Consider the following 120,218-nt stretch of genomic DNA (forward strand, 5'->3'; position numbering starts at 1 on the left):
ATATAGATATACAATTTTAAAGTTATTCGAAATAACAAATATTCAATTTTTTTGCATGAGTGTGGCAATTTGGACTCATTACTTAAATCCTGGCTGCCCTGCTGTCATGCCTTTATGAATACTTTTACATTTCTTATTGCAACTAATACTTATGTACTTTTACTTTGGTGAGATTATGGCTATGGTTCACATGGTGGTAAAACATCTAATAAAGTTCTACCACTACTGAGCCAACTCACATCTTGATTTACAAACTTAATGTGCTGTTTATCACATGAGACCTTGACATAAGCAGTGCACCTGTGGACACACTTCACCCACACCTTGCATGATGGCCTTATCAAAATGATCCACCAGGGTAGACCGGGTATATCAGGGTCAATGCCCTCACGTCGCCAAGACGAGCAGGCAGGTGAGTCTCAGGTAAAACGTGACGTCATGATGATACTTTTGAACTCCAGTTCCAGTAAATCTATAAAGGTGTGTGTAGTCTTGCTGCACAGGTAGCCGAACCTTAGACTGAAGTGAAAACAGAGCGCCAGCGCCTTCTGGGAATAAACAAGGAGGCCTGACATGCGCCAGGTAGTTTGATTCCCAGAGGTTTACCCGAGAGTCACCCCCATCTGTCGGACGAGGAGACACCGGTATGTACCCCAACTCACAGTCAGCCAGACACCCGGCTCAGACTCTGTCACTGAACAGCCAGTACTTTCAGCCACCGTATGACTTCACCAGTTATCATCATGTCCCGGGAGTCGGTGAGCCGTCGACAAGCGCCTGGAACTCCGTCTACGCTCCCCGGGAGGAGTATCCGTACAGCTGGTCCAGCCCCAACGCCGGGCAGGTCAGCTTCTCCTCCCCGGAGCTGAGCGTCACAACTAACGCAGCGGGAGGAGCGTACAACTTCATCTCCGGACAGGACGCCCTCAGCACCAGGAGGAGACCACATGAACCCATCAGACCGTCCTTCTCAGGTGGGACTTAAGATTTGATACTGGAGACAGCCATAGAGGTCACCATAGGCTTATTATAGGCTGCATGCTGCAATGGCCTATGATCATTTGTAAATGTTAAGATATGACTGTAGATTTAAAGAATATAATGTATTTATAAAAAGTCTTATCTGAAGTTATTTTAACACACATGTTCTGATCTATCTCAAGGCAGATCACATATAGGATATTTTACTTTGCTGACAAATGTCTCTATCGGACATCATCTTGATAACACTTACTGGGGAATACGGAAAGTAGCATATCTTTTATTAGATACAGTCCCCAGTGCAGTCACATGATGATGGCGTGATGGAGTTGAGTGGGTGTACAGATGACATATATGGTAAAACGTGTATATATAAAATACAGGAACGATTTCATCATGTACACAGAGTTCAAACAAAGATTGCACACACACACACACATCCATCAAGATTTTTGCCTCTCCCTTCCGTCAGCATGGTTTGAGGTGTCAATGCAAAGCTAACAGTGGGGGCCGTGAAGTCTGAAGAAATGTCGTTCCCCACCCTCTCTGTCCACTGGGTGGGTGCAAAAGGGTGACAGCTTGGCTAGATAACACGGGCTCAACAGGAAGTCAAACCAAATGTCCTCTTAAGGCGAAACCCTCGGCCCCTTACTTACGTCTCTGTGTGTGTGTTTTGGTCTGCCTCAATCGATGCTGTCACATGGTCAAGATTTCAGATCAATAACTCTGACTACCCGGTGTGTGTGTGTGTGTGTGTGTCAATGAATAGCTGCCTGTGTAAACACCTATGTAAACACCACTCACAGTGATAAGGAGAACCACTGATGCAATGCAGAGGGGAGTCTTTACATTAGTTATAGTTAGCGTGATTAATAGAGTTAATGGCACTTTAAGTGGCGCCTGAACTTGAACGTGGCACCAGACGTCTTCAAATTAGTCAACTGTTTGGACACGGCTCAGACTGCATGTGACTCACCGACATTATGATCATGTTTAACACACCTATTTACTAAGTCAGTCAATAATCCAAACTAATATTAGTTGTTTTACTAAATCAGTGTTATTTTGTGTGATTCAGGAACGAAGACACGCACTAAGGACAAGTACAGGGTGGTGTACACTGACCAGCAACGCCTAGAGCTGGAGAAGGAGTTTCAATACAACCGATATATCACCATGAAGAGGAAGACCGAGCTGTCAATGGAACTGAGCCTCTCTGAGAGACAGGTGAGACTGGAGCAAATTAAAGTCAGACCTAGAAAAGGTAAGGGGTAGAGAGAACAGGTTAGAAACAAAGGGGCATTACTGAAAAAGGCAGAGGTGAATGTAAAATAAAAAAAATAAAACCCAACTCTTTAACATTGTTAAGCAAATGCCTCCTGTGTAGACAAACTGTTAAGGTCATCCTACAAACTCCAACAGCTGAGCAATACCGAGAGACACAGCTTAAAGCTCCAGTAAAAGCTAAATTGAGTTGAGATTTCCTTTATTCAACTATGTAACTCTCGCTGAACAGCAGCCACTGTGGCTAGTAAGGCTGGAGCACCAAAACTTCAGAGGGTACAGAAATGTGTGTGTTTTATCGATTACGAAAACAACTCTTAATTTGTAAGTGACACAATGTGCTACTTCTCCTTTGGAAAGTTATGTTAAGTTAAGTAAAGTCACACATTGCGAGAACCCTGCTGCTGTGCAAGATAAAGAAAAAGTGGCTGCTGTTTTCATATGTTTTTGTGTCTTGAGGGGGTGACAGTGGTGAGGAGTGAGAGTTATAAAAAAGGAGCAGGCTGTATTTTCTTCATGTGATTTACATTGTTCATATTTAGTGATATGAGAAAATAAAAAAATGCAATTCCTCAAAACTCAGTGGTACAGTACCTTTGGCCCATGCACTTGCATTGTGGTGTATTTTCCTTACTGCCATTGATATATTAAATTCTTACAGAGCACCCATCAGCTGAAAGTTTTTCAACTATCCAATTTGGAGGCACCAGCTTTAGAAAAAACAGCAGAAACATCTGTAAACAATAATGTTATTTGGCCACCAGAACTTCTTGTACAAGTAGTTTTAATGGGTAACCCCTCACTCACGCTCTCATAATGCTATTAATGTTATTCTTGTTTTTCCCGGCCTACTCATTCTACTGGTCAAATCCACAGTTTGGTGCAACAAAGTCATTCTGGTAATGAAAAATATTACTTAACTTGAGCAGAAGTAGGTGTGGCCAGGCGATAGAAAATTGTAAACTGAAGATAACACACGTACTCAAGTGTCAAAGGAAAGGGGGCATAGAACAGATATTGCATCATTGCTGTTTCTGATCATATGTTATTACCATCATATTGGAGCACACACTTAATACATATGTTTGTGACTTTGATATCTCAGGTGAAGATCTGGTTTCAGAACAGACGTGCCAAAGAGAGGAAAATAAACCGCAAGAAGCTGCAGCATTCTCAGCAGGCCTCCACAACTACACCCACCCCACCAGCGCTGGGTGGACACGCTGACACCCACATCACCACCAGCCCCAGAGACAACATTTTGTCTGACACTATATCAGAGGAATACTAGGTGGATTTCATATTGAAGACTGATACAGCGTGAAATATGTACATAGCCTTATTTGTATTTTTATAACTTTACCACACAATGAACGAAGATGATTCACATCAACATGATGTTATGATTCTGCACCTCCTGCTTTCACAAAGACAAGCACACATGTCTGTAGCATTGATCATCTCTGGTGGGAATTTGCCAATCAAAGGACTTCAGTGTGTTTATATGGATCATTTTCAGCACCAAGATACTGATTTTAAGGACAAATATTCACTGGATAACGTTTGAATTGTCAAACTTGATTTTCTTCTTTACAATGTTGCTTGAAGCCAAGTTCTTCTTTCTTAAAGAGAATGTTGAAATGTTGGTGGATAATACATCTATAGTCAAGTGTCTGCTTCATGAGAAAATAGTTTCAACCCTATTTGAAAGTGCAAGAGAAAATACATCTTAAAATCATACTTGAACATAAAAATGAAAATGAATAATACAGATTCTGTCAACAAAAAAGGGAAGCGAATGATGCTTATACATTTCTTTATTAGCATTTGAAATAGAGAGGAAATAGAGAGAGAGCAGAGTGTTACAGTTCTTACTTCTAAGGAAAGAAGGAAAAAAACGTAACACGAAGTTCAAAACCTATTTAATGATCTTTCTGTTGGAATGTTGAGGCAGGATTTATCATTTAAAAGAAAAATCATTCAAAAGTATAGACCAATGGGTTTCAATTAGGGAGGATGGCAGCTGTGTTTAGTGTGATGGAAATGATGAATGAACAGAATTGTGTTTTGTTTTTTAAATAAATAAAAGTAGCATGAAAACACCAATGTTGTCATTTGGCATTTAACAGGTGTATAATAAGACATACAAATGATTGGGTTGAACACTTTCTGTTTTGACTGAAAGTGTCTGTTTTTTTTTTTTTTTTTTTGCAACAGAATTTGCAATAATATAACAAGGAACTGAGATCAAGAGTGTATAAAAAGGGCCGTGGAATATCACGCACAGACAGCTTAGCCACATCCTGAAAAACAGCTGCTACATGACTCATGGTTCACCAACACTGTACAGCAAAATGCAGACATTCAGCTTTGTCAGAGAACTTTTAAATGAAAAAAGTCACTGCGTATCCAGTCTTTTGGGACTTACAGAAAATATGTATGGAATGTTAAAGTATGTACTACATTGTACATGTTAAAACACTAACACATTGTTCTTGTTTGTATGGCACTTTAAAGAAGAGGAAGGAAAAGTTGCAAATGTAGACATTTAAATGAAGCGCCGGAGGATTGCAAAAAGCTTTTCAAAATAAACCACTGTACCACCAACTTTGTGCAAATCATCATGTATTTGTCAATCATTGTGTTAAGTGAAATTCCCCTGTCTTTTGTATGTATATACGGAAGTTCATGTTGGCTTTGCTGCACATTGCATAAAAGGCATGCTCATTTTATAGGTTTATCGATCTGGATTTGTATTTTCTGTTCATTAGCACTGAGCATTTGCTTTCAATCGTTGGAAACATTTCAACAGGAAAAACCTTCTTGATAAGTTAATGCAGCCAATGAGGAAGTGAACCAATTATGTGCATCCTTACCTGCCCACAAAATGACCTAATTAGAACGTAAAAATATGACATTTTGACCGGAGATGACTTCTGCTTTGGACCATCATTTTTTATTGAATCATACACATTACAGAAGGATCTTTTCACAGAAACCATTAAAGCCAACACTGAATTTCTTTAGATTCACACTGTACAACAGTAAATACCTGTACTGTACAAATACTGTGCAAATAATTAATTAATATTCAATCAAACTTCAACAATTTTGAATAAAAAAAATGATCTTAATACTAAATCATAAGTCACCTGTAGGATATCTTTAATCAAAAACTGACATGCTCAGGATTGAAGTTTGATAAATTTGGCATGGCTGGGCAACATCACATGAATGTGTCATGACTATAACTATATCACCTGGTTTTTATGAGGAAAAAAATAAATGTTTAATTGTGGTCCAACCAAACCTATTAAGAGCTAAGGTGTAACATTTGAATCTCTTTGGATTTCCTGTGTTATACACAAATTAAAAGGCTAACAGCTGCAACAATACTGGACGTTTTGGTACCCATACAATTATTGTTTTGAACAAAGTAGCAACATGATACTGGATTGTTGGAGCAGCTTTATTACACTACTCCTGTGTTGTCAATAATTTGCTCACTAGAGTATGTCGATCAGAAGTTCAACCCTGTTTCAATGAGAGGGTTCAACAACAGAAATATGATCTTAGGTGGTTGTTTATGGCCACCATGACTATCATGAACCATAAACACCAATTTTATGGCTCTGTGAATCATCTGAATAGGAAGTCCACGGTTGTCAACTTTTAACCTTAAGCTATCAAACCAATCATGTAACCTAACTTCTTTCTTTGATCAAATGCACATAAACAGCTGAAATACATATATATGTGTGTGTGTGTGTGTGTGTGTGTGTGTGTGTGTGTGTGTGTGTGTGTGTGTGTGTGTGTGTGTGTGTGTGTGTGTGTGTGTGTGTGTGTGTGTGTGTGTGTTTTGAATATTTCACTTAAAACCTACAAAGCTTACTAAAAAAGACTCATTTAGCATACACTTCCTGACCTCAACACAAGCTCATACCAAGAGGCTGTTAGTAGATGCAACAGCCTCTTTATTTTATTTTATTTTTATCGTTGACATCTGCATTTGACCCGGCCTAAACATTAGTAGCATTGGGCTGCTGTAAAGCGCCCCCGGGGAGAAATTTGGGGACATGCAGACAGGAGGAGCTGGGGATCGAACCGTAGACCTTGAGCTTATCCATTGAACCATCTGATCGGAGTTCTAAAAGTTGTTTCTCCAAAATGTTCACTATGAGTTGCCCTGAACATTATCCTGTGTCTATTAGATTCAAAATATCAACTAGGGTTTAAATAAGTTAATTTAACTAACTTAATGCATGGACTTCATTCTGGCTGATGCTTTCCAGAATCAATCTATATTAATTTCTGCCTTTACTGTTTAATGTTACGTCTTGTGCGTTCGGACACACCCTCTCATGGTTTGGAGCATGTAAACTGCACAATGGTTAACCAAAAAAATGGGGTAATTTAGAAGAGGCAGGAAAACAAAGAATCTGAGTGATATTTAGATTAGTTAATAGAATATCATATAGGATTTGATCTGTTGACTCACATTCTTATTAGTTCAGAATACACTGAGCATTTAAAGTGAATAGGGTTACACCTGTTGGCCTAAACCCATTCCTTCAGCCTCTGTCCTCTTTCTCTGTGGAAGCTTGTAGTGGTTTGTGTTCAGGTATGTAGTTGAGGAATTTACTTCACATTTGATCTAAACTTCATATTTAGCTCTGGTCTAACATGTTGCTTGGAAACATGGTTTTGGAACCTTTTTGTTGTCCTGGTAACAATGAGTGATTCCATGAGTTAATGCCTCATATCAGTAGTGGCGAAAAGATTTATTTATTTGCAGGTTATCCTGCTGCTGTTTTGCCACTGTTTTGTTTTGCTTGTTATTGTTTTCAGTTATGTTTTGAAACCAATTGGGTTTGGCTAGGCACCGGTGCTGAATTCTCCACAAAGAATGCGTTTAAAGCACTGGGATACGAGTGTAGAACGCATCATTTATTACCAGGATTTTCCCATGTCTCACGGTTAACTTAAAGTTTTCATTAAATCTGCTATAGTGGCCTGGGCACTCCTCAGTGTACTCTGCCTCCCTACCAGTGGCCTTATTTTGATTCCCCAGTTTTCCCTAATTTATGTTGGACAGAACATTTTAGAGGATTAAAGATTATGTTATGGCTTTATATAGGCCTTTTTATCTAAGATTGTAATAAAGAATAGTTTTTATTCCCATTATTGGTTCAAGTTATTTTCATTTGGCTATTAATATCATTTCCTCTACAGCTGCTCCCATCCTGCATATTTGAATATTTCAATACAACCTTTGGTTAGGTCAGATGTTAAACACATCTGTGTGTCAGAAACCAATCTGTGTGCCTCACCAATTTTCAAAAACAATAACTAAGGTTCTGCAGCCCCTATTTCCTGGGGGGCAATTCCTTAGGTGTGTTTTGTGATAAGAGCACTTTCAGTTTGCTTTTGTACTTTCTTTCACAATAAATACTTTTGAATCTGAAAAGTTCAGAGGAGTTACCCTGTTGAATTTGCGCTGCGTTTTACCATTAATCCCTTCTTTTTCACCTGCCAATAGCACAAAAATGGCTGTAAATTACAAATGATCTAGTCCTCATTTGCATGAGAATATATTTAATTCAAGGCAAATGGCTGTATTTGTTTTCGAATAATGAACAATCTTGAATGTTAACCAACTGGTTAATATTAGATCGTAAAAAAAAAGAAGCAACGTTCTAAACTGGAAGCCACAAAGACCTAGAACTAAATATAGAAACTTGATGGTGTTAAAAGATACGCATTGAACGCTAGGCATGAAAAGTTGCATAATTTCCTCACACTAGATTTGTCCCTCTCAGTAAGGGAGAAAAAGAACATCCTCTTTTTAAAAGGTGTTCCTCTTTTGCTGCTAACTCAGTTAAGAAACACAAAGTTAGTGCATGAACTGTGGTTGCTGGTAATTCTGAGGTATAATGTAACTCAACTGTATGCTATATGTCAGCAGCTACAAAAAAGGACCAATTCCATCAATAACTTTTATATTAGAGAAAGGAGCATGATTAAAACTACACAATTCACTCATATTAACCACTGCATTAAGGGGAAATTTTAACATTAACTGACACAAATGTAATGACATTGTTGAGAAACGTTAACGCCATGGAAACAAATATGTGGTAACTGCAAACTTCCTGAAACAAGACATTACTCTCCAAACTTAACTTAAGGCAAGAGAGTCAAACAAATATATCATGGTCATATTTGACATTAACTCCCGCACACTATACTAAACGTTAAATGAATCCACACAACATATGCAAGAGAATACTAGTTTATACTCCGACCCTCAAACATTCATCCAGATCTGTTTCAGGAATACAATTCGATCGCAGTAAATGCAAACTTTAAATCACTTTGACATCAAGTGAGTAACACAATACAATACATTGTAAAGACATTTTTAATTGTAAAATTGTATTTACATTATTGCAAGTTTGCAGTGTTTTTACGATGAAATCAGGGTAAATATACTCATAAATAAGAAACAAGTAAAAAGTTAGAACAACATAATCCAAAGAATTGTAATACAGGAAAATGTAATGTAATAGAACTGTAGAAGACAACAGTAAAAGTGATTTTTTTTTCCAACAGGAAATCCCATTAAATTCAGCTGAAAAGTCTTTTGGCCTCTTAACAGAGATCAGTGGTGCAGTCTTTAAACACTGTGTCTCACCTTCCTTTACGGACCTTGGCGTACACACACTCATCTTTTGCGGGTTCCTCAGTCTGTGGAGGGCGCTCAGAAAACACGAGTTGGCCGTACTCCACCTCTGTCTCTGCTCTTTGCTGCCTCTGCCTCCCCGGTCGCTGAAAGATCTTGACATCAGCATAGGTCAATTCCTGATCATCTTCTTCTGCAGAGTAAAAAGGAAAGAGTGACACAAATATTTATTTAATGCTGAAATATACTCATTACTCAAGTACTGTACTTTTTTAAATTTGAATGGCACTTTCTACTTCTTCTTTTAATCAACTACAACAAGCGTAGTGATGTTTGCAGAGGATTTTATTCAAGTTCAACCATCAGCCTTATATCGATGAACATAAATTTACATTTCCTATTTTACTTAACATAAAAAGGTAATTACAAAATAAAAGCTTGCAGGAAATGGTTATCTTGGGTAACAAGCAAAATAAAGGTTTGTAGGAAAGAGTCACCTTATTAACAGGACCTTTTTAAGAGTCATTTACACAATAAAATCATGAATTTACAGTTATGCATCATAATCTATTGGTATAGCAGTATAACATACATTTTTTTGCATTGATTACTTTAACCTTTAGCTCTTTAGATCTTTTTTACATACTTTTTAGTAACATTTTCAATACTTGTAAGGGAATATTATTTTTGGATCTGAATACTTCCTCCACCCCGGACTGAATAGCTTGACATTTTGGGACAAACTTTCTTACCAAGAGTTGGACTAAAAGATTGATATCACTGTTGAGTTTGTAGAGTGGTCACAAGGAAAAGGACGTTTTGTTTTTTACCTTTAGGTTTGTTGTTTTTCTTTTTCTTCTGAGCACAGATGACAGCCACCCCGACCACTAACAGAATCACAAGTGCAGCCAGTACACCAGCTATTATTTTCAAGTAGCCTTTCTCTGTAATAAAAGACACAACAGACACATAGACCTTTTAAGTTAGCAAACATTACAGGTGTTTGTGGGGAGGATGGCAACAACGATAAGCGAAGTGAATTAAATGAATTCAATGCAGCAGAGTTAGTTTTCACTTACTAATAAATTCCAAAAAGGCATCACTGGGGGTGGGAGTCAAAGTTTCATTGGAGGATGTGATATTAGTGTGGGGGTTATTTGACACTGTGTTGCCAGACTCCTTACCCACAGTGGAGGCCTCAGTTATTGTAATCGTGGTGGAAGCTGTTGTTGGCTCAATACACAGGGTATTATTGGCTTCATACACCCACTGTGATATGTGTGTCCCATTGAGTGAGGTGCAGTTAATGAATGTGAAGCCTTTGGGAAAAACAGAGATCAATGACTGATGTACAGCCAATCATTCGTATCCTTAACATCAGACTTTTGTCTACTCGTGCTCTCACTCACCACAGGTTGATATATTCACTTCTTTAAAGTCACCACTGACGTCGTTCCTGACAGAGCAGACCAGTTGTCCGTGTTGTTGCAGAGTGATGCTGTTAGTCTCAGTGTTTCCAGAGAGGAGCTCAGAGTCTGTCAGAGTTCGTCCATTCAGAGTCCAGCTGTACTGAGGACTGTCTGCTCCCTCAGAGGAGCAGGACACCTTCATCTCTCCCTGGGACAGACACTCAGAGACCAGCAGGACAGAGGACACAGGAGCTGAAGGAAACACACTCAGATGACTTTACATATTGACAAAATCCTGATCATTCTGTAGAGTTTCTAATATAGAGCAGTCCAGACAGAGATACAGATATAGAGCACGTAGAATATGAGATGCATGTAATAGATAGTTATTTGCCTTGAATGGTCAACTGTAGAGCCCGATCTGAATTAATATGACCCTCTGCATTAAAGGTTATAAGTTTATATTCACCACCATCAGTCCTGCTCAGTTTATTGATCCTAAATGTTCCATTACTGGGAGTAAAGATGGATCTGCTTGCTATCAGATTAGACACAATGTTATTCCTTCTCCCAACCAGTATTACAGATTTATTTTTCAACAATTGGTATCTTGGTATTTCTGAGGCGTTGTCCATCAGCTGGAGGACCACAGTTCCTCCCAAAGCTCCATAACACTGAGCTCCATTCTGTCTGCCATCACAGTAGGTTTCCATACCTGGAAATAATAAAAAGGAAAAGTTCAAAAAGCAATATATCACATGGCAAATAGTGATGAACCATAGATGTTGTCTAGAATATTTAGATTTTAAGTAATGGTGCAGTCATAAAACCATGATGACATAATGTTTTCCACACCTGAACATTTTGGGAAAAAAACATGAAAGTTTTTAAAGCACATGAATATAAAGCAACAATAGTCGGTGTTAGACATGACCGGTGACTTCAAAACAGTTTAGGTTCAGCAAACAGAGGTATTTTGCTGTAATATATTTTGTCATATTGTAGTCAACAACTTGCAGTTATTAACAACGCATGCTGTGTTTTTTTGCAACTACAGCACTTTATTTTAAACTAAAGTGGAGATCCAAACTTTTGAAGATATATCAAATCATATAAAAAAAACACAGTTTCCGTTCAGCATGATAAAATATGACATGGTTTATGTCACAAAGTGTTTTATCTTAATCTTTCAAGTGTCTTTCTGAGAAAAATCTGGATCACATTTAGGAATTAAGTAATTTAATAGATTAATATTTAGAAATTTACACAATGACGTGGGATTGATCTCTAGATTTGCTACTGTTCTTTGAAATAACTAGATATTTTAAAAGCTACTGAACCTCAGAAGAGCTGAAACACAAGTTTTAGCAGCAGATTCTTAATTCTTAGTGAATTAATAAAAGTGGTATTTCCTCACAACCGACAGCTGTCTCCTCCTGCTGTATTTGACCTGCTTCACTGAGGACAATGTCTAAATTCACCATTTGTTGTTAAAAGTTAAACAGCTCACCGTGAGAGGCTCCGAGCAGCATCACTAACAGTCCAACCACAGCCTCCATGTCTCCTCAGTGTTCAGCCTCTGTTGACTCAGTCAGCAGCATACAGACAAACTTTTCTACCTTTCTCCCAAAAAGCAAACACGCACGTCCTACTGAACAGCCTGAAATGTGTCCTGTTTGTGATCAGCCTCCGAGGAGAAGGTGGGACATTTTTTAACCGACCAGAGCGCAGTTGTGTTCATCTTTTAATAGGCAGAGAAGAGAGAAGGAAGTGATATGGGTTTCACTTCCCCTTTAGCCTCCAACCACATGATCTCTGTATGCGATGGACTGAGTGGAAGAGAGGGAAACATTCCTCCTTCCTGCTGAAAGAGGATTTGAGACTGCAGCTGGCATTTGTCATCCCTCCATCTCATCATTTCCAATAAAACTCGTATACGATACATCCTATCAATCATCTCTTAACAAATGATTACAAGTTACATTGAAGCAAACATTGTCTGAACCTCTCAAACTGTCTCTGCCACATAAACTATTTACATACACCAAACTATACTTTAAAATTCTGATTATTGAAGTCTTCCGATTTAAATTTAAAAATGATTCTAAACTACCAAGAAATGTGTATAAAGTTACACGAAAGTTATATTTTTGTGTATTGGATTTTATAGGCCTAATGTTCAGTTCAACTTTAACGGTACATTACGATAGAATCATATAAACACACTGAGGGTTAAATGGTTAAATAGTTGAAAATGCAGTGAAAATAAAGGGTTATGATCCACTAAAACACAGTTAATCAAATAGAATCAATGTAGTGGACATGAATTTGAGATTTTATCATGTGATCTTGAATACTTGGATGGTGCAGTAAGAATTAAATGATAGTTACAACAGTATTATATTTTTACATAATGTCCCCCTCAGTGGTAGAACGGAATTATACAGCTTTAAACTTTATTATTGGCCATTAATGCTGCTGATTCTTCAGTTTACTTGAGGTTTTTGCATTAAGGCCAACCAAAATGTCGCTGCTTTTTTATTCCTGTGACAAAACAGGTGTATAACACAATGTTAAAAAAAGGCAACAATAGGCCACCCCAAGGTGCTCTATTTGTTTACAATCACACTGCTGTTTGGTCACAGTTGTCTGAAGATCATGCTGTAATCTCTGTAATGTCTCTGGTTACTTTGAGCTCATCTAAACAACTTCCTATGTCACCCTCCTATCTCTCAATTCAATTCAATTCAATTCAATTCAATTCAATTCAATTCAATTCAATTCAATTCAATTCAATTCAATTCAATTCAATTCAATTCAATTCAATTCAATTCAATTCAAATGGGCTTTATTGGCATGAAAGTACCATGAGCAATGTTTCTGAAGCATAAAAAATACAAAATGTCTCTTTAGTCTCTTTTGCCCTCTAATGGCGACTGTTGATTAAAGACCAATGCGCTAAAACATGAAAAGACTTCTGACATTGCACTTGCAGAAATAAACAGTCATATTTAACACTTAATATTTAGTGAGGAACACTGTTTGAGTGGAGCCTCTTAAGGCGGTAACAGCTGTGTGAATATTTTTTATTTATGTTTAAATGTTATCAACAGAGAGTTTCACTGAGTACAGAATCATCAACAATCAACAGTAGCTCCTCTTTGAACCAGTAGAGTAAATCCTCACAACTGTTAACACGGATGATGAGTCTGAGGTTTTATTCAACTCTCATCAGTAATTAAAGGTTCAGTCTGTGATCAAAATGTCAACAAAAGGATTTGATTACTGATTGAAAGGTTTTGAATACATAACACATAACACTTAAACGCAAGAAAAATAAAAGTCTTACTATTTAATGCTCTGAAAGGTTTTACAATATTACTCTTTGTAAACATGGCAGAAAAACAGACCTCTATTTGTAAGTATTAGTCTATGAGAATAAACACAAAACTATCATTTACATGACTTAATCTTTGGGAGATAAACACTTTAGTCATATATATGTGAATATGCTGGTAAGTTATACGGTGTATAATTACAGTTTGGTCTTTAATTAACACTTTGAATGCAAAATCACCATTTTTAGAATATGCATAGCTTCTAAGTCAAGTACTTATAAAAAAGTTTCAATTAATTTTTCCAGATAATCCATCGTGTTTTAAATATCTTCTTTAAACAAAGAAGTGGGAGAAAGAAACGCTGATCCTTCAATTTATCTGAAAAATTAAAAGTCACCACATTTGGAGATACATTGTTTTCACCAAAAAGGGACGATGTGAAAATCTACTGTACAATAATTTACAAATGGCTTTAAAATGAGTTGCTCTGCCAATATGACTGTTAAACAGCGCTGTGGGCCTCTGGAGGCTTCATCACTCTCCAAAGGCACCGGTTCACTGAACATTTCACACAAGACAATCTCTCCACGTGAATTAATTCAAAGCAAAGCATCCCACTTTCACCAATCAACGACTGAAGTGAAAAGTGAAAAGAGTCAGACGACTCTGATTTCACAAAGTTAAAGCTCAGAGGCAGAACTTCTCATTTCCACCATCATAACAGAGCTCTCCTGATGATCAATCCGTCGACGGACAACGGAGCCTTCAGCCTTCTTGTTTTTCTTTTTCTTCCAAGCAAAAAAGACGGTGATCCCAATTAATGCAAGAATCACCACAGCTGCTCGAACTCCACATTTGAGATGGGAGAGATCTGCTCGGATTAAGAGAAACAAAAATCACATGTCAACTTAGGGCTGTGGCAGGAGAGTTGATGATACTTGATTAAGTATAACAGGGGTCACCTCTACTGGAGGAAGCAATACACTGCAGGGTATTATTGGCTGTAAACACCCACTGTGATAATGGTGCAGCCAAAAAAACCATGATGTCATAATGTTCCCTCTGAGGGTAAACATTGTAAACACAGCAATGAACTGTCAGAGCAATGTAATCAAATCTATATTTTTGTCTTTCAAGCAACTTCAGGATTATTTTATTTGGTAATGAGTCATCACTAGATTTATAAACAATATAAGCGAAATATAAAAGAGGTTTAATTTGTTTTATTAAAACAATTTAAAAGGAAGGTAGACAAAGACATAAATACATGTATTTGTTTCAAATCATACGTAAAATTAGGGCTGTGGCAGGATAATTTGTTTTCACTACATTAAGTGTAACAGGGGTCATCACTACTGGAGGAAGCAACAGTTTGAAGGATGTGTGTGTGTGTGTGTGTGTGTGTGTGTGTGTGTGTGTGTGTGTGTGTGTGTGTGTGTGTGTGTGTGTGTGTGTGTGTGTGTGTGTGTGTGTGTGTGTGTGTGTGTGTGTGTGTGTGTGTCACTCTCCTTACCCACAGTGGAGGCCTCAGTTATTGTAATCGGGGTGGAAGCTGTTGTTGGCTCAATACACAGGGTATTATTGGCTTCATACACCCACTGTGATATGTGTGTCCCATTGGGTGAGGTGCAGTTAATGAATATGAAGCCTTTGGGAAAAACAGAGATCAATGACTGATGTACAGCCAATCATTCGTATCCTTAACATCAGACTTTTGTCTTCTCGTGCTCTCACTCACCACAGGTTGATATCTTCACTTCTTTAAAGTCACTACTGACGTCGTTCCTGACAGAGCAGACCAGTTGTCCGTGTTGTTTCAGAGTGATGATGTTAGTCTCAGTGTTTCCAGAGAGGAGCTCAGAGTCTGTCAGAGTTCGTCCATCCAGAGTCCAGCTGTACTGAGGACTGTCTGCTCCCTCAGAGGAGCAGGACACCTTCATCTCTCCCTGGGACAGACACTCAGAGACCAGCAGGACAGAGGACACAGGAGCTGAAGGAAACACACTCAGATGACTTTACATATTGACAAAATCCTGATCGTTCTGTAGAGTTTCTAATATAGAGCAGTCCAGACAGAGATACAGATATAGAGCACGTAGAATATGAGATGCATGTAATAAATAGTTATTTACCTTGAATGGTCAACTGTAGAGCCCGATCTGAATTAATACGACCCTCTTCATTAAAGGTTATAAGTTTATATTCACCACCATCAGTCCTGCTCAGTTTATTGATCCTAAATGTTCCATTACTGGGAGTAAAGAAAGATCTGTTTGCTATCAGATGAGACACAATGTTATTCCTTCTCCCAACCAGTATTAGAGATTTATTTTTCAACAATTGGTATTTATGTATTTCTGAGGCGTTGTCCATGAGCTGGAGGACCACAGTTCCTCCCAAAGCTCCATAACACTGAGCTCCATTCTGTCTGCCATCACAGTAGGTTTCCATACCTGGAAATAATAAAAAAGGAAAAGTTCAAAAAGCAATATATCACATGGCAAATAGTGATGCACCATAGACGTGTTCTAGAATATTTCGATTTTAAGTAAAGATGCAGCCATAAGACAATGATGTCGTAATGTTTCCTGTGAAGGTAAACATTGTGTAGTTCCAATTAAATGTCAGTTCAATATAATAAAATATATATTTTTGTCCGTCAAGGAACTCTCAGAAAACATTTTATGTGGAAATAAGTCATCACTGGATTTAAAATGAACATGAGTGACGTTTTTATTAGGTTTAATTAGTTTAAATAAAATGTTTTTAAAACAAGGTAGAGGAAAATATAAATGAAATCCTCCTTTTTTTAATGAAAATGTATGGTTGAATTGTAACTGAATACTTCCCTTAATGCATACAGGAAAATGTTCTATATTGCAATAGATAGATGTGACCACAAAACATTTGACCAAGAGCTTATGCACAAACTTCCCTCTGCTTTACATTACTATTAATTATTGAATACATTGTATTTCATGTTAAACTCAATGTTGTAATTGTGACTGAGATTGTGAATCAGCATTAGCTGTATAACTCAATTTGCAATCCTCCTTTTTATGTACAGTAACTGAGTGAGAATTAAATAAATCTAGCATCTTGAAGCTTAAATTGATCATAAAAAATGACACTACGCTCTCGGTTTCTTTCAACATAATAAATCTATCGCAGTCAATTTAAGATCAAAGATGAAAAAAACATCTTTAATTATATTCAATTTTTTTTCTAACATGACGCTTGTATGAATTTGGTGCCAGCGTGGGTCAGTGGTTGAGCTGCAAAGCACAGCAATGAAGATGATGTCCAACTGTATATATTTGATCCAGCTGCATGAAATGTGTCAGTTTAAAAAAGTTAAAAGCTCACCGTGACATACTCCGAGTAACAACAGTCCGATCACAGCTTCCATGTCTCCTCAGTGTTCAGGGTGGACTTCAGAATCTTTCTGATGAACGGTATTCAACAGGAAACATGCACACACTACCTGACCAGCTGTCAAATCTTAGTGATCAGTTTCATATAAGAAAGAAAGCAGAAATGTTTGCCAACTGTCATCTCAGTTCCTCCTTTATGAACAAAACAGTATTACTATGTTATTTAAGCCTTAAAAGGATGCTGAAGACATGGTTTCTAAAGCTCCGTGTGTTAAGATTACTAGTTAAGTTTCACCATAAAATACCAGAAAAGACTGTCACTGCAACAGCATGTTCTCATACACTTTAAACAACACAGCTTCCCACACAAAGATCTTCCCTTTTATTATATCATAAGTCTTTAACCTTCTGCAAGTTCAATCATCCTTAAAATTATAACATATGGAGGTTAATATTAAAACACTTGCATAATGTGAATCTGCCCATCGTTTGACGTGTCAACATTACAATCATAGTCACGAGCTATTTGGATATTTCTTTATTTTTTACAGTTACTTTTTAAACTCATCCTCACTAATTCTACATATGCAGAAAATGTATTTAAAAATATGTTTCAAATTGTGTGTGTGTGTGTGTGTGTGTGTGTGTGTGTGTGTGTGTGTGTGTGTGTGTGTGTGTGTGTGTGTGTGTGTGTGTGTGTGTGTGTGTGTGTGTGTGTGTATGTGTGTGTGCGTGTGTGGTTTATGGTTCAGACTCACTCCCCCTGTGAGAATGTGCTTACTGCTAGTTGCATGTTTTTAATGAGCACCTCCACTCGGGGAAGCAGGGAGATGACTGGTGCACTGTCTTGGAGTTGTGGGACTTTTCCCCAGGTTAAATTCCTTCTTAGGGGGTCAGAAGAGGGGAGAAAGAGCGGAAGGCCGGGTGAGGAAAGACGGCGAGTGGCCTTTCTCATCGTAGAGGCCCAATCCCAACTCTGTGAGTGTTTAGGGCTGTCCCACGGTCAAAATGTTGAGTGTTTGAGGGTTCTCGAGGCATTTTGAGACCTTTATGGACCCTCTCCTTAAATCTGCATTTCTGCAGATTTTGCCTGAGGGAATTACCCACAATTCATAGCAATGTGACGTTAAACATTGGGTTACCAGTGGAAGCATGCAGCTTACATTCACTCAGAAACATTAATAAATACAGATGCAACATAAAAACACATGAAAGCAGAGGAATGGAAGCAAAGATTATATCACACAGATTTAATCATCAAACATTTAATTTTGTCATTGAAGCTGAAAAAGAACCCTAGGCTCTGACTATTTTAATTGTTTTATCTATTCTATATTCATAAATTGTGTCCCCCTCAGTGGTAGAACGGCATTATACAGCTTTAGACTTTATTATTGGCCATTAATGCTGCTGTTTCTTCAGTTTACTTAAGGTTCTTGCATTAAGACGAAAATGTCGCTGCTTTTTATTCCTGTGACAAAAGTGTTCTGTGTTTTGTCAGATGTATAAAACAAGGTTTAAAAAAAGGCAACAATAGGCCACCCCAAGGTGCTCTATTTGTGTACAATCACACTGCTGTTTGGCCACAGTTGTCTGAAGATCATGCTGTAATCTCTGTAATGTCTCTGGTTACTTAGAGCTCATCTAAACAACTTCCTATGTCACCCTCCTATCTCTCAATTCAATTCAATTCAATTCAATTCAATTCAATTCAATTCAATTCAATTCAATTCAATTCAATTCAATTCAATTCAATTCAATTCAATTCAATTCAATCCAATTCAATTCAATTCAATTCAATTCAATTCAATTCAATTCAAATGGGCTTTATTGGCATGAAAGTACCATGAGCAATGTTTCTGAAGCATAAAAAATACAAAATGTCTCTTTAGTCTCTTTTGCCCTCTAATGGCGACTGTTGATTAAAGACCAATGCGCTAAAACATGAAAAGACTTTTTACATTGCACTTGCAGAATCATCAACAATCAACAGTAGCTCCTCTTTGAACCAGTAGAGTAAATCCTCACAACTGCTAACACGGATGATGAGTCTGAGGTTTTATTCAACTCTCAGCAGTAATTAAAGGTTCAGTCTGTGATCAAAAAGTCATAAAAGGATCTGATGACTGATTGATTGACAGGTTTGAAATACATAAAAACACTAAAACGCAACAAAAATAAAAATCTTACTATTTAATGCTCTGAAAGGTTTTACAATATTACTCTTTGTAAACATGGCAGAAAAACAGACCTCTATTTGTAAGTATTAGTCGATGAGAAAAAACACAAAACTATTATTTACATGACTTAATCTTTAGGAGATAAACACTTTAGTCATATATATGTGAATATGCTGGTAAGTTATACGGTGTATAATTACAGTTTGGTCTTTAATTAACACTTTGAATGCAACATCACCATTGTTAGAATAGCTTCTAAGTCAAGTACCTATAAAACGTTTCAAGGCATTTTTAGGAGTATCCAGCGTGTTTTCAATATCTTATTTAAACAAAGATGTGGGAGAATGAAAGGCTTAATGCTTCAATTCATCTGAAAAATTAAAAGTCACCACATTTGGAGATACATTGTTTTCACCAGAGAGCAACGATGTGAAAATCTACTGTACAATAATTTACAAATGGCTTTAAAATGAGTTGCACTGCTAATATGACTGTTAAACAGCGCTGTGGGCCTCTGGAGGCTTCATCACTCTCCAAAGGCACCGGTTCACTGAACATTTCACACAAGACGATCTCTCCACGTGAATTAATTCAAAGCAAAGCATCCCACTTTCACCAATAAACGACTGAAGTGACCGAGTGAAAAGAGTCAGACGACACTGACCAGCAGGACAGAGGACACAGGAGCTGAAGGAAACACACTCAGATGACTTTACATATTGACAAAATCCTGATCATTCTGTAGAGTTTCTAATATAGAGCAGTCCAGACAGAGATACAGATATAGAGCACGTGGAATATGAGATGCATGTAATAAATAGTTATTTACCTTGAATGGTCAACAGTAGAGCCCGCTCTGAACCACGACCCTCTGCATTAAAGGTTTCAAGTTTATATTCACCACCATCAGTTCTGCTCAGTTTATTGATCCTAAATGTTCCATTACTGGGAGTAAAGATGGATCTGTTTGCTATCAGATTAGACAAAATGTTATTCCTTCTCCCAACCAGTATTACAGATTTCTTTAACAATTGGTATCTTGGTATTTCTGAGGCGTTGTCCATCAGCTGGAGGACCACAGTTCCTCCCAAAGCTCCATAACACTGAGCTCCATTCTGTCTGCCATCACAGTAGGTTTCCATACCTGGAAATAATGATAGGGAAAAGTTAAAAAAGAAATATATCAAATGGAAAATAGTGATGAACCATAGATGTTGTCTAGAATATTTAGATTTTAAGTAATGGTGCAGCCATAAATCCATGATGACATAATGTTTCCTGTGAAGGTAAACATTGTAAACACAGCAATGAAATGTCAGTTCAATGGAATCAATTCTTTATTTTTGTCTTTCAAGCAACTTTCAGGAACCTGTATTTTGGTAATGAGTCATCACTGGATTTATAAAGAATATGAGCGAAATATGAAATAGGTTTAATTAGTTTTATTAAACAATTTAAAAAGAAGGGAGACAAAAAAATAGAAATACATTAATTTGTTTTAAATCACAGGTAAATTAAGGGCTGTGGGAGGAGAGTTTGTTTTCACTACATTAAGTGTACAATATAGAACAAAAACTCCCGCACACTGGCTTCTTCACTTGCGTATAAATGTATTTTAGTCACAATTACACTACATTAAGTGTAAAATTGGTCATGTCTATTGGAGGAAGCAACAGTTTGGTGTGTGTGTGTGTGTGTGTGTGTGTGTGTGTGTGTGTGTGTGTGTGTGTGTGTGTGTGTGTGTGTGTGTGTGTGTGTGTGTGTGTGTGTGTGTGTGTGTGTGTGTGTGTGTGTGTGTGTGTGTGTGTGTGTGTGTGTGTCACTCTCCTTACCCACAGTGGAGGCCTCAGTTACTGTAATCGGGGTGGAAGCTGTTGTTGGCTCAATACACAGGGTATTATTGGCTTCATACACCCACTGTGATATGTGCGTCCCTTTGGGTGAGGTGCAGTTAATGAATATGAAGCCTTTGGGAAAAACAGAGATCAATGACTGATGTACAGCCAATCATTCGTATCCTTAACATCAGACTTTTGTCTGCTCGTGCTCTCACTCACCACAGGTTGATATCTTCACTTCTTTAAAGTCACTACTGACGTCGTTCCTGACAGAGCAGACCAGTTGTCCTGAGACGTGTTGTTTCAGAGTGATGATGTTAGTCTCAGTGTTTCCAGAGAGGAGCTCAGAGTCTGTCAGAGTTCGTCCATCCAGAGTCCAGCTGTACTGAGGACTGTCTGCTCCCTCAGAGGAGCAGGACACCTTCATCTCTCCCTGGGACAGACACTCAGAGACCAGCAGGACAGAGGACACAGGAGCTGAAGGAAACACACTCAGATGACTTTACATATTGACAAAATCCTGATCATTCTGTAGAGTTTCTAATATAGAGCAGTCCAGACAGAGATACAGATATAGAGCACGTGGAATATGAGATGCATGTAATAAATAGTTATTTACCTTGAATGGTCAACTGTAGAGACCGCTCTGAAATACGACCCTCTGCATTAAAGGTTATAAGTTTATATTCACCACCATCAGTCCTGCTCAGTTTATTGATCCTAAATATTCCATTACTGGGAGTAAAGATGGATCTGCTTGCTATCAGATTAGACACAATGTTATTCCTTCTCCCAACCAGTATTAGAGATTTATTTTTCAACAATTGGTATCTTGGTATTTCTGAGGCGTTGTCCATCAGCTGGAGGACCACAGTTCCTCCCAAAGCTCCATAACACTGAGCTCCATTCTGTCTGCCATCACAGTAGGTTTCCATACCTGGAAATAATAAAAAGGAAAAGTTAAAAAAGCAATATATCACATGGCAAATAGTGATGAACCATAGATGTTGTCTAGAATATTTAGATTTTAAGTAATGGTGCAGCCATAAATCCATGATGACATAATGTTTCCTGTGAAGGTAAACATTGTAAACACAGCAATGAAATGTCAGTTCAATGGAATCAATTCTTTATTTTTGTCTTTCAAGCAACTTTCAGGAACCTGTATTTTGGTAATGAGTCATCACTGGATTTATAAAGAATATGAGCGAAATATGAAATAGGTTTAATTAGTTTTATTAAACAATTTAAAAAGACGGGAGACAAAAAAATATAAATACATTAATTTGTTTTAAATCACAGGTAAATTAAGGGCTGTGGGAGGAGAGTTTGTTTTCACTACATTAAGTGGACAATATAGAACAAAAACTCCCGCACACTGGCTTCTTCACTTGCGTATAAATGTATTTTAGTCACAATTACACTACATTAAGTGTAAAATGGGTCATGTCTATTGGAGGAAGCAACAGTTTGATGGGTGTGTGTGTGTGTGTGTGTGTGTGTGTGTGTGTGTGTGTGTGTGTGTGTGTGTGTGTGTGTGTGTGTGTGTGTGTGTGTGTGTGTGTGTGTGTGTGTGTGTGTGTGTGTGTGTGTGTCACTCTCCTTACCCACAGTGGAGGCCTCAGTTACTGTAATCGGGGTTGAAGCTGTTGTTGGCTCAATACACAGGGTATTATTGGCTTCATACACCCACTGTGATATGTGCGTCCCTTTGGGTGAGGTGCAGTCAATGAATATGAAGCCTTTGGGAAAAACAGAGATCAATGACTGATGAACAGCCAATCATTCGTATCCTTAACATCAGACTTTTGTCTGCTCGTGCTCTCACTCACCACAGGTTGATATCTTCACTTCTTTAAAGTCACTACTGACGTCGTTCCTGACAGAGCAGACCAGTTGTCCTGAGACGTGTTGTTGCAGAGTGATGATGTTAGTCTCAGTGTTTCCAGAGAGGAGCTCAGAGTCTGTCAGAGTTCGTCCATCCAGAGTCCAGCTGTACTGAGGACTGTCTGCTCCCTCAGAGGAGCAGGACACCTTCATCTCTCCCTGGGACAGACACTCAGAGACCAGCAGGACAGAGGACACAGGAGCTGAAGGAAACACACTCAGATGACTTTACATATTGACAAAATCCTGATCATTCTGTAGAGTTTCTAATATAGAGCAGTCCAGACAGAGATACAGATATAGAGCACGTAGAATATGAGATGCATGTAATAGATAGTTATTTGCCTTGAATGGTCAACTGTAGAGCCCGATCTGAACCACGACCTTCTGCATTAAAGGTTTCAAGTTTATATTCACCACCATCAGTCCTGCTCAGTTTATTGATCCTAAATATTCCATTACTGGGAGTAAAGATGGATCTGCTTGCTATCAGATTAGACACAATGTTATTCCTTCTCACAACCAGTATTAGAGATTTATTTTTCAGCAATTGGTATTTATGTATTTCTGAGGCGTTGTCCATCAGCTGGAGGACCACAGTTCCTCCCAAAGCTCCATAACACTGAGCTCCATTCTGTCTGCCATCACAGTAGGTTTCCATACCTGGAAATAATGATAAGGAAAAGTTAAAAAAGCAATATATCACATGGCAAATAGTGATGAACCATAGATGTTGTCTAGAATATTTAGATTTTAAGTAATGGTGCAGCCATAAAACCATGATGACATAATTTTTCCTGTGAAGGTAAACATTGTAAACACAGCAATGAAATGTCAGTTCAATGGAATCAATTCTTTATTTTTGTCTTTCAAGCAACTTTCAGGAACCTGTATTTTGGTAATGAGTCATCACTGGATTTATAAAGAATATGAGCGAAATATGAAATAGGTTTAATTAGTTTTATTAAACAATTTAAAAAGAAGGGAGACAAAAAAATAGAAATACATTAATTTGTTTTAAATCACAGGTAAATTAAGGGCTGTGGGAGGAGAGTTTGTTTTCACTACATTAAGTGTACAATATAGAACAAAAACTCCCGCACACTGGCTTCTTCACTTGCGTATAAATGTATTTTAGTCACAATTACACTACATTAAGTGTAAAATGGGTCATGTCTATTGGAGGAAGCAACAGTTTGATGGGTGTGTGTGTGTGTGTGTGTGTGTGTGTGTGTGTGTGTGTGTGTGTGTGTGTGTGTGTGTGTGTGTGTGTGTGTGTGTGTGTGTGTCACTCTCCTTACCCACAGTGGAGGCCTCAGTTACTGTAATCGGGGTGGAAGCTGTTGTTGGCTCAATACACAGGGTATTATTGGCTTCATACACCCACTGTGATATGTGCGTCCCTTTGGGTGAGGTGCAGTTAATGAATATGAAGCCTTTGGGAAAAACAGAGATCAATGACTGATGTACAGCCAATCATTGGTATCCTTAACATCAGACTTTTAACTGCTCGTGCTCTCACTCACCACAGGTTGATATCTTCACTTCTTTAAAGTCACTACTGACGTCGTTCCTGACAGAGCAGACCAGTTGTCCTGAGACGTGTTGTTTCAGAGTGATGCTGTTAGTCTCAGTGTTTCCAGAGAGGAGCTCAGAGTCTGTCAGAGTTCGTCCATTCAGAGTCCAGCTGTACTGAGGACTGTCTGCTCCCTCAGAGGAGCAGGACACCTTCATCTCTCCCTGGGACAGACACTCAGAGACCAGCAGGACAGAGGACACAGGAGCTGAAGGAAACACACTCAGATGACTTTACATATTGACAAAATCCTGATCATTCTGTAGAGTTTCTAATATAGAGCAGTCCAGACAGAGATACAGATATAGAGCACGTGGAATATGAGATGCATGTAATAAATAGTTATTTACCTTGAATGGTCAACTGTAGAGACCGCTCTGAATTAATACGACCCTCTGCATTAAAGGTTTAAGTTTATATTCACCACCATCAGTTCTGCTCAGTTTATTGATCCTAAATGTTCCATTACTGGGAGTAAAGATGGATCTGCTTGCTATCAGATTAGACAAAATGTTATTCCTTCTCCCAACCAGTATTAGAGATTTCTTTCAACAATTGGTATCTTGGTATTTCTGAGGCGTTGTCCATCAGCTGGAGGACCACAGTTCCTCCCAAAGCTCCATAACACTGAGCTCCATTCTGTCTGCCATCACAGTAGGTTTCCATACCTGGAAATAATGATAGGGAAAAGTTAAAAAAGAAATATATCACATGGCAAATAGTGATGAACCATAGATGTTGTCTAGAATATTTAGATTTTAAGTAATGGTGCAGCCATAAATCCATGATGACATAATGTTTCCTGTGAAGGTAAACATTGTAAACACAGCAATGAAATGTCAGTTCAATGGAATCAATTCTTTATTTTTGTCTTTCAAGCAACTTTCAGGAACCTGTATTTTGGTAATGAGTCATCACTGGATTTATAAAGAATATGAGTGAAATATGAAATAGGTTTAATTAGTTTTATTAAACAATTTAAAAAGAAGGGAGACAAAAAAATAGAAATACATTAATTTGTTTTAAATCACAGGTAAATTAAGGGCTGTGGGAGGAGAGTTTGTTTTCACTACATTAAGTGTACAATATAGAACAAAAACTCCCGCACACTGGCTTCTTCACTTGCGTATAAATGTATTTTAGTCACAATTACACTACATTAAGTGTAAAATGGGTCATGTCTATTGGAGGAAGCAACAGTTTGATGTGGTGTGTGTGTGTGTGTGTGTGTGTGTGTGTGTGTGTGTGTGTGTGTGTGTGTGTGTGTGTGTGTGTGTGTGTGTGTGTGTGTGTGTGTGTGTGTGTGTGTGTGTGTGTGTCACTCTCCTTACCCACAGTGGAGGCCTCAGTTACTGTAATCGGGGTGGAAGCTGTTGTTGGCTCAATACACAGGGTATTATTGGCTTCATACACCCACTGTGATATGTGCGTCCCTTTGGGTGAGGTGCAGTTAATGAATATGAAGCCTTTGGGAAAAACAGAGATCAATGACTGATGTACAGCCAATCATTGGTATCCTTAACATCAGACTTTTGTCTGCTCATGCTCTCACTCACCACAGGTTGATATCTTCACTTCTTTAAAGTCACTACTGACGTCGTTCCTGACAGAGCAGACCAGTTGTCCTGAGACGTGTTGTTTCAGAGTGATGCTGTTAGTCTCAGTGTTTCCAGAGAGGAGCTCAGAGTCTGTCAGAGTTCGTCCATTCAGAGTCCAGCTGTACTGAGGACTGTCTGCTCCCTCAGAGGAGCAGGACACCTTCATCTCTCCCTGGGACAGACACTCAGAGACCAGCAGGACAGAGGACACAGGAGCTGAAGGAAACACACTCAGATGACTTTACATATTGACAAAATCCTGATCATTCTGTAGAGTTTCTAATATAGAGCAGTCCAGACAGAGATACAGATATAGAGCACGTGGAATATGAGATGCATGTAATAAATAGTTATTTACCTTGAATGGTCAACTGTAGAGCCCGATCTGAATTAATACGACCCTCTTCATTAAAGGTTGTAAGTTTATATTCACCACCATCAGTCCTGCTCAGTTTATTGATCCTAAATGTTCCATTACTGGGAGTAAAGAAAGATCTGCTTGCTATCAGATTAGACAGAATGTTATTCCTTCTCCCAACCAGTATTAGAGATTTATTTTTCAACAATTGGTATCTTGGTATTTCTGAGGCGTTGTCCATCAGCTTGAGGACCACAGTTCCTCCCAAAGCTCCATAACACTGAGCTCCATTCTGTCTGCCATCACAGTAGGTTTCCATACCTGGAAATAATAAAAAGGAAAAGTTAAAAAAGCAATATATCACATGGCAAATAGTGATGCACCATAGATGTTGTCTAGAATATTTAGATTTTAAGTAATGGTGCAGCCATAAATCCATGATGACTTAATGTTTCCTGTGAAGGTAAACATTGTAAACACAGCAATGAAATGTCAGTTCAATGGAATCAATTCTTTATTTTTGTCTTTCAAGCAACTTTCAGGAACCTGTATTTTGGTAATGAGTCATCACTGGATTTATAAAGAATATGAGTGAAATATGAAATAGGTTTAATTAGTTTTATTAAACAATTTAAAAAGAAGGGAGACAAAAAAATATAAATACATTTATTTGTTTTAAATCACAGGTAAATTAAGGGCTGTGGGAGGAGAGTTTGTTTTCACTACATTAAGTGGACAATATAGAACAAAAACTCCCGCACACTGGCTTCTTCACTTGCGTATAAATGTATTTTAGTCACAATTACACAATTACACTACATTAAGTGTAAAATGGGTCATGTCTATTGGAGGAAGCAACACATTAAGTGTAAAATGGTCATGTGGAGGAAGCAACAGTTTGATGGGTGTGTGTGTGTGTGTGTGTGTGTGTGTGTGTGTGTGTGTGTGTGTGTGTGTGTGTGTGTGTGTGTGTGTGTGTGTGTGTGTGTGTGTGTGTGTGTGTGTGTGTCACTCTCCTTACCCACAGTGGAGGCCTCAGTTACTGTAATCGGGGTGGAAGCTGTTGTTGGCTCAATACACAGGGTATTATTGGCTTCATACACCCACTGTGATATGTGCGTCCCATTGAGTGAGGTGCAGTTAATGAATATGAAGCCTTTGGGAAAAACAGAGATCAATGACTGATGTACAGCCAATCATTCGTATCCTTAACATCAGACTTTTGTCTACTCGTGCTCTCACTCACCACAGGTTGATATATTCACTTCTTTAAAGTCACTACTGACGTCGTTCCTGACAGAGCAGACCAGTTGTCCTGAGACGTGTTGTTTCAGAGTGATGATGTTAGTCTCAGTGTTTCCAGAGAGGAGCTCAGAGTCTGTCAGAGTTCGTCCATTCAGAGTCCAGCTGTACTGAGGACTGTCTGCTCCCTCAGAGGAGCAGGACACCTTCATCTCTCCCTGGGACAGACACTCAGAGACCAGCAGGACAGAGGACACAGGAGCTGAAGGAAACACACTCAGATGACTTTACATATTGACAAAATCCTGATCATTCTGTAGAGTTTATAATATAGAGCAGTCCAGACAGAGATACAGATATAGAGCACGTGGAATATGAGATGCATGTAATAAATAGTTATTTACCTTGAATGGTCAACTGTAGAGCCCGATCTGAATTAATACGACCCTCTGCATTAAAGGTTATAAGTTTATATTCACCACCATCAGTCCTGCTCAGTTTATTGATCCTAAATGTTCCATTACTGGGAGTAAAGAAAGATCTGCTTGCTATCAGATTAGACACAATGTTATTCCTTCTCCCAACCAGTATTACAGATTTATTTTTCAACAATTGGTATTTATGTATTTCTGAGGCGTTGTCCATCAGCTGGAGGACCACAGTTCCTCCCAAAGCTCCATAACACTGAGCTCCATTCTGTCTGCCATCACAGTAGGTTTCCATACCTGGAAATAATAAAAAGGAAAAGTTCAAAAAGCAATATATCACATGGCAAATAGTGATGCACCATAGATGTCGTCTAGAATATTAATATTTCAAGTAATGTTGCAGCCATAAAACCATGATGACATAATGTTTTCTGTGAACGTAAACATTGTGTAGTTGCAATGATTTATAGTTCAATGTAAAAAGTATCGATTTTTGTCTTTCAAGCAACTTTCAGGAAGATTTTAAGTGGAAATAAGTCATCACTGGATTGAAAAAGAACATGAGCGACATTTGTATTGGGTTTAATTTGTTTAAATAAAATGTTTTTAAAACAAGGTAGAGGAAAATATAAATTAAATTCTCTGAATCTGTAAAATATTTCACGATGAAAAATGTATGGTTGAATTGTAACTGTATACTTCCCTTAATGCATACAGGAAAATGTTCTATATTGCAATAGATAGATGTGACCACAAAACATTTGACCATGAGCTTATGCACAAACTTCCTTCTGCTTTACATTACTATTAATTATTGAATACATTGTATTTCATGTTAAACTCAATGTTGTAATTGTGACTGAGATTGTGAATCAGCATTAGCTGTATAACTCAATTTGCAATCCTCCTTTTTATGTACAGTAACTGAGTGAGAATTAAATAAATCTAGCGTCTTGAAGCAAAAATGTATCATCAAAAATGACACCACGCTCTCGGTTTGTTTCAACATAATAAATCTATCGCAGTCAAATTATGATCAAAGATGAAAAAAACATATTTATTTATATTCAATTATTTTTTGTGTCTTGACGCTTGTATGAATTTGGTGCCAGCGTGGGTCAGTGGTTGAGCTGAAAAGCAAATCAATGAAGATGATGTCCAACTGTATATATTTGATCCAGCTGCATGAAATGTGTCAGTTTAAAAAAGTTAAAAGCTCACCGTGACAGACTCCAAGTATCAACAGTCCGATCACAGCTTCCATGTCTCCTCAGTGTTCAGGGTTGACTTCAGAATCTTTCTGATGAACGGTATTCAACAGGAAACATGCACACACCACGCTGACCAGCCTGTCTAATTTTAGTGATCCGCTTCATATAAGAAAGAAAGCAGAAATGTTTGCCAACTGTCATCTCAGTTCCTCCTTTATGAACAAAACAGTTTGACTATGTTATTAAAGCCTTAAAAGGATGCTGAAGACATGGTTTCTAAAGCTCCGTGTGTTAAGATTACAAGTTAAGTTTCACCATAAAATACCAGAAAAGACTGTCACTGCAACAGCATGTTCTCATACACTTTAAACAACACAGCTTCCCACACAAAGATCTTCCCTTTTATTCTATCATAAGTCTTTAACCTTCTGCAAGTTCAATCATCCTCAAAATTATAACATCTGGAAGTTAATGTTAAAACATTTGCAGAATGTGAATCAGCCCATCGTTTGACATCTTTCCCACGAAGTGTAAAAAGTCTGTCCAAATTACAATCATAGTCACGAGCTATTTGGATATTTCTATTCTTTTTTTTTTTTTTTTACTGTTACAACAACTTTCAACTCATCTACACTAATTCTACATATGCAGAAAATGTATTTTGTGTGTGTGTGTGTGTGTGTGTGTGTGTGTGTGTGTGTGTGTGTGTGTGTGTGTGTGTGTGTGTGTGTGTGTGTGTGTGTGTGTGTGTGTGTGTGTGCGTGTGTGGTTTATGGTTCAGACTCACTCCCCCTGTGAGAATGTGCTTACTGCTAGTTGCATGTTATTAATGAGCACCTCCACTCGGGGAAGCAGGGAGATGACTGGTGCACTGTCTTGGAGTTGTGGGACTTTTCCCCAGGTTAAATTCCTTCTTGGGGGTCAGAAGAGGGGAGAAAGAGCGGAAGGCCCGGTGAGGAAAGACGGCGAATGGCCTTTCTCATCGTAGAGGCCCAATCCCAACTCTGTGAGTGTTTAGGGCTGTCCCACGGTCAAAATGTTGAGTGTTTGAGGGTTCTCAAGGCATTTTAAGCTCTTTATGGACCCTCTCCTTAAACTGGCATTTCTGTAGACTTTGCCTGAGGGAATTACCCACAATTCATAGCAATGTGACATTAAACATTAGGTTACCAGTGGAAGCATGGAGCTTACATTTACTCAGAAACATTAATAAATAAAGATGGAACATAAAAACACATGAAAGCAGAGGAATGGAAGCAAAGATTATATCACACAGATTTAATCATCAAACATTTAATTTTCTCATCGAAGCTGTTTTTACAAAAACAAGTTAATAGATTATTTGAAATGATGGATTTTAGGCCTTAGGGGGGACGTTGGGATTGGGGCATTGGCTTCTCTATCTATTACTCCTGGATCTCCCCCGGACTTCAGATCTGCCAACTTGAAGCACTGGTGGACCTAAAGAGACTCTAGGCCTGGACTATTTTAATTGTTTTATCTATTCTATATTCATAAATTGTGTTTTTAAGAGAATCAAGAACTCTGTGCTTTCCTGGAAAGAGTGTTCCCCAGCAGAAGAGAGAACAAATTAGGGGTTTCACCACGGCCACAAATACTTCTGGTACTACCATGAAGTCCCTGTAACTAACATGAAACACAAATGTCTTTTCATATGCAGGCCGAAAACAAAACAGAAAGTTACATTCAAAGATGAACATAAACAGTTGTTACCTAACCAGGAAATAATGTGAGTGAAAAAAAATACAACCAGTAGATGTCGTCACAGCACAAGAGGATTTATAAGCTGCAGCATCAACTAATACTAGAAACACAACACAACTACTTCAGTCGTCTAGTTCCTGCTAGTGTTTAAAGTCTTTGACTGATATGATTTTCAGTAAAAGCTTAACAGCTAAATATAAATGAGTGATTTCTTGTTTGTTGAAAGCAATGGAAATATTGTTGCCTTTTACAATGATGCAACTTAATTCCATGTATCCAGCATTTAATGCAGGGTTTAATGTACAGCAACATCCTCCCATTGGGTAAAAAGTCTATTAATAAATATTGTGCATAATGGTCCATCAGATTTATTTTTGGTCTCAAGTTTACACGCAAACATTCAATTACCAAGACTTTAAATGGGCAAATGATGACAATGCAGGGAGACCACTGCTATTTTGTCAAATGTAAAAAGTCCTGTACTTTATTTAAAATAGATTACAAAAATCCAATTATTTACATTATCTATTCTGATCAGGCTTCACAAAGCTGCAAACATGACGTGCCCGACATTTCACTGATACCACAACACTAATTCAAGATACAAAAAAATACTTTTCAAGCTCCCAAGTAATGCAAGTAGTCCTAGTCCTTTTTTTTTTCTTTGAGTCCTCAGTTCATTGGTGATCCTGTTCCTCAGGTGAGTTCACTTACAGCCGAATTCAAGGTGCTTTTTCTCAGTTGTTTACCTGAGGATGGACAACAGACAGAATAAAGCAAAATTATTTTGCAGTTAAAACAGAATTTAAAAAATGAGTCTTTGAACAACGGTTTTGACTGATCTTTTTGACTTTTATTTGATTACAAATATGCGTGTAAAGTCCTACCTGACTTCTTACGACGTCTCACTTTCCGGCACACACAGCAACACACCACAACGATCAGAAGAACGCCCACCGCAGAAACGACTGGGATCAAGATGTGCAAAATGTTTTCTACGGAGGAGAGACCACAATGATTATTATACGTAGAACTGCACAGCACTTTATTGTAAAGTTTGGGATTTGTTCACTAGGATGTTATGATAAGATAAAATAAGATAAGATAAGATCATCCTTTATTAGTCCCACAGCGGGGAAACATTACAGGGTTACAGCAGCATAGAGGATAGTGCAAACAAGAGACATAGTAAAAAACCAAGATCAAAAATAAGTATTATAAATAAGCAAATGAGCAATAAAAAAACCCAGTAAAAAACAGTAAAGAATCATATATTACATTTTGTTTGCCGCCTTAACTATCAAGTATGAAAATATGACGTTGATTGCAGAAACGTAGTCTTCCTTGTTATCCCTGTACCTATTGCAGCAGACTGCATTACATCCACCAACCTCTAGACAACAGGTGAAAACATTATTTTTTGATGCACTGGTTGATTTTGAGATTTGGGTTATTTTGCTTTCATAACATATTTTCTTTCTAGCAAGTTGAAGGAAAACATCCAAAATACACATTTAGGTGTTTATTGAACTACTTTGTCTATTTTTGTCTTTATTTCCTTTTTAAAACTTTTAATACAAAAAGAATTGTCTTAATGTTAAAAATCGAATCTTTAATGGTGATATCTATTCGTCTTTTTGTTTTTGACCCTGTTGACATGTAGTGTCTTGCAAATTTTATGGAATTTTACATACATATCTTTAAAGGCCGTTTCTCAAAAATATATGTTTTTTCATACAATGAGCCAGAAATCTCCACCTTAGTTTTGTGGAATATAGATCGGTTTTATAAAGTTCTATATTTGGATTTTTTTTTATAGAGGACTTTTTAATAAATTATACATAGCCAGATTTATACAATTATTATTGATTTTCTATTCCCCAAAAACACCTGAAAATGGATTTTGTATGGCTGTTGACAGTATTTTCTAATATATCGATTGATAAGAAATACCAACCATTCCTTTTCTTTTTTTTTTATCTAACTTAATTATGTCAACAAAATGAAAAAAATAATTCAGACCTGGCTCTAAGTACTAAATACAAATATAAGTAATTATCTAGGGAAGTTTCATGGCGATATTTATTAATTCTTTTTTTTAAACCTATTCTCCCCTTATGATCAGCTTGTTTTGTTAGTGTGAGTCTGTAACAAGGTACACACCCTGCAGTTTCTATCAACTACCATATAGGATGAAGAAAAACTGGAGTTATGTTTTTTTTTCACATTATGTCTTGAATATAAACTGTTGTTTATATTCATCTTTTTTCTTTTTTTTAATTTCTGATGGGTGATTTTACAAAAAAAATGAGTTAAGGCCCGAGTGGTGAATACTGAAAGTAGCTTTGAAACTACAGCCACAAGTTCCTGTCAATGTGCTGCACCTAGCATCTCTTTTTCATAGCACCTTTCAGTGCCACCCACAGAGTAGTCTATATTTAGTAAATAATTAGTGAATATGTGGTAAAGATTTATCTTAAAGAATATTGTCAGGACTATTTTTCTACAGTGTGTTGCAGGACTCAGTTTTATATTTGTGATTTTTAAGTATATTTTGAAAATACACAAGAAATAAAAGAACTCTTGAAAGTACTGGTGTTTGGACAAAACACTTCACAGCCTTTATATCAGCATTTGGAGAATTGGATAACAGTAACTGCTGTGTATAGCAGATTATTATACTTTGTCCTTTCATCAATATGTTTTGTATTTTCCCTCGCCAATAACTGATTACATTATTGATTACCTTTATAATAATATAAAGAAACATAAGCATAAATAAGATAGAAGATGAGAAATAGAGGACGTTTTTAAACACTTGCCTTGAACATCCAGTTTAAAATAAATGGTTTTCACGAAGAACCCATTTTCATGGACATCTACGGTGTATTGAGCCGAATCATTCCTCTCCACTTTTGTGATCTTGAGTGTCCCGTTGTTGATGAAAAACTCTGTCCTGTTTTCATAAGGCTCCTGTATAGTCACCTTTTCTTTCCTCAGAGAGAATATGTTTATGGCTCCGGTGGGAAGCTGTTTTTTACACCGCAGCTGATAGCCGATGGCATTGGTCATCAGCTGGATGTTCACAGATCCTCCGAGAGTAACAGCACACAGAGATGTGTTCTGTGTGGCATTACATTTAGTCTCACCAACTGGAAAGAAAGCTGGAAAAAGTAATACTCAAAGTGAATCATCTTAAATAATTTAGCTTTTTTGCACATGATGAAAATGTTTCTTTCATAAAGAGGATTTTACCATGCGATACTCCAGCTAACATCATAAGAAGAATAAGCACTGGCTCCATACTCCTCTGTCATCCACAGTAACTTTATCCTTTAAAAAGTACTTAACTGCACTGGAAAGATGATCTAATCACTGTTAAATCTACTGATGTAAAACAAGAATGAAGAACCTCAGGTTTGTACGTGTACTGACAGGAAGCAGTGTACGGTTGGCGGTTAGGAAGGCAGGACATTGTTTCACTTCTCATTTCAACACGAGTGTATGGGTACATCCCCAGTCTCATATTAGTCATTCCCTCGCACCTCGATCCTCTCTTGAACCGGAAGCTTATCTGCGCCACCAAATAAACATCCGTCCCAAAGCTCTTATTTCTGCTCTTAGGGATCTCTAGGAGCAGCCTTCCAGGAGGTGTTTTAACAGCCCACACGCCATCTCATTGTTCATCAGTTATTTGATTTGGCACTGCAGCCGATTAGACTAAGCTGGTATTTCTCACATCACTGCAGTTCATACCAGAGTGAAGACAGATCACAAAAATACTAAGTGTATCACTTCCATGTTTTATATCTGATCTTCATTTCATAGAAAGATTTGTTTTTGGTGCTTCACGTGACACGTGAGAAAGGAAATTCCAATTCTGTAAAAACGTATTTCCTCATTTCCTCTCTCTTCATATGGTTTCCTCTCCGTGCATCCCTGAATGGGTTAAGATTTTCAACATGTTTCAACCAGAATGCATTTGCCAAGGCAACTATGATTTATTGTTTTGTTTTTGAAGTACTTCTTGTTCTTCTGGGGAAAAAAGAAGTGAGAATTATAAATGCAGACACATGTGGGTGACCGCAAGAGAGTATACTGCAAGATATCTGCATTTTTTGCATTTCAAATGAGGCATTATCTAAGTTTTGGTGGATTTAGGATGAATCTAATGACGCAAATTGACAAAGTGTAGTAAAATAAACACGTGAATATTCAAGATGTTTTCTTTGCCAAAAATAAGGCTTGTAGATTAAATAAGATGTGACAGATCTGTCAAATAGCAGAGTTGTTTATGGTCACACAACTAATGAATCGACCTGTGGGTTAGGGTAACCTTAACTCAACATGCAAAAAGGCACCTTCATATGTTTCCCATCTGAGTTCCAAATCAGCAAACACACTTTTCTTCATGATAAAAGAGTCACTTTCTAATATTGCTTGATGAGCCAACACAGGAATACACATTCTTCTTTGTTATCTCCGCCAGGCATAAGCCTGGAGAGAGGTTATGTGTTCAGTCGTTAATGTGATTTGTGAGTCTGTGGATCCGTGACTGAGTGAGTGTGCACCTCTTTGTCTGTCCACAGCTAATCTCACACTCTGCTGCAGCAAACTGCATAATATTTTAGGGCCCAGTTATGGCTGCGTGTTCAGGGACCTCTTGTGGTTGCAGTGACTCACACTTTCTCAGAACAGCTTTTATATCTTGTCCTCTGCTGCCAATGACTGACTGCTGAATCCTCCCTCACCACTCTTAGCGACCCCCGGCTGATTGGGGCCACTAGTGAAAACACAGCTGAGGGCATGTATGACCCCCAAGCGCTACTCTGCTCCCAGAGACACAGTGAGGCAGAAACAAGTTGCACACTGTTATTGTTTTGGACGGCTTATTATTGTTTTGTTTGGCTAATAGCTACCAAAACTACCAGCGCACAGTGCTTCAATTTGCTGCCACTCAGCTGCTGCTGAGCAGCAAGACAGCTTGCAGAGTTTACCTTTGTGTTTTGGCACGATTGTATGTATAATACGACGACGTCGAGCCCATTGTATAACTTTACATCGCCACTCGTTTTTAAGTTTGAATGAAGTCTGGTTCATGATGCTTGTCAGCACTGGTTGTACTAATTCAATCACACAATACAACAGTTGTCTTTGCAGAAATACCAGGCTGAGATCTCCACCCTACTGAGAAAGCCTTTATAGTTTTCACCTGTGTTTGACACTTTTTGTTTTGTGAGTGCATGATCCAAACCAGACTGTCCCCAATAATAATTACTTTTTTTACAGATCATATTGCTGTTGTGAGCTACTGTACACATCCAACAAATATGAATCGACATTACCATTCATTGACCCTTAAGTTCATTTAAGTTCAAAAGGCCTTGCAGGGCAGTGAGATTTTACCAACACAAGTAATGGAAGTACTTCTTGTTCTTCTGGGAAAAAAAGAAGTGAGAATTATAACCGCAGACACATGTGGGTGACTGCAAGAGAGTATACTGCAAACTATCTGCAGTTTTGGTGGATTTTGGACGAATCTATAGACGCAAATTGACAAGTAATGGTAGAAGTAGAAGAAGACCTCATTTAATATAAGGGGAAGACGTTTAGAATGGGAGTTTCAATGAAAGAAATAAAACTTGAAGTAGAGGTAGTCGTCATTTATATCCATTATAGTTACAAACGTTTGCAGATGATTTTCTCCTTGTCACCTTGTCATCTTTGTCAAATACAGCAATACTGATAAAATAAAATATTCCTATCTTGCGTTGTCTCTCTCACACACACATTTAATTACACACATCTCCTGTAAGATGAAATCAACTCTCATTTTCATTACAGAATATTTAATATAAGGGAACACACATTTTTTATTCAAAATGGATACAAACCAGTTAAACAATTATTACTGTCATTGTTTTTTTTCATCACACAGTTCTTCTAGAGAGACTGAACATACACCTGCAGCTTAAACACCGTAACTGCAGCTGGATCTTGCAGGCGCTTGGATCCTTGTTAAACAAAAACACATATTTCTTCATAAGCGTCTCCTCTGAACCGTTGTCAGTCACGTGCTTTCTATATCCTGTTGGACATGATCCTAGTGTTGAGTCTTCTGAAAAACGACCTGCTATTGGACAGTTTCAGCTTCTTCTTCCAGTCCTTGTTCTTTTTCGGGTAGACGGTTTCCCAGTTGTCCTCCTCCTCATCCCCGACCCAGGGCACCCAGGCCCCTCCATTCAGGTGGGGGTCAGCCCGTAGGTCCTCTGATGGGTACCTTACTGGCACCGCAGTGCGATTGTAGGACACCAGTCTAGCCAGCAGCTCTTTGACAACATCTGGTCTCTGCTCAGAAAGGTCAAAGCGTTCGTAGGGATCTCCGGAGATGTTGAAAAGCCAGATAGATTTCTGGGGTTCAGTGTGTCGCTCCAGGTTCCACCAGCTGCCGGGGAAACCCGAAAGCATCTGTGGCGGTGTCCAGTCTCCGTAGCCAGGGTCTCCAGTGAGGAGTTTCCAGTCTCCAGCTCGAATGGAGGCCTGAACAGCTGTATTCCAAATCCCATATCCTTTCTGCAGGGAGCCACTGCGTGCATGGTTATACAGCGGGTCAATATTGTGGAGGATCTCCAACCTCGGTGACTCCTTCCCCTCACTGATGGCTTCCCAAACATCGTACCCATCCACCCCCTCCGTCAGGGACTCATTGCCACCTGCTAATCCAACCAGTGTGGGGTACCAGTCAGTGATGTGCACAAGAGCTTTACTCACTCTCCTCTTCTTCCTCAACAAAGGGCTGTGGACGAACCCCAGACCCCGGACGCCGCCTTCCCAGTAGGTGCCTTTACGTCCTCTGAGCGGCCAGTTACTGCCGCCGGACAAAGGCTGTCCACCGTTGTCAGTAGAAAAGATGATGACACTGTTCTGGTAGTAGTTATACTTGCGGAGAGCGTAGGTTATATTGCGTACTGCCTCATCTACAGCCGACACCATAGCGGCATATTTCCTGCGTGCCACGTTTTCCAGCCCGCGGTACGGGTAGATGTACTCACGCGGAGACTGCAGTGGTGTATGAACAGCTTGGAAAGAGAGAAATATGAACAGTGGCTGGGACTGAGGGTCGTGAGTTGCCAGGATCTTGCGGACTCTCTGTGTGTAGAGATGTGTGGAGTATTTGCCCCTCTGACCCCATGCGACCGACTCCCCCTCATGGAGGTCAAAACCACATCGCCTGGGGCCGTCACATGAGTCGTATGTGTAGTAGTTCACGCTGCCCGTTAAGGAGCCGAAGTAAGTGTCGAAGCCCCGGCGAGTGGGCAGGCACTCCTTCTTGTAGAAGCCGAGGTGCCACTTGCCAACCATGTGTGTGGAGTAGCTGAGCTCCTGCAATCTCTGGGGGAGGGTGACCTGGTCAAAGGGCAGGCAGTTGGGCTGACGGGGCCGGATGATGGAGTGCTGCAGGCCAGTGTGAATTTGGTATCTGTAGGGTTAATCATTAAGAAAACTGTCAGAAGGACAAACATGTTTTCAATAATCAGATCCAACAGATGGTTAGATAATTACACAGAGAAGGATGGGACAGGGTGTAGGAGAAGAGAGAAGAGGACAATTGTTTTAATTTCCTCCCTCAACTTAACAAACGTTTAGTTTTTTATCTGAAGCTTTTTTATAACACTTATTTTATCTTATCACGTGACATACAGATAAACAAACAAATAAACAAAGAAAAGACACTTGCTTAAATGTGACAGTAAAACATTATCAGGATTATCATATGACTCTCAGATCTGAACTTCAGGTTGATGCTAAACATTTGAAACATTCATTCAAAATTGAAGTTACTCTACTTTTTCAGACATCACTATTTCATTTTACAACTCAGTGGAATCCCAATTATAAAAATAATAATCATAATAACATGTGGACATATGAGTCTCTTTTATGGATTGCTGTTATGCAGGTTTCAAGACAAAATACAAAATCATTCTCCTTTGATTAAAGCAGAAAAATACTATGCATAAGAGGGTATTTCCAATGCTGTAAATGTTTTCTCAAAACAACAAATAACGAACAAACTCTTTTAAATAAATCTGGTCCAAACAGGTTCCCCAGGAGGAGCTGGAAAGTGTTGCTGGGGAGAAGGACGTCTGGAGGACCCTCCTTAGCTTGCTGCCCCCGTGACCCGGCCCCGGATAAGCGGAAGGAAATGGATGGATGGATGGTCCAAACAGACAAAAAAAGCAACCAGAACAGAACAGTTTTACCTGCCGGTGATGAGCTGACTGCGGGAGGGCGTGCAGATGGGCTGGATGTAATAACTCTCCAGCTTCACTCCGTCTGCAGCCAGTTTATCCAGCGTCGGTGTCCTGATGTCAGAGCCGTGATAGCCGATGTCGTTGAACCCCTGATCGTCCGTCATGATGAAAATGATGTGAGGAGGCCCCGGAACAGGGGACATGTCAACAAAAGTCTGGTCGGGCTCGTTTTCCACCTGGTTAGGACTCATCAGGTCCCAGGTCAGGTACCCGAGGCTGAGCAGGCTCATCATGGAGAACCCGGTCAGAGCTGTCGTTGCCATGATTCCTGTGACACTTCACGTCAGTCAAAGAAGCAAGTGTTCAGTATATTGTCAGCAAATCATTGTACAGTGAGGCTGAGAGTGAACTAATTTATATCTCATCAGATGTCTAAACAATTTTTCCTATGCGCCCTTAAATGCAGTCCAGCAATCCGAAGTGTCACTCAAAGAAAAGCTACACCTCCTCCATCCTTACTGCTCCTACTACTACTGTTTCAGCCTCCTTTGAAAACATTTCACTTTCCCTGCTGGTCCCATTAACCCCGCCCCTTTGCCTTGCTGCCTCATTAAAATAACATCACCCGCCTACCACCCAAAAACACACACAGAAATGCTTCTGCTACAACCAGGTGGTAAAAGTGTGTTTACATCTTATATGAGGTCTCTTCTGGTACGATTTAATAGATTTAGGCAGAAGGCATTGATATTTTTGCTAGATTTGGTTATTGTTCTGAAAAAATCCTTTAATTTGGTAGTTCTGTTGCACATGTTCACATTTTGCTCCCTTCACTGTAAAAGCAGCTTCAAACGTGAAAGCAGAAAAAATCTGTCACCCCCTTTTCATTCATGCCATTTCATGGAAATTTGATTTCAATGAACCACACGGACAACTTAACAAATTACTAGAAAGCAAGGGAAAAAATCATTCCCATCTGACCTCTTTTAGCAGGGGATGAAAGAGACTCCACAGAAAGACCCTCGCTCAGAAAAACACGGAGTGTGGGGGGGATATGAGTCTCTGGGCAGCTTCGAGGCCCAGCAGACACAGTCACAGACACTGTTCCCCCACTGCACTGCCCTACACTCACAAACATTCTCTTATTATCCCGGCTGTTTTATGAGTGCTGCAGTCCTGAGGAGAGAGACAGAGCAGGCTTCCCAGACTCTGATAACATCTCCACCCGGGTCTCAAAGAACCACTTTAGAAATCATCTAACGGGTCAACAGAAAGCAGCAGGACCGCACCGCCTCAGCACACACATGCTGAAGACTAACTTTGACCGGGAATCAAGGAACTTCTGTGGAGCGTAGAACAAATAATGCACAAAATACACTTAATGCCAGTTGTGCAGGAGGATAGATCAAAATAAGATCTGTCCAAGTCAGGAGTTGGTCAACACACTGCAAGGTAAAACATCACACCTTGCAAATGTTGATATTGGTTTCAGAGAGACTTGTGGGCAGGCGGAGGCTGCGGGCAAGTGAGCCTCCCGTAAAGGGCATCAAGCTGCGGCCGGGATGTTTGCCCAGCAGCTGTAGCAAAGGAATCTTTGGAGCGGAGCGTCTGAGTTTACGGCAGGTCAAGCTGGGAAAGAGAGAGAAGAAAAAAATGATTGAGGTGTATCTTAAGTTTTACATCCCGGTGTTTATTTATGTAGTTTTCCTAGAAGGAGCCGCTCGGACAGCTGAGCGTTATCGCAAAAATCCCAGCACAAACCAGAGAGTTGACTGGATATCATCGATCATTGTAAGGTCACAATATGGATGCGATCTGTGTGTGTGTGTGTGTGTGTGTGTGTGTGTGTGTGTGTGTGTGTGTGTGTGTGTGTGTGTGTGTGTGTGTGTGTGTGTGTGTGTGTGTGTGTGTCTTGTCAGTAAAAGTGTCCGTGTTTGGGCAGCCACACTTATGTGATGTGACTCATCTGTTTTCTGTTGGTCAGAGGTGTAACTGCAGCAGCTCACCGGGTCAACAACATTTCAACTCACAACCAACACCGCTGCACAAACAATACATGTATACCAACACAAACCGACTCAAACACACACAAATATTAACACGGGTATGTGCTCGCATACTTGTCACATTCTAGAGTATGAAAAGATGTTGATCGGTTGATACCACAGACGTATTGCAGCTTACATCGCATATTTGCTAATCCTTTTTTGAACTGTCATATGGCCAAAATAAAGAAATAAACCAAGACATTTTTTGATGACAGTATTTATGGAAATATGTTACCTTACAATTGTTGAACAAACACCATATTTGGTTTCTGTAAGTTATTTTCAGTTATTTATTTGTCATAACTTTTCTCGGGTTGCTCAATTTCAAAGTGGGCTAAGAATAAAAAATAAGTTAATTTATTAGCATTCTTTTAAACCGCAGCTGTCTTATTCCAGTAATAGCATGATTCAAACACGGTAAACAGTTGTGTAAAGAAGAAAATGAAGGTCACTCTCCTTTAATGAACCAGTCATACTGAGTTGCTGTTGACCTTTTTGTGACTCAGTGAAAATGTAACATTTTCTCAGACTTTTAATTTGTTTTTTTCATCTCTTCGTCACTCTCTCCTTTTTTTCCTGCATTACTTCATATCAAAAGGACGTTTTCAGAGAGAGGTTCTGAGTGGAATAGAGATTTAATGATGAAACAGCAACCTTGAAATCAGGCTACGTAAGAAAGACTTTGATTGTGCTGTGAAAATCTGTGGTGTGTTTGTTAGTTGTGCATTACACTCTTAATTTATCAATTTTTTTCCAGAGGAAGTGAATAGTGTCATCTAACATCGTGTGTGTGTGATCAAAGTGTGAGTTCATTCAGTCAGAGTTCATAACTTCAAACTAGGGACACATGAATGAAGTTTGAATAAGGCACAAAGAAGCTTTTCTCAACCTTTCATCTTTTCTTCTGTGTCAGTGGTAACGTTTTCTTACTGTTAGAGAGAGTAAGCCTAATGACTAAAAAGAGTGAGCAATATAAACTTGTATGTGTTTTATCACCAAAGACCAGCTTTACCCAGCTCTTAATCTCAAAACAAACACACAGAAACACTGACGTACACACTCACAACGTCTTCTTACTTGTACCTCACTTTCTGAACCGGGTTCTAAGCCTTTTTTCTGGGGACCCATGAAATAAAATAATGAGTTGAAAGGGAAGCATAATTGGGGGTGCTGCAGCTGCTGCTGCTGTGTTGCTCTGTGCTGGCACCAGATGTTGGCTTTGGCTAAAGGAAGAGGTGCTGTTACTGAATACGGCTGCTCCCCTTCACCATGAACACTACCCTCTTTCTAATCAACGCAGCCCTGCCAGTAAACCTCTGCACATTACTCCCCCTCTTGGCCCAATTTTCTAATCCGAGTAAGACTGGATGGAGGTTTTCTCTATGCTTGTGCGCCAACAGAGAGCAAAAACCTTCACTTCAATAGGTCCTGTACAAAGGTGCCTTTGTTACTAGAGTTATCATTTTTTTCAACATCAGTTCATCAAGTCTGGGGTGAATTTAGGGCAAAAGAGTGATTGCCTATTGCCCTACAAAGGTAGACCTGTAGTAACAGGAAGCACAGAAAATGAGAGAAAATGATTCAAAGGTTTCAGGCTGGCTTGGAAACTGTGAAACAGAATAAATAATAATAAATAATAAATAATGCCTAAAGGTTGATTATTAATGCCGTAGAACAGACTTAAATTGCAGATGAGTGCAGATACAATCTCTCTTTGAATTATACTCTGGCATTGTGAGTGGAAGGTGCCATATCTGCAAAACAAAATTTGTATTTTCAGATCTTCAATTTAAAGAAGCAGTGTAGGATTTAGCGGGTTCTATTGGCAGAAATGTAAAATTGGCTGTTCCTCTGTGAGTGAGTGTTTGGTTACTTTGATCTCTAGGCTTGGTTTTGTTTGCTCTAATTTTAAGTTACTGCTAATTTAAAAAGTTGTTTTCACAGATATTATACATTTGTATGACATTATATAGAATGGTTCTCAAAAAGTCTGATATTAAGAACTAATCTAAATGTTTACCAAATATGCAGTTACTCATATCAGATAAATAAATGCTAGTATCAGCACAGTAAAGTAACAACTAATCCCTGTTCTATCAGATATGGGTGTGGGAGTTACTGTTTCTCTAAAAGGGGAAGTGGTTTACTGTGTACAATGTCAGATTTAACAGCCCCACACTCTACTATCAGAACAAACAGATGGTTAGCCTATAAATTTGCTTATAAATTTGCATTGCAAGAAACAAGCGTATACTAGGAAAAAAAAGAGGAAGATTGAGATCTGTTTTGATCAGTGTTTCACTCAGTTGGATTCAGCTGAAATATTTTCTCTCTCCGACTGCACACATCATGGCGTAGCAGGTGGGACCTCACAGGTGAGGCAGCAGTCCAGGTCTACAGCGCTGGCCTCAGCCCCAGACTGAAGGTGTGTTTGATTTGGCTCTTGTGGATCTGCAGCAGCACCTGGGCAGGAAGACCAGTCACTACACTTCATTATGACCCTACAGCAGAGCCACCTGGATGAACATCTGAAAGGGACTCAATGAGCAATAACTATGGGACTTATCTGAACCTACCTCAAAGGGTTCTTGAGTTTTATAATGCACCGATTAGTCATAATCCTTTAGAACGACATATTAATACATCTCGACCTACAGAAAATAGTTTCACTGCTGTTCAAAAAGGCAGGTTGTGACACATTAAAGGTCCCCAGTAATAACAAATCTCACCGCGTGCAGTTGTAGGTAATTAGCTGCCGAGTGAGCGCAGACATGAGCTGCTAAACGTGTGGAATGTAAAGTAGATTTATTTCCTGTGAAACAGAGTGCCATTTACAAGGGTAACCTGTACAAATATTGTCATCAAAGCCGATGGAAATGTCCTGCTTCTTTTTTTCTTGCGCTCAGGGATGTAAGGTTATTTGTCCTCCTCTGTCTCTCCGATAACTTCACCTCTCTTTCTAAATTGCTATTCAGCACGTTTCCGTTATTAATTCAATATATCATGACATTAAGGCAAAAGTGGGCTGAGGATTTATTACATTTCCAAGTTTACAAATTGTTATTCTTCTATAAAACCTTGGTGGTCTGTCCCATCAACACGAATGGGAGCTGAGTCAGCCTCAAAACCAGCTCGTTTTGCCAAATCTGTGGCGTGTGTGTGTGTGTGTAGTGTGTGTATTTAGGGTAGAGGGTTTGTGGGAGATGGTGAAATCAAGCTTGGTTAGACCTACTGAGCACTGACGTTGAGTTTGGAAAACACACTGCTTTCCTTTCCTAGTTTTTATCCATGAATGGGACTCTTTCAACCGTTTGCTCCTGCTGACCATCGGCTTACCCAATACTCTCCTCCAGTTCGACCCAAGGTCTCACCACCAGCTCTCTCGGATCCACCGCCCAGTCACCTTTAGTTGCTTCCCAAACAAACCAGTCAAAGAAAAAAATGTATGCTTTTATCCAAACAAGTGCAGTGCCCGTACAGAATGGGCCAATTCCACTGGAAGTAGTAAGGTAGTAGTAAGTAGAGTAGTGAGGTGGAAACGTGTGTATATCCAGCATTCAGCACCAAAAGTCAACTGCAGTCAGTGAGTTTGTTTTGAGACTTAAAGTTCAGAAGTTACGGCAAAAACATAAGGTTTGTTGCTAAAGCGCCAACATTTGGCAGAAAGTGCACGGTTCTTAAGACACACAGACAGAGACATTTCCTTGCTTTATGGATATCCAAATACACCTGACCAAGGGGAGATTAATCTTCCTGGCTGCTTTTGAAATGTGAGTCTGATTTGTCAATTTGAATGGATAGCGTATGGATCCTCTGGCTCTGTGGTTAAATAAATAGAAATGTCAACATGAAGAGATTTACGAAGAGAGCTGAGTCAAGAAACCCTAGAGCTACAAGAGTAACAACTGAAATGGCAGATCAGTAAATAGATCTCTTCCAGTAAACTCACATTACCCTTGGGGGAAAATTACGGTACACGGAAGAATCAATCGATCCAAATCATCCAGGCCTTGGCTGTTTTAAGGGGGACAAGATATGCATCTGAGCTGAAATTAAGCGAAATCAAACAAAAGTTAGGAGAAGATAGAAAAGAAAGTAATGCAAAGAGAAAGGGTCTTTGTCAGTTGGTGTAAATGCCTCAATAAAATACTGAGGAGTCTGTGATATTCTGGTAAAAGAAAAAAGCAAATCTAGAAGAAACAGCAGACTGTATAGAGACATAAACCAAAAGAAACCAAAAAAAAAAGACTTGGAAAGCTTTTTTTTTTAATAACTTAATGGGATATTTTAAATGAGCACGGGAAGACTTCATTTGAAATCTAAATATGTTGCATGGACCACTAACAGCTTCTGCCACGACTGAGCAGAAGCCGTTTCGCGGAAGAACTACATCCCCCATGATGCATTGCGGCGGCGAACGGAACCACATCCAGAGTTCAAAGTTCAGAGTTCAGCGTGCTAACATGCGTGTTTCAGTGGAGCAGTAGTGACTCTGAAGTGGCCGGTTTTAACATGAAACTACTTTTAAGTTAGTTGTTACTTTTGCGTGTTTATTTGGTTCGAACATGACAGTGAACGTATCACCACACGAGCTGACCCAGCTGATCCACCGTCATTTGAAGGAGCATGGTTTCCATTCAGCTGCAGATGAGCTACAGAGGCACAGCCAACAGGTCATCACACACACACACACACACACACACTAAAATGAACAGGTGTGCGAGATTAACTGGTTGTGATGAAAATATATGACATGGATGTTTACTTCCTGGTTAGTGGACATGGGTCCTTTTTGCTCTGTGCATTGGCAGACTGTCTTTACTTTTAAAACTACCAACTTCTGTTGAGCATTCACAACTATTGTCACGCTCATATCGTCATACAAACGTTATGAGTCAGGAAAAACATTAATAAAATGTATTTGTACAGTGCAATGAATGAGTGTGCTTATCTACACTCTTTGAGTGTCTTCTTTGCAGTAGTTTTCAAGCTACTAGTCTTATTTTCTACTGTAGTTTTGTGTTTTTGTGCATTTATTGTGTGTGAAAGTGCCCTTAGGAGCTGTTATTGACAGCTAGCCAGGACCCAGTAACGTTACTGGTATGCATTAGTTTCATATGTGCTTTTTCTGCAAAATGCCTCCTATGCCAGTTAGGCTATCAACATCAGGATTTCATTATGTATTAGAGTAGGGCCGACCTAATAAACCGCCTGATCATTGAATGATTTTTTGTTTTCGGTTTGCAGGGGGAGACAAAAACATCTGCATCGTTATTGGACATCTACAATGTGTGGTTGAAGTAAGTATGATTTCTCAATTCTTTGCATGAATCAAACATGAATCAATAAAACACTCAAATCGACTTTGTTAGTAGAGATGATATGCGTGCTAAATGTTGTTTCTATTCCCCTCAGTGACTCAAAAAAGAAGAGGAAGCCAAATTCGTCCAAGCGCTCCAGTTTTGAAGAACAAGGACGGACACTAACTAAAGGTATGACTGCTCTTCCTTTTCTTGCAATAGATGGATGTTCCTGATGAAGGCCACGAGCCGAAAACACATTGGTCTATCAATAATGTGTTCTGTACAAATGTTGCTGGAGTTTTACCTCTTCGGACTTTTTTACCTTCTCCATGCACCTTGGAAGTAGGACCAGTTGTGCCGGAGGTCTTTACCCTAAAAATACACTCCATGGAAAGGGTCCAACTCTTTGTCCATGGCTGGATGAATAGATCAAATTGCATTTTTCTTTTCTGAATCCTGTCAAAACTGGAGATGTGGATGGCTGTTCAGTGGTCTGCAGCTGGAATAACTCACTGAGTGTCCGGGGTCTCATTTATAACTGTTGCATACACACAAAACAGGGCCTGAAAAAAGTGTATGTCACTTCCCACGCAAAAGTTGTGATCTGCAAAAACAAACTTGACTGAAGAATGTGTGCACCTGTACAGAAACATTTACTTTTACCCTTGCGTACGCACATTATAGAGACAGGGGAAATTGGTGACGCAGATAGTGAGGAATTGAATTGAAGTCAGATTGTAAAAATAAAATGTGAGAGGAATAATTTGAATAGATTATAATAATTTATAAAATAATTCTTCTCACACATTTTATTTCACTTCATATCACACGTTAGAGCTACTTATAGATCCTGTTAAAACATTCAAACCAGCAGTGTTTTTTGTGCTTGAGCTATAAATATTCCATAAGCGCCTTTTAAATTGTAAAAGATATAAACCAACCTCGAATCTCAAATCAAATTACACTCAGTATTTCATCAGCGCTATCTCTACCTCGCAGTGCAGAGGAAAGGGCCGCAATACCCCACTTGTGTTCCCCTTTGGTGGTAGTTGTAGAAATCCAAGATAACATAAAATAAAGAATTTCACAAAAGACCCTAAATAGTTTTCAATGTTTTGAAAATGTGGCACAAGATACTCACTTTCTGTGTCTGAATAATTACTTCTCTTGGTCTTCCTCTCGGTAGTTGCTGTGATTCATAGTGAAGAACCAGACAGCCGGCTCATTTTCATGCATCGACTTTTATACGCTTTGCATTGACTGTTTATGGTGAATGTGGGCTTGTAGAGGGCAGGATATGAGGCTGAATCACGTGCACACATTTCCAAGTTGATGTGGAATTTAAAAAAGGTAAAGAGCACTGGCAGGTGTACACAGGGTTTTATAAAAGAGAGTACTTTTAGCGTAGTTTAATTTCCTCATTGGCACGAACGCACACATTTAGTCTGGATCTTGTTTTATAAATGAGAAGACTTTTAAGCGCATGTACAGTTCATCATTTGTAGGTAAACATTTAGTGTGGATAATATATTTTAAAAGAGACCCCTGATCACTTCTCCAACTTGTCAGACTTGTGTCTGTTTGATTTTGATTCCTACTAAATTGTTTTAGGATGACTTGGGTTTTTCCTTCTTTCTTAAAATATTCTTAGATGTACTGTTTCTTATTTAGTGTTTAAACTAAACTTTAAACTTGACTTAATCCATCAAACGTCAATTCAAGTTGGGAATCTCCAGGTGCTGCATCAGCAATAGTTGTAACAGTGCTGTTGGTATGAAGTGATAAATGAAATTCTGAATGTGCATTTGAATGCATTTTTAACCCACTCTCCCCACTTTTGTATGTCCAGCCACGCCAAGGAAAAAGAAGGACAAACCTGCAAACAAAGCAGAGACACAAAAAAAGGTGATTTTTGTAAATTTGGTTTTCATTTTTTAATGCCCAATGAGGCACTTTTACAAACTTTTACATGTTCTATAACTTTACTAATTAGCCTTTTCTATTTTCTTCTATTCTTTCAGTCGGTGCCAGCAAAAAGGAAAAAAAGTGATGGCAAATCTGCAGAAAATGTCCCCAAGGCTAAAAAGTCCAAGACCACTGCAAAAGACAAGGTTGTGGCTGCTGGAGGAGGTGATTCAGACTCTGACAGCAGTCTGGATGTAGAGAAATGGAAGGAACGGTACTTGCAGATGACAGGTAGGTGGGAGAGAGAGAGAGAGAGAGAAAAATATTATTAAGGGTATCATTTGCATGCATGTAAAAGATTAAGTCATGAGGAGAATCCCAGTTTTTCAAGAATTATTTCCTTTCTGCATCACAGACCAAATCACACTTCATCAGATTAAGCTACTGACCAATCACAGAAATGATTTAGAGAGTCAGAAACTCCAAGTAAGAGGAGAAATGTGTGTTTTTCGCATTGGAAAGAGACAGAATGAAGGGTGGAGAGGTGGAGAAAGTTAAGAGGATTGGAAAATGCAGGACATGGTGGAAGATGACAAAACAGGTTGAGCTTGGTCCTCTCACTCAAAGGGAGAAAGAAAACCCCCAGACAGGACACCACCTCCCAAGAACAACCTCACCATGGGAAACAGTGATTTCATTCTAACAGAGCTGTGTACAGTAGCTGTGTGGCTGTTTTCTTTTAAGCATTTTGACCACCTTGCCATGTTTTTTCAATGTCTTCACCGTGTTTTCTCTGTCCGCAGAGTCCGACATAGTCAAGATGGACACCATCAATGCACTAGACTCGTCTGCACCACCACCCGCCAAAAAGAGAGTGAGGAAATCCCGGGCCAAGCCTCCCGCAAAGAACGACACTGCTGTTCAACAGAACAACAAAACCGCTGGAAAGAATGGAAAGGTGGAGGAGAAATCCATGACAGAAACATCAACAGAGAATAGTTCATCCAAGAAGAGCAGGCCAAAAGAGACTGCACCTGTGACCTCTTCTGCCACCCCGACCCAAGAGCAAAACGTCAACGCTGTAGAAGACAGACCAGCGACATCCAGTCTTTCCACGTCAAAAACGACACCAGCAAAGGAGAAAGTTAAAGATGTGACTCCTAGTAAAGAAGAAACTGATGAGGCAACGTCTGAGCCCAAGAAAAAGAAGAAGAAGAAGAAGAGGGAGATGACTGAAGGCAAAGTGGAAGAGAATACACATGAGACTGGTGGAGATGGAAAAGACAAAGATGGTAAAGAGGAAAAGCAGACGAAAGTCACAGAGCAAGAGATAAGTGATGATAAACCTGCAAAGGAGAAAAAGAAAGCGAAAGGAACAAAGGGAGACAGCAAAATGGACAAGACTGAAGAAGAAGTTATAGAGAAGAACACAAATGGGGATGTTGATAATAATAAAATGTCAGAGCCAGTGGTGCAAGAAAAGAAAGCGAAAAAAAAGAAAAAGGAGAAAACTGATAATGAGGAAAATTCAGAGCCAGTAGCTGAAAATGTAAATGAAAATTCGGAGCTGATAGCTGAAGAAAAAAAAGCAAAGAAGAAGAGAAAGGCGATCGCTAACAGTGAGGAGAATTTAGAGGAAATTGTTAAAGAAAAGAAGGCAAAGAAGAAGAAAAAGATTAATTCTGATGAAGAAAATCCAGACCAGATAGTTAAAGAAAAGAAAAAGAAAAAAAAGCTAAAAGCTCATCATGATGAGATGTTGGAGCTGATAGCTGAAGAAAATACACTGACAAAGAAATCAGAGAGCAGTGACGGAGAGGAAAAGCCAGAGCAGAACACTGAAATGAAGAAGAAAAAGAAAAAGGATTCATCCTTGAAAAATAACGACACAGAACCTCAAGCTCCACCCGACCCTGAGACACTAAGTCCTCCAACAGAGAAGAAGAAAAGTGAGTAGAGAGATCACATTCATTGTAACAAAATGCAAATTGTTTTTGCAAGTTTGCAATCACCTTTTTATTTGCCATTCTGTCAGAGAAAATCAAGTTGAAATCAGCTGAAGTCCCAGAACCTATCGAAGACTCTGCAGCAACACAAACCCTCCAAACACCCTCCAGTGACGCCCTCCACAAAAAGGTATCACAGTTCTGTACTCTTCACCTTCTCTTGTCAAAACAGAATATAACATGTTATCAGTTTGAATTCCTCAGTTGCTCGGACCTCTTTTTTAATTCAATATCTGTCTGTAATTCTTCACAGAAAAAGAAATCCACAAGAACAGAGACTTGAAGATCTTTGATTCTGCATCAGATCCAAAAGATGAAGGCAACACATCCTGTCTGCCTCATTTCTAATCATATTTGAATGGTTATGAGGATCATATAAAACTGTTGAGAGACACATAGTTTTCTATTTTTGTACGTTTCTTATCATTTTCATTTGTTTTTTGTGTTCCACATTGTGTGGCATACTATGCTTAATTTTTAGTTTTGTCTGATATTGCCATTTTAATGGCATTACATTTTAAAGGGATTTATAACTGATTGTTTGATGGATTAGATGGTCTCTCTTAAACATTTTTTTTTTTTATTGACCAGAATAATGTCTTATGCAGATTTGTCTTTCAGTCTCTGGAAGTTTTCCCATGACAGTCCCAAATTTTAACCTGTTCTGAACATACACCTACTATCTCAGCCCTTGAGAAAAAAAGAGTACATAACTTCCAAACATTTTTGAACAGTTTGATATTTATTCAGATATATGAATACATTTTAAAAGCCATTTTGTTATTGGGTTAAATGTTTGGTAAAAAAAATGTTTGATAAAGCTTTCATGAATGCATTGTAAATAAATCTTTTAATACAAATTGAACTCCATATTTTCTTTAAACCTGTACATATCTGGAGTATTTTAAGTGGACAAAGAGAAGATGAATGCACTGTGTTTAGTTTGTTACTGTTCAGTAGCCTTTATTCAGGTCTGTCTGCTAGAAGGCCCTGCAGCTGAAGAACAAAAAACTTTAATTATGTTTTACCCAGTACCCATGTGCAGATCTTCTTATATACAGTGTATGTGCAGGACTGACAGCCACAATAAATGATGTTCTATATCTATTTCGCACCAGTCTCTTCTACAATAACATCTTCTATTAAATAATCAACTAGCGAGCTGATGTTTAAACGCACAGCTCAACCTGAAACTGTGCCTCATCTTTTTTGTCAGGGGGGGTGGAGTGGGGCTGAGGTTTAAACTGCATTACTGGCCTCCTGCTGCAAACCTCTTTTTACACTGCGCATGCGTCGTACCCCATAACTGTTTAAACTGCACTCTGGCGCCGCCTGGTGCAGAGGTCTGGTGTGACACTCCAAATTTACATCATTACAGATTTCTCTTTTTGTTTCAAGGATGTTTTCTTTGGTGTGGTTGAGCTTAAAAAATACATTATTATTATTATGAAGTATTTCATAATAAATATTTTATTGTGCCACATCCACAAATGCAAGTTTGGGGGCTCTAAACCTTTCTTTCCATTGTTTAAGAATGAAGTCATTGAATATTTGGACTCTATAAAATATTCAAATAACTTTAAAGCTATGAGGACTGTGCAAATATATTCAACACTTGTGACCTCTCTGGACTGACTGATAGTGAAAGTCTTCTAACTGAGTTGTTGGTATGATTGGACTGTTTATTGTGTGATCTTGCTGGATATTTTGTAGATTCCCTGGCGTAATATGAATTACATTTGTTTGCTGTTTGTATGTGTCTGTGATTTAAATGTATGAACAAATGTCTCAATAAAAATCTCACAGCTCGTTACACTGCGCATGCGTCATACCCCATAACTGTTTAAACTGCACTCTAGCGCCGCCTGCCGTAACACTCCGACATCGCAGCGCCATCGTCACGCACACCAACGTTAGCTTCACTCAATAGCTTTGGTTCTAAGCAAAGAACTTACGTTGATTCTAGAACTCAAACTGACCGAATGTGGCGGTTAAACAAAGTTCGGCACAAAGCTGGTCGCCATGGCGACAGTTTGGAGGAGCTCAAATTAAAGAGGCGAGAGCATGAGAAAGGTAACGTTACCGTTGACGTATGGGTTAGGTCACGAGCCAACGTAACGTAACATTCCAATAGGACGTTGACGTAAACACTAAAACACTGACGTAGGGTCTACCTGTAGAAAAGACTGCAACAGCTGACGTCACTGTACATAAAGAATCATAGGTGGTCAGATAAACATGTCAATCAACATAAAGCACATTTAACCCAGAGACTTTAAGTAGAGAGATGGACCATGTGTCATTAAATTGGTATTTAATATGAATTGCACAGTCTTCAAGTCAGGAAGACAACACAATATCTACAAAAACAGATCTAGTCATGATGTTAAAATGACATCTGTAACTTAATTCCTCCAGCTACTGTGACTTCCTTACAGTCAATGTGTTATTCCTCATCCACAGGGTAATTGACAGATTAATGGCATTTAAAGTGTAATTTAACACTGACCAGTATGTTTGATTGACTGAAGCAGAAAGTGAATGGATTATTTTTTGTCTTTGTTAAAGCACTGAGACAAGCCCGCAGAGACAGGCAGCTTGTGAGCAAGAGACTCCTGCTTAATGACGATGAGGACCATCCAGAGGTCACCATGGACACCAGCTCGGGAGAACAGGTGAGACAGACAATCGTAGGTAATGCTTTGGTAAGTCAAGTCAAACAAACCATCTGAATCTGCTCCTCTTTTTATAGGACGTGGTCAGTTTGTTCACCAAACTTCAACACAGTGGGCCAGAGAGAGAGGCCCACCTGAAAGCTTTAAGTAAAGTTCTCCGCGACCCATCAGCACAGCTCACCTTCATCAAGTATGGTGGTCATTTTTGTTGCCACATAGAAACATGACATTAAATTACATTATTGACATACAGTACCAGTCAAAAGTTTGGACACACCTTTTCATTCAATGGTTTTTCTTTATTTTTTCTACATTGTAGATTAATATTGAAGACATTCAAACTATGAAGGAACACATATGGAATTATGTGGTAAACAAACAAATGCTCAACAAACCAGAATATGTTTTATATTTTAGATTCTTCAAAGTAGTTGAATGAGAAGGTGTGTCCAAACTTTTGACTGGTACTGTATGTATCTCTGTTTCTCATGTGTCATAATCTGTCCTCCCTGTAGGCAGGAGAATAGCATGCATCTCCTGGTTGGTCTCCTCACTGGCTCTGATGCTACTTGCCGTCTGCAGGCTGTTCGCTGCCTTCATGAGCTGTCTCACTCTCCCCACACCAACGTGGCACCAGCCTGTCTGCCTGCCGCCCCCTACCTGCTCACCTACCTGTCAGGCCAGAGCACCAAATTCACTGTGAGTACCCTCTCATACCAGTTGTAGTGTAATATCATCTAATTATGCAGGGGATTTTAACTTTCCGTGTGTGTGTGTGTGTGTGTGTGTGTGTGTGTGTGTGTGTGTGTGTGTGTGTGTGTGTGTGTGTGTCCATGTGTACACAGGAGCTGTGTCTGTACACGCTTGGTAATTTATGCCCTGACAGCGATATTGTAAAAGAGAAGCTCCTGGCCCAGGGAATCATACCAGCTCTGGCCAACTGTATAGAGGTAAACTCCCAAGATTCATTGTAAGACCACCTCAGTCACAATTTATATCTTCACTCTGCCTTGTTAATATGTCAGTAAATCTTTAACAAATAATAATAGCTGGACCTGAATATTCTGTTACTTGTTTGTTGGATAGGTATTTGGTTTTCAATTTTGGTATTCAGATATTTGTTTTTCATTTTTTATTTTAACCCCTCGTGATTGCAAACATGCCTGAACAGATAATACAGATAATCTATAGAGTTTTTGCAAAGAAACCAAACCAAAATCTATATTTTTTACGATAGAACTGGTGCCACACAATGTAGAAATGTAAAGGTAACAAATATAGTCATGTTAACATGATATTTTCTGTGTGTCTGTCCAGAACCAGAGACATAACCTTGCGGTGGTGGAAGCTGTGGGATTCACCCTCTCTCAGTTTCTCCAGGCTAAAGATGCAGCAGAGAAAATAATCCCGTAATGACACATTAGTTTATCTCTCTATTCTCTTTAATTGCTGTTTTCTCAGAAAATGTTCATATGATATATCTTGTGAGGCATTGCTTACAATAAACTTTCTGTTGCATGATAGTCTTCGTCTGTGTCTGCAGGATGGTCCTTGCTTCCAGCTTACCATCAAACTTGTTATTACTCCTGACTCCTGATCCAAAGTTTGGCCTGGCACCTGCCATTGAGTGTGCGTGGTGTCTTCACTACCTCACATGCAGGTGAGAGAGAAGTGTCAACAGACTCTTATACACGATATAGTCAGTTGTCATTGTATGTGCTTCAAAACAGTGTAATTTCACTTATCATAAGAGTGATGATCTGTCCTTCATCTGCCTTTATCTCACTCAATAGCATGAAGGACAACAGAGTGCTGTTGGCTCATGGGGCCTTGTTGCAGTGCAGTTCCCTGTTAGTGTCACTGGGTGGTGCTGTGGCTGAAGGAAACAAAGAGGAAGGACTTGAGCTGGTAAGGAAATTATTAATTATAGTATTTCTTTATGGTTGTTGTTTTTTAAGGCTCTTGTTTTTTCGTTTTTGTTTGTTTTTAAATTCTCAGAACAAATCATGTTCACCAGTGTTCATTTATTTTGTCAAGAAAGCAGCTGCAAGTGTTCAAGGAAGACTATATATTTATATATATATATATTTATATATATATTTATATATATTTTATATATATATATATTTTTTTTATATATATATATATATTTTTTTTTTTTTATATATATATATATTTTTTATATATATATATATATATATATATATTTTATATATATATATATTTTTTATATATATATACTGACATGGAGATTTTTAATTCTTCCTCTCTAGTTCATCTGTCCTCTCCTGAGGTGCGTGGGAAACCTTCTGTCCTCCTGTCCAGTGAAAGAAATGGGCACTCAAGTGGGTGACGTTCGTATCGCAGTTGCTCTATGTGCATTTCTTCAGGCCTACCTGCATACCGAGCCAGCGTTGGCTAGAGAGAGTGCCTGGGTCCTCAACAACCTCACAGGTTTGTCTGTCGTAGACACACCTGATAGCTGCTGAAACTTAAACACATTTGTCTGCACTGATTTTGGTCTTTAAATACTGTATATTGGGATTTCTCTTTTCTATATTCTTTGGTCATTTGGGTCTGGGACAGACTGGGTTTGAGGACAGCTTATACCATAAAAAAGTAATATTGTACACTACATCATTATCAATGCGTCACTCAGACGGTTGTTTAATGTAGTTTGCATTCTATTTCAGCAACAGGTCACTTGGCACCTGTGCATCACCTGTTTAACTAAACTGAATAGATGTTTGTTTAAATACTCACCCCATTCAAATGCTAAATAAAATGTATGTGGGTGGCTATTTTATATGGGTTTTGGCAGGAAATGTATACAAGGCTCGATGTATTTTGTGCAGGACGTGTTTCAAACACACAGATAGATAGCCATTAAAAAAGTCTTAAAAGTCTTTATTTATTAGGAGTTCATGTTTGTAATGAAGTTTGCTCCAATGCATTTTCCATCTCGCTGCTACAGCTCACTCCAGTGCTTTCTGCTCTGCTCTGCTGACTCTCAACTTGGTCCCTGGACTGATCCAGCTCCTCCCTTTTTCTCAAGGCATCAATACCATGGTCTGTGCAAACTGGGGCAATCTTTGATATTTCATAGAATATTATGTCATTGTAGCAATTTTTATTTCATTATCTCTGAATAATCTAGTTTTCTCATTTCTCACTCACTCCATCTAACTGCCCTTTTTGTAATATTCTTGTTAGATCATGAGGATTCTAGCAAATATTGCCCACAAGAAAAAGGAGTTCTGTGCTCAGCTGGCGCATCTTGGATTGCTGTCTGCACTCTGTGCCACACTTAAAATGGCCGACCAAGAGATGGTGACCTTGAGTATGGATGTCCTTTACATGCTGGTAGTTAGTGGTCCACAGGTAAATTAGTGCAGCCTGCTCAGTGGGGATAACCAAACCAGACAATGAATAGCTTTAAGCAAGCTACTGTAGCTTTGATAGCTTTAACCCAAGTTATTCTTTCCCTTAAGGTGGCAGAGGAGTTTCTGAGGCAAGGCGGTCTTTCACTGTTAGAAGCCATTCAGTACAACAGTGAAGGAGAGATAAGAAGAAGAGCAACACACCTCCTGGAGGAACACCTGCTGTCCTACTCATCTCATTGCTCGGTAAACACTGTGTTCTGTTTGTTGAATTTGTAATAATTCCGATTTTTAAAAACTGACTGATATCAACTGTTTTGCTGCAGGACAACAACCCATGTTCTTGAGGCAATCCGGAGGCATCAAACTTAGACCCATTCGTGCGGTGTGTCACCACTACCATGAGGACACACTTGAGAGTACTGGACTGCTTGTTTACTTTTTGCAATCTGTCATAATGTACAAACAATGTTGTAAAATTTAAAGTAATTTTTAATACCTTTTGAATATGATCTACTGGTATCTCCAGTTTTCTTATGTATGCTAGTTTAATGTATGTAAAGATGAGATATTATATTTTTAATACCTGAGACCTTTAGACGCATATTGCATATTGTGCCACCATCACTTGAGAGACGGTAGTAGACTGATGTATTTTTGCTCATCAAAGTCTCTCATGTGAAACTGGAACACCTCAAGTCTGTACAGACGATGGGTTTATATGACCGCCTGTAAGTATGTAGAATCATGATGCAAAAGCACCCGTTTTTTTTGGTTTTGTGATTGTGGCGGATTTTAGAAGTATTGTGCATTGCAAATAATGCATTGCCAGTAAAAAACTGTGTTTTCATGAAATAAATACTAAATGAATATCAACTTTACGACAGATTTAAGATTCAAGTTTTTGAGAGTCAAATATTCTCTGGGTAACAATATTTAAGTTTTATTGGTTTTGGTTAACGGACTAAATTAAATTAATTAGAAATAAAGATTAATTATGAGGACAACAATAATAGTCAGCATTAGGGTCATTGCTCCAGATCACTCTTTTCAACTTATCAAACACTTGTTATCCCAGCTGTTGCTCTGCACAACCAGAGACCAGTACAAAAGGTGCTACAATAAAGACTGCGTTTAAACCCCAGAAATATTCTGATTAATGCCTGCAGGTCTTTTTAGGGCTTCTTATGTTTGATTATAACAAACCTTTGTCTATAGCTGAGGCAATAATTCTATTTACTGATAAAGATATCAACAGAAAAAGAACCGGCAATTATTTTGATAATTGATCATAATAATCAGTTAATTTAGATAATAATCAGCAGATTAACTGGTAATTGTCCACATCGACCTGCAAAAAATCAAATTAGATTCTTGATATCACCAGTGCAAAGGGAGATTTAATCTCAGGACTGCAGTATTAAAAATCAATATTTCAGATCTACTTATCACTTTATATATATAAATACATATATATATATGTATATGTGTACAGTACCAGTCAAAAGTTTGGACACACATTCAATGGTTTTTCTTTATTTTTATTTTTATTATATTCTACATTGTAGATTAATATTGAAGACATCCAAACTATGAAGGAACACGTGGAATTATGTTGAAAACAAACAAATTTTCAACAAACCAGAATATGTTTTATATTTTAGATTCTTCAAAGTAGTTGAATGAGAAGGTGTGTCCAAACTTTTGACTGGTACTGTATTTATATTAACGGGATTCGAACCCGTATCATTGAGTGGGAAAACATAATGGGTGGACAAAGAACTGTGCCATTACACTACGTCCAAAACACAGACATCAGTCAGAGACATAGGATAAATATAAGGTCAACACAGTCAGCAGTGGCTCTTTAAAGCACAAAGCAGCCAGATCAACTTGTGACCCTGTCCGTGTACTTTGGTGCATTTTTGAATTATGCTGGTTTCCAACATAAATAGGCGGCTCTTTGCAATCTGTTAATTCAAAATGTCATTGTAGTGCTTCAAATCAATGATAAAGATGTTTGTGATGTTGTCATGAGCTATATTACACAATGCTCCATGGTACACGGCCAGTGAGGTCACAAGTTGACACATTTCTCCACGCTGATCGTGGTGTAGTTGTATTACCTCTGACCATCAACAGTTTTTCCACACAATGTGAGTTCGAACCCTGTTATGTTTTTTTATTTTTTATTATTACTTTAACAGTGCTACAAAGTTTTTCCGTGTGAAACAGTTTTACACAAAACAGGCTCCAAACAAACGTTTTTGTTTTAAAACCCCGGTTTAAAATGAAAACAAAGTTGTGTAGACAGGGCCAGAGGAACCGCCTCAGCTCCTACCTTTTTAATGAAAAAAAAAAAAGTCTCAAATTTCCCCACTTCCTCTTTCCACCCACAATATTCCCTTCCTGGTATCATTCACACTGCTTCTCTGCATGAAAAACTAAACACAAGGTGCGTCACTTCATGTTTTTGTACAAATATTCTTGTATTCTTTGAGACGTTTTTTACAATATTGCATATCTGCCTCTTTAAATATGCTTTATAGTGGAGAAAATACATCTGGTTTGATAAATTATTTGTTCTCCTCCCACAGCCTAACACAGTGTGGCAATGGAGGAAACTGAGTCAACAACCAGAGACAGAACAACAGAACATGATGGGAATCAGGCGGCAGACAACATGCTACTGATGTCCAGCAAACCTCTGCATCGCTTCGTTCAAAAAGAGCCCAAAAGTCTCGGGGTAAAACATTAGACCATCCAGGGTCATAGAAATTCTATCATATGAACTTAAATGTTTACGCAAAGAGCAGCTGCAAAGTGTTATTCTACTCTAGGTTCTTAAATCCATTTATTCCTCACCTCAGATTGCCATTCTCATTTTTGGCTGTGCAGAGATACTGATGGGATTTGTGCTGGCCAAATCATCTAACTACACTTCTTATGTAATCTACACCCCCTTCTGGCAGGGAGCTCTGGTACATAACATTCTCTTCAAAGTTACAATATATCGTTTCACATCGGCTCATTAAAGCCCCTGAAAAAACTTGATTTCAAATGTTACAATTTTTAACATTTTGTGAAATATGCTCATTCGCTTTCTTGCAGAATGTTTCTTTTCCTTTCCTTTTTTTCCACTGAGTTTGATAATAAGATTAACACAATTCTCTTATCCATTGGCAAAAAAAGGTATATCTTTGTTAAATTGCTCAAATAAACGTTGCTTTTAACTTTTACTCCAGTACAAAGGAGCTACCGTATACAATCATCAATGCACTGTGGGTGAATGACAAAGGAAAATGATTGGGTTATAATTTTTTGTTGTTGTTGGTTTTTAGCTTCTTGTCAGTGGAAACCTGTCCATCTACACGGAGATACATCCATCGAAGAAGATGGTAGGTGTATTGTGATTATATGATATAGTTTCAGTGTTTAGCTTTACCTCTCTTTCTTTCTTTATAACTCACCTAATCATGTTGAATTTATCTTTCCCAGGTGACTGTATGTTTGGCTATGTATGTGGTTTCCCTTTTGGGACTTGTGGTCTCTATTGGCTACCGGATTAGCATCTTTGGCTATCTCAACTACTTGAGGTCCAGAAGATTTCCATACAGCCATGTAAGTAACGGCATCAGATACATCAGATATTTTAAAATATAAATGGACACATTTTCAGTGTATGAATAACTTACTCTCCAAATTCCCTCCGGCTTTAGAACCAGCTGTTTGGTATTGAAGTCATATTGTTCACTTCCTCTCTGTGTGTGTCGGTGCTTCTCATCTTCTTGTGTGCCGTTGCGCGGATGGCTCTGAAATCCACACGCACCCAGGTAAAACATTCTCATTGAATACCACAGATAACACAAAACAGTCAATGCCACAAAATCAGAATTAAACAATTATGCATTATAAAATATCCAATACAATAATATGGGGAAAACATTGCCTGTAACAACCAAAACATTGACATCTGATGAATGATATTATTCACCATCTGTGTGTCTGTCATCATGTTATTGCCTTCTTCTTGTCCTCTTCCCTAACACATACCACCTCTGTATCTTCAACAGGTCATCATCCAGCACATCCAACATCCACTGAGCGAAACAACATCAAACTAATCTCAGCCTTTTACGGTATTATTCTACAATTACTAACACTGGTTTCCTGCAGCGCACCTAACCTGTGAACATGTCCTCATAGTGTACAGTAAAGTGTATCACATGTGGATGGTCCACCACCTAGTGGCCTATAAAGCTCATACGCATCTATTTTTTGTTACCTACATCTGCACTAAGCTTCATTCTACAGTCTGTGTAACTGCAGTAAAGAATGCATTACTGAACCACATTATTTTGCTTTTGGTAAAGTTTGCTTCAGAATCAAAGTGATTTTTATATGGGAGAGGAAATATTTGACATGCACTTAACATTTAATACATGTACTTCCTGTATGGGTCCTATAGTAGTGAACACAGTTATGGTACAATGTGAATAAAAGCCTCAAGGAACAGGTCTTTCATACTGTTACTGATATCTATCAATTAGGTCAATTGCATTCTCTCCATGATAATATTATGTCACCTAACAACACTGGTCAGGGTTCATTGTTAAAGTTTTTAATGGGTTTTTTTTTTCACTTGCCTGATCAGGAATCCACTTGCTCAAAGTCAATTTTAACTTTTTCCTTTACAAACTATTTTAGGATCAAAGTTCAAGGTGCATTTAGGCGCACAAGTAGTATGTCCCAATTAAATGCATACTGCTCGCAACAGTCCCTACTTTGTAAGTGCAGCTACAGTATGTACGAAACGTAAAAAGAAACATTATTCTATTTGGAACGCAGTGTTTGTCTTTAGCCACAAATTATTCACCAATGTGCAACTCTCAACAGGAGATGACTACGTTTCCTGCATTATTATTACAGTTTGTTCAGTATATGGGCATTGCAACTTTTGATAATCAATGTGAACCTCTGTATACACTTACCTGCAGATATTTTACAGTGGGATATATTTTGCAGACGTGGGCTCCGTGATTTGTTAACAGGACAGCGCTTGTGTGATTGCAATTTAAGATTTACAGTATATTTTGCATACATTTGGCTTGGAATATTCTTCCAAGCCAAATGTATATGACTTAATGTATATGGTGATATGTGTTCATCTACATGACTGTGATATGAAGAGCCTGCAACTAACCTGTTGCCTTGTGAATGTGTGCAAAACACAGATTTAAATTTAGCTTTAGCTTATCAGGTACAATAAATGTAATGTATATTGTCTTTGTTAAATGAACAATAAAATTATAATTTTTTAAATGCTCAGATTAAATCATATTATACATATTCTTTATATATCCATATGCATAGACTGTACTTACTTGGACACTGTCTGCAAGTCAAAGTTGAGGTAAACTTGGATTAGTTAAGGAGTAATGCACCACACGTTATCTGAGTAACTTAACTTTAATAGTTAAGTTACTCCTTAACTATTAAACCTTCTGTAAGAAATTGAATGAGTAGTGAGTGAAATACACAAGCACAATAATGTTGCAATCCAATAGCTTTTCACACAGGTTAGAAAAACATATGACATCTCAACAACTTATGAAAGTAAGCACTTTACAGCCAAAAATGATTTCTCAAATCACAAAAACTGCAATGACAAAAGTAACATTTTGGTCACTTCATTTATTTCCAGTCATTCCTTCGAGTAGAGTTTATTTTAATGGAAGTCCTCCCCTGGTGGGGGGAGAGAAATCCAGCAGAGGCTTTTCTTGTTGCCATATTTGGTCCATGTGCATACATTCTTTATTTTTTAACATTCACAATATTTAATAGACGTAGCTGGCTGTGAACAGAGACTGCATTGAGGCCTTGTCAGCTGAGCTGGAGGGCTTGTACTCTCCTTTGGCGGCCAGGCCATTGATCTGAAGAGAGCAACAAAGCCTTGTGATTGCAAACATGCCTGAACAGATAATACAGATAATCTATAGAGTTTTTGCAAAGAAACCGAATCAAAATCAATTTTTTTTACAATAGCTCTGAACTGGTGCCACACAATGTAGAAATGTAAAGGTACCTTGGCAACTGATCATAATAATCAGTTAATTTAGACAATCATCAGCAGATTAACTGGTAATTGTCCACATCGACCTGCAAAAAATCTAATTAGATTCTTGATATCACCATTGCAAAGGAGATTTAATCTCAGGACTGCAGTATTAAAAATCAATATTTCAGATCTACTTATCACTTTATATATATAAAACCAAATACTTCGGTGCAGTTTTGAATTATGCTGGTTTCCAACATAAATAGGTGGCTCTTTGAAATCTGTTAATTCAAAATGTCATTGTAGCGCTTAAAATCAATGATAAAGATGTTTGTGATGTTGTCATGAGGTGACAACATAAATGGATAACTTGTCTTAAAAAATATCAGTGATAAACACTTTGTTTAATTTATTTGCTAATTTTACCCCTTGAGTGTGCCTACCATGTAGTACATACTGTGAGGCTATGAGACAAATTGAATGTGATTATGTATTTTACTTATTAAACTCTAATTAACTCAATTGTTTCACCAATCTGTATTTTTGTCTGGTTGCATTTGATCTGAAAAACATTTTTTTTGTGGCCTCTGATGCAGGATCGTATACATTGTGAATTTTACACCTGATGAAAACATCACAAACAGCTGCCTCATTTATTTGCAGCGTTGCAAAGACGTTTAGAACAGTCGATTTTTAAACATCCGCCCATTTGTTTCGCAACCAGCTATATTACACAATGCTCCATGGTACACGGCCAGTGAGGTCACATGTTGATCTTGCTGCCCTGTGCAGTTTTGGAGTGACTGCTGACTATTTTGGTTACATTTTTTAACAGCTTTTCCACACAATGATATGAGTTCGAACCCTGTTATGTTTTTTAAATTTTTATTATTACTTTAACGGTGATACAAAGTTTTTCTACGTGAAACAGTTTTACACAAAACAGGCTCCAAAGACAATTATGTGTTTTTTACCAACTTTATGATTATTATACTTAATTAACCAGCATAATTCAAAACTGCACCGAAGTACACGGACAGGGTCACAAGTTGATCTGGCTGCTTTGTGCTTTAAAGAGCGACTGCTGACTGTGTGTTGACCTTATATTTATCCTATGTCTCTGATTGATGTCTGTGTTTTGGACGTAGTGTAATGGGACAGTTCTTTGTCCACCCATTATGTTTTCCGAATCAATGATACAGGTTCGAATCCGGTTAAAATATATATATATATCATTTCTTTTCACTTATAAATGTGCTACAGAGTTCTTCTACGTGACACATGTCTACACAAAACAGGTTCCAAAGACAATTAGTTGGTTTTTTTTAACCAACTTTATTAACTTGCTCCCTTCCTGTTTAAACACATAAACAACAAAACACGTATCAAACGCGAGTGGACTCGTTTCCTTAAAAGAGACTCCAACGTCGAATCCGGTTTGTTTTGACCATAGACTGTGTATGAGAAGGTTTGTGTTGACCATAGACTGTGTATGAGAAGGTTTGTGTTGACCATAGACTGTGTATGAGAAGGTTTGTTTTGACCATAGACTGTGTATGAGAAGGTTTGTGTTGACCATAGACTGTGTATGAGAAGGTTTGTGTTGACCATAGACTGTGTATGAGAAGGTTTGACTCTGTAGTGAGAAACTAAACAATGTGGCATTCACGAGGACAGCCACGTGTTCTCTTCCTATTTTCAACATCTGCCGTAACTACGACAACAACAGACGCATTCGGCTGAAAGTCGCCAGTTAATATGGCCCCATGTTAAACCGTAACACCGGCACCCACATTCTCAGTGTACGTGAATAGTCATGTGATATTCGTTTTCAGGGGAGCAAGTCTGGACCATGTAGACATGTAGAAAACGAGTGTGGACGGAGATCGTTTTTGTTTTAAAACCCCGGTTTAAAATGAAAACAAAGTTGTGTAGACAGGGCCAGAGGAACCGCCTCAGCCTGTAACTTGCAAAAGCCTCAGCTCCTCCCTTTTTAATGAAAAAAAAAAGCAAGTCTCAAATTTCCCCACTTCCTCTTTCCACCCACAACATTCCCTTCCCGTTATCATTCACACTGCTTCTCTGCATGAAAAACTAAACACAAGGTGCGTCACTTCATGTTTTTGTACAAATATTCTTGTATTCTTTGAGACGGTTTTTACAATATTGCATAACTGCCTCTTTAAATATGCTTTATAGTGGAGAAAATACATCTGGTTTGATAAATTATTTGTTCTCCTCCCACAGCCTAACACAGTGTGGCAATGGAGGAAACTGAGTCAACAACCAGAGACAGAACAACAGGACATGATGGGAATCAGGTGGCAGACAACATGCTACTGATGTCCAGCAAACCTCTGCATCGCTTCGTTCAAAAAGAGCCCAAAAGTCTCGGGGTAAAACATTAGACCATCCAGGGTCATAGAAATTCTATCATATGAACTTAAATGTTTACGCAAAGAGCAGCTGCAAAGTGTTATTCTACTCTAGGTTCTTAAATCCATTTATTCCTCACCTCAGATTGCCATTCTCATCTTTGGCTGTGCAGAGATACTGATGGGATTTGTGCTGGCCAAATCATCTAAGTACACTTCTTATGTAATCTACACCCCCTTCTGGCAGGGAGCTCTGGTACATAACATTCTCTTCAAAGTTACAATATATCGTTTCACATCGGCTCATTAAAGCCCCTGAAAAAACTTGATTTCAAAAGTTACAATTTTTAACATTTTGTGAAATATGCTCATTCGCTTTCTTGCAGAATGTTTCTTTTCCTTTCCTTTTTTTCCGCTGAGTTTGATAATAAGATTAATACAATTCTCTTATCCATTGGCAAAAAAAGGTATATCTTTGTTAAATTGCTCAAATAAACGTTGCTTTTAACTTTTACTCCAGTACAAAGGAGCTACCGTATACAATCATCAATGCACTGTGGGTGAATGACAAAGGAAAATGATTGGGTTATAATTTTTTGTTGTTGTTGGTTTTTAGCTTCTTCTCTGTGGAAACCTGTCCATCTACACTGAGATACATCCATCAAAGAAGATGGTAGGTGTATTGTGATTATATGATATAGTTTCAGTGTTTAGCTTTACCTCTCTTTCTTTCTTTATAACTCACCTAATCATGTTGAACTTATCTTTCCCAGGTGACTGTATGTTTGGCTATGTATGTGGTTTCCCTTTTGGGACTTGTGGTCTCTATTGGCTACCGGATTAGCATCTTTGGCTATCTCAACTACTTGAGGTCCAGAAGATTTCCATACAGCCATGTAAGTAACGGCATCAGATACATCAGATATTTTAAAATATAAATGGACACATTTTCAGTGTATGAATAACTTACTCTCCAAATTCCCTCCGGCTTTAGAACCAGCTGTTTGGTATTGAAGTCATATTGTTCACTTCCTCTCTGTGTGTGTCGGTGCTTCTCATCTTCTTGTGTGCTGTTGCGCGGATGGCTCTGAAATCCACACGCACCCAGGTAAAACATTCTCTTTGAATACCATAGATAACACAAAACAGTCAATGCCACAAAATCAGAATTAAACAATTATGCATTATAAAATATCCAATACAATAATATGGGGAAAACATTGCCTGTAACAACCAAAACATTGACATCTGATGAATGATATTATTCACCATCTGTGTGTCTGTCATCATGTTATTGCCTTCTTCTTGTCCTCTTCCCTAACACATACCACCTCTGTATCTTCAACAGGTCATCATCCAGCACATCCAACATCCACTGAGCGAAACAACATCAAACTAATCTCAGCCTTTTACGGTATTATTCTACAATTACTAACACTGGTTTCCTGCAGCGCACCTAACCTGTGAACATGTCCTCATAGTGTACAGTAAAGTGTATCACACGTGGATGGTCCACCACCTAGTGGCCTATAAAGCTCATACGCATCTATTTTTTGTTACCTACATCTGCACTAAGCTTCATTCTACAGTCTGTGTAGCTGCAGTAAAGAATGCATTACTGAACCACATTATTTTGCTTTTGGTAAAGTTTGCTTCAGAATCAAAGTGATTTTTGTTGTCGTATGGGAGAGGAAATATTTCACATGCACTTAACATTTAACACATGTACTTCCTGTATGGGTCCTATAGTAGTGAACACAGTTATGGTACAATGTGAATAAAAGCCTCAAGGAACAGGTCTTTCATACTGTTACTGATATCTATCAATTAGGTCAATTGCATTCTCTCCATGATAATATTATGTCACCTAACAACACTGGTCAGGGTTCATTGTTAAAGTTTTTAATGGTTTTTTTTTTTCACTTGCCTGATCAGGAATCCACTTGCTCAAAGTCAATTTTAACTTTTTCCTTTACAAACTATTTTAGGATCAAAGTTCAAGGTGCATTTAGGCGCACAAGTAGTATGTCCCAATTAAATGCATACTGCTCGCAACAGTCCCTACTTTGTAAGTGCAGCTACAGTATGTACGAAACGTAAAAAGAAACAGTATTCTATTTGGAACGCAGTGTTTGTCTTTAGCCACCAATTATTCACCAATGTGCAACTCTCAACGGGAGATGACAAAAAAGTGAGATAGCTCTCTCCTAAGCTTTACTTCCATAATCATTTCCGGACAAAACAATGTGTTTAATTATCGTGTGTGTGTGTAAGTGTGAGAATTTATATTTTATATTGTGGCCACTTACTGTTAGCCTTAACCCTTATGTCATCAATATGTTTGATCATTGTCTACGTTTCCTGCATTATTATTACAGCTTGTTCAGTATATGGACATTGCAACTTTTGATAATCAATGTGAACCTCTGTATACACTTACCTGCAGATATTTTACAGTGGGATATATTTTGCAGACGTGGGCTCCGTGATTTGTTAACAGGACAGCGCTTATGTGATTGCAATTTAAGATTTACAGTATATTTTGCATACATTTGGCTTGTAATATTCTTACAGACATCCATCAAGTATATTGTTCAAAGTGTATGACTTAATGTATATGGTGATATGTGTTCATCTACATGACTGTGATATGAAGAGCCTGCAACTAACCGGTTGCCTTGTGAATGTGTGCAAAACACAGATTTAAATTTAGCTTTAGCTTATCAGGTACAATACATGTAATGTATATTGTCTTTGTTAAATGAACAATAAAATTATAATGTTTTAAATGCTCAGATTAAATCATATACATATTCTTTATATAACATTTTGGTCACTTCATTTATTTCCAGTCATTCCTTCGAGTAGACAAACAATTTATTTTAATGGAAGTCCTCCCCTGGTGTGGGAAGAGAAATCCAGCAGAGGCTTCTCTTGTTGCCATATTTGGTCCATGTGCATAATTGTTTTATTTTTTAACATTCACAATATTTATGTTCATATGATATATCTTGTGAGGCATTACTTACAATAAACTTTCTGTTGCATGATAGTCTTCGTCTGTGTCTGCAGGATGGTCCTTGCTTCCAGCTTACCATCAAACTTGTTATTACTCCTGACTCCTGATCCAAAGTTTGAGTGTGCGTGGTGTCTTCACTACCTCACATGCAGGTGTGCTGTTGGCTCATGGGGCCTTGTTGCAGTGCAGTTCCCTGTTAGTGTCACTGGGTGGTGCTGTGGCTGAAGGAAACAAAGAGGAAGGATTTGAGCTGGTAAGGAAATTATTAATTATAGTATTTCTTTATGGTTGTTGTTTTTTAAGGCTCTTATTTTTTCGTTTTTCTTTTGTTTTTAAATTCTCAGAAATAATCATGTTCACCAGTGTTCATTTATTTTGTCAAAAAGCAGCTGCAAGTGTTCAAGGAAGACTTGACATCAGATATATTTAGACTTAGTAGCTGAAAAGCATTACATGAACCAGCTTTGTTATCAGATAATTCAAACAAAAAGAAAAATTTAGACTAAGAGACTAATTCTGTGGTCTTGATTTTTTGTTTTATATATATATATATATATATGCAGTATATAATCTATCCTCCTGTAGTGACATGTATATTGACATGGAGATTTTTAATGATTCCTCTCTAGTTCATCTGTCCTCTCCTGAGGTGCATGGGAAACCTTCTGTCCTCCTGTCCAGTGAAATAAATGGGTAGTATATATATATATATATATATATATATATATATATATATATATATATCACTACCCATTTATTTCACTGGACAGGAGGACAGAAGGTTTCCCATATATATATATATATATATATATATATATATATATATATATATTTATATTTATATTCCTGATTCGTCACGCCCTTTCCACGTGACCCTTATCCGGAAGAGAACAACAACAACAGCCTTGTTAGCCTTATTAACTACCCGACTACCGATCAACTACCAGGTAATTCAACATGGTGTCAGATTACAGGCGTTGCTGACCTTGTCGTCTTTACTAGAAGCTGTTGCGCAGTAAATTATGCATTTAATAATTCCTCTACCGCCGACATGCGGAGGAAGCAGCTGTTATTGGAGCGATGAGCGAGCTGCGTGTCCAGCGGTGTCATCAGCCCTCCGGACGCGCCTTTCATACGTGTTTTGTTGTTTATGTGTTTAAACAGGAAGGGAGCAAGTTGCCCTTCCTTTGAAATAATACATTTGGTTAAAAAAACAACAACAATTGTCTTTGGAAATAAGTAAAAAAAATAAAAATGATATATATATATACAGTACCAGTCAAAAGTTTGGACACAAATTCAATGTTTTTTCTTTCTTTATTTTTTATTTTTTTTCCACATTGTACATTAATAATGAAGACATCCAAACTATGAAGGAACACATATGGAATTATGTGGTAAACAAACAAATGCTCAACAAACCAGAATATGTTTTATATTTTAGATTCTTCAAAGTAGTTGAATGAGAAGGTGTGTCCAAACTTTTGACTTGGTACTGTATTTATATTAACGGGATTCGAACCCGTATCATTGAGTGGGAAAACATAATGGGTGGACAAAGAACTGTCCCATTACACTACGTCCAAAACACAGACATCAGTCAGAGACATAGGATAAATATAAGGTCAACACAGTCAGCAGTCGCTCTTTAAAGCACAAAGCAGCCAGATCAACTTGTGACCCTGTCCGTGTACTTCGGTGCATTTTTGAATTATGCTGGTTTCCAACATAAATACGCGGCTCTTTGCAATCTGTTAATTCAAAATGTCATTGTAGTGCTTCAAATCAATGATACAGATGTTTGTGATGTTGTCATGAGCTATATTACACAATGCTCCATGGTACACGGCCAGTGAGGTCACAAGTTGATCTTACTGCCCTGTGCAGTTTTGGAGTGACTGCTGACTATTTTGGCTTCATTTTTTCTTACAACACATTTCTCCACGCTGATCGTGGTGTAGTTGTATTACCTCTGACCATTAACAGTTTTTCCACACAATGATGTGAGTTCGAACCCTGTTATGTTTTTTTCTTTTTTATTATTACTTTAACGGTGCTACAAAGTTTTTCCGCGTGAAACAGTTTTACACAAAACAGGCTCCAAACAAACGAGTGTGGATGGAGATCGTTTTTGTTTTAAAACCCCGGTTTAAAATGAAAACAAAGTTGTGTAGACAGGGCCAGAGGAACCGCCTCAGCCTGTAACTTGCAAAAGCCTCAGCTCCTCCCTTTTTAATGAAAAAAAAAGCAAGTCTCAAATTTCCCCACTTCCTCTTTCCACCCACAATATTCCTTTCCCGTTATCATTCACACTGCTTCTCTGCATGAAAAACTAAACACAAGGTGCGTCACTTCATGTTTTTGTACAAAAATTCTTGTATTCTTTGAGACGGTTTTTACAACATTGCATATCTGCCTCTTTAAATATGCTTTATAGTGGAGAAAATACATCTGGTTTGATAAATTATTTGTTCTCCTCCCACAGCCTAACACAGTGTGGCAATGGAGGAAACTGAGTCAACAACCAGAGACAGAACAACAGGACATGATGGGAATCAGGCGGCAGACAACATGCTACTGATGTCCAGCAAACCTCTGCATCGCTTCGTTCAAAAAGAGCCCAAAAGTCTCGGGGTAAAACATTAGACCATCCAGGGTCATAGAAATTCTATCATATGAACTTAAATGTTTACGCAAAGAGCAGCTGTAAAGTGTTATTCTACTCTAGGTTCTTAAATCCATTTATTCCTCACCTCAGATTGCCATTCTCATCTTTGGCTGTGCAGAGATACTGATGGGATTTTTGCTGGCCAAATCATCTGAGTACACTTCTTATGTAATCTACACCCCCTTCTGGCAGGGAGCTCTGGTACATAACATTCTCTTCAAAGTTACAATATATTGTCTCACATCGGCTCATTAAAGCCCCTGAAAAAACTTGATTTCAAAAGTTACAATTTTTAACATTTTGTGAAATATGCTCATTCGCTTTCTTGCAGAATGTTTCTTTTCCTTTCCTTTTTTTCCGCTGAGTTTGATAATAAGATTAATACAATTCTCTTATCCATTGGCAAAAAAAGGTATATCTTTGTTAAATTGCTCAAATAAACGTTGCTTTTAACTTTTACTCCAGTACAAAGGAGCTACCGTATACAATCATCAATGCACTGTGGGTAAATGACAAAGGAAAATGATTGGATTATAATTTTTTGTTGTTGGTTTTTAGCTTCTTCTCTGTGGAAACCTGTCCATCTACACTGAGATACATCCATCAAAGAAGATGGTAGGTGTATTGTGATTATATGATATAGTTTCAGTGTTTAGCTTTACCTCTCTTTCTTTCTTTATAACTCACCTAATCGTGTTGAATTTATCTTTCCCAGGTGACTGTATGTTTGGCTATGTATGTGGTTTCCCTTTTTGGACTTGTGATCTCTATTGGCCAACGGATTAGCATCTTTGGCTATCTCAGCCACTTTGGGACGAGAGGATTTCCATACAGCCATGTGGTGAGTAACGGCATCAGATACATCAAACGGTGTTTTAAAATATAAATGGACACATTTTCAGTGTATGAATAACTTACTCTCCAAATTTCCTCCGGCTTTAGAACCAGCTGTTTGGTATTGAAGTCATATTGTTCACTTCCTCTCTGTGTGTGTCGGTGCTTCTCATCTTCTTGTGTGCCGTTGCGCGGTTAGCTCTGAAATCCACACGCACCCAGGTAAAACATTCTCATTGTAAATTCATCCTAAACAAGCCTATTCCACTGAAATTAGATTCAAATTCAAATATAACTGTTGGGAGGGATATTTGTTTGAACAGCAGATGGAAATATGCATAGAATAAGTGAAAGCCACAAATAAAAACAGGAAAAGTAATACAAAATGATTGAAAGGGAGCAGAGAGGAAAAACATTCTGTTGACCTTTCCAAAGTCCTCTAGACCAGTGGTACCCAATTTTGTTAGCCCTCATGACCAGCTGCATATTTCTGTTGGTTATGGAAAGAGAGATTATCCAGCATGTCATAAGAAAAAACATTTGCTCTATAATAGGGCTATATCTACATGGGTAGCACAATATTTTTTTTCTGCTCTCCTATGGTGTTGATCGTAATCAAACTCCTCATCTATCATCCGACTCCTGGGTACAGCTGATAATTTGAAAGGTAGAGTTTAAGGTAATCTTAACCTCACTAAGAGAGTCCCTGAATGAATCCAAATCAACAATTCGTTTTAAAATGTCTTTCTATTTACCCAGAGAAGCCTAATTGAGATGAGGCTGCATTAAAAATGAGTCAAAAACAACATACCACAGATAACACAAAACAGTCAATGCCACAAAATCAGAATTAAACAATTATGCATTATAAAATATCCAATACAATAATATGGGGAAAACATTGCCTGTAACAACCAAAACATTGACATCTGATGAATGATATTATTCACCATCTGTGTGTCTGTCATCATGTTATTGCCTTCTTCTTGTCCTCTTCCCTAACACATACCACCTCTGTATCTTCAACAGGTCATCATCCAGCACATCCAACATCCACTGAGCGAAACAACATCAAACTAATCTCAGCCTTTTACGGTATTATTACAATTACTAACACTGGTTTCCTGCAGCGCACCTAACCTGTGAACATGTCCTCATAGTGTACAGTAAAGTGTATCACACGTGGATGGTCCACCACCTAGTGGCCTATAAAGCTCATACGCATCTATTTTTTGTTACCTACATCTGCACTAAGCTTCATTCTACAGTCTGTGTAGCTGCAGTAAAGAATGCATTACTGAACCACATTATTTTGCTTTTGGTAAAGTTTGCTTCAGAATCAAAGTGATTTTTGTTGTCGTATGGGAGAGGAAATATTTGACATGCACTTAACATTTAACAAATGTACTTCCTGTATGGGTCCTATAGTAGTGAACACAGTTATGGTACAATGTGAATAAAAGCCTCAAGGAGAACAGGTCTTTCATACTGTTACTGATATCTATCAATTAGGTCAATTGCATTCTCTCTATGATAATATTATGTCACCTAACAACACTGGTCAGGGTTCAATGTTAAAGTTTTTTTTTTCCACTTGCCTGATCAGAAATCCACTTGCTCACAGTCAATTTTAACTTTTCCCTTTACAAACTATTTTAGGAACTAGCGGAATGAAATAACAACAAATACCTAAGTTATTTGTCATGTTAAATCTTGAATTAAGTAAATTAATCTGGAGTTTTCCCCACATCTTCTAACACCACCAAACACCTGTGTCAAGGATATTTGACGTGCAAATGTCAGTGTCGAAATATCCATTCTACCAACTTATTAAGTATGCCAGTAAAGTGTGTCAGTAGAGTGTCCCAATATATAGTGTCCCAAATGCAACCACACAATCCTCAAGGCACCAGATATATGAGCAAGAGCAATCAAAGTTCAAGGTGCATTTAGGCGCACAAGTAGTATGTCCCAATTAAATGCATACTGCTCGCAACAGTCCCTACTTTGTAAGTGCAGCTACAGTATGTACGAAACGTAAAAAGAAACAGTATTCTATTTGGAACGCAGTGTTTGTCTTTAGCCACAAATTATTCACCAATGTGCAACTCTCAACAGGAGATGACTACATTTCCTGCATTATTATTACAGTTTGTTCAGTATATGGGCATTGCAACTTTTGATAATCAATGTGAACCTCTGTATACACTTACCTGCAGATATTTTACAGTGGGATATATTTTGCAGATGTGGGCTCCGTGATTTGTTAACAGGACAGCGCTTACGTGATTGCAATTTAAGATTTAAAGTATATTTTGCATACATTTGGCTTGTAATATTCTTACAGACATCCATCAAGTATATTGTTCAAAGTGTATGACTTAATGTATATGGTGATATGTGTTCATCTACATGACTGTGATATGAAGAGCCTGCAACTAACCGGTTACATTGTGAATGTGTGCAAAACACAGATTTAATTTTAGCTTATCAGGTACAATAAATGTAATGTATATTGTCTTTGTTAAATGAACAATAAAATTATAATTTTTTAAATGCTCAGATTAAATCATATTATACATATTCTTCATATATCCATATGCATAGACTGTACTTACTTGGACACTGTCTGCAAGTCAAAGTTGAGGTAAACTTGGATTAGTTAAGGAGTAATGCACCACACGTTATCTGAGTAACTTAACTTTAATAGTTAAGTTACTCCTTAACTATTAAACCTTCTGTAAGAAATTGAATGAGTAGTGAGTGAAATACACAAGCACAATAATGTTGCAATCCAATAGCTTTTCACACAGGTTCGAATGACATGACATCTCAACAACTTATGAAAGTAAACACTTTACAGCCGAAAATGATTTCTCAAATCACAAAAACTGTAATGACAAAAGTAACATTTTGGTCACTTCATTTATTTCCACACATTCCTTCGAGTAGACAAACAGTAGTTTATTTTTATGGAAGTACTCCCCTGGTGGGGGGAGAGAAATCCAGCAGAGGCTTTTCTTGTTGTCATATTTGGTCCATGTGCATACATTTTTAATTTTTTACCATTCACAATATTTAATAGACGTAGCTGGCTGTGAACAGAGACTGCATTGAGGCCTTGTCAGCTGAGCTGGAGGGCTTGTACTCTCCTTTGGCAGCCAGGCCATTGATCTGAAGAGAGCAACAAAGGGGGAAAATTAGGGCAAAGTCAAATCTGAGTGTTAATGATCAGCTTGGGCCATATTAGTGCAAGACTGGATGGACAAAAAGCATTAGAATCAATCATTTACCAGTCACTATAGAGTTGCGTAATAGAACGCAAGAGTAATGTAATTGCCAGATCCGTGCACAGACCACAACTACACAGCATTTATTATTAGTGATGGCTGTTCATGCCCTCTGAGACTGACCTTGGCCCTGCTGAAGAAAGCTTCCTGTGCAGCTGCCTTGTTGGCAGCTTTGCCCTGCCAGGCTGCAAGAGCAGAGGCCTGGAGTGCACGGCCATAAGAGAAGGTCAGCTTCCAGGGGCGATGGAGGGGCACCTGGTTGATGGCGCTCAGGTTGGTGGAGGCCTCCTCCTCACTCTGGCCTCCAGACAGGAAGCAGATGCCTGGAAAGACACAGAGCGCAGCATCCTACTGAGAACTGAGTCCTCTGCGCTTCTCTTAAACTTGTTTGTTGAGGGAAAAACTGGCCTCATCACACTCACCAGGCACAGAGGCAGGGACGGTGCGCCTCAGAGCAGTCACTGTGGCCATGGCAACCTCCTGAGGGGTGAACTTCTTAGTGCAGGAGTGTCCAGCAGTGACCATGTTGGGCTTCAGCAGAGTGCCCTCAAGGTACACGTGGTGGTCGGACAGAGCCTTGTACACAGCAGCCAGAACCTAAATCATGAAGAGGCAGATTTATTACTACACATGATTTTAAAATATCATCTGATGAGAAAATGACATTACTGCTGGTGGTTTGGCCGACTCTGCTAAAGATCATGAACCAACCTTCTCTGTGACGTACTGGCAGCGCAGCAGGTCGTGGTCTCCGTCAGGCAGGATCTCTGGCTCCACAATAGGCACCAGACCATTCTGGTGGAGAACATAGACGTCAATTTAAAATGAATGGCTTTCAGATAATATTTCTGGATTCTGTCATTTTTAAAAAAGAGACAATGACCGCACACACACACCTGTTGGCAGATACTGGCATATCTGGCAAGGACATTGGCGTTCTCTGCAATGGCGAGAGCTGTTGGACAGCTATCTGAAATCTTGAGCACACACCTCCACTTGGCAAAGTCACAACCGTCCTTCTTATACTGGGCACAGCGCTCTGAGAGGCCATCGAGACCTGTGGGGAAAACAACAAGCCACAGAACGTTGGTATGCTGTGGCCGTTGTGCTCATTTTGCATTATGTGTACAAAGAAATGTAAATATTTAGCAATAAAAACATCTAGCACTTCTGGGCTTTGATTTGAAATAGGAAAACATTCATTTTCACCTTGTGTGGTCGTCTCTCCATCTGTTCCAGTTAGACCAGCTGTGCCTTTGTCCACCTAAAGCCAGAAAATTAAAACATTAACATACAAGGTTCAACATGTGGAGGATATCTGCATTCCACTAGTCTCAATCTGATATTTTAGGCTCCCCACCTTGATGCCGACAACAATGTCCTTGTCCTTGATGACTTGGGGGAAGAGCTTGCCACTGTCTGACTTCTGGTAGAGCGTCTCGTGGAAGAAGATAACCCCACCCACGCAGTTGGCGATTGAGGGGTCAGTGGAGAAGAGGAGCTCACGGAAGCAGCGGCGGTTTTCCTCGCTGTTCTCCACTTTGATATTCTGGAGACGCTTTCCCATGGTTCCTGGAAAGAAGAAGAAGGCATGGACATCATTTTAAGTTTCACACTCTGCACACACCTCTCATATAAGAACAACTAGAGACTGGAGGCTCACCTGTTGATTCATCGGCTGCCAGGATTCCCTTTCCTGGAGCCACGATCTTCTGAGCAATCTCAGAGAGCTCCTTCTTCAGCTCCTGAGTGAGGGATTTGAACTGATGAGTCATCTAGAGGACAGAAACAAGTTAATTCACAGGTGGTTAGAAACTCTTAAAGACTGAAGTATGAGGAAGATTTTTTTATTTTCAATCAAACACAATGAACCCCTCTGGTTGCCTCGGACTTCCTGCTTCACTTGCATCACCTCTGTAAATATTTGCCCTGCATGGTTGAACTTTGGCCTCCAAACAGATAAGTTCTGCATTTAGTGCAACCTAAGTTCATTATTTACTAAAAAAAACGTTGTTGCCTACATGACGTTTTCCAATATTTTCTGCAGAAGACAGAACAATAAAAAAAATAGCACAAAATGCACCTGTAGCATAAAATAAAAGGCCAATCCTTCTAATAACAGTTAAATCGACTTGACAGCCTATTTAAGAAGTTCTACAGTGCTTAGACTATTGTAAACGTGCATATTAAATCCATAACTGCAACATTACTTCCATCGATGCACACTTCAAAACATAAGGAAACCAGGAGATGCAGAGCAAACAAATTTTGCAGAAACCAGGAGAGATCACTTTTCATGAAAACAATAAGGAATCAGCCCCAGAATATGAATGCAAAAGCTTAAAACTTACTTTGGAGTTTTGTCAAACAGCGACGGCAACAGAAGTGACAGACGGCCTGTACAGCCTTCCAAATGTAATGTCACTAGTTGAGGAGGCCGAAAACTTGCGCATGAAGCCGTATTTATTGCCTGTTTGTCGCTGTGGAGGAGGTGCTGCTCGTGATGTGGCGGGGCGTGTGTCACACCGGTAACACAATTGGCCCTGACGGACACACAGGGGGGGGGGGGTTTGCATGATCAGTCATCAATGCGTCTTTGTGGACTTTAAGCTCACATCAGAACCTGACGGGGGGATGAGTTAAGATCAGGATGGGAACACTGTGTGTCGTCTAGATCAAGATATGCAATCCAAGTCGGCATGCATGAGCCTGGAGCAGGCCTGAAAAAAAACCCGCCTCCTTTTCTTTTCTTTTTTTGCTCAATATACACTGAGAATAAGAGACGTAATAATAACTTTTTGTCGTTTTCCTGGTGTAGAATGCAACCGCATGTGATACTGTCTGTTTGTGTCACTCTGGAGTATTAAGAAGACTGTACAGTTTTTAATTTCCAATCCTAAAATGGTAGATTGGATTAATTTAGTTACATTAATATGTGGTGTTAATGATACGCACTTTATGTCCAAGAATACAATTCAAAAAGGAAAATCTTTTACATTTGTAAAACTTTTTCTCATTTGATTAAATGACATCTTCTGAAGTCCTTCAGATCATATACTGTATGTATTATATAGTTTGCATTTGTTTTTATTTATTATTTAGGTAGATATAATCATTCACCTTTTCCGATTCCAACCTGTGTGAATAAACAGAATTCAAAATGAACATAATTAGAAAATGCATCTTGTTCTGATCAGGACTGTCCACATTTCACATTAGCAGAAATGGTCATCAACTTTTATTTTATATAATTATATATTTTTTATAATTTATACATTTTCAGATAAAGTGTGTAATGATAATAGTATAGGAAAAAAGTGTTAGCTTAGTTCAATTATTGGACACAAACATGCCCTTAGTTACAACAGAAAAACGTGCTTTTTCATGCTACCTTATGTCTGTCTCATGCGTCACATTGCGTGTCAAGCACGTCATGCATAAACAGTTCTCCTATTGATTGTCTGAAAACTGCCCAAAAAAAACAGGTATTGGTTTTTGTAATGCTCTCATCGGTCCATGAGTGACCTCAGCAGATAGGGGTATTTAAATTGATAGGCTGAGGTAGGTCTACAAATCACAACTAAGTAGGCCTACTTTTCACAACCTGGACTATGCACCCTTTCCAGTGTACTCTTTAATAGTGCTGATCATAGTCCAGGCTCTGTCCATAAGTCCCTTTTGTTACATAACAAGGACTGACTGAGTAAAAGACAGTTGATAAAGAGCTAAACATAGTCCAAACAAATTTACTTAACACAAGTATTTGTCTAAATAAGAAAAAACAGAGGAATGTTGTTGTTGTTGCTTTTGGTTAAACAATAATTGCTACAATATCCCCAAGCATTGCAACTCTAATAGATGTACAGATCAATGGGAGTTGCAATCCAACACAGCAGCAACACAAAGTAATTCTACTGTGAAACCATATTGCTTGGATCTGGACATTTTTGATTTGTCTCAGTAGTTTCAATACAGAAAAATGATCTATGTGCATTACAAATGGCTGTCTTAATTTAGCTGCAAGCTTTCATTTCCATTAGTTATGACCCAATGTTACAGGATCTACTGAATTAATAGTATTAAACTGCACTCTATATGATACGATAGGGCTGGGTCCCCAACAACGCCTATGGAATAAGCTCCCGGAGAAGATCAGGGCCTTAGACTCTCTCACCGCTTTTAAATCAAATCTTAAAACTCACCTGTTCCTCTCCGCCTTCCCCTAAGGTCTTGGCTTAGTGTAGTTTAGATTGCGTTTCTTGGGTAGTTTTACTATATATTCTTAGATTATATTATGATTAAATGAATTCATTTATTTTATTTTTTATTTGTTTTTATTATTATATTTGATTATTGTGACTGTTTTACCCTGTACAGCACCTTGAGATTTCATTGTATTTTAAAGTGTGCTATATAAATAAAATCCATTATTATTATTATTATTATAACGCAGGAGAGGGTAACTTCCCAGAGACCTCTAGGGGCCCCAAAATTCACAATCAGTTGCCTAATTTGTTTGTGAATTTACTCCCAAACCACCTTGGTGCTGTGATGCCCCCAAACTGAGTCACAGTCTCCCGGTGCCTGGATCCCTCCGCGGCGGTAGGCGGCGCAAGGACATCTGAATGTCGCCCCACTGAGACCGGCCACACTTCCGTTTCCGAGAGGCAGAGAGCCGCAACATCAACAGCCACAAGACAGATTCAGTTAATATATCACAAAACTCGTCACATTAAAACCGGTAAGACTTCGGTGACGTGTTATTGATATTCAAACCATAACAAAGTCAATGCATTATTCTATCGGGTCAGAATATAGTCCCCCTGACGGAGCTGGACGCTGCGTCGACTGGTCCAAGCAGCTCCTTTGGGTTTTTTTTTGGTTTTTTGGTTATCTGACACTATTTTATGTTTATTTTAGGAGTCTGAGGATGTCGGGACAGAAGCGTCCTGCGGACCCAAGCGGTCCCTCGTCCTCCGGTGCCCCCCCAGAGAAGCGGAGGGAGAGGGAGGGAGAGGACGGGGCTCCCGGTGTGAGCGCTGCAGCCGGGGGGAGCACTGCGGTGGAGACGGTCATCAAACTGGGAGGGGTGTCCAACTCAGTGAGGCCCCTCTTAATGATCCACTGCAGCTCATATGTGTTCACAACCTTCACCAGAGAAGTGTGAAGTCTGTTTGGCTGCTTTTTCTTTTTGTACTCATGTTTGAATTCATTCTTTTTTTTTTTAGGAAGAACAAGACATCAAAGCTCTCCAGGCTAAAAACCGAAAATTGGGAGAATCTCTTGATCAAAGACAGGTACTTTAATCCTACGTTTTTTTGGTTTGCAAGCTCTTTATATAGACGCACACTGGAAGCTGCATTGATGCACTGTGTTGGTTGGAGAGAGGTTGATCTCGTGGCCCTTTTTGGTTTGCAGGTGATTGAGGATGAATTGCGAGAGCGAATTGAGAGACTGGAGACCCGCCAGGCCACTGATGATGCCAGTCTGCTGATCCTCAACAGATACTGGAACCAGGTGAACCAAAACATATTTGTTCGACGTTAACAGTCGCATCTCCTTTTAAAAGTCAAAGGGTCTAAATGTGATGCACTTCTCACCCCTTCAGTTTGATGAAAACGTTCAACTGACAATCAGGCGTTATGACCAAGCAAGCAGCGAACCTGAGAAATCTCTGGCAGGCGAGGGACGAAACCTGAAGCCGGACACTCCAGAGCCCGATGGCGACTCCAACCAGGAGCGGGCCAAAGACAGAAGTAAAGACACAGGATCATGACTTTGAAACCAAAAACATGTAGATATTTGATAACCAGACACCAAAGCCAAAACCAAAAACCCTCTTTTCTTTTTGTTGTCACTCAGATCACCAGGGAGAGACCTCCAACTCTTTCCTAGCAACGCTGGCGAGCAGCAGCAGTGAGGAGATGGAGGCTGAGCTTCAGGAGCGAGTGGAGTCCAGCCAGAAGCAGGCCAGTCACGTGGTGGAGATCTATGAATGTCTGAAGAGCACTGTGGACAAACTGAAGGCAGAGCTGGACTCTGGTGCTGGTGAGATAAAAAATCGAGAAAGTTTTAGCGGAGGAAGACGTGATGAAATTGATCAAGTCAGTTTGTGTTTAAACCCATAATATGTGATATCGTTATTTTTCTTTCCAGAGGGCAGTCTATGGCCGGCAGCTACCAAACTGAATTCTCTCCTGGCCAGCGAAAACAAGCGGCTGCAACAGCTGACTGAGGACTTTAAGCAGAAGCACAGTCACATGACGAGCGAGGTACTATTCCTGCTTCCTTCCATTTCTAATGTTGCTGTATGTTCCCCCTTAAGCAGAGCCAACCTTAACGGTCACATAAACGTGTGTAAAGTACAATTCTTGAAATTTGCTAGTTACAGCTGCTGTGTTGAAGAGTAATATCTTAGGAAGGATTATATTTCTGTTAGCCCTTGTTTGTGTGTGTTGTCAAGTCTCTGTGTTCCTGTCTTGTCCAGTCCCGGCCTCTCGGTCGTGCTGCTAACAAAGCGGACCAGCGTGTCAGCGAGCTGCAGGTTCTGATCGAGGAGCTCCAGTGGGACATGGAGAAGATCCGCCGCAGAGAGAACAGACTGAATGCACACCTGACTGAGATACTGGAGAGGGTGAGGATGTGTTCTTCTTTGTCCGTGACAGTGTCGTGCATATGTTTATATTATATTGAGGCATGTTATAACACTCCATGTAATGCATCCCAGGTGAACAGCAAAGGATATAAGGTGTGTGGGGAGGCCAGCAGCGTTTGTGGGACCATCACTATTAACAAGAGAAAGGTATGAATTGTATTTCACAACTTTGATGATTAAGACAAAGGTGTGATTTTATAGCTTTTCTTTCAATGCCTTGGTTTCCATACTTTTTCACATTGCTCCCTCTTGTCTCCTGTGAAGTTTGAAGAAATGAACAGTGATATGGAGGAAAACACGGAGCTGGCAGACAACCGCTTCGTTGAGCTGCAGAAGCTCCAGCAGGACCTTCAGAGTGTGCACCAGGAGAACAACAACATGAAGGTGAGCTTGTGTTTCTGTCACACACCATTCCTTTGACTTAATTTGCAAATGACTCATTAATGGATACATTTTATTCTTACACCTATAACTTACATTTTGTGCTATTGTGAGTTTAAAAAGAAGAAATTCAACCAAGATGATACTTTGAAATACATTACCTAGAAATCCCCCTGTTGAACCGAACACAAGCAAGTCCTTCAGTACTTTATTGTATTAAATATCTTGCATTTCTTTGGCTTCTGTCTCTGCCTTTCTTTCTGTCAGACTGAGCTGCTGAATCGAGCAGCGGGCATGGTAAAAGAGACTTCTGAGTATCGCTGCCTGCAGTCGCAGTTTTCCGTGCTCTACAACGAGTCTCTGATTCTCAAGGCTCAATTAGATGAGACACGCGCTCGTCTCAACACTACCAGGACAGCAAGGCTTCGACAGCTGGAGCACATGGAGGTAAGTGGGTGTTTTGTGTATGTTGTGTGTTTGTGTGTGACGATGTCTTTCTATGTAACCTTTCGTCCTTTTCTCACTCTCATCCTCTCTGTGTGCAGAATGATGAGGTGGCTCTGCAGAGGAAGGTTCGTACAGAAGTGTTTCAGCTGGAGGACACGTTGGCTCAGGTCAGGAAGGAGTACGAGATGTTGCGCATCGAATTTGAACAGACTCTTGCTGCCAACGAGCAAGCAGGTAACTAACAGAATTGGATTAAATGGTGAAATAAGATCATGATTTGTGCTGAAAATCCGATTTAGCTTAGATTCACATCAGCACCTCACTGACAAACCAACTAGGTTCACATTCCTAATCTGTATGTTCTTTTTTCCCAACCTTCATCTGTGCCTTTTTTCGCTCAGGTCCTATCAACAGGGAGATGCGTCACCTGATCAGCACGCTACAAACCCACAATCAGCAGATGAAGGGAGAAGTGGTGAAGTACAAGATCAGACTGAGAGAGACACAAACTGAGCTCAACCAGGTAGGTCACGTGCAGTCACCTCTCACCAGCTCAGGAAATTAAATAGGCATAGGTCACTTTCACAGCATCACATCTGATTTTTATAGTATTGTAAAGTACAACCACACATCACACTAAAACACACTCATCTGTTGCCTCTTTAGGTCCGCGCTTCAAAAGGCAACGCCATCCTTCAGTCCCAGTCAAGCACAGAGATGGACGTGAAGGATGAGACAACCTCTCCTTCAACCCCAGCCATCTCCGGAGAACCTGTGGTCAAAACAGAGCCTGACAACGGCTCCTCTACACCAAGCAGCACTGGTAACTAACACCTAGATGACCGACTACAAATCTAAATCAATGAAATAGCTTTTTTTTTTGTACTGTTTTTCCAGTGTTTGTATGATACTTATAAAGACATATTAGGACGGTTCTGATTGACAATCACTCCTTCACGGTGTTTTTTTTTTTTTCCTTTAGGTGCCTCTGTGAAAACGGAGCCTGGAGTTGAACCTGAAGCAACAGTAAAAGAGGAGGAGAAAGAGGAAAAGAAAGAGAAGGAGGAAAAGAAAGAAAAGGACAGTATAAAGAAAGAGGAGAAAGAGCGTGAGAAGGAAAAGGAGAGAGAGAGGCCGACTCGCAGCGGTGGCAGCAGCAGTGTGATAAAGGAGGAGAAGGAGAAACCAGGGAGCAGCAGCCAGCCGGAGGAGTCAGCCGGGGAGCGTCTGTCTGTGGTCGGAGGGTCAAAGAGGAAGGAGATGGAGCAGCTGAAGATCGTCCGAGCTGAACTCAAGTAGGTTGCACGTGTGGAAGTGTGGTTTTTATTTTAGATGATGCGTTTTTTTGTAAAGTATCAAATAGAAAAGGAAACATTATGTGACCTGCAGGTTATTTATACTGTCTATCATTTGGGATCACTAAATATATTCTGCATGGGTGGCCACATTAATACAAACATAAACTAAAAATGCACATTCCAAAGAAAATATAGAAGCTGAATACTATTTGCATAAATACTGCCAAAAATACTGAGTATGTTATGTCTCTTTCACCCACACCTAGCTAGTGGTAAGGTGAGGAAGTTTTCTGTTTGGCATTTTATTTTCCTCTTGACCTGAATTTTGAGTGGATTTTGGGATACTTTAGTTTAACATAAATATATATTTGCTTTGCCTTTTGGAAGAGAACATATGTGCCATGTTGATATGTTTTTAAAGAAAACGTAAAATAATTCACGCACGACAGTTGCAGCAGAGGATGTTCAAAACTATGTTCATTTTCAACTCTTTGTTTTTTCCCCCTCACTATTGTTGTTTTGTTTTGTGATGCTACAGTCTGTGGGTCAACCTCTGACTGGAGCACCCAATAAAAAAAAATACCATTCGTATAACCTACAAGATATGGGGATGAAATCAACAGTCGCATGATTCTTTAAATCACCAGCAGGTGCTTAAAGGAAATAGTACACTCTTGTCTCAGTTTGTGGCAGGTAAACAAAACATGTTAGCACTGAGAAATGGGTGAAAAAGATAATGATTTTGTCCCTCATCTTCATTTCAAAAACAATGTGCAGGGCCATTATTGATTTCTGAACCTGGATGATGGTGATAGTTTTTTTAATTCTCTTAATCCATGACTGTGCAGGAAAGCTCAGGAGTCCCAGAGGGAGATGAAGCTGCTGCTGGACATGTACCGCTCAGCACCAAAGGAGCAGAGGGACAAAGTCCAGCTCATGGCTGCAGAGAAGAAGTCCAAGTCAGAGGTGATCAACACTGCACACTGTAGAAGTTTGTGTTCATCTGTTGAGGACTTGGTTCCAGTTCCATTCACCACAAATTCTATTATGATTTATGCATATTGTCTGTATTGGTAAGTTGGTAAGTTGTTGTATTGTGGCAGTCCCATAATAAGTATGCTGATTCCAGGGAGAGGAGCTGCGGCAGAGGCTGAGGGAGCTTGAGGAGAGGGAGAGGAGGGAGGGCAAGAAAATGGCAGACGAAGAGGCTCTAAGGAAGATCCGCTCAGTGGAGGAGCAGATTGATATCCTCAACAAGAAGCTCTCTATAGCAAAACAGGTGTGTGAGCTGGTCATTGTATTATTATGCACAAACAAAACCTCCTTTAAATCTCTAACACTCTCAATGGCCTCCACTGCTCCCTCTGCAGGAGGAGGACGCACTGCTGAGCGAGATGGACGTGACGGGCCAAGCCTTCGAGGACATGCAGGAACAAAACATCCGTCTCATGCAGCAGCTCAGAGAAAAAGACGATGCCAACTTCAAGCTGATGAGCGAGCGGATCAAGTCCAACCAGATCCACAAGCTGCTAAAAGAGGAGAAGGAGGAGCTGGCCGACCAACTGCTCACTTTAAAAACTCAGGTGAGTCACCAGGCAACACCATAGGGGCAATTTGCAAGTTTGTACATGCATGTGTTGGGATACAGTTAAACTGCAGTGATCCCCACCTGCAGTTGCTTTCTTTGAAGGATCTAGGTATTAAAAACTGAGCCATTTCTTTCGTCAATAAATACAATTTGAAAACAAAGGCTACACACTGCATATTTTCCTCTTCAATATTACTTTTTGTTGTGTGTCTGCTTCTACTTGTTTGCTCAATTTCTGGTTGGTCGACTTCTCCTGTTTTTTGTTTTTTTTTTTTTAATCTTCATTCACCATCATGATTTTTTTGTGATTTTTGTCAGGTTGACGCCCAGCTGCAGGTGGTCAGGAAGCTTGAGGAAAAGGAACGCCTCCTTCAGGGCACCATCAGCACTGCTGAGAGAGAGCTTGCACTTCGAACACAAGCTTTGGACATGAATAAACGCAAGGTAACAAACACATCATTCAGTAATGATGAGCCACAGCTGCAGAGTTAAATGATATCATTACTAGAACATTGGCATTAACGCAAAATACTTACATCTGTCTGTCGTTCTCCAGGCTCAGGAGTCTGCGTTGCTGTCGGAGGAGGTGCGGACTCAGCTGGAGCAGGTTCAGCAGAGGCTCAACCTGGTCAGAGAGGAAGTCATAGAGAACAGCATCTCCAGGGAGAAAGAGTCCTTTAACGCTCGACGAGCACAGGTATCAACATCCACTAATATACACGGACGCACAAATCAACTCAAGCCATAAAATGTCAGCAACTGTATGGACTTAAAAGACAAGACATTGTCCCAACACACAATTACATTTGTTTAAAATATATTAGCATATTTTGAGGCAAGAGGTGAACTTTTTTCGAACTTTGTTGTTGTTTTTTCTCCCACGTAGTCCTGACACTGTCAAGGTATCAGATTGACAAAACAATAATCTTCGATTGTAGTTAACAAAGGAAAAACATATTATTCTTTTGACTGTCATAACACTTATGGGATGAGTCTTTTTTAAAATACTCTGTATGTTTTCAAATGACATTAGGTTTGTGGATGGACAGAAACACTGTTTACTCCTCTGCTAAATAGTAATTGCCAGATTTGTTGTCCACTACTGAAACGATCCCAAACATTTTCACTGGGAGGCTTGCCTTTCTTAGTTTTATGTTGTGCATTCGGCTGATGGTGGGAAGCTCCAAAAAATATATATTTACTTCTAAGGATTATTGCTTTCAAAACCTCAGTTGTCAAAACAGATTATTTTTACTTACATTTGTTTACTCTGACTGTGTTTTCAGGAGGACATCTCCAAACTAAGGGGAAAGATTGAGAAGGCCAAGAAACCAGCTGAGAAAATCAGCAATGGAGATGATATCCTGAATGAAGAAATCAATGACTATAAGGTAGGTTTCTGTGATGCAAAAAAAATGTTTTTTAAATCTGCTTTTGGAAAGTCGGAGGGAAGAAGTAGTTATTAAGCATTGTGTCCGCTGGTGGAGGATTTAGGGCACATCCATATGTTTGAAATAGCTCAGTCAAACACTGGAAAGAATTCTCTTTTGGTAAAAACATTTTTGCAGATGAGAACAACTACTTCCAAAGTCAGGTGTCACTAAAATGAACTAATCCAAGATGCACTAATATTTTTTGTGCTCTACCAAGTAGTTTTTCTGTGTGACTGTTGCATGCATAAGAGCACCAACATTTTACAACACCACACATAAACCAAACGATTTGTGAAATACACTAACTCGCTTTCAGATTAGGAGATTTATACCATTTTCATGTCTGTATGCTTAATATGAAGCCATACCTAGCAGTTTATTAGCTTAGCTTAGCTTTGCACAACGGCTGTAAACCGGGCAAAACGCTAGCCGGCTCTAAAATCCACCAGCATTTCTAACTTTCATTAATTACCATGTCATGATTCGTTTGTCTTTCTCTGTACAAACCCAGAAGTGAAAAAACAACAATGTTGTATGCCAAACTTTTTCTTGGCTCTTAAGTAGTTGCAGGGAAACACACAGACTTCAGCCCACCCCCAGTAAAACTGAGATTTCCTGTCTTTGTTCTTCATATTTACTGTAAAGACATAAGAGTGGTATCAATCTAACTCTCTGCAAGTAAAGAAATGAGTGGAGCTCTAAAGGCTCTGTTTCTATTGTACGTAGGCAGCATAACTGAATGAACCACAGTAATCTTTATCAATGTGGTTTCCAGCAAATGAGACCAACTGCCAGTGTTATCACACTCTCTTTTGACAGGAACACACAAGGACATCTAAAATTCTTACCAACTGTGCAAAGAGTCAAAATCAGAAAACATAAATAATTAACTTTTGCAAATAGTAGTTTGTGTAGTCAATGTCCATTTAGATTTCTGTAGCTCAAATGGATCATACTCAGATTTGGTCATAAAAATGTAAGTGGTATGATGTAATTAGAGTGCTCCAAATGCTCTGTAAGGACGCTGCCATACCACAAGGTTTGTGGGTCAACTGCACTCTGTACTCTCCATGGTCTTGAGAATCCATCAGCCGTCACATCATGTGACTTGTTCCTGAAATCAGTTTTGCTGCTGAAGGGCAGTTGAGCTGGAATATACTTGTGTCCACTCATTCAAAACCACTCAAGCTCAGAACAAGCAAGGCTTTTCAGTTCATTGTTCAAACCTCCCCACCCCCCCCACCCCTCTCTTTCTCTCTCCCTCTCTCCCCCAGGCACGCTTAACATGTCCGTGCTGCAACTCTCGGGTGAAGGATGCTGTGCTGACAAAGTGCTTCCACGTCTTCTGCTTCGAGTGCGTCAAGACGCGCTATGACACACGCCAGAGGAAGTGCCCCAAGTGCAACGCTGCCTTCGGAGCAAACGACTTCCACCGCATCTACATCGGCTGAAGCTGCGTTTTCCCCCGTGGATACTTGCAAGGAAAATGTTCAAAAGATAAGCAGTCGTACAAAAGGCGCCGGGAGTAAAGACTCACCACTGTGCTCTCATATCTGCTCTGAACATGTACCTCCTGTGCTCCTGTGTGTACAGGATACCATATCAGTGTGATATCTCCTGATGATTCCAGCTCTTCAGTGATGCTCTGAAGCTGAACGCTTTCATTTTTTCATTTTTTTCTTTAACACTGACTGAATTCAGCTTCTCCCATCCAGTATCCACTACTTTACTGTATGCTTTCAGATACTGGTGCAGGAAGGATGTAGAAAAAGATTCTGTGAGTTTGTGTCACATACTGAGTGTTGCGTGTCCATGTGGGAGTTCGGGTGGGTGAATGAGTGTAATATGAGAACCGTGAGAAAACAGCGCAGTTTGTATAATGTTGGTGTGTGTGTGTGTGTGTGTAAATACAGTGTAGTGATTGTTTCTTTTTCTTTCTTTTTTTTTATATATCTGAAAACTTATTGCACCAAAATGTCCTGGAATTTCTCAAATCTGACTTGATGCTGTGTAACTGCTGTTCTGTTAGTTATTAAAGTGGCATCTGAACGGTCCAGCTTCTGCTCACATCTCACTGTTTTTTCAGTCTCTAATTCTTATCCAACCATGTGAATAATCTTGACATTTGACCTGTAGTTTTAAAACCACAATTCCCAGTGTGCAAATCTATGTTCATCCGTGTGCAGAAGCCTTCCTCCTCCTCCTCCTCCTCCCCCATCAGACGCGTTTGCATAGCCTACTGGAAGCTCGTCACAAACGCTGGAAGGAAGGGAGCGCCACGCGGGGACGGCGACAAGGGTTTTTTTTTTCCTAAAAGACTGCAACATAATCCATCGGGAGACCTGATGCAAGCTCGGAGACAAAGGAGCAGCAAACCTGCCTGCTGTGGAGCTCGGAGCTGAAACAAGAAGCTTTAGGAGACTCAACGACACCGCGTTTTTACGCTTTTCTTTTACGCGCAACAACAGAAAACTTAAGGAGACGTTTCTATATTTTTTGAATTGCTTTCTGTGTTGAATACCTCGATCGCTGCTGGATCTTAAGCCTTTAACAGTTTCTTACCAAATATAGCCCCTGTTAATGCCGGAGTGTCCTTGGCGGAGCTGAGCGCTCCTAAATTGGATATTTCAAGCGCTGCCAAAGTTTATAATTAAATTCTCAGATTAATTTGTGTCGTTAAGCTGTTTTTTTTTTTTAGCACCACATTTTGTCTAATTTGCACTCTTGGATCAATTAGTGTTTATTTATAATCTGTCACGTTTCTTAACATTTTCCTGCCTGTAGGGAAAAAAAAAAAAAAAAAAAAAAAAACCCTCTCAGTAGCCGGTGACTGCTCTCCACAGAAGCCATTTTTAAGTCTTTGATTTACAGTCATTGAACACCAGCTGCTTGACCTGCTCCGGGCTGCAGTTTTAACCTCTGCACATATATACACTTGTTTCCCCTTTATTATTCTCAAACCCTCCAACAATGACTGTGTGCGCGTCTGGCTATGGGCGCGGTGGATGTGCGCCGTATCGGGTTTTCCTCACCACCTACTGGGTGCTGCTGGTGCTGGCGGTGCTGGCGGTGAGCTGGGCTGGAGCCGAAGCTCAGCAGGCCAAGCCGACCGGAGAGAGCCCACCGACGGTCACCCTCAGTACCCTGATCGCCGGGGCCTGCCAGGAGATCCAGCGTTACGCGGAGTCGGTGGTGGGGAGCGGTGTGATCCGGTCAGCTGCAGAGGTAACGACACAGAGAGGAGGCGCTCCACTGGTTCATAGCACGGATGTCTATTTCCACAAGGAAGTGGCTCTGAACTCTCCTCTTTTTCTCTATTTGTGTAACATCCTAGTTTACTGGATGTCTGGTCTAACTTCACTGTTTGCTCTGTCACTATTCTTGATCTATAACTGTATACCTGATCACTAATTTTCATCTCCAACCCTGTCATCTCTTTCCATCCATTTCCTCACCCTTCACACACATTCCTCTCCCCATTCCCCCTCAACTTGTTAATCTCTCCCCTGATCCCCTCATCTTCTCTGCCCTCATTTCACGTCCTCTTATACCCATGCACCCTCCTCACCCATGCTTTTCTGCCTCCCTGCTTCCACCCGGCTGTGGCTTCCTTTTCCCCAGCGTGCAGTGTTGTTTCTTGAGTCATATCTTGGTCAGGAGAACGTCTTTACAGTGGCCATGGTAAGAAAACCTCCTGGGTGTCTCTATCTAGCCTGCCCCTGACATGGTCCCTTAAACAGAGTCCTCTCTTGTGGCCCTGTTTAGTTCATGTCCCCTTAACGTTAGTGCAGAGAGTAGGAGCATGACTGTAGTGAAGCTGTGGCTTTATCTGTGTTTCTAAACAGTGGTAATTGCATGAAAGGCCACAATATACTCCTTCTTGTGAGCTTGTGGTTGTGAGTGCTGGCACGCTGATAAGTAGGCTTAAATGGTTCAACATGGCTCAGTAGGTACAGTAGCTCTGAACTCAAAATATAGGGTGTGTTCATGCTCCTTGGATGATAAATTCCTTTTTAGTGAGCCCCGAACTGAAATGTAGCCTTATTCCATGTCAATTGTGTTTAATATGATACTGTTTCCAGTGAGAAAACCAGTTTAAAAGTTGGACAAAAGATCTCCACACTGCACTTATAAGTCCCAGTAATGTAACATTTCTTTTCAACAAAGTCTCTGACAGGCATTGCTTGATAACGTTGCTTTGTTGAATTTACTGGGAGCAGCCAGGATATTGTACAGATCTTTTGTTTAGCTTTTGCCTTCAGTTTGTCTTTTGATCCACCTATAAAAAGTCCTCTGGATTTGTCTGCTCCGCAATGTCTTCAGACATTAATTAGATTAGAAGCATTAATATGAGATTACATCAAGAAAAATAAAACTATAGTATTGTTTAGGACTTTGTTTGGATAATAGCTGAAAATAATAGATATGCCATTTTATGGCCCTTTATGGGCGGCTTCACACCTTCTAAAAAAAGTCTGTGTCTACACCGGCCTTCTTTTAGCATCAAACGTGGGCTTTGATCAGTCCTCACTAAAACATTAATCATGTAATCGGTATGGAAGTTGAGCCTTATATTAATTTAAATACACGTGCTGACATGGAGTGACAGATGCTTGACTCGTGCTCTGACATAATGGGCAGTCCTCACGTATGTGTGTAGTGCAACAGGTGCAGATAAGATACTTGTCCGACTTACTGGGCTACCCTTGACCTTGCCTGATGAGGCTACACTGTGTGTGTTTGTGTGTGTTGTGTGATTTTGGGGGGTTGTGAGCAGCAGAGACTGTACAGGAATAGAGACAGGGTCACTGTCCAGCTGTCACTCGCATGCACAGCTGTTTGTCCAAGTCAACAATGCAGCACTTCTTCTATCTTAAGGTGCAGCTAAGCAGCAGTACAAAATCTAAATGAGTTCTCTATTAATGTTATCTTGAAGTTTGTACATATACCAGAATAATGAAATATACTCTATCTGCCTGTGCATTGAAGCCATGAGAATAAATCTATATAGGCTGTGTTTCTGTAAACCGATCTGTATTTCTTCCCTGCATGATTATTCTTATGATTGTAAAGCTGCCTTTCTTTATTGTTATCGTGTATGACAACTAAAGTCTCCACCTTCCCTCCACACCAACAGTTTTTTGAGATGGTGATCCGAGTCCTCGCTGAAGGAGCTGCCAGCGGCCTGAATGTCATCGCTGTTTACCTCACCGAGATCCTCAGGGTCACAGGATTTGATGGTGGGTACCAGGATGGCCTGTATTTATGTGTGCGACTGAGCTACAGAGTGTGTCCATAGACTTTGCTGCACGCTACACTTTTCCTTTCCTGTATGTGGAGCTTTCTGCAAATTGTTTACTCGAGTAAGGGAGGAACAGTGGCAATGATGGTCTGAAGTGAAAATATGCAGACGTGCCTCTCCCTCAGGCAGTTTGTCAGCCACTCCTTTTTAGCATGAATGTTTACTGCTGTTACTTCCTGAGTAACGGACAGGTACCTTTTAAGCCTTATTCTTCCAATGACATTATGCCTAAACTGGATTCCTCTTCCCTCCACAGTTGCACTCACCTCGCCCTTCTTCACTCCAGAGGGTGTAGCCGCCATCGCCCAGTGGGGTCTGGTGGCCCTCATTGGCTACTGGGTGCTGACCATCGTCCTCCGTCTGCTGATTGGGGTGGTTAGGCGGGTGTTCTGGGTGGTGAAGACCGTCTTGGCGCTCTGGCTCTTCGGACTGATCGTGACCGACAAGCATGCCACTGCTGACGTCACGGCGGTTCGACTGGGCGGCCTGGTGCTGGCATGCGTCCTGTTGACTCTGCTCACTTCTTGCTCTGAAAAGACTTGTGCAGTGGAGCACCGGCTGAGCTCCCTGGAGGGCCGGCTGAAGGCAGTAGAGAAGAAGAAAGTGGAATAGTGGCCTGATAGGGTGGAGGGAAAGGAGTTACAGATGGACAAAGGTGATGGTAATGTCCGTTATGGAAAGAGTAACATTGATGGTTTCTATATGCGTGTGTCAGACTATATGGGAAATAAAGTAACCTCTGGGATTTTTAAATCAGAAATATTCTTTGTTTTACATGAAGAAAATGCCTAATTAATGAAAACCTCATGGATCATTTCTACTATAATATATAACTGTAATCAAAGACACAAAGGTAGTTGAGGGCTGCAATAGCAAGACCAGTGTGCACAGAGGATTTACAAGTCAGAGTGTAAACTGTATATGTTCTGTAGTGTCTTTTCCACAATTGTATAATCAAGGCAAGATTTTACATAATTATTTAATTCAAACAATGTCACCATGCCAACATTCTCACGATGACAAAGTTAAGATGCTGATTTTTAGCTGGTAATGTTTACCATGTTGTTTACCATCTTAGTTTAGCGTGCATAACATTCATTAATTAGCACTAAACACCAAGTACAGCTCAGGCTGTTTAGTTTTGCAGGTCATGCACCTGTAAGTATGATGGTGGACTTGGATAAAAAGTTGGGGGGGGAAAAGTTATTAGGATAGATTTTCCGGGCATCATTTATTTGTACCAAATGTCATGAAAATCCATCCAATAGTTGAGATAATTCTTTAGATTAGCTTTGTCAGGGAAACTGGAACAATCCAGTATCAAGCAGTCATCTTTTGCTGTCTCAGTTTTTACTCCTTACAATCAACCAGTATCTTCAACCCAGGCTGACCTGGGGCCTGTTTACAGCCTGTTAAGTCCCCTTGTGCCTGGTTGGTTCCCTGCTGCTCATTTAGCTTGAAGCCTTGTTGATCCTCCCGAGTTCACATCAATGGCTGTCGCCCCCACTGCCACTCCAGCTGAGATGAACAACCTGACCTCACTGCCAGAATAATCACTCCTGCTTGCTCACTCTACAGCGGTAAAACTCACTTTCCTCCTACAATTTGCTGTGACGGAGTGCAAAGTCGGACAGATATGAATCCACAGTGAAACTAACCCACAGTGTCACCACCTCACTTTATCAAAAAATAAATAAATTGAGCTGATTCTAGACTGAAATGCATTTACGATATGATTATTTGATGATCTAACTGTAAAAGTAAAATACCTAATATGAAAAGACTGCAAAGTTTGCGTAAATGGGGACTTTTACTTTAAAGCTGCAATGATGAATATTTGTACAATTACAATTTATCAAATGACTGTGTTATGTGGTGTCTGTACAGAAGTGGTAACTATATGGAAGCTTTGTACAGTTGAAACTTACTGCAGCTAAAAAAAGCCCAAAGGCAGACAAAAAAACAACTTAGCAAATAGATGGTGAAAATAGTGGCGCATTTAGAAGGTAATTTATCTGATATTTCCTTCAGGAGCAGGTGGAGATCAAAACAGAGCTAAAAGAAATACCTATACTGATGTTGCCAGAAACACAACTAAATAGATAAAGTTGCTCCAGGTCATGTTGAATGTGTAAATAAGCAACGGTTTGTTATTAAGTTTGACATAACAACTTAAAATGTGAAAATACTGTATGTCAGTGTTCTGCTAATAACTTGTTTCAATTACCCCCATGTGGCTACAAACATCAACAAACAACCGATTCTGGACTAACAATAATAAGACCTTCGTTTGTCAGAGTCGCAGCTGTGCACGTGGGGGAGCCAGCTTCTGACGCGCTGTTAGTGTTTCCGGTGAGTGAAGCACATCTTTCTTAGATAGTTTTCATTTATTGTGAAGAGAGAATGAAACATCATACGTACTGTTAAATTTCAAGTCCTTTTTTCATCAAAAAAGCAATCAGAGTTGACGTACCTTGGTGCTTAAAGGTGCATTGCACTTATTTTGATGACATTTAAGCCAATACATTAAATAGGGTAAGCACAGTTATAACTGATTGTGGTTTATAAAATGTTTATGTTTAGTAAGTTTATGGCCATAATTAAATTCACATTCATGTTTAAGGTGGAACATATTAGATAATGTATAACAAGGGTTGAAAATGAATATGTAACGTAGATTAAAAAGTTATAAAAGAAAGGAAAAGATCATTAGTTTATAATTGCTAAAATACCAATTATTATTTACGGTGATTCATCTCATTGTAAATAAGGTTTTCCAGGCACGTCCAACTGGTAAGAGGCCCCGGGGTAGACCCAGAACACGCTGGAGAGATTATATATCTCGTCTGGCCTGGGAACGCCTCGGGGTTCCCCAGGAGGAGCTGGAAAGTGTTGCTGGGGAGAAGGACGTCTGGAGGACCCTCCTTAGCTTGCTGCCGGATAAGCGGAAGGAAATGGATGGATGGATGGATGTAAATAAGGTATAAGTATTAGTTATTGAATAAACATATGATTTTCTGAATGAAGAAAATAAGTTAAAGAGGTTTCATCTTAGAAACAAATAGAGAACAGAATATCTTATTACTCTGCACTATTTGTGAAGTTTTTTCTTTTTTTTTCTTTTTACTTGCAGGGATGACAAGCCGGGCCCAGTGATATCTTTGGTTGGTCGTGGAAGTTATGTGGCCTACGTTAGGATCTGCCAACAGAAGCTACTAACTAGCTCCATTCGTTCAGAGACATTGAGACAAAGATAAGAACAGGTACACACTTTTAACTCTATAATGAAGAGATTTAAGCGTAACTGTAACATTTAACCTTAGGTCTCAATTGAACTATGTGATTAAAAGTAAAAACAGTGATACGATTTTAATTCCACTGAATGACTCACAGTTTACACATTGGTCACTATTAATAGCACACTCCTGTTAACTTAAATTTGAAAAATAACAGAATTCTTTTTTTCTATTCATAAAGATATCTTAATGCATGTTGCAGCATAAACATTAAGGTATTATTCTACTGCAGTCCTACTTATAGCACAAGTATATGGTAAACTTGGAAATATTTTCTGGATCACTGAGGGTAAATGTGTCCAAAGCATTAGTTATTGTCCCGTATACAAACAGATTTATGACCATACACAAAAGGCTTTGTCGTATTCTGACAGAGGTAGCTCAGTAGAGTTTCCTCTGTGAACCAGTTGGTGTGGTGTGAAGGAATTTATATGCTCTGATGAGCTTTTGGCTGTGTGGTGACATGGTGGGTGGCTGGTGCTTTTAATGGAGGGGAGGGGATGATACAGAATTACAAGTTGGGAATTTGAAGACAAGAAGACAGTAGGGGAAAAAACAAATGCAAAACAAATAGTTGAGTAGTATAAGATTTAATGCACCTGACACAAAGATCAAATAAAAAAGGATACATACAGAAGATGATTCCTTGTTTGGACATACATACATGTTAAATAAAATATCATGTTCTCAAAAAGGCCCCAGTTAGTGCTTGAATAGTACTTTGTTAAAGTCCCAAATATTTTGATTTATATTAAGATAGACTTTTAAAATAATGCATACAATGAAATGTTGACATACTTGCAGTGCAGAGTTGTTTTTATGCCATTGAATATTTGTAATAAAATAAGGCAACTGTCTCTTGTGATTATTTTATATTTGTTAGTTAGTGATTTTATTCAGTCATCACACACAATACAATGTATACAGCCTATATATAATATAGTATACAATATAACTGAAAAGGCATAGTCAGAAATATTAAGCTTATATATGCAGTCCTTTTGAAAACGAAAAAAGAATTACACATTCTTACATTTATATTAGAATTGTTCCATACTTTAACCCCAACAATAGAAACTAATCTTCTTTTAATCCCCTTTTTAGCTTTTTAAACGGTAAATTTACAAACATCTCTCAAATCATATTTACACTCGTGTATTGAAAAAATCCTTTGTACACAGTCTGGTAGTGACTTTGTTTTAGCTCTGAACATTGTTTGCATTATTTTATAATATACCAAATCATTACATTTTATAACATGAGATTTTACAAACAAAGGATTTGTGTGATCATAGTAATTATCCTTATTCATAATACGTATAGCTCGTTTTTTGTAACAGGACAGTGGAATTTATAAATGTTTTATAGGTTGAACCCCATACCTCCACACAATACGACATGTAAGGAAGTATAAGTGAGCAATAAATGATAAGCATGGCCTTGTAATTTAATATATCCCTAGATTTGTACAGTATAGCTATTGACTTTGACATTTTACCATTTATATAGTCAATGTGTTGTCTCCATGTTATCTTATGATCAATCACAACTCCGAGGAATTTTGTCTCAAAAATTACCACAGATTTTTAATTCAATATCTCCATTTAATTATTTTTGATCTCCAAACACCATAAATTTAGTTTTTTTTATATTTAGAGACAATTTATTAACATCAAACCAAGTTTTGATGAGTTCCAGTTCCCTTTCAACAGCAAACAAACGTTCCTTTAAACGTATAACTGAGCAAATTAAATTTGTACAAATTTTAATAATTCAGTAACATTACAAATATCATTTACTCATGTACAATATGACTTCAACACATATCGATATGTTTCTGTGACTTGCCTGAGTAATTGAAATACAGTAACCAAGATATCAATATTATCTACAGCTCATTTGAAGATCATTTTAATTCCACACTAAACTACAATGTAAGCATCAACTATTACAAGTTTTTAACTGATCTTGAGCTACAAGCTGAATTCCATGCAAGAGAACGGCAAGCAAATATGCAAGTAACTCAAGTACAATAAGGACTTGTTTACCACTTTTTAAAAAAAGAGAACATTGCAAAGATAGGACTACTTTATCTTTGGGTCTTCCCTGAAAATGTTCACAGTCAAGCCGGTCTGCAATGAATGATGTGTCCCTGACCGAACCACAGGAATGAGTCCGATATTCACTCAGTAGGCTACTATGACAATCTAATGAGCTCTTAAAGTGAGATTTATGATTAACTACTCATTCTTTTTAACAAAATCTTAAGCTCTGCTCTGTAAACAAAAACATTAAAGGGACTGATTTAGAGGCAAAAAACGATCTTCACTCTTTCTTTTAAACATTTTGGGAAATTTGATTCTATTCTTGCTGACAGTTAAATGAGAGGAGTGATGGCACTCCTTTTCATAACATAGCACAAATACTAGAAACAGGGGGAAACAGCTAGCTTGGCTCTTTACAGAGGACACTTTATTAACCTACCACATCTAAAGCTCACTAATTTATATATTATATCTTGTTTGTTTAATTCTGGCTTCACCAACCTTTTCGATATGAAGTTCCATTTATACATTTTCTTCTGTATCAGTGTGCCATATCAACATTTAGGCTAACATTAAATTTAATCATAACACCACATTGAAATGGAAATTTCAAAAAGCATCATCAATAGTAACGTGCATAGCAATATTTTCAGAATACATTTCTCTCCCATAATCAGGACATTGTGATTATATAAGAGAGCATCAGACAAGGCTGCCATCCTCATGAAAAGATCCACACCTGAGTTGAAACCATTAACCCTCCCAACCCTCCAAATCCTTTTGATCTGCTATAAAGCTAACAAATTCTACGAAGAAGGCAACAATTACTAGCCAGTCATAGAAAGACTAGGGCGGGTCTTCATGAGATTTGGTTTTTGAATAAAATGGATCAAAACTACTGTAAATAACAATTTTCCTGAATGCAAATGGCTGTGAAAGAGGTTATTTGGCATGTGGATAAAAGCGCACTTTGACCTTTCCAATAAACTCTCCTGTACACTTATTGCCAGTGTGCCGTTGGCTACGCTAAGGTTTCCAATTCCTGGTTTAATCCATTAAAAGCAAGCCACTGGGGAATATCCTTATATCCCAAAATGTCCATCTAATCTTACACTAATGAGTGAGCTATCAAATTAAGTGTTTACATATTTCAATGTATCTTTAGAAATCAAGGCTCTCAGAGGAAGTTGAGTTTGTCTGAGGTATAAACATCACAGTGAGTGGAGTCTGAACCGAGTGGGGGGGCACAGGGAAAGGTCATCCCCTTCAGCTCAAACTTTGGCTCAGGGTCAGAGTAGAGGGGGAAAGTTGGAGCGTCTGGCTGCTCTACTGGAGCTGAAACCTGGAGAGAAAAAGACATGTCAGTGTATCAGCGGGCTAAAATGGATGGATAAAGTCTAAAATAAACAAATTAGCTTCTGTTGTTTGAGAGTTGTTGGGGAGAATATTAATGTCAAATTATTACCATAGATATATTTGATACATTTCATAAAACAATATATCTTTAGTAATAATAACTAACTGGATAAAAAAATAATGTGTATTTGTATATATATTTATATATATATATATATATATATATATATATATATATATATATATATACTGATTTACCAGTTTCACCTATATACCATATTAACTTCGGAGTAGGGCTGTGTTGTTGGGTTGCATTAGGGTTACTTATTATGAATAGCAATAACTAAAGAAACCTTCTATGTGAATGACAAGAAAAGGTCATGGTTTTAGAAATAATGGCAGATGTTGGAACAATTAAAAAAAGTTACACAAATTTTAAATTTAAAAGTATACAAGCACAAGGAAGCATAAGCATGTGCTCATGCTTGGCACAATACATATTGCTGCCAAAGGTTTCACATTATCATTCCTTTGGTGGTAACGTGCAGCTACTAAAGCAACTAAAAAAATCCCAATATGGTTTGGAAATAGATGTTGAGAAATACAATTGCACTTTAATTGATCAAGTATTTTCTACCTCAGAATAAGCTGGCGGCAAATTCAGTGCAGGATGATTGTGTACCTACAGAGTGAAGCAACACAAAACATATTAGTAGTTGAGGGGCAAGAGTATAAACAGAGCTCAAGTGTTGAGCCAACAAGAGAAAGGTTCTCTCTGTGAGATGCAACACACACTAACCAACGGGTTAGTCGGAGTATAAGAAGGCTGAGCGGGGTAGAGTGTCTCAGGCGGCTGAATGAGTCGGTCTGACCCCGGTCCAACAGGCTCATGGTCATACTGCGATTCAAATTAAACAGAAACACAATGGGTAATTATAATGTCAACAGCAGGACCTTTAACTACAGGGGAATGTAAACACATTTCAGGTAGACTTACCTCTTGGTATTGAACATCTGGTTCAGCAGCAGCAATCTCAGGTGTGTCCTCTTTGGAGGAGCTTTTCCCACAGCAGTAGCACTTCAGGCAATAGCAGAAAAGCGAGGACAGGAAAACACCAACCCCGATACCAATTCGAGATGGCTGATGAGATGATTCTAAAAACAATCAGTCAAGTAGTAGATTGGCAGAGAATATATTGAAACAAGTTCGATAACTGATCCATCATGTAAATTGAAAGAATGTTTTTGTATATTTGCTGCTTTGATTCCTCTCTAATGTGAGGATATCCTTCTTTTCTCTGATTCGTATTACTGTATACCTTTTTTCAACATAAAAAAGAAAGATGTCACCGAGAAGTAGATAAAAGCAAGAACTTTTATGACAAGGTAATTATCCAATAACACAGTCATCTGTCACTTATTCAAAAACTCACAGGTTACTTACCCGCCAGGTCACCAGGTTCTCTTTCAAAGCTCATTTTGATTTCTGGAAGACAGGAGGCACAAGACCCAAAATGTTCTGAGTACCAAACACTCCTCCAGTACAGTTTTTTAGTTTTGTCTTTCACATAGCATGGCAGCTGTGATCAGCTTGAAGGAATATTACCCAATTTCTGGGTGAAATTGGTTATTTGCTTTCTTGCTGAGAGTTAGGTAGGAAGATTGTTGTTTCCAGTCTCTGTGCTATGCTAAGCTAAACTGAGCATTCATCTCTTATATTTTCATGTTTACTTTAAATATATATTTTCATTCAACCCTCAGCAAGAAAGCAAATTACCAAATTTCCCAAAATGTGGATCTCTTACTTTAAATTCACATCACCTACAACTGATTTAAAGGATGACACTTTTTTGTCCATATGCTCACATGTTCCAAAGTATTTAATCCAAAATATGGCTAGATACACTTCTTCCATCTTGTGTGCATTAGTTTGCACTCATTGAGTTTCTCCATTGGTCCCTTTACACAAAAAAAGTCCCTGTTTGAGTGATTAACCTTGAAACCAATCAGTTAACTTCAATTAATTTAGACCAAAAGCCAAATCAGAGACAAGTTAGTCACCCTATTCAGTAAGTGAGCACCTGAAAGAACAGCGGAGAGGCAAATTATGCTGCAGCAGTGGTTTCTAACGACTTTCTGATGCTTTTCAACTGTAACAGTGTGAATCAAAAGTGACCGCAGCTGCTATACTCTACAAAGTATAAAACTACAAACGCTTTAGGCTAGAAGTAAGTTAACGAGTTGATTCTTAAGTGTTGTTACTTAATTAAATATAAGGCTATTTATGACAATGTGATCATTCAAAAACACAGTCATCTGACACTTATTAAAAAACTCACATGTTACTTACGGTTCATTTCCAGTGACGCCACTAAGGCTGTGTTGTTATTCTGATCTCTGATCTCATAACGTCCGTTGCATGACATCTGGAGGGCCTTGTTTGAAATCCCACATGGATGTTTGACATCAAACCCTATGCAATCAAATTCATCCAAACCCCCCTGCAGCCTTCCTTGACGAACAATCTCATTCTTCAACTTTATCGGCTGTCGGTCGCTTTCTTGGAAGAAGTAAATGTTGCAGGAGTTTGGTTCCAGATCATAGGAGAAGCTGAAGTGGTCACCAGGTTTTCCTTCAAAGTTCTTTCTGATTGCTGGAAGACAAATAAGTGAGAGTATATCAAAGAGAGAATATATATCAAAATGATATCGCAAAATCTTTTGGTCAAACAAGTTTACTCTTGGTTTCATATGACATGGTCGCTGAAATCAGCTTAAAGGAATAATCAATAATTTGGCAAATTTAGTTTATTGCTTAATATTAGAGGAATAAAAGTTATCTCTTGACACTTTTCATAAAGAACAGATCTAAACCACACTCTCTAACATTATTTAGAACATTAGCAAGCATTCCTTTACCGGAAGAAACCTTGAGCAGAGCTAGGCGGTGCGTGGGCGGCCATCTGCCTCAACCACCTTCAGTGGGTAATATGAAGCTACCGCTAGCTGATGTTTATTTTAGCTTAGCAGGAAAACTGGAAAAAGGGAAACGGCTGGCCGAGCTTTGTCCAAAGGTTCCAACGACGGGAACCTAGTCAGGCTCACAACTCCCCCTTTAACTTGCATCTAGTCAGTAGACAGATTTTGTAACCCTTTAGACAGGCTCACTTTTCCTGAACTGTTCCTTTAAAATGGATTTCAGTTTCAATGATGCTGTATTTTTCATCCATATGTTCACATGTTCCAAAGTATTTACTTAAATAAGGTCCTCCAAATGTCAATGACTGTGTTACTGAATTATCGCCTTGTCAAAAAAAAGTATTAACTAGCTTCCTGACGATTGGTTTATATCCTGTTGTATATAACACTTTAGAGTCTAAAGAAAATGAAGCGCTGTCTTCTTTTTAGCTTGAACTTTGTGCATTTTAAGAGATGATTTTGATAAACACAGTATTCTCTTGGCCCACATGGCCATGCAACCACAATATTATACTAACTGCCATACAATTTAATATTACACTAGCTTAACATGCTTAAAACCAAATTACTAACAAAAGAGTGTGACAGCCACAGTGTCTTGACAAAAAGAAGTGTTGGATAGAAAGTTACATAAATAGAGAGCCAAGAAGGATCTTCACCTTTTACTTCAAGTGTGTAGGTGGACAGTTCGTTCAGATCTTTGTCTCTCATTATGTAGCGACCACTGTCTTCCTGAGTTAACTTATAAATGGAAAAGTGGCTACCAATCATCGTAAACTTTTTGTCCATTATGACAGGACGGTCACCCTTTTTCCACAAGATTGTCACGTTTGAGTTGTACTTTGGGCTGAACTCAATGAGAACAGGTCTTCTGTGCAGACGAATGTGATGCATTTCCCCATACTTCTTCTCCGTATAACTGTCGTCTGAGATTCCTGGTGAGAGAAAGTCCAAAAGAAAAAATGATGAATGTACCAGACATCAATTTGGCCTTTTTTCCCTGTTTTTTTCTTAATAATTTAAACATGCATCTATATTTTAGAATTGGACTTATTTTTGACTACAATACATTAAAATGTCAAATAACTGAGCAACCTTTGTGAGTTATTATAAGTAATGAACCTGGACATACAGACTATCACAGCATACATAACGTGATGCTTACTATATGTTTACAGTTCAATGTTTCCCATCTGTATTCAATAAAGGCTTTTTATGGTTAACATGCAGATCTTTTTAAGTTAAAGTAGCAATACCACAATGCAAAAATACTTTGTTACATTAAAAACCCTGCATAAAAAAATGATTCTTGAGTAAAAGTACAAAGGTACTTTTAGCTAAAAGTGTTGGCTAGTTAGTGTCCAACTATATGGACCCCAAAGTTGATATTATGTCGAGTGCACAAATTATTATCTTAATTAAATAAGACACAAAACATCAAAATCAAGCTCAGAGACTTGTCTATTAGTATTTCAGGACAAGTCATACCGTTTTGTATATTATTTCAAAGTAACTTACCATAGCTGTTAAATAAATAAAATGAGGTTTTATTAATTGGAAACACTCAAATATTAACCTTTTTAATTGTACTGAGTAGAAGCATCACATGCATTTGGTTACTTCCCAACACTGATTGAGTACCAGACTTGTTATTTCCGTTCTGCTGAGGTACATACTCGGGAAACAGGGGTCTTTAATGCAATTTCGCTAAAGAAAGATGAATAACATGAATACTCACCAATAGAAACAAAGGCACCCAGCAACAACAACAACGCTATCATCATCCAAACACAAGACACGGTCCAGTTTAGACCGTCGCAGACCAGTTAATGGTAATAATAAATACTTAACTAACGACAAACACACTTAAGTAAGTTTATAACATTGAGTAACCTTCCGCAGTAGGAAATGTGGTCCTCATCGTCTGCACGATATCAAAGGGCGTGACGGTTGTTGCGCTCGTGAGGCGTTTGAGTACTATCGGAAATCTGGAACCCTTGCATGATCGCCTGGTGCCAGCGTGGTTGTAGACTGCTGTACCGTTATGTGGAAAGCCAAAATCGAGTTTATATCATGCTTGAGAGCTAAAGAGGTCATTCGAGGTCAATACAATGTGGCCCAAATGGAGGAAGTGTAAGTGCAATTCACGAGGGGGCGTTTAGTATGTAGGGGTTGTTTTTTTTCCCCGAACGTCTCAATCGCACGTAAACGCCTTCTGGTATGGAGCAGAGATCCATTGTAATGACATATTAAAGGGGTATTCAGATTGCATTGTCTTATCTAGCTGTGGACAAGTCTAACACAAGCCCTGGTTCTTGCAGTGTCACCGGGGTTATCTTGGACTGGGTTTGAGACCCAAGGTGATCTCAAACCTGTCGTTTGGTTAATTTGGTCTGGATGGAGGAAAAAAAAGGATACATTGTTGCATTTTAGTTCTTAAGACTTTAATCAGAAACATGAAGTTAGGCAATTACATAGAATACTAATTTATCAACCATAACGAAATCGCATTTGAAAACCTATATCCAACAATAATGCACCTGTGAAAGAAGGTGCTTTCTTTTGATACTGAAGTGAACTGCACTGCACACTTAAAAGGTACTTGTATGGTTTGCATTGTTTTTTGGTTTATATTGTGGCGTCCATCTGTAAATGCCTTTTTATACGTTGCTATACTACATGTTGTAGTTGTCATGGTACACTGATTCAAAAACTGTGGCTGAGAGTAAATTTGATACTACATTGCATTCATCTGGAATTAAAGCTTACATCTGGATTTTATTCAGTTCAGTCAGGCAGTTTATTTAGCTTTCCAAAAAGAGAAGAAAACTATACGTTGCCTTTTACAAAAATGCAAAAGGCAACGTATAGGTACATATCTTTACATATAATGCAGACAAATATTTATATCAAATAAACCTGTTTACATCGATTTCATGGCTAATGATAAAGGCAGTTCTAACAAAGCCACAAGAAGAGATAATAGGAAAAAGCTCCAGTTTACACAAAATCGAAAAATATTCACAAACAAAAAACAGAGTGTAGTAGTTTTCAAGTATACAAATAATTTTTATACAAAGCGTAACACAAATAATAATATCACATATAATTCGTCAAACTTGTATGATAAAGGCCACACAGACACTGTTGATATATATGCCTGAATTGGCACATAAGGGTTGGAAGCAACCATATAAAACATATAAATACAGCAGTGGTGGCTTCAATTGTGCGGTTTTCTGATCTCCAAGAGTGCAGTCATCATGACAGACTCACTTTTAGACATCCTTGTAACATTTATCTTACCTTTGATATACTATGCTGCACTTATCCTATTCGTAGTAGTTTGTAGCACTTATTGTATTCGTATTAGTCTGTTGCAATTATTGTTTTCGTAGTAATTTGCCTCTGCACTATACTTTTGCTCTGGTTTATGCTTTAAGATGCTTGTTTAAGAAAGGAGATGCACTTATGACTTCTGGTGACTAGTAGTTCTCTTGAATACCTATGTTGAATACACTTCCTGTAAGTCGCTTTGGATAAAAGCGTCTGCTAAATGACTGTAATGTAATGTAATGTAATGTATGCAGCCGGAGAAAGTGCATAGAATACATTCCTTATATAACCTGAGTTTAAAACACACATTAATATTACATTTTCCCCAAATATCCTGATTATAGCTGTTCACTCTACAATAACTACAGTTTTGAGCTACAGTGAGCAAGCTTTATTCTTAAATTGATTTATGTCTTTGTATAACTCCTGCCCTCTACTGCTTAGTTATCAGCAGTTACTGAACTGGCCTCAAACTTCTTTGATCACATTGCATTTGTGTTTGGATTTCTATTGCAAGAAAGAATAAGTCTGGTCACGTGTCAGCATAGTGAGGATTATGTCTGGTTTCTCTACATGGTCCTTATACTGTGCATCCATCACCACAACTTTGCAGGTTTGCAGGAACTTAATTATTCATGTGCGTTTTATCACACAGCCTTATCAAGGTTGTGAAATGGTTGTGTTCCTGCTAGTCACAAAGTACAATGCTGGATTCAACAGTGCATCACTTGAATTGTTGGTGTGCTCCTTACAGAAAGTTGAGTTTATCTGAGACATAAACATCACAGAAAGTTGAGCCTGAGCTGAGGGGGAGAGCAGCAGTCGCTCCTTTCAGTTTGAACGTTATGTCAGGGTCCGAGGAGAGACAATCAGAGCCGAGTGAAGGAGCTGGATGGACTCCTTGCCCTCCTAGAGGAGCAACCTGGAGAGAGGTGAAAGTGAAAGAAGAATAAAGAAAATGTGTTAATGAAACAACATCAATAAGTGTGAAGAGTCAAACAATCGATCTTAGAATGAGGAGTTTCTTATTTGTTAAGATAAAAAACTACATTTCATGCATTTTGTACCTTAGGCTGAGGGGGGTTCACGTTTATATTCGCTGGGTTGTACACCTATAAGGTAAAACAAATGCAAGTCAGAAAAATGACAACACATTGCATGAATCTCATAATGCTTTGGGCGATGTAAACAGGAACAATAATGTTAGCATGGATTCAATGTATTATGCTGTGGGCTACAACCTGAGTCCTGTCATTTTAGTCAATGTTTGTCTACATTTCTGCAAATTGGCACCATTTCAAGTATGCAGAATTACCTATCGGCAGTTCCTGTTTGCAATTTCCCTATGGATGTACAAACAACTATCAATGGATTACTTTGATATATTGAAGAAAACATTAAAAAAGGTTATTTTGTGTGCCCAGATTTAGTATAGAAACTGGTATGTTTGCCATTATGTGTGTACGTATTGTAAAAGTTAATAAAAAACTTTGCAATTACAAAAAAGTGATGATTTTCTGAAGTTGTGAGAAGTGTCTTTTTACTATAATTTCCTATTGGATTAATTGACATTCTTTCACAATAATCATATTAATATAAGATCTTGATATACTCGAGAAGTATAAGTCACACTGAACCCATACATGTGTGTATCATGTATGTGTGTGTATTAAAGGATAGGTTAACAACTAAAACAATAGTCTGGGGCCCATAAGAACTATGAAGCATGTTTTACTTGCGGTAATCTTTAATCATGGTCATACTGGCCTAAAAGAGTTCCTTTCTTTATGTGAAACCAATTTAAGCAATGGGGACAAAATCCTCCAAGCTTACAGTCTTTCTTTGTACAAAATGTCCTTATTACATTACTGTCCCTCACAGCTCAGCCAGCATGCACTATCAAGGGAAATATAGAAAGGGAATTTGGTACTTAAAAGGCAGTAACTTTGAAAGATACCAACTTGATTTGATTTACTCAGACATCAGATATTTGTTGGAATGTATTTTTGACTCCGGCTTTTGTCCCCATCATTAACATTAGAAGCCCAACAACAATTGATTTCTTAACGGGCAGTATGAACAGGAAAAATGGTTACAGCAAGAAAACAGTTTTTCAAATACGTGGGCATTTGAGTATTGTTTTAAAACAGACTCGGGCCAAATCAGTGGATCGACCTACAATAACTATCTTCCTGTTGTTTTCATAACAGTGGCCTGCACCTACCGTTTACCTCACACAGTATCTGTCCGTCCGTACAACCCACTACAACTTTCTCGTGACCCACTTTGGAGGCTTGCCTTGTATTTTGAAAACCTTCATATAACACTTACCGGTGGCTCAAGAGAGATAGTTGTAGGTTCTCTAGAAGCGAGGCTATTCACTGAGTAATGAGTAGAGTGATCTAGAGCAGGTGCAGCAGAGTAACTTCGTCCCGTAGGTTGATTCGTACCCTACAATTGGAAGGAGAATATTGAAGTAAAAATAGCAATACATATTAAAAACAGCTGGTCTAATGCCCATTTAAAGAAGTACTTACATGATAATACACGGTAGGTGTGGCTGCAGTCTGAGGAGCAGACTCGGCCCTCTTAGAAGAGCTCTTTTTACAACAGCACTTCCTCACACAGCAACAGCAGGCAATCACAGCAAAGACACTCCCGACAGCAATACCGACATAAACCATTGTTGCAACTGGTTCTGTAAAAGCAGAAGAACGGGAGGGATTGTGTTATTTTGCATCATCAGTAACTGTTCATACTTCTTTTTCAAAATAATGTGCTGTTGCTCACCCGGGTTTACCAACACTTGAGTAGTCTGGGCCAGGTTGCCTTGTTCGTCTCTGAAATAATAGGTGCCAGAGTCTGTGCTTTCCACAGGGTCAATCTCTAGGCCATCATCACTGTTGAACAGCCTCCCTTTAAAAGGGCCTGAGTACCAGTAATTGTCTGTGCGTAGATGGCCTGCATGCATCAATGTTTGGTTTTCCTCTTCCTCCTCAGATGAAAAATCCACAGTCCATAGTTGAAAGCCGGGAAGGTTTGCAATGAGGAGCCGCTTATTTACCTGCGTATCATAGTACATATAGCGCTCTGTGGGTGATAAAGAGTATATAGTGTTAGAACATTTTATAAGATACGCAGCAGTTTAAAAGCTCACATGCAGATTATATTTCCTAACATCACCTCTGACTTCGAGCAGTTTCCTAAACAGCAAAGTGTTGTCTTTTGCTCTGAGGTTGTAGTGGCCCATGTCTGCCTGAATGAGATTCTTAATCTCCCAGACTCTATTCCTCATCCGCCCTCTCCCTCCCTCATTGGTCTGAGGGTCGGTGCGATTCCACAAGACTTTTGGCTGGTCCACACTGTGAAGGGGAGTGTACTCCAGGAATTCAGCCTCTCTAGGAAGATCAAATGAGTGTTTGTCCCAGTAAACCCCCATTTCCTTGGAGGCACAATCTGAAGAGGCACATACAGAAACAAACACGGTAGATTTATTGTAAACACCTAATAGAAATAGGTTTTGTGATGGAATAAAGCCTTTAAATATACACTATAGTGTAACATTCTCACCCTTAATTGTCAGTATGATGACATCTTGTCGTTCATCGTTGTTTTTTGAGATGGAAAAAGTTCCTTCGTCCCTTTCTGTCAAATCTGTGAATTTAACTGAGCCAAGCGAAACTTTGAGGCGTGGGTGCTTTGCCTGAATCAGTGGACAACAAAAATACATTTACTCAGGACAGAAAGTAGATTCTGTTCATTCAAAACCTGGTTTGCTCTGACTTTCGTCATGTTCCAGATCTCAGATGTCATAGCGATACTGGTGATAGCGTTAATTAAAATGCCAAAAGTTGCTTACCTCCCCGTTATCCATCAGTAGCTTCGTGGATCCCCCATTCCTCGGAGTGAAGTACATCTGTCCAAAGAAAATCGGTGGTGTGTAGGAAAATGGTAAACTCAGACTTTTGCCATAGCACTTTTCTTTAAGCGTAACATCAGATGATGAACCTTCAATCAGAAAGAAACAAGTAAAGAAGAGCTAGATGGAGAAAATATTAAGATAAGTCAAATACAAAACATCTGAGGACATGTGGATAACATACCTTAAGCAACTTCAATACATTTGAAACCACAGAACAGAATTATTTTATATATGCATAAATGTAATAAAAGCTCCAGATGTCTACAATAACATTCTTGCATGTTCCGTTTGTTCCAGTGCCCATGAGATAAACAATTAAATATAATAACTTAAAATGCCATAACAAAATGAAACAACAATGATACAACCTCAATATCAGAACTAAACTTAAAATAAATAAATAAATGTAAAGGTCAAATGTATTAAGATGTAGGGTCTATATAGATTAATACAATTTAAATTAGCACTTAAAGCTAATAAATCTGTAAAGTATGCTAAGAATCTGGATGTTTGTTTTATTTAATTTGACTGAATTCATTGAATTTAATTAAATTAATACCTACAACTTTTCCAGCTCTTTAAATTACAAGATGCAGCACAATCGGGGGAAATCTGAGTCTGTTATATAGGTTGGCTCGGGACTAAACAATATGTGCATTTCTATATTAATAGCTAAAAGAATGTGGTACAAATATAAATAAAACACATTTGCACCAAGTCCTATTTATTAAATTCAAGGGAGGGGGCTGGTGACGTTTGTTTTCTGTTTGATTTGATCTGATTGCAAACATGAATTCAGCGGCCCAGATATGCAACTTTGTTTCAACATTTATTCCCAGAACATATTTGGAACATATTTCACACTGCAGTTGCTTTAAACGCTACTGACATAGTTCACATAACTTAGATTTTTTTATAGAAATTGCAGGGGTGAATGGTTGTAACTTTTGGTCTCAGCACCTATAACTCCCTATATATATATATATATATATATATATATACTGTGTATATATATATATATTTTTGTATGTGTCTCTAGGGATAAGTTGTAATACTTTTTGGTGTCACGATGCTGTCAGCCATCATTTAGCTCCTTGTAGCAGCATGGTGCTTTGAAAACTTCACATTTAACTAAAAGACTACTCTCTGAAGTTATATCATTAAAATCAGTACTAATCAAAACACACACTTGGTCCAATAGATTACTTTCATACATGAAAATCACTGTTTTGGCTGTGAAATTAAAGTCATTTCATATGCAAGGCCATGGAGTAACAGCACATCTTCTTTTTGAAAGATGTGCTGTTACAACCTCCCCTAGCCTCCCCTACACGGACCTCAGAAATAAGATGCCTAAACTTTATTTATGAAAAAGGAAAAAATGCATGTCAAGAGATGCACGCGAAATAGATTAAAACATGCATCCGAGCATTTGTTTTCTGTGAGGTTGTATACATTGTACTCACCACCGCACAAGACGCAGGCAAGAGTCGCGTAAAACAATAACATGTCCTGCAGAGAGAAGAGACGTTTATGGCACAGGTTCACGTTTTACTACGGTCACTACGTTTCTCCACACTAAGGGAGCACAAAACTGAACATTGAGCACAACATTTGAACAACTTGTAGGCAAGAGGAGTTTACTCACTGCAAAGTAGTTTCTTTCTGTGTTACCGTCGAGTTTGTGTGCAAAAGTGGACTGGGCGAGGCTTCCCTCACACTCTGTGGCGTCATAATTGCGCTGTAAGAATGCGCACATACAGACCTTCAGGCGGGGCCACCCGTGGATAGGTGTAGAGGACCTTTTCACGACCTTTGAAGCCCTTCAAAATACCACGGTTCGATTCCCACCTTACCCAAACTAAACGTTCAGTATTTGGTTCCAATGATTAGCTACAGAATGTGTGCATATTACAAAACAACTACATCTAACCTCAATAATAATGGCAACAATAATAATAAAACTACTTTATTTGTATAGCATTCATGCATAAACACAGTGCTCCACAGCAGAGAATCAAAATAGAATAATTGATCTTAAAGTAATTATGCAAATATGATACTAATCTCCAAATATAATGCTCCAGTTTGACTGATATTAAGGCACAACAATAGATGCTTACTGTAAAGATGTGTAAGCTTAAAGATAGATGTTTTATTATTGAATTTGTATATCATATCATGAGGGGTCCTGCCGCAGATGGCCCGATGGACCCTTCCTGAAGGACACCGCCTTCCTTCCTGGGAAGAAGTTGATGGTCTTCTTCATTATCCCCTGTGCACAGCAAAACACAATGCATTTTATATACAGAGTTCCTCATGTTAACATTGATCAGCATTTGTAATAACTAGGTAACAGCTTTTGATATTACACAGATAGATAGATAGATAGATAGATAGATAGATAGATAGATAGATAGATAGATAGATAGATAGATAGATAGATAGATAGATAGATAGATATACATATATACAGATAGACAGATAGATAGATAGATAGATAGATAGATAGATAGATAGATAGATAGATAGATAGATAGATAGATAGATAGATAGATAGATAGATAGATAGATAGATATACATATATACAGATAGATAGATAGATAGATAGATAGATAGATATACAGATAGATAGATAGATAGACAGATAGATAGATAGATAGATAGATAGATAGATAGATAGATAGATAGATAGATAGATAGATAGATAGATAGATAGATAGATAGATATACATATATACAGATAGATAGATATACAGATAAATAGATAGATAGATAAACAAAGTGGCTGCTGTTTTTCCCCTTTCACCCTAATAATACAATATTCTGTTTGTCATATCACTTGAATCCATCTTAAATTAAGGCTATGAAAGAGAAACAAACTGTTTTGAACTATACAAAATGTACTCTGAGCTCGTCCGAATTACGACAGTAAAACATATTAATGAATATATATTTAATTAATATTCACTATGACAATATATGACAATAGATGTATATATAGACATAGTGAATAATATTCACTATGACAATAGACGAACGCACACGATGGTAAAACAAGCAAATAAGACTTTATTTCATGAAGACAAGCAAATGAGTTAGTTAATGCTGACATATAACGTTACATACATACACATGATCTAATGAGACAACAACAAAGTGAGTTTAACCTGTCAATAACAAACAACACAACTTAAGCAAACTATAAAGTTTAGTTTTTATAAGTGTGACGTTTTGTCCGTTTTGATAACAGCCACAGATAGTTCACTGTGTCTGCGGCTGCTGACGATGCTGGGACGCCTGTCACTCAAAGGGGGGAAACAGCGCCCCCCAAATCTCGCTGGTGGCCGAAAATATATGACACTTGCAGTGATAAGAACTGCCATCGATGGTGGACTCTGTCTACACATGCTTTAGCGGTCAAATGATTGAATGCATCTTGTTTGCTGATTGAAGTGTATGTTGTAGTTGGTTGAGATTGAGTAAACTAGGGTCTGGAGATTGATTGCCTGAATGTATTTACAATTATATAAAAAAATAATTATTTGTGTTTTTTGCTGTCATGCAGATGCTAAATTAAGTGGAGACTGTTAATTTCAATATAGCACATACAATAGAAATACATTTTGGTATGAGGCAAATTAACGACATTAGGCATAATTGGGCATAATAGTAATTAATCCAATTCGGAAGCGGTTTGAAGCGAATTCGCGACAATAGTCTACAAGGGGTTAAAAAAAACATCATATTTATGAACGTTTAATATTTTTGTGTATAAAATGTTTACTTGAAAATTGTAAAATGTCAAAAGTACCATATTTCCCCTCTAAATTTAAGTGGAGTAGAAGTAAGTGGCATTGAATAGAAAAGACTTCAGTGCAATTACATTTCATTGTAGTAAAAAATAATTAGATAATTATAAGTAGTAGGATAGTAATAGTATCATAAAAGTAAGCATCTTTCCTCGTGTTTTTGTTAATTGTTGAGAACGCGTTAGCTGTAATACTGGCACACAGCCCGTCAGGAGGCTCCCACGTTGTTACTGGGCACTTTCTTGCGCTAGTTGCGTATTTATTGCCAGGTTTCTGGCAAACATAACGCAAACATGTGACGCATCTTGCGTAGGAGCTGCAGAGAATACAGCAAACCATCGCCATAAATAAAAGAAGCGGACCAATGCCCATGCGCGCTCTGCGGAGGACGTTGTTATCCTCTTATCCCCATTCACATAATCATTCACACATATCCATCGGTGGGTTTATCCTTCACACTTCCTCCAGGTGAGTTCAGACTAGATGCGCCACAGACGGTGTGATCATGTGCACCTTTATTAATAACTGGCGGCCCTGATGGTCCGCTGCATCGCTGCAAATGTTGTCCATCGGCTGGGAAACATGTTGGACTCCTGATTGGACATTGAGGCAGCTGACAGGGCGTCATGGATCACTGTGACACTATTGATTAGAGCTATCTTTGGATGGTTTATGTATAGTTCTGCAGAAACAGACCTCAGATGTCTTTGAGCTCCCCCTTGTGTAGCTTGTTGATCGATGGTCGCATGTCCAGCTGAAGAGTGGATGAATAACAATCTCTGTGCACTTTGCTTGTTGATGAGACATTCATGGTCTGTCTTTACAGACAGGTGAAGATGTCCTCCTGTGTCCTGCTCACTGTCATGTTTGTCCTTCCTCTTGCTCTGGGTAAGTTCATGAATATCTCGTGGTGCACTTTTAATAAGACACCCTCTGGTTTTCATACTGTGTAAATAATTGCTTAAATAATTTGTAACTGATCATTTACTAATGCTTTTATAAATCATCTTTATAAACCACTCCTAAGAAGAAAACAATTTGCCAGGTTGTAAGAATCCCTTTGAGTGGTGTTGTAAATCATTTTTTATGTGGTAATCCATCATTGGTTTCCTTCTTTACATAATCCGTCAAATCCAAAATTGTAAATGTTTGAGGTTAATAATTGGATTATGGTCCAGATTAACCCACAGCTCAGAGGTCAAACAGTCCATTTGGTGGTCTGTAATTACCACAAAGAAGTTCAGGGGAAAATACGTGGCTTTCCATATCTGGCAACTTATTGATTGTTCAGAAACTCCATTGATCAACACATGATGGCTTTTTTTGTTTAGGTTGTTTTGGGGGAAAACATTGCTGTTTTTTTAGGCAGAATTTCAGTATGTAATTGTGCTGATTTAAAGAATCAAAAAGGCAAATCAAGTGTCACACTTGAGGCTGACAGCCTTGAAAACCAAAACGATATTCTTATTATTGACTTAGAATTGATCTATAAAGCATTAGAAGTAATAATAATGATGATATCTTATACAAAGTGCTTTACATGTAAGAGGAAAAAGCTAATATTAAGGCAAACAACGAGATAATTAAAAACGGGATTGAAAAGTTAAAACCGGGAAGAATATAAAACAGCAATGATGGAAAAGTAAAAATAGAAAAACATGCATAAAAGCTTTTGTTTTAAATGAATATTTTAAGATGTATCCTGTCTAATCAGAGTATAGTGTCTTTAATAGAACAAGGATAGCGTGATCATGTCTGTCAGATGCCAGAATGTCATTGGGGTGACCTTAACAAGAACTGACTCGGTGCTATTGCGAGCTCTTAAACCTGACTGAAAACAATTCCATAATTTATTGCACGTCAGTTAAGTCATTCATTACGCCATCATTTTTTAACCCATTATAAATCTAACTGTAAACTCTCATAGAAAGTGGTACCATAACGTCTTTATTAATATTCCAGTGTATATGAGGTCTAAGCATTAAACTGTAGAAGATGAATACTAATCAGATTAATTCTGCTCTCCCTACAGGATGGGTTGTACCAAGTGAGTCAAATGCATCACACGTCCTTCACCTACAAATCATATTCTCTGAAGAGGTTGCTGACTTTCTTTTCCACAACAGGTGAAAGAGAAGAAGCCCAAACTGTCTGTGCTGGGAGGGAATTTCGTCTGCCAGTGTACTCGACATCCAGAACGGTTACTTTTACACCAAACCCTGAGGGACCGCGGCGCATCCTGCTGGACAAAACCATTGTGAGTGGAAGCGTGTTGATGCTGTGTTTGTTGCGTGTCTGTACCAGTTTCCCAAACCTTTTTATTGTACAACTGCAGGTGAAGGACCCGCGGTTTGAGTGGACCAGAGATAAGATGCTAGTCCTGAGAGAAGTGACTCACAGTGATGAGGGACTTTATTCCATCAAACTGTTCTCTGGATTTACCTACGAGGCTGTGCGTTTGACTGTTTCAGGTACAATAGTCTCTTCCTTTTCTGAAATCCATCCCAGTGTTTTTTTCAAAATACATCATCAATATAGCCATTATGAGAAGTTTAGAGGGGTAATGTCTCTTTGATTGAACTGCTGACAAACTCAATGATATCTGAAATGGAATAAATGGCATCAAAGATATACAATCATTCTGTATTTTAAGCACATTGTGTGTTTATTACGCAAAATCTTAATCTGAAAAGAAATCAGAAACTACAAGTGTCAATGTAGTTGAGTAATAAGAAAGTTAACTTCTGAACTGTAGAAAGTGTAAGTATAGTAGCATATAAACACTCAAGTATAGAACCTCTCAATTGTACTTAAGAACAATACATGATTAAATGTACTTAGTCACTTTCAACACTGCTGATCATTATCTGCCTCTCTCATCCCTCACTCCTTCGTCCTGCTTCAGAATGCATTAAGTCCTACCACAGAAACTACGGGGATAAATTTGAGCACACCATCCCTGAAAATGGCTCACTGTTGGAGTTTTCTCCCCGGGGTGCTCCACCTGAGGCCATGCCAGTTGTTCTGTGGAACCAGACGGACCCTGAGACCAGCGAAGCAGGCCGGGGGCGGCTGCTGCGGGGCGGGAAGGTCTGGGCGGCCGAGAGAGTGACGCAGGCAGACCAAGGCAACTACACTGTGAGGGACAGCAAGGGGAAGGTCCTGTCCCGCAGCACTCTCAGTGTCCGCGGTGAGCAAAGATGAAAGCTGTCAGGATGACTTTTAGGAAGCTGACTGATGATTTTTTTTTAACTTTAGGGTCCTCTCATCTATAACATTTATATTTTATCTTTCCCTTTCCACCCGACACCCTCTCATACCTTCGCATATCCTTCATTTTGCACCCCTGTCTCTGTGTTCATGACCCTGGGTGCAGGGCACTCCTTCAATGTCACCCGCTACCGCAAGGAGTCTCTAAACCTGCCCCTCTTTCTTCCTGTCCCTCATGCCCACCTCATTTTTACCCCTACCCGATACCCTGACGAATCCTCCCTGGGCCCTTTTGACCCCAAGCCCCCCCGTGGCCCAGTGCAGCTGATCCGGGAGGGCCACATAACGGACCACGACATGCGCTACAGAGGCCTCATCTCGCTGGGCAGGAAAGGCTCCATCAATGAGGTCGTCATAGTGAGGCTGAATTCAAGGCACGACGGGGTGTATGAAATAAGAGATGTGGTCGGCAACCTGGTATCCTCCACTTGGTTGCAGGTGATCGGTGAGTGACAGCATTTCTCTTTTAATGTTTTTTTTGTTTTTATTCTGAATTTTTTGTTTCCTCATTCTTATATCCTCCCCATCTCTGTGTCTCTGCTCTCTCCAGAAAAGGGAGGCAGATGGCGAACATTCCTCAAGTCTATCACTGTCCCTTCTGGCATGTTTGTGTCACTGGCTGGTTTCGTCCTGTTCATGAAGCGATACCCAAACTGCAGCCTGTCGCAGATCATCAGCGGCCTCAGAACGAACCGCACGCCACCAGCCGACCCTCCGATGGTTAACATCCAGGTGAGGAAATCAGGAGAACCTGGTTAGTGGCCCTGCTGTTTGAGACAGCTTTGCAGGTAGGAGAATTAATATGAGGGCTTTACTTTTAGCTTCCTGTCATGTTCTCAAAATAAATCTGCTCTCTCTCATGTTATTATTTTGTTGGTTTTGTAATTGGATGAAAGATTGCCATCTAACACATTAAAAAAAGAACAATTTTCAAATCAATATTTTATTTAGATCTCAGTATTTTAGACAGTGCCGTTCTTCTTCAATACAGTTTCACACTTAAAGTGATTTTCAGCAGTTTCATTTTAATGTGATTAAAGGGGTTATGGTGAATGCATGTAGGTTGGGGGAGTAGAGATAGGGTTGGTTATTAGATAATGTAAACCATGTGGGGAGTTTATATGAAACAGATTAAATAACCATATGGCATTAAGAGAGCGGTTATAGAACTCTACTGCTTTATGAATCTAGGCATTTGGAGCTTTACTGCGTATGTGAATTAATCCATCTCTTTAAGCGTCCATACTTTGTAATTCCAGATCATAGACGGTATAGTTTATGATCCATATGTTGTATGAGGAAGGCTTGAATGCCTGTCCATTGAAAATCCTTCATAAATGTGTCTAAATATGGATCAAGCCTTCTGAAAGGCGATATAAAAGAATAAACCAGAATAAAAGAATGGAGATGGAATTAGACACTGCTCTCTTTCACCATCATAAAAAACGTCAAGTGAGGGAATATTTATTGAAAGAGCGTTCTTCGCTCTTCCATTAGAGACCCACATACTTCAACAATTTATGACAAGAAGTATTAAAGCTGTTTTTATGTCTCCTAGTGGCCCACCTTTATACTAAGTCATTTTGTTTTCCTGTTCTATTCATTTGTTACCCATCTGTAGATCATATAATGTGATATGATAGAAAGGTTTAGGTATCAAACCAAACGGAGCATGTAAGTCAGTTGTGAGCTATTCTCTGCCACTGTGTTATCAAATCAAGTGACTGCGCTGACTTTTCCTTGTCTGTGTGTGTTTGTCGCTGCAGGATTACAGCCAGCCCAGCCCTCCACCCTCAGGCTACTACAGTCACTCTCAGCAGCCTGGAACACCAAGAAAATTTACCCCAAGATCCAGTCCTACTCATACTGTAAGGCTCATAGTCTGGTTTAAATCAGTTAACAGGTTTTGTGCCTTGGCTTATAATTGTTAAATAGCATTGTCTAGGTGTACATGAACCATAAGTGCTAGTGTGCTGTGGCTTGTATTTTCTAGGGTTGCGGTCCAGTTGCAGTAGGAACTCCGATCGCTGAGAATCAGGAAGCACACAGATCGGCAGCAACGAGCTCGCCTCGTCATAATTTAACCACTGAGGTACTGTGCAATATAAACAATCTGTGCAATACCAAAATTATTATGTCTGTTTCTATAATATTTTAGTTATTGTGGATTTTTAAAGTTTTTTTACTTATTTAATATTCTTTACTGTGTTATTACTTATTTACTTATTTATAATACTTGTTTTGATCTTGTTTTTACTATATCTCTTGTTTGCACTATCCTCTCTGCTGCTGTAATCCTACAAATTTCCCCGCTGTGGGACTAATAAAGGATTATCTTATTTTATCTTATCTTAATATGTCACTCCAGCTGTGAGTATTTGTATATCACAGACTAAAGTGTTTTTTAAACATGTGTTTTAATTCCTTCCTAGCAGGACACATCTCACAACAATGAGGAAGAGAGAAGTATTTCCTTTTCGGTGCCCGGGGCTTCAGACTGCCTCCACTCCTCTGAGGACTGTGTTAAATTCCAGATAAAAAAAGATGGAGATAAAGGCAGGAGGAGCAAATCACAAGGTTACTTTTCCACACTGCCACTAGAAAGGGACACCTCTGAATCCTGCAGTGTTTACACTTCAGAGAAACTGAACTTCTTATGAAACAGAGAATTGGAGATGAAGGAAGAAGAAGAAAGAACAAGTAACGCAAGTCATGGATGAACTACAGTATTGGATTAGGAAAAGATATACCCCACCTGTGCCTTTTGCATTTTAGCCTAGTTTTAATGGTTTGGTTTGAATATTGCATGCCATTTTTTCATGTAATTTTCTGAAGCATGAGTTGAGCATTAGCCTTCCTGTCTCATATAACATATTTCTTGACACTAATGATGGTGCTCGTGGAATCTCCTGCTGTTACCTACCTCCAAACCCTCAGGACCAGTATGATCTGCACTGTATTTGCTGAGTGTTGGTACGAGTGTGTTTGTGATGTGATCTCTAGGGCTACGTAGAAATAAGAGCTGTGATACAAAAGTTTGCAAAAGGGAATTATTAAGTACTGTACAGTAATAGAGAGTTTAATTTATGTGTCTTTCTCCAGCCACCATGTTAACAATTTCTAAATGCAACAACAAAGAATTATATTGTTCAATGTCTGCTAAGCAGTTCAGTGATTTTTGCAGTGATATAGTGTATTTACCCTCAAGGTAATTGTAGTATAGCTTTGTGATTTGTTCCACCAAATATAGCAATAGCCTATTAATCTATGAACTTTGTGTACAGGATAATATCTTATCATCAAATATTTCTAGTGACAAAAGAGATCTGACTGCTGCTTGTGATATTTTTGGAAATGCACAACGTCATGTCTTTAACAATAAATATATCTTTAAAACACATTTTTAAAGATAATGTTTGCTCCAATGTGCAGTATGTTTGGCTGTTAGACAATATTTTATGTTTATTATTATCGATTTATCTGTGATTTGTTTTCATGAATTGTTTAAAAGGATGGTTAGGAAGTCAAACACATGGCCATCAGTTTAGAAAGCCCAAGGTGGCGCATTACAATTGCAAACCCTACGATATTCCGCCTGTTTTGGTATTAACTGAAAAAGGAACGTCATACCCAAAATTAAGAATAATAATACATTTTATTTATAGAGCGCTTTTCAGAGTACTCAAAGACGCTTAACAGACATTTAAAAACAGCATGTAAAAGCTACACACTAAACACTTAAAACTTAAAACACACAGCATTAGTCAAACATTAAAAGCAGTTATGAAGAGGTGAGTTTTGATTTCACCCGCTGATTTGAACATTGAAAGATTATTGCAGTCTCGGATGTGTTTGGGGAGAGAGTTCCAGAGAGAGGGGGCAGCTATTGAGAATGCTCTGTCGCCCCATGTCCGGTATATGGTCACAAGAAGATGTAACCATATGCAGTACCAGTCAAAAGTTTGGACACACCTTCTCATTCAACTACTTTGAAGAATCTAAAATATAAAACATATTCTGGTTTGTTGAGCATTTGTTTGTTTACCACATAATTCCACATGTGTTCCTTCATAGTTTGGATGTCTTCAATATGAATCTACAATGTAGAAAAAGAAAGAAAGAAAGAAAAACCATTGAATGAGACGGTGTGTCCAAACTTTTGACTGGTACT

The 120,218-nt window shown here is 38.8% G+C and overlaps 15 protein-coding genes and 2 long non-coding RNA genes across 23 annotated transcripts; 8 read left to right on the forward strand and 9 right to left on the reverse strand.

Moving 5' to 3' along the window:
• Positions 1-646: 646 nt before the first annotated feature.
• On the forward strand, positions 647-4,930 carry LOC129090408 (homeobox protein CHOX-CAD-like). Its single transcript, XM_054598051.1, has 3 exons — positions 647-974; positions 2,060-2,208; positions 3,371-4,930. The coding sequence occupies exons 1-3, from the start codon at positions 647-649 to the stop codon at positions 3,554-3,556; spliced, it is 663 nt and encodes a 220-aa protein (XP_054454026.1). The 3' UTR covers positions 3,557-4,930.
• Positions 4,931-5,209: 279 nt separating this feature from the next.
• On the reverse strand, positions 5,210-25,064 carry LOC129089657 (vascular cell adhesion protein 1-like). 5 transcript variants are annotated; one of them, XM_054596946.1, is made up of 17 exons: positions 24,900-25,064; positions 24,500-24,757; positions 24,275-24,409; positions 23,319-23,636; positions 22,919-23,176; positions 22,694-22,828; positions 21,706-22,023; positions 21,306-21,563; positions 21,081-21,215; positions 20,078-20,392; positions 15,433-15,684; positions 15,208-15,342; positions 10,751-11,071; positions 10,357-10,608; positions 10,027-10,266; positions 9,778-9,891; positions 5,210-9,140 (listed from the first exon to the last, which is right to left on the reverse strand). In XM_054596946.1, the coding sequence occupies exons 2-17, from the start codon at positions 24,705-24,707 to the stop codon at positions 8,956-8,958; spliced, it is 3,579 nt and encodes a 1,192-aa protein (XP_054452921.1). In that variant the 5' UTR covers positions 24,708-24,757; positions 24,900-25,064; the 3' UTR covers positions 5,210-8,955. The 5 variants fall into 5 exon arrangements, with proteins under 5 accessions (XP_054452921.1, XP_054452922.1, XP_054452923.1 ...); XM_054596947.1 differs by having other exon boundaries at positions 10,132-10,266; positions 24,500-25,064; XM_054596948.1 differs by lacking the exon at positions 10,027-10,266 and having other exon boundaries at positions 24,500-25,064.
• On the reverse strand, positions 25,063-29,508 carry LOC129090545 (uncharacterized). The gene is made up of 8 exons (XM_054598193.1): positions 29,397-29,508; positions 28,152-28,472; positions 27,752-28,009; positions 27,527-27,661; positions 26,506-26,826; positions 26,106-26,363; positions 25,881-26,015; positions 25,063-25,217 (listed from the first exon to the last, which is right to left on the reverse strand). Exons 1-8 carry the CDS (start codon positions 29,437-29,439, stop codon positions 25,063-25,065), a joined length of 1,626 nt encoding a protein of 541 aa, XP_054454168.1. The 5' UTR covers positions 29,440-29,508.
• A 1,163-nt stretch (positions 29,509-30,671) lies between these two features.
• On the reverse strand, positions 30,672-34,554 carry si:zfos-741a10.3 (uncharacterized protein LOC796591 homolog). Its single transcript, XM_054597762.1, has 4 exons — positions 34,367-34,554; positions 33,934-34,275; positions 31,999-32,106; positions 30,672-31,860 (listed from the first exon to the last, which is right to left on the reverse strand). The coding sequence occupies exons 1-4, from the start codon at positions 34,413-34,415 to the stop codon at positions 31,808-31,810; spliced, it is 552 nt and encodes a 183-aa protein (XP_054453737.1). The 5' UTR covers positions 34,416-34,554; the 3' UTR covers positions 30,672-31,807.
• A 2,638-nt stretch (positions 34,555-37,192) lies between these two features.
• arsia (arylsulfatase family, member Ia) lies at positions 37,193-39,689 on the reverse strand. Its single transcript, XM_054598052.1, has 2 exons — positions 39,376-39,689; positions 37,193-38,591 (listed from the first exon to the last, which is right to left on the reverse strand). Exons 1-2 carry the CDS (start codon positions 39,687-39,689, stop codon positions 37,193-37,195), a joined length of 1,713 nt encoding a protein of 570 aa, XP_054454027.1.
• A 6,149-nt stretch (positions 39,690-45,838) lies between these two features.
• On the forward strand, positions 45,839-51,720 carry tcof1 (treacle ribosome biogenesis factor 1). The gene is made up of 8 exons (XM_054597810.1): positions 45,839-46,087; positions 46,662-46,714; positions 46,830-46,906; positions 48,567-48,622; positions 48,739-48,913; positions 49,426-50,571; positions 50,658-50,758; positions 50,882-51,720. The coding sequence occupies exons 1-8, from the start codon at positions 45,980-45,982 to the stop codon at positions 50,909-50,911; spliced, it is 1,746 nt and encodes a 581-aa protein (XP_054453785.1). The 5' UTR covers positions 45,839-45,979; the 3' UTR covers positions 50,912-51,720.
• A 790-nt stretch (positions 51,721-52,510) lies between these two features.
• On the forward strand, positions 52,511-57,554 carry tmco6 (transmembrane and coiled-coil domains 6). The gene is made up of 13 exons (XM_054597900.1): positions 52,511-52,701; positions 53,197-53,303; positions 53,381-53,493; positions 53,819-54,002; positions 54,149-54,253; positions 54,621-54,712; positions 54,847-54,963; positions 55,097-55,211; positions 55,577-55,757; positions 56,278-56,372; positions 56,517-56,684; positions 56,795-56,929; positions 57,010-57,554. Exons 1-13 carry the CDS (start codon positions 52,611-52,613, stop codon positions 57,028-57,030), a joined length of 1,524 nt encoding a protein of 507 aa, XP_054453875.1. The 5' UTR covers positions 52,511-52,610; the 3' UTR covers positions 57,031-57,554.
• LOC129090308 (uncharacterized) lies at positions 54,878-69,245 on the reverse strand. The gene is made up of 3 exons (XR_008531190.1): positions 69,121-69,245; positions 68,277-68,356; positions 54,878-54,952 (listed from the first exon to the last, which is right to left on the reverse strand). It is a non-coding gene; the product is annotated as an uncharacterized LOC129090308 (long non-coding RNA).
• Positions 59,082-61,963, forward strand: LOC129090304 (membrane-spanning 4-domains subfamily A member 4D-like). Its single transcript, XM_054597905.1, has 7 exons — positions 59,082-59,138; positions 59,281-59,429; positions 59,554-59,664; positions 60,025-60,081; positions 60,182-60,304; positions 60,403-60,516; positions 60,757-61,963. Exons 2-7 carry the CDS (start codon positions 59,298-59,300, stop codon positions 60,805-60,807), a joined length of 588 nt encoding a protein of 195 aa, XP_054453880.1. The 5' UTR covers positions 59,082-59,138; positions 59,281-59,297; the 3' UTR covers positions 60,808-61,963.
• On the reverse strand, positions 62,527-68,247 carry LOC129090306 (uncharacterized). Its single transcript, XR_008531189.1, has 3 exons — positions 68,146-68,247; positions 66,087-66,203; positions 62,527-62,616 (listed from the first exon to the last, which is right to left on the reverse strand). It is a non-coding gene; the product is annotated as an uncharacterized LOC129090306 (long non-coding RNA).
• LOC129090305 (membrane-spanning 4-domains subfamily A member 4D-like) lies at positions 64,620-68,131 on the forward strand. Its single transcript, XM_054597906.1, has 7 exons — positions 64,620-64,846; positions 64,989-65,137; positions 65,262-65,372; positions 65,733-65,789; positions 65,890-66,012; positions 66,111-66,224; positions 66,465-68,131. The coding sequence occupies exons 2-7, from the start codon at positions 65,006-65,008 to the stop codon at positions 66,513-66,515; spliced, it is 588 nt and encodes a 195-aa protein (XP_054453881.1). The 5' UTR covers positions 64,620-64,846; positions 64,989-65,005; the 3' UTR covers positions 66,516-68,131.
• Positions 69,009-74,193, forward strand: LOC129090302 (membrane-spanning 4-domains subfamily A member 4D-like). Of its 3 annotated transcripts, none has more exons than XM_054597903.1 (7): positions 69,009-69,082; positions 70,621-70,769; positions 70,894-71,004; positions 71,362-71,418; positions 71,519-71,644; positions 71,746-71,859; positions 72,667-74,193. In XM_054597903.1, the coding sequence occupies exons 2-7, from the start codon at positions 70,638-70,640 to the stop codon at positions 72,715-72,717; spliced, it is 591 nt and encodes a 196-aa protein (XP_054453878.1). In that variant the 5' UTR covers positions 69,009-69,082; positions 70,621-70,637; the 3' UTR covers positions 72,718-74,193. The 3 variants fall into 3 exon arrangements, with proteins under 3 accessions (XP_054453878.1, XP_054453879.1, XP_054453877.1); XM_054597902.1 differs by lacking the exon at positions 69,009-69,082 and adding an exon at positions 69,628-70,478; XM_054597904.1 differs by lacking the exons at positions 69,009-69,082; positions 71,746-71,859 and adding an exon at positions 69,623-70,478.
• Positions 74,194-74,529: 336 nt separating this feature from the next.
• Positions 74,530-77,387, reverse strand: aldob (aldolase b, fructose-bisphosphate). Its single transcript, XM_054597901.1, has 9 exons — positions 77,279-77,387; positions 76,591-76,702; positions 76,288-76,499; positions 76,137-76,191; positions 75,824-75,984; positions 75,639-75,722; positions 75,350-75,524; positions 75,051-75,250; positions 74,530-74,811 (listed from the first exon to the last, which is right to left on the reverse strand). Exons 2-9 carry the CDS (start codon positions 76,700-76,702, stop codon positions 74,716-74,718), a joined length of 1,095 nt encoding a protein of 364 aa, XP_054453876.1. The 5' UTR covers positions 77,279-77,387; the 3' UTR covers positions 74,530-74,715.
• A 2,158-nt stretch (positions 77,388-79,545) lies between these two features.
• On the forward strand, positions 79,546-88,785 carry rnf20 (ring finger protein 20, E3 ubiquitin protein ligase). The gene is made up of 22 exons (XM_054597596.1): positions 79,546-79,668; positions 79,848-80,028; positions 80,156-80,224; positions 80,346-80,444; positions 80,536-80,683; positions 80,790-80,975; positions 81,084-81,199; positions 81,415-81,561; positions 81,655-81,729; positions 81,847-81,966; positions 82,231-82,410; positions 82,509-82,644; positions 82,812-82,933; positions 83,077-83,233; positions 83,393-83,705; positions 84,557-84,674; positions 84,838-84,987; positions 85,079-85,291; positions 85,615-85,740; positions 85,853-85,993; positions 86,583-86,687; positions 88,004-88,785. The coding sequence occupies exons 2-22, from the start codon at positions 79,858-79,860 to the stop codon at positions 88,178-88,180; spliced, it is 3,069 nt and encodes a 1,022-aa protein (XP_054453571.1). The 5' UTR covers positions 79,546-79,668; positions 79,848-79,857; the 3' UTR covers positions 88,181-88,785.
• A 93-nt stretch (positions 88,786-88,878) lies between these two features.
• On the forward strand, positions 88,879-93,848 carry LOC129090089 (uncharacterized). Its single transcript, XM_054597597.1, has 3 exons — positions 88,879-89,954; positions 91,867-91,969; positions 92,288-93,848. The coding sequence occupies exons 1-3, from the start codon at positions 89,700-89,702 to the stop codon at positions 92,641-92,643; spliced, it is 714 nt and encodes a 237-aa protein (XP_054453572.1). The 5' UTR covers positions 88,879-89,699; the 3' UTR covers positions 92,644-93,848.
• Positions 93,849-95,872: 2,024 nt separating this feature from the next.
• On the reverse strand, positions 95,873-103,749 carry LOC129090140 (uncharacterized). Its single transcript, XM_054597670.1, has 8 exons — positions 103,445-103,749; positions 102,366-102,641; positions 101,079-101,381; positions 100,173-100,214; positions 99,726-99,883; positions 99,528-99,626; positions 99,366-99,410; positions 95,873-98,714 (listed from the first exon to the last, which is right to left on the reverse strand). The coding sequence occupies exons 1-8, from the start codon at positions 103,488-103,490 to the stop codon at positions 98,550-98,552; spliced, it is 1,134 nt and encodes a 377-aa protein (XP_054453645.1). The 5' UTR covers positions 103,491-103,749; the 3' UTR covers positions 95,873-98,549.
• A 425-nt stretch (positions 103,750-104,174) lies between these two features.
• Positions 104,175-110,683, reverse strand: LOC129090139 (uncharacterized). Its single transcript, XM_054597669.1, has 10 exons — positions 110,613-110,683; positions 110,431-110,476; positions 108,902-109,050; positions 108,613-108,745; positions 108,226-108,498; positions 107,833-108,132; positions 107,580-107,740; positions 107,374-107,493; positions 106,110-106,154; positions 104,175-105,964 (listed from the first exon to the last, which is right to left on the reverse strand). The coding sequence occupies exons 2-10, from the start codon at positions 110,471-110,473 to the stop codon at positions 105,791-105,793; spliced, it is 1,398 nt and encodes a 465-aa protein (XP_054453644.1). The 5' UTR covers positions 110,474-110,476; positions 110,613-110,683; the 3' UTR covers positions 104,175-105,790.
• Positions 110,684-120,218: the final 9,535 nt, after the last annotated feature.

This window comes from Anoplopoma fimbria, chromosome 4 (genome assembly GCF_027596085.1).
Source record: "Anoplopoma fimbria isolate UVic2021 breed Golden Eagle Sablefish chromosome 4, Afim_UVic_2022, whole genome shotgun sequence".
Lineage (NCBI taxonomy): Eukaryota > Metazoa > Chordata > Actinopteri > Perciformes > Anoplopomatidae > Anoplopoma > Anoplopoma fimbria.

What these genes read in the sequence shown, in the direction of transcription:
- LOC129090305 (XM_054597906.1), top strand. Translation starts at nt 65,006, where the DNA reads ATGGAGGAAACTGAGTCAACAACCAGAGACAGAACAACAGGACATGAT. An exon ending in TACATCCATCAAAGAAGATG is followed by an intron (nt 65,790 to 65,889) that starts GTAGGTGTATTG and finishes TATCTTTCCCAG; the next exon opens with GTGACTGTATGTTTGGCTAT. An exon ending in GAAGATTTCCATACAGCCAT is followed by an intron (nt 66,013 to 66,110) that starts GTAAGTAACGGC and finishes CTCCGGCTTTAG; the next exon opens with AACCAGCTGTTTGGTATTGA.
- si:zfos-741a10.3 (XM_054597762.1), bottom strand. Translation starts at nt 34,415, where the DNA reads ATGGAGCCAGTGCTTATTCTTCTTATGATGTTAGCTGGAGTATCGCAT. An exon ending in GTTAGCTGGAGTATCGCATG is followed by an intron (nt 34,276 to 34,366) that starts GTAAAATCCTCT and finishes TACTTTTTCCAG; the next exon opens with CTTTCTTTCCAGTTGGTGAG. An exon ending in GAGACGTCGTAAGAAGTCAG is followed by an intron (nt 31,861 to 31,998) that starts GTAGGACTTTAC and finishes GTCCATCCTCAG; the next exon opens with GTAAACAACTGAGAAAAAGC.
- LOC129090545 (XM_054598193.1), bottom strand. Translation starts at nt 29,439, where the DNA reads ATGGAAGCTGTGATCGGACTGTTGATACTTGGAGTCTGTCACG. An exon ending in GATACTTGGAGTCTGTCACG is followed by an intron (nt 28,473 to 29,396) that starts GTGAGCTTTTAA and finishes TATTATTTCCAG; the next exon opens with GTATGGAAACCTACTGTGAT. An exon ending in TCTACAGTTGACCATTCAAG is followed by an intron (nt 26,364 to 26,505) that starts GTAAATAACTAT and finishes TGTTTCCTTCAG; the next exon opens with CTCCTGTGTCCTCTGTCCTG.
- tcof1 (XM_054597810.1), top strand. Translation starts at nt 45,980, where the DNA reads ATGACAGTGAACGTATCACCACACGAGCTGACCCAGCTGATCCACCGT. An exon ending in AGGACGGACACTAACTAAAG is followed by an intron (nt 46,907 to 48,566) that starts GTATGACTGCTC and finishes TTGTATGTCCAG; the next exon opens with CCACGCCAAGGAAAAAGAAG. An exon ending in TCCAACAGAGAAGAAGAAAA is followed by an intron (nt 50,572 to 50,657) that starts GTGAGTAGAGAG and finishes CCATTCTGTCAG; the next exon opens with AGAAAATCAAGTTGAAATCA.
- aldob (XM_054597901.1), bottom strand. Translation starts at nt 76,702, where the DNA reads ATGACTCATCAGTTCAAATCCCTCACTCAGGAGCTGAAGAAGGAGCTC. An exon ending in GGCAGCCGATGAATCAACAG is followed by an intron (nt 76,500 to 76,590) that starts GTGAGCCTCCAG and finishes TCTTCTTTCCAG; the next exon opens with GAACCATGGGAAAGCGTCTC. An exon ending in ACATTGTTGTCGGCATCAAG is followed by an intron (nt 76,192 to 76,287) that starts GTGGGGAGCCTA and finishes TTCTGGCTTTAG; the next exon opens with GTGGACAAAGGCACAGCTGG.
- LOC129089657 (XM_054596946.1), bottom strand. Translation starts at nt 24,707, where the DNA reads ATGAAGGTGTCCTGCTCCTCTGAGGGAGCAGACAGTCCTCAGTACAGC. An exon ending in AACTGAGGCCTCCACTGTGG is followed by an intron (nt 22,024 to 22,693) that starts GTAAGGAGAGTG and finishes TATTATTTCCAG; the next exon opens with GTATGGAAACCTACTGTGAT. An exon ending in TCTACTGTTGACCATTCAAG is followed by an intron (nt 15,685 to 20,077) that starts GTAAATAACTAT and finishes TGTTTCCTTCAG; the next exon opens with CTCCTGTGTCCTCTGTCCTG.
- LOC129090139 (XM_054597669.1), bottom strand. Translation starts at nt 110,473, where the DNA reads ATGTTATTGTTTTACGCGACTCTTGCCTGCGTCTTGTGCGGTG. An exon ending in TACTGATGGATAACGGGGAG is followed by an intron (nt 108,746 to 108,901) that starts GTAAGCAACTTT and finishes CCACTGATTCAG; the next exon opens with GCAAAGCACCCACGCCTCAA. An exon ending in TCAAGTGTTGGTAAACCCGG is followed by an intron (nt 107,741 to 107,832) that starts GTGAGCAACAGC and finishes CTGCTTTTACAG; the next exon opens with AACCAGTTGCAACAATGGTT.
- LOC129090302 (XM_054597903.1), top strand. Translation starts at nt 70,638, where the DNA reads ATGGAGGAAACTGAGTCAACAACCAGAGACAGAACAACAGGACATGAT. An exon ending in CCTTCTGGCAGGGAGCTCTG is followed by an intron (nt 71,005 to 71,361) that starts GTACATAACATT and finishes GTTGGTTTTTAG; the next exon opens with CTTCTTCTCTGTGGAAACCT. An exon ending in TGAAATCCACACGCACCCAG is followed by an intron (nt 71,860 to 72,666) that starts GTAAAACATTCT and finishes TATCTTCAACAG; the next exon opens with GTCATCATCCAGCACATCCA.
- LOC129090304 (XM_054597905.1), top strand. Translation starts at nt 59,298, where the DNA reads ATGGAGGAAACTGAGTCAACAACCAGAGACAGAACAACAGAACATGAT. An exon ending in AAGAGCCCAAAAGTCTCGGG is followed by an intron (nt 59,430 to 59,553) that starts GTAAAACATTAG and finishes TCCTCACCTCAG; the next exon opens with ATTGCCATTCTCATTTTTGG. An exon ending in TGAAATCCACACGCACCCAG is followed by an intron (nt 60,517 to 60,756) that starts GTAAAACATTCT and finishes TATCTTCAACAG; the next exon opens with GTCATCATCCAGCACATCCA.
- LOC129090408 (XM_054598051.1), top strand. Translation starts at nt 647, where the DNA reads ATGTACCCCAACTCACAGTCAGCCAGACACCCGGCTCAGACTCTGTCA. An exon ending in CATCAGACCGTCCTTCTCAG is followed by an intron (nt 975 to 2,059) that starts GTGGGACTTAAG and finishes TGTGTGATTCAG; the next exon opens with GAACGAAGACACGCACTAAG. An exon ending in TGAGCCTCTCTGAGAGACAG is followed by an intron (nt 2,209 to 3,370) that starts GTGAGACTGGAG and finishes TTGATATCTCAG; the next exon opens with GTGAAGATCTGGTTTCAGAA.
- LOC129090140 (XM_054597670.1), bottom strand. Translation starts at nt 103,490, where the DNA reads ATGATGATAGCGTTGTTGTTGTTGCTGGGTGCCTTTGTTTCTATTG. An exon ending in GGGTGCCTTTGTTTCTATTG is followed by an intron (nt 102,642 to 103,444) that starts GTGAGTATTCAT and finishes TTCTCTCACCAG; the next exon opens with GAATCTCAGACGACAGTTAT. An exon ending in AGAACCTGGTGACCTGGCGG is followed by an intron (nt 99,884 to 100,172) that starts GTAAGTAACCTG and finishes GATTGTTTTTAG; the next exon opens with AATCATCTCATCAGCCATCT.
- arsia (XM_054598052.1), bottom strand. Translation starts at nt 39,689, where the DNA reads ATGGCAACGACAGCTCTGACCGGGTTCTCCATGATGAGCCTGCTCAGC. An exon ending in AGTCAGCTCATCACCGGCAG is followed by an intron (nt 38,592 to 39,375) that starts GTAAAACTGTTC and finishes TTAACCCTACAG; the next exon opens with ATACCAAATTCACACTGGCC.
- rnf20 (XM_054597596.1), top strand. Translation starts at nt 79,858, where the DNA reads ATGTCGGGACAGAAGCGTCCTGCGGACCCAAGCGGTCCCTCGTCCTCC. An exon ending in AGCTCTCTATAGCAAAACAG is followed by an intron (nt 84,988 to 85,078) that starts GTGTGTGAGCTG and finishes CTCCCTCTGCAG; the next exon opens with GAGGAGGACGCACTGCTGAG. An exon ending in TGCTCACTTTAAAAACTCAG is followed by an intron (nt 85,292 to 85,614) that starts GTGAGTCACCAG and finishes GATTTTTGTCAG; the next exon opens with GTTGACGCCCAGCTGCAGGT.
- LOC129090089 (XM_054597597.1), top strand. Translation starts at nt 89,700, where the DNA reads ATGACTGTGTGCGCGTCTGGCTATGGGCGCGGTGGATGTGCGCCGTAT. An exon ending in TGATCCGGTCAGCTGCAGAG is followed by an intron (nt 89,955 to 91,866) that starts GTAACGACACAG and finishes CCACACCAACAG; the next exon opens with TTTTTTGAGATGGTGATCCG. An exon ending in CAGGGTCACAGGATTTGATG is followed by an intron (nt 91,970 to 92,287) that starts GTGGGTACCAGG and finishes TTCCCTCCACAG; the next exon opens with TTGCACTCACCTCGCCCTTC.
- tmco6 (XM_054597900.1), top strand. Translation starts at nt 52,611, where the DNA reads ATGTGGCGGTTAAACAAAGTTCGGCACAAAGCTGGTCGCCATGGCGAC. An exon ending in ACACCAGCTCGGGAGAACAG is followed by an intron (nt 53,304 to 53,380) that starts GTGAGACAGACA and finishes CTCTTTTTATAG; the next exon opens with GACGTGGTCAGTTTGTTCAC. An exon ending in CTTCACTACCTCACATGCAG is followed by an intron (nt 54,964 to 55,096) that starts GTGAGAGAGAAG and finishes CTCACTCAATAG; the next exon opens with CATGAAGGACAACAGAGTGC.